The 144,179-nt window shown below is 35.3% G+C and overlaps 1 protein-coding gene across 1 annotated transcript; it reads left to right on the forward strand.

The window, feature by feature from the left end:
- The first annotated feature begins 14,167 nt into the window (after positions 1-14,167).
- LOC124094639 (uncharacterized) lies at positions 14,168-74,194 on the forward strand. The gene is made up of 4 exons (XM_046447551.1): positions 14,168-14,241; positions 17,289-17,514; positions 72,346-72,447; positions 73,040-74,194. Exons 1-4 carry the CDS (start codon positions 14,168-14,170, stop codon positions 74,192-74,194), a joined length of 1,557 nt encoding a protein of 518 aa, XP_046303507.1.
- The last annotated feature ends 69,985 nt before the right edge of the window (positions 74,195-144,179 follow it).

Raw genomic sequence — 144,179 nt, forward strand, 5'->3', positions numbered from 1 at the left:
AACAAAGAAATCGAAAAAGAGACGCTTGGCTGCTCAGAGCCGCGGGCGCTTTGCTCCCATCTGCTTCCTCTTTCGCTTCGCTCCGGGCGGAGAAGCTGAATGTGTAATCAGCAGTGGATTGTAAGTACCCGAGGCAAAGAAAGCTCAGTGCGCCCCGCCTTTTTTATTTTTTCTTTTTTTGAATATTTTTTATACAGGGAGAGTTTGTGGATTTGGATTGTTGGCGGGGCTGTGGTTTCTGTGCCGAAAATCCACTCCGCGGGAGCCACCATTTGCTTTCTGCTTGCTGTCTTGATGGCTCTGTATACACTGTCCGGCAGCCGCACCTAGAGGTTGGAGCTGGGCTGCGTGCCGAGCCCTGTCCTCCGAAGGCTGGACTGCAGCCTCGAGTGTCTCGGTGGCCTGTTCGCCGCTGCACCTTCGGGCAGAGCCTGCTCTGGGGTCGTTCTGCACCCCCCTGCCAGGGGACCCGTGCTCCAGAGGAGGGGGACGGAGAGCCACGGCGACAGCCGCTTGAGCCCCTGGGGCCGGGCACCGGGCTGAAGAGCTGCGGAGGCCAGGGCGGCTCTGCTAAGGTTGCAGACAAGCGCGGTGCTCGTGAGCGCAGCCCAGAGACGGAGGCGACGGCGGCAGGGTTTCATTTCTAGAAACCTGGACTGGAAACAGAAGCAGCAGTTTGTATAATCCCAAGAACTTGCTTATACCAGGAAGCTGTAAGGGCAACATGAATATCATAGAGGAGATGTAACATGGTGGCAGGCGCAGAGAGATCAAGTCTCTGACATCTTCAACTGCGCGGGCATAGGGAGCCGTAAACTGTCTAAATGCTGTTTGCTCAGGATCACTAGGCAATGCTGAGCTGACGTGGATCTGGGGTGTACAGGCTGGGCCCCTCAGAACACACACACAGAGCCCGAATCGGAGGCAATTAAGCTCCGGTTCGCCTGCTTCGTGTGACTCAGCACTAACGATCCCGCTGAAATAACTGGCCGGTCCTTAGGAACTTACAGAGGTAAAAGCCAACCGAGCCTTCATAGGCAGTGGCCACAGGACTGAAACGGGGATTGGGAGAGACAGTCAGGACCCACCTGTTGCATTGGTCACCCGGCAAAGGGAACAAACGGTCACCATTTGCATGGGATACCACCATGGCAGAGAAATGGCGTCATGGGCGAAGGAGATAACTGCATTGAAACCAGCACGACAGGTGTGTAATCCCCTAGTCATCTCTCTCCACACAGCAGGGAAAACTTAAGGGCCACTCCCAGCTCTCCTGTGAACGCAATAACCAGACCGAGGGAATCAGGAGTGGCGCGGGACTCGCGGCGCGGAACTCCCGGCTACCGCTCCCACCAGTGCTGACAACTGAGGTCTCTTGCACCAGCTACCGGGGGCGTGGCTACAGGAGGGCAAGCAAATTCGCTGGGGGATCTCAGCCCCAAGCTCTACAAACTTAGGGTCTGAGGGAGGCAAACAGGGAGAGTGAGCCCAGGTGTTCATGAAAACAGGGCTCCCAGGAGCAGCAGACCTGGCGTGTAGCCAGTATTGTGGTGAGTGCCACAAGTGAGCACGGCCTGGCTTGAGGAAACACAAGACAAGGCCCTAGACACTCAGGATTGGAGACCCGCCCAGTCTAGGAGAAAGAGCTGCTGCACAGTGAATGGTTCCCACCTATTGAGAGGAGAAGCTTGGCCCAGTGGGCACAGCTCCACCTACTGGAAGAGAAGTTAATAGAACTCTAGGACTGCATTTATTATTATTATTATTATCATTTTTTTTCTTCTTTTTCTTTCATTTTCAATTTTTATTTGCTGTTGTTCTTTAACTTTTTTTCAATGTTTCTATTTTTTTTAAATTTTTTTATTTTATTATTATTATTTTTTTTTAAATTTTAATTTTCATTTTTTATTATCACTATTATTTTTGTTAAAATTTTTTTTCTTCTTTTCTTTCTTTCTTTATTATCTAATCTTTGTTATTCTTGTTTCTTTTGTCTTTTCATTTCTTTTCAATTTTCTTATTCCCCCTTCCTTGAATTCTACCTGCCTACTCTCATTCTCTTTAGTGACTTCTTCCCTTCCCTTCTAATATCTTTCCTCTCAAGCATCAAATAAATCGATAAGAGTTAACAGTAACTCAGCAGTCAAACAGAACAAGAAGTAACATGAGCAGCATAAAAAAGCAAGGAAGAAAAGGAGTACAAACAATGAAGGACAGCCTAAATATTCAAGAGGACCTAGAGTCAGCAGAAAAATGGTCATATAAAGAACTCAAGGAATACCTTAGACAGATGGAATGGAATCTTAAAGAAGATACGAGACAGCAAATCCAAACAGTGAAAGAACACTTTGAAAATGAATTACATAGACAGATAAAAGAAGAAGTTAAGCATCTTTATCAGGAGATTGAGATTATAAAAAAAAAAAAAAAACCAAACGATAATTCTAGAAATGAAGGAAATGATAAACCAAATTAAAAACTCAATTGAGAGTATCACTAACAGAGTGGAGCAAGTAGAAGCCAGAACATCAGATAATGAAGACAAAATATATCATCTTGAAAAGCGCCTAGCCAACTCAGAAAAGCTGGTTAAAAACCACGAGAAAAACATCCAAGAGATATGGGATAACATAAAAAAACCAAACCTACGAGTCATCGGGATAGAAGAAGGTACAGAGATTCAAACCAAGGGAATGAGTAACCTGCTGAATGAAATAATTACAGAAAACTTTCCAGAAATAAAAAAGGAAACGGATATACAAATTGTAGATGCATACAGGACACCTAGCACACAAAATCACAGTAGACCAACGCCAAGACACATTGTTATGAAGATATCCAATACACAGAACAAAGAGAAAATACTAAAAGCTACAAGAGAAAGGAGGCAGATTACATTCAGGGGTAAACCAATAAGGTTAACAACAGATTTTTCATCACAGACGCTGAAAGCGAGAAGATCCTGGAACAACGTATTTCAAACACTGAAAGACAATGGATGCCAACCAAGAATTCTGTATCCAGCAAAATTAAGCTTCAGGTACGATAACGAAATAAAAATCTTTCATGATAAACAAAAGCTAAAAGAATTTGCAGCCAGAAAACCAGCATTGCAAAGCATCTTGAGCAAAACACTACACGAGGAAGAAATGAAAAACAATAACCAAAACCATCAGTGGGAAGTGTCTCTATAAAGACAGAGGGCGGGGGGAAAGCTAATCATGGAGAAACAAACTAAATTAAAAAAAAAGAAGAAGAAGATAAATAATCAAACATGGCTGGAAGTACAAACCATATATCAATAGTAACTCTAAACATTAATGGCTTAAACTCTCCAATAAAGCGACATAGGCTGGTAACATGGATTAAAAAAACAAATCCAACAATATGCTGCCTCCAGGAGACACATCTGATTGGAAAAGACATACACAGGCTGAAGGTGAAAGGTTGGGAAAAAATATACCACGCACACGGTCCTCGGAAGCAAGCAGGGGTGGCCATCCTCATATCGAATAAAATTGACTTCAAGACTAAATTAATCAAAAGGGATAAGGAAGGACATTATATACTGTTAAAAGGAACCATTCACCAACAAGACATAACAATTATCAATATTTATGCACCAAATAATGGTGCTGCGACGTTCATAAAACAAATTCTCCTCAAGTTCAAGAATCAAATAGACCACAACACAATAATTATGGGTGACTTCAACACACCTCTCTCACCATTGGACAGATCCTCCAAACAAAAGCTGAATAAAGAAACTATAGAACTCAATATCACAATCAACAACCTAGACTTAACTAACATATATAGAATATATCAACCATCATCAAGTGGATATACTTTTTTCTCAGCAGCACATGGATCCTTCTCAAAAATAGACCATATATTATGCCATAGGGCAACCCTCAGTAAATATACAGGGGTGGAGATAATACCATGCATTTTATCTGATCATAATAGAATGAAACTGGAAATCAATGATAAAAGAAGGAAGGAAAAATCCTACATCACATGGAAAATGAACAATATGTTACTGAATGATCAATGGGTTACAGAAGACATAAAGGAGGAAATCAAAAAATTCTTAGAGATAAATGAAAATACAGACACAACATATCGGAATCTATGGGACACAATGAAAGCAGTTTTAAGAGGGAAATTCATCGCTTGGAGGTCATTCCTCAAAAAAAGGAAAAACCAACAAATAAATGAGCTCACACTTCATCTCAAAGCCCTAGAAAAGGAAGAGGAAAACAACAGCAAATGTAGCAGAAGGCAAGAAATAATTAAAATCAGAGCGGAAATCAACGAAATTGAGACAAAAGAAACTATTGAAAAAATTAACAAAACTAAAAGTTGGTTCTTTGAAAAAATAAATAAGATCGACAGACCCTTAGCCATGCTAACAAACAGAAGAAGAGAGAGAACTCAAATTACTAACATACGGGATGAAAAAGGCAATATCACAACAGACACTACAGAAATACAGAAGACAATTAGAAATTATTTTGAAAACCTATATTCCAATAAAATAGAAGATAGTGAAGACATCGATAAATTCCTTAAGTCATATGATTTGCCCAGACTGAGTCAGGAGGATACTCACAACTTAAACAGACCAATAACAATAGATGAAATAGAAGAAGCAATCAAAAGACTTCCAACCAACAAAAGCCCAGGACCGGATGGGTATACAGCGGAGTTTTACAAAACCTTTAAGGAAGAATTAATACCAATACTTTTCAAGTTATTTCAGGAAATAGAAAAAGAAGAAGCTCTGCCAAATTCATTCTATGAGGCCAACATCACCCTGATTCCGAAACCAGACAAAGACACCTCAAAGAAAGAAAACTACAGACCAATATCTCTGATGAACCTAGATGCAAAAATCCTCAATAAAATTCTGGCGAATCGGATACAAAGGCACATCAAAAAAATTGTGCACCATGATCAAGTAGGATTCATCCCTGGGATGCAAGGATGGTTCAATATACGGAAATCAATAAATGTTATTCACCACATCAATAGACTTAAAAATAAGAACCATATGATCATCTCAATAGACACAGAAAAAGCATTACACAAAGTACAGCATCCCTTTATGTTCAAAACATTAGAAAAACTAGGGATAACAGGAACTTACCTCGACATTGTAAAAGCTATCTATGCTAAGCCTCAGGCTAGCATCATTCTCAATGGAGAAAAATTGAAGGCATTCCCCCTAAAATCTGGAACAAGACAGGGATGCCCTCTATCACCACTTCTTTTCAATATAGTTCTTGAAACACTGGCCAGAGCAATTAGACAGACGAAAGAAATTAAAGGCATAAAAATAGGAAAGGAAGAACTTAAATTATCACTATTTGCAGATGACATGATTCTATACCTAGAAGACCCAAAAGGGTCTACAAAGAAACTACTATAACTAATAAATGAATTCAGCAAAGTGGCAGGATATAAAATCAACACGCATAAATCAAAGGCATTTCTGTATATCAGCGACAAAACTTCTGAAACGGAAATGAGGAAAAACACTCCATTCACAATATCCTCAAAAAAAAATAAAATACTTGGGAATCAACCTCACAAAAGAGGTGAAAGATTTATATAATGAAAACTACAAAACCCTAAAAAGAGAAGTAGAAGAAGATCTTAGAAGATGGAAAAATATACCCTGTTCATGGATAGGCAGAACTAACATCATCAAAATGGCGATATTACCAAAAGTTCTCTATAGGTTTAATGCAATGCCAATCAAAATCCCAACGGCATTTCTTGTAGAAATGGATAAAGCAATCATGAAATTCATATGGAAAAATAAAAGACCCAGAATAGCAAAAGCAATTCTAAGCAGGAAGTGCGAATCAGGCGGTATAGCGATAAGAGAACAAACAACCCAATCAACAAATGGGCCAAGGACCTGAACAGACACTTCTCAGAGGAGGACATACAGTCAATCAACAAGTACATGAAAAAATGCTCACCATCTCTAGCAGTCAGAGAAATGCAAATCAAAACCACCCTAAGATACCATCTCACTCCAGTTAGATTGGCAGCCATTATGAAGTGAAACAACAACAAGTGCTGGCGAGGATGTGGGGAAAAGGGTACACTTGTACATTGCTGGTGGGACTGCAAACTGGTGCGGCCAATCTGGAAAGCAGTATGGAGATTCCTGGGAAAGCTGGGAATGGAGCCACCATTTGACCCAGCTATTGCCCTTCTTGGACTTTTCCCTGAAGACCTTAAAAGAGCGTACTACAGGGATACTGCTACATCGATGTTCATAGCAGCACAATTCACAATTGCTAGACTGTGGAACCAACCCAGATGCCCTTCAATAGATGAATGGATAAAAAAAATGTGGCATTTATACACCATGGAGTATTACGCAGCACTAAAAAATGACAAAATCATAGAATTTGCAGGGAAATGGATGGCACTAGAGCAGATTATGCTTAGTGAAGCTAGCCAATCCCTAAAAAACAAATACCAAATGTCTTCTTTGATATAATGAGAGCAACTAAGAACAGAGCAGGGAGGAAGAGCAGGAAGAAAAGATTAACATTAAACAGATACATGAGGTGGGATGGAAAGGGAGAGAAAAGGGAAATTGCATGGTAATGGAGGGAGACCCTCATTGTTATACAAAATTACATATAAGAGGTTGTGAGGGGAATGGGAAAATAAACAAGGAGAGATATGAATTACAGTGGATGGGGTAGAGAGAGAAGATGGGAGGGGAGGGAGGGGGGATGGTAGAGGATAGGAAAGGTAGCAGAATACAACAGTTACTAATAGGGCATTATGTAAAAATGTGGATGTGTAACCGATGTGATTCTGCAATCTGTATTTGGGGTAAAATTGGGAGTTCATAACCAACTTGAATCTAATGTATGAAATATGATATGTCAAGAGCTTTATAATGTTTTGAACAACCAATAAAAAAAAATATTTTCATTAGTTTCCATGGAAAATGCTATGTACTACATCCCTACTCAAGCAATTAGTAAAACTTCAGTTTGTATAGGAAAAATAAATATTAGGAAGAAAATAGTTCATTTGGAAAACTTCATAAAATTTTTTAGTACTTACATATTTTAATAAGTTTCTTTAGCAAATTTTTAACCTGTTTGTGCTTATGGTTATCTTATATTCAAATTACATTTAAAAATAAAGATAGAACATAGAAAAATATCTACCAAGCAAAAGAAAGACCATGCAGGAAAACACACTGATACATGGAAATAATATGCAATGCATATGCAATAGAGATAGAAAGGTTGTAGAATATTCCTTGGCAAACATTCACAAAATACTCATTTTCATCTAAACTGAGGGACAGTTAAAAAATGCTCCATTTGATATACTCTGACCAAACACTTACGTTGTGAATGTTGAGTTTTTCTTTGCCTGTAACTACAGTTTATTATGATACTTATTTTCATACATTTAGTGTGACTTTTAATGAAAATATCATGCCCCCCCTCCACAAACCAAAGAAATTGTTTTGGTAAAGGCTTTACATATGTGAAGTAATTTCATTATTTTCATACTCCAGCATGAAACTCTTTTATTCACTTAAAACCTTTTATACATTTAGAACACTGCTTTAGAGAACTTAGATTTGTGCAAAGAGTAAATTGCCTATGAGTCAATGAAAATTAATAGAAGTCATGTAATTTTTCCTTAGTTCAGGACCAAACATGAAAAAGCACTCAGCTGATAAAACTTCATTCTCCATTTTGTGAGATTCCTGGTTTGTGCTAATTGCTCTCATTTGTGGCTTTGGAAGTAAATTTCAATCTATAATATTTTAGTGCCATTTATTGAGCATCAAATAGCTACTCAAGGGAATAAAACAGAACAGATAATTTGTGAGCTACACTCAGAATTTCAGTCCCAAAGTAACAAAGAATTTAACATTATCCATTATGTAAAATTCTTGTCCAGTATCACAACTGAAAACTTCAACTCTACCAGATCTTCTTTTATTGTTGAAACCATTTGGTACTTTCCAACCTGTTTTCCTCATAAAGATGCATGGAGATTTTCTCAGGGGATATGGTAGGATTAAGGGGTTTTCTAAAAGTTAGTGTTTGGGGCTGGGGACGTAGCTCAGTGGTAGAATACTTGCTTCATGTGTAAGGCCCTGAGTTTTGCTCCCAGCATGCCTTAAAAGAAAAAAAAAGTTGATGCTTTTATTTTTATTTATGCTAAAGATGTTTATGTTGGTAAGCATGAATGTGTCCTTGCCACTCAAGTACAGTGTGATTATAACCTACAGTTTTGAAAGTATAGAGTTCTGAGCTGGGGAAGCTCAGTGGTAGAGCCCTGGCCTAGTATGATCAAAGCTGTGGGTTCAATAACCAGCACTGTAAAACACAAACAGCCAAACTAGACTCCCAGGCCTCATGCCAGGCTATTGAAGCAGAATGGGTGTAGCTTGTGAAACACTGTCAAACACCGAAACAGTCTTGTGAAACGGATGTTTGGAATAAATCAGTTAGGTGTTGAGATAACACAAAAAAGTATGGGGATTTGGGGATTTTAAGGGATGGTGTGACAAAGTTGGGTCAACTAGCTAAATTATTCAATTTAGTAAAAAACAAAAAGCAAAATACAAAACAAAACAAAAAAAGCTGGAGGGGGGAATAACACAAAACAAAAAAAAAACTTATAAGAGATATAGTGTGTTCCTCTATGCCAAATTATTGCCTAATCATAGGTCTAAATTTGGGGGGGGGAGGTATCAAGAAATATGATACAGAAATTGCATGGTTTTTAAATTTAATTTTACAAATGTGCATTAGCTAAAATGATATGCTAGTAATGCATTTTTTTCTTATTCCCGTGGGTTGTGTGCGTGCGCACGCACACACACACACGACTATGTATGTGTCATGAATCAAATCCATTTATAATTAATTAATAACTAAAATAAGATGTTATTTTCCAAATTCACTTATCTTCAAATGAACTTTAATTCCTTTGATTATATCAAGAACAAGGTATTAATTAAGTGCCATTAAGTAAATACCTAATTTTAGTAGCTGATTGTTTCTGAAAATTATAATAGAAGGGTGTACTCAGGCTCACAGCAAGCTTGGAAGATGGAGAAGGAGCAAGGCACCTTACATGATGAGTTTGTGGGGCAAACAGCCAATATTAAAAAGCAAGAATCTAGAATCTGTATGTCGGAGGTATATGTATACCTTATCTAGTTGATACATGTGCTTTATTTTTACTTTTAGAAGTTTCAGATGTTGACTTAGTAGTCTTAGTCATCTTAATCCCATCTGTTTATCGTAACATACTGATGAATGCATGTTAACATTTACTTGTAATCATTATTTTATATTCAACTACAATGACATAATATTTGATATCCTTGTGATAATTCAATTTCACAATAAAATGATTTGCAATTGATTTTGTTTACATCTTGAATCAATTTTAATGCCAGGGATTTCTTAATTCGGCAGTATTTTTAAAAAGTGTCAAATTTTACCTTTTCATTGTTGATTTTTGAGAATTTATTGTGATTTTCTCTTCTTTTTTTTAATAACAAATCTTGAAATATTGTTTCTATTAATTTAAGATCTGTAAGTCTATATTATTAAGGTGAAAGAAGCTCACATTGATTATTGATTTACTACAACAACTCTTTCAACTGTTCAAACTAGTACAGTATATACTTAAGCAAAGGCAAACAAAAATAAATTTGAAAACTTTGTAAAGCTACAGACAAGGTGTAGCATACATAGTCTGTGACTTTTGATCTTATGTTTTATGATTATATGTTCTGAATTTTTATCAGCTATACACAGCTCTTTGAGATAGTATCACTAGTTAATAATAAGTGCAAATATTTTTTGCAGTACTAGGGATTGAACCCATGGCCTCTCACATGTTAAGCAAGTGCTCTACCACTGACCTACATCTCCCAGCCCTAAATATAAGTTTTTTATTCATCCTGTTACAATGTAGGAGGGAAAAATTAAATTATTAGAGTTAGCTCATTGCAGCAAAATCTGCTAGTCAAACCCCAAATCCTTTATACTTTCTTACTAGTGTGGTTTTGTGCCTAAATTCTTAAATGTGGCATGTGAATAGAATCATGTGTTCAATTTCTGATTCAACTAATTAAGATGCCTAGCCTGGATTTTCTCTCCCTTTTCTTTTTGATGGTCGAAAATGGTGACAAACTGAAAAAATCTTGGAATTTGAGATATTATGTATAGAAAAACTATCTGGCCACCCAGATCCTAGCATGATATCCCTGAGATTACCTGTTTTCCTTGGCTATTTTATGAGAAAGAAAAAAATTCATTTCCATATTCTTCATGTATTTTTCAGTCTCTTGGTTAGAATAGCTTAGACTAATCTCTAACTAATGCAATTATTCAGGAATTCTTTCATGTGCTCTTCCAGACTCATTATTAATTTAAGCTCCTTTTAAATTTAAAAGTTGACAGTTTGGACAATTATACTCTGGCCATCAGAAATAATTCCTGAGTTGGGGATGTTAGAAAATGTGAGAATGAATTAGACCACAGCTGCTTTTCTTTCTCTGTAATGGCATCTTCATTGTGTCACTCATCTGAATGTATTATCTGGCTACCTCACTGTTTGATATCTTTCTTCATCTAGTTTTAAATAAGCAGACACTATTATTTTTATGAGCTCCCTTGTCTCTCCATTATCCGTCTATCTCAAATAATGGTTACATTTGGATTCCCCCCAGATGCGGACCATCGAATGCAGGGCCTCATGCATGCTAGGCAAAGACTCTACCACTGAATTACCCCTGAAGCCCAGGATTCTCCATTTACAAAATGAGAAAGAGACTAAAACCAAATATGTTCCACTGTAACTGTGAAGATTAAAGAGGTGCTTAAGGAGTTAATTACAGAGTTTGGCCATGAAAACCAAAGTGCAATGGTAATAATCAAATGGTAATTATCAAAATGAGTCCCATAGTCTCTAAAACCAGATAGCCCCAAAGCAGAGTTCATCTATATTTTAAAACCTATGCATCTTTTTTTTTGGTAATGTTACCACTAGGCACTATGATGCCTAGATCTTCACCTGAATTTCTCTGTTGTCCTTCAATTGTAGTTAGTCACTACATCTTGCTATTTCCTTCTCTTTGACCCAGTCCTATTTCTCTCTTGATAGCTACTTAGTTCATCTCAAAGTCCATTTTGGATTGTACAAGGGCAGTAGTCTTTTAACCATTCTTGTAGTTAATCGTCTATATAGCTATTAAATCATTTTTGTAAAAAAATAATGTTAGTTGGCTTTTTTGATGAGAAAATGTTTAAGGTGGTAAATTGGGGAGGAGATAATCATGAATTGTCCATATTGAAAATAATGGTAATCCAAGGACAAACATCCCTATCAGGAAAAGACAAGGAACATTTGAGACAGAACGGAAGAAAAAAACACACATAGGAAGTAGTGATATAAAAACAGAGGAAGGGTTAAGAATAATGTGGCCACAAGCCAAGGAAACCAAAGAATGCTGATGACTTCCAGACAATAAAAGAGGCAGGAAACAATGCTCCCTGACAACCTTCCTGCACACACCTTGGTTCTAGATGGCCAGTCTTTACAATTATAAAAAGATACGTTTATGTTGTTTTAAGCCAGCTTCTTCAAGTTCACGGCATTTTGTTATAGCAATCTTAGGAAAACAATAAGCATGACATGTACTTTGTTCTCCCAACTCTATAGTCTATTCTTTTTTATTGATTTTATTTTTTTAAGTACATGACAACAGTGGAATGCCTTACAATCCTTATTACACATAGAGAGTACAATTTTTTGTATCTCTGTATATAAAGTATGTTCACGTCAATTTATACCATTATACACATATTTTTTGCATTACAATTCTTAATACACATATATACCACAATTTTTCAAATCTCTATTTGTATATACGGTATGTTGACACCCAATTCAAGTCTTCATACATGTACTTTGTATAATGATGACCATCACATTCCACCATCCTTGCTAATCCCCTTCCCCATTCCTTTCCCTCCCACCCCTCTTCCCTATTTAGAATTAATCTAATCCTCCCATGCTCTCCCTCCCTACCCCATTATGAGTCACCCCCCTTATATCAGAAAACATTCGGCATTTGTTTTTTGGGGATTGGCTGACTTTACTTAGCATTATCTTCTTCAATGCCATCCATTTACCTGCAAATGCCATGATTTTGTTCATTTTTAATGCTGAGTAATATTCCATTGTGTATAAATGTCACATTGTTTTTTATCCATTCATCCACTGAAGGACATCTAGGTTGGCCCCACAGTATAGCTATTGTGAATTGTGCTGCTATAAACATTGATGTGGCTGTGTCCCTGTAGTATGCTGTTTTTAAGTCCTTTGGGTATAGTCTGAGAAGAGGAAAAGCTGGGTCAAATGGTGGTTCCAATCCCGGCTTTCCAAGGAATCTCCACACTGCTTTCCAAATTGGCTGCACCAATTTGCAGTCCCACCAGCAATGTATGAGTGTACCTTTTCCCCCACATCCTTGCCAACATTTGTTGTTTGTCTTTGTAATAGCTGCCATTCTGACTGGAGTGAGATGATATCTTAGAATAGTTCTGATTTGCATTTCTCTGGTTGCTAGAGATAATGAGCATTTTTTCATATATTTGTTGATTTATTATATATCCTCTTCTGAGATGTGTCTGTTCAGATCTTTGGCCCATTTATTGATTGGGTTATCTGATTTTTTTTGGTGCTTAGCTTCTTGAGTTCTTTATATACCCTAGAGATTAGTGTTCTGTCTGATGAGTGAGCCCAGGATGTAGGCTCTCTGTTCACCTCACAGATTGTTTCTTTTGCTGAGAAAAAAGCTTTTTAGTTTGAATCCGTCCCATTTATTTATTCTTGGTTTTAATTCTTGTGCTATAGGAGTCCTATTAAGGAAGTTGGGGCCTAATCCCACATGATTAAGATTAGGGCCTACTTTTTCTTCTATTAGATGCAGAGTCTCTGGTTTAATTCCACTATACTTTTGTGCATAGTGAGAGATAGGCATTCAGTATCATTTTGTTGCATATGGATTTCCAGTTTTCCTAGCGCCATTTTTTGAAGATGCTATCTTTTCTTCAGTGCGTGTTTTTGGCACCTTTGTCTGATATAAGATGATTATAATTTTTTAGGTTAGTCTCTGTGTCCTCTATTCTGTACCATTGGTCTACCGGCCTGTTTTGGTGCTAATACCATGATGTTTTTGTTACTATTGCTCTGTAGTATAGTTTAAGGTCTGGTATAGCGATACTATCTGCTTCACTCTTCCTGCTTAAAATTGCTTTAGCTATTCTGGGTCTCTTATTTTTCCAGATGAATTTCATGACTGTTTTTTCTATTTCTATGAGGAATGCCATTGGGATTTTGATCAGAATTGTATTAAACCTGTATAGTGAAAGATCTATACAATGAAAACTATAGTCTTTTCTAATGCCAGAAATATTTTTACAAATGTTTGCTATAAGATATTAAAATAGGTTTTTTAATGAGTGAATTCTACTTCTGAGATAGATGGTCCCTTGCCTTAGTTTATTATATAGCTACCTAGAAATTACCATAAACTTAGTGGTTTAAAACAACACAATTTTTCTATATTAAGTCGTATAAGTTGAAAGTGTCTCACTAGATTAAAAATACATTGGCTGTGGTTCTCACTGGAGGATCAGGGCTTTCTTCTTTTAAGCTCACCTGATGGTAGAATTCATTCCCTTGCCAATGTGGGACTGAGGTTCCTGCTTTCTTACCAGCTGGAACCAGTTCAGCTCCCAAAGCCCATCTACATACCTTGTCACATAGACCCTGTTTTTTTTTGTTGTTGTGGTGGTGGTGGTGGTGGTTTTTTTTTTTTTTTAAAGTCAGCAGCTGTATGTTGAATCAGCAACCAGCAGGAGACAAATATTTGCTTTTAAAGGACTTATGTTATTAGATGACATCCACTCAGTAAATTGCCCCGACGGGTCAGCTGATTTTGAACTTTACACCTGCAAAAATTCCTTCATAGGAGTTATTAGATTAATTTGATGTTTGATTATATAACTAAGACAAAGCATTGTGTACTTAGGGGTTGGGAATCCTGTGTGTGCCATTTCAGAATTCTACCACAATGCTCCTGCCTGAAACAACTAAAAAACTTGACAAAATAAGTGAAACAGTAGTTGTCATGTCAGTGGTCATCAGGTAATAAGGCATAATGGTTACTAAGAAATGGGAAATGAAGATGATGAATCCTACAACTGTGTTGCAGCTTATAGCATGACAAGAATTTCCATGTTATAGCACAAGGAGAAAGAACCTAGTAAGAGCCCAGCAGTCCCTCTGAGATGGAACTGAGAGTCTCTGCAATCAAAGATAGAGTTCCCTCACAGAGAGAATTCTGAAGACCCAAAATGGGTACCTTTCAAATCTTCAGCTGAGCACTGAATAGTGTGGAATTTAACCATGGTCAGGAAGAAAAACACTCAAGAATCCTGAATGGATTAAAGGGGTAATCTCTAAGATTTCCACAAGGCTGGTAACAGTTCCTATATGTACTAGATATATTGAGAAAAGTCATAATTCATGGGCATAATTTGGGATAGAGCACTCTAAATTGTATTGCCTCAGTGGTGGGTTGATATTAGCTCCAAACTAAATTTTATGTTTATCCCTACATAACAAAGCTTAAAGGCATGAAAAAACTCACATTGTTTCAAGTTAATCTATTCCCTTCAAAACAAAACCCAAGAATATGATTAAAAGTACAAAATTATCACATTTTTAAGGTAAAAATTCATAATGTCTGGTACCCAATAAAAAGTTCCAGGCAAAGAAGGAATCAGTAAAATATGACATATAATTAAGACAAAGATCAATCAAGAGAAACATGACCCAGTAGAGCACAGATAATAGAATTGTTGATGAGAACATGAAAACAATCATTGTAGCTGTGTTCCATGTGTTAAGTGTAGAGAAAAGGTTATGGAGAAACGTGAAAAATATAAATAAGACCAGAATTGCATTCACAGAGATAAAAATGACTATGTCTAAAATGACAAAAACATTGAATAGAATTAATAACAGATTATAGAAAAAAAAGATTAATGAACTTGTAGACTTGGCAATAGAAATTATAAAAAGTGCAAAACAGAAAATAAGACTGAAAAAATAACATGTGAGCATGGAAACTAATAACATCTCTAGTAATAATTAACAACTTGAAATTTTAAAATAGCATTTTTTGTAATAAATGCAAAATGTACTGAAAAGTTTAAAACATTGCTGAGAAAAATAAAAATTTTGATAATATATACCATGATTCAAATATCTAGTATTAAAATGTTGAATCTCCCCAAAATTGGTATCAAAAAATGTAGTCCCAGTAAAAAAAATTAAAAATTTCTATAAAAATTGCCAAACTGCTTACAAAATCCACAGGGAAATTTTAAGGTTATACAATGGTCAAACTCTGAAAATTAAAAAAAATAAATTCAAAGGGTTTATGCTACTTCATTTTAAACCTAGTTGAAGCTATAATAATCAAGACTATGTCTTTGTCTAAAGATATATAAATAAATCAATTAAACAATATGGGGCACGGGCACATTTAAGACAGTGTCCTTAAATGTGTGAAGGGGGGAAGAGTCAGTGTCAGAGATGCAATGTATGACTTGTCTGGACCTTACTGGCCCTGAAGTAAGAGGAAGAGGCCATGAGCCAAGGAATATTGGTAGTTTCTAATGTCAGGAAAGGTAAAAAACAGCCATACCTAGTGCCCCCAGAAGGGATGCAGCCCTGCTGGTGACTTGATTTTAGCCCAGGAATATTCATTTCAGACATCTCAGCCATAATATGATATGTTTTTAATGTTGTTAGCTGCTGACTTCATAGTAGTCTGTCACAGTGGCAATAGGAAACTAGAAGGAGGTAAATAATTGCAAGGATAGTTGCTCAACATCAATCATAAGACGCAATGCAAACTAAACCCAGAGTTAGTACCATTATGCTAAATTTTAGAATGGTTAAAATTGAAAATACCAATCATATCAAATCTTGGTGAGAATCAAATTTTGATAGAGAAACTGAAACTCTCAAACACTACTGGTGGGAATGAAGAATTGTACAATCATTTTAGAAAACCGGTAGTTTTTTGGCAACTTAACAATATATCTACCACATGAACTTTCCATTCAACTCCTAGTTATTAACCTAAGTGAAATAAGAGCATGTCTCTACAAAGACTAGATGTTGTATGATGTATGAACATACATAGATGTTCAAGTTAGCATTATTTATCTTAGTCCCAAGCTGGAAACATTAGAATTATCCATTCATTGTGAATGTACAACAGAATCTGGCATTTTTATACGATGAACTGGTGATAAAAATAAATGAACTCAATATATGGTCTATAAAGACAAATGATAGAAATATAAAAAAATGACAAAAGTCAGAGTAAAATTAAGATACTTTCTGATTCAATATATATTAAATTCTTGAAAATACAAATGAATGTGGAGTCACAGAAGAAAGATCAGTAGTTTTCTGGGGCAGGATTAGGGTTTGATGAGGCCAAAGAAGCATGATTACAATGGGGCCCAAGGAACTCTGGAGGTGTCATGGAAATATTTGTGAACTTGATTATGGTTGTGGTTCCATGGTGCTGACACATATCACCATTTAACTGCACATTCCAATTATGTACAGTTTATTATACTTCAAAAAAGCTTTTGAAAAAATGAACTTGGAATTCTCTCATTGCATTTGATGAGACTTTAAGCATTAATTAGAGGTCACCTTATTCCACATTCAAGATGGGTATCAGACCAGGAGTACCAAACTGCTTGGGTGTGACTTAAACTTCACTAGCCTCTTCCCTTTTGCCACTGTGGGAGTAGATGAGGGGGGACTTGACTGCTGAGTGGGAGAGGTTGATGAGTGAGGTATTTTTTAAAAGGAAGCATTGTTGAGAGCTCAGCTATTATTTAGTTTTCCCATACAATATGGTAGGAGAAGACTTCATCCTAAACCAGTGAGAAAGTAAGGGGCTATTAGACAAAATCATCCTGAGGACCTGGCTGCAGGTCTGGAAGCTGAGACAAGCAAAGACCAGCATCCAAACTGGGTATTTAAAAGGCCAACATTGAGAGGCTGGTTACTTGCCTTATGGTAGAACAGGGAGAGAAAGCAACAGAAGATGAGCTACAATTCTAGAAATTCCAGAAAATCGGCCTGTTTTTGTTGCCCAGAAAGGAGCTGGCTATGAGTTGCTCTGAAAGCGATTCTAATTACACAGGTCTTCAGGATGACTTTATACCAATAGGTACAGCCAACTGGCAGGGTGGATTACTGCAAGGTGGTTCACAGCCAGCTGGACAAGGCGACACCCATTCTAGCAAAAAGAAAGCAGAGAGATTTGTCCTGAAGATCACTTCCCCATTGTTAAATGGAGTCCACAAAAGCTCCCCCAAAAGGGTAGGTAAACATGAGACCTTTTTCTCATGAGAGCACTGGCATCAGATTGTACCCCACCAGTCACCTGTATGTGTTCTGCCTCTTCCTTCTTTTTCTTCACCTACTATAACCTAGAAGAATGAATGTCAGAGTGGGGAAGAAGTATATGAGTGGCAGGAAACTGATGATGACGATGGTTTTGTGTGCTGTTTCCAAGAATGCTAGCCGTTTCCCCAGACCTATTATTATCCTTTAAAAAATTGTGAATAATATAATTTTGTAATTAGATAATTTTTAACTGAGCACATGACTAGCCCCAAATATTTCTTGGTCTTCTTGCCACTGAAAGAGGTCACATGGTCAAGTTTGGTCCTGATGTAAGCAACAATGCCAATTGTAACTCTGAGCAGGGTGCAGAACTTCCTTCATCTTTCTTTTCTACTGCCAGAGTGATTTTAGTTATGATAATCTGAGTTTTTTTTTTTTTTTTCAGCCTTGCTAGGTTGAGGTGGAAGTCACAAGCTGAGAATGAGGGATAAGCTGGTAGAGTGAGTTGAGTGCTTGATGATTGTGTGGTACTGCCCTTTCAGACCTGGACAGCCTACCTCTGGATTTTACATGAAAAGGAAATGAATTTCCTTTTTTTTTAAGTTGTTGGGGTTTGCCATGCACATTTGAATCTAGAAATATCTACATGTTTGCCTTCCTCAGGATAGGCTTCACACCGTGAGGCAGGACAAAGTTGGGGAAGGAGAGAAATTCTGAATTAGGTAATATTGAAGCTTTGTATTATACTTGATAGGCCTTACTAATACCTGTAAAATGAGACTACTCACTAATTTGCGAGTGACTGTCACAGCCTTATCTGTTAGAGGTGCAGGTGGAAGATACACTGGAACACATGGAAAAGTAATAAAGTGAAAGAGTAAAGTCATAGTTACTTATTTCTTACCTTCCAGGGCTAACTTGTTCAATGAAATAGTTATGCATATTTTCTAATTAACAAACCAATACTTTTTATATTAACAAACTTACTTTATCATATTAATGAGATATATTACCTTAAATTGCTCAGATGAATCTTTAACCATTGTTAAATGTTGTTGAATGGATATAATAAAGGTATTAATATTGGAGTTTTACTAATTAAATATAATTATAATAACTAATGTAGAGCTATGATTATTTTCAACGTTGTCACAAAGAACCCTTATACCATACTGTCCTTCCACCATTTGGGATATTTAATAGTAATTGATTCTAATATGATCTTACATTATATGGATATATTTGCTCTGTTGGGTTTTTCCTTTGTACTTATGTAACATAATCTTACTCGATCACATTTTGGAAGGAACTGTCACCCTACCCCCTCAAATACTTTATTTCTGTTTGATTCCTGGATAATTGTAAGATAGGAACCTTTGAGAGACCCTATGGTGTTCAACTAGCCTTGAAAGAGCACACTTTTATAAGCAGTCATAGCAGCTTCTCCTTAAATTCAGCTTTAGCTACTCTCCAGGACAGAGACCACTCTTCTATCAAGGTACTCAGATGTTCACCTTGGCTGCTCTTGAGAGACTATTCTCCTTCCATCAGTGGTTATACCATTCTGCCTCATTTCTCAAAGGGAATTTTATGCATTTCATATAAACTAGATGTTGTGCAACCATTCCAAATATACTTTCTAAATTTGGCACACATTTTATTTTGCTTTGTAATAAATGGACCAAAAGATAAATTTTTCTTTGCAAATTAACTTCTCTAATGTTTTCTTCCCTTGTTCCATTTATTTTGCAATTGCAAATGGTGCTGCCATGAGCTTTCTTTATGCATGAAAGGATATATGTAACAATTCTCTTTCCATACTGTTTATTGAGAAATATCGTAACAGCAGATAGCTATTAATATTTATTGATTCTTATATATAGCGCTATATGGTAAGTTATTGAAATGTTTGAATTTTCATAATTGAGGTACTGCACTTAATGGTTCTACTAAACATATTAAAAAAAAAACAGGAACAGAGATACTGAATAAAATTTCTAAAGTCATGCAGAAAGTGATAACCAGGATGTAAACTTAGACTATCTTATTTCAGTGCCCTTGAGAGACAGACTGCTAAGAGGAGTTATTATTTTATTTACACAGATATTTTACAGGTCAATGAAGCCAATCTAAACCTAACTTTAAAGCTGTTCAAAACTATATCATAATCTGTATCTCCAATCCTTTCCAAACCTACTTCTTTTGTTCTTTCCATCTACCTACCTACCTACCTACCTACCTACCAACCGGGAAGGCACAGAACCACTTTTCTGGCTAGGCTATGACTCTATGCTTTGGTTTGTGCAGTTCCATTTTTACTTATCCTCTTTACCTAGGCCCAGTGGAACCTTTTCACTCACTCTGTAAGACTTTGTCCATGAAGACTTCCATCCTTCACACACAGACATAATTAATAATATTCTCTAGAGGAGGGTAAGACTGCTAATATAGAATAATCTTTTGAAAAATTATCCTTGTGCAAAAAAGAATGTTAAGATGGTATCCAGAGTAAAATGTGGGGATAAGGGAAATTATTTTAAGGTAGGAGATATTGTACCTACCCCATTTAAATGTTTAGGAGAAGATTCTAGTAGAGAGGAGGCTAAAATAGAAATTATCCTTAGCTAGGGTTTCCGGGGAGATGTGAGGAGATGAGATCCTGAGTAGTGAGAAGGATTTACCTTAAAGAGGTACCCTAAGGAGAATAATATTTTAATGTAACAAATTGAGGAGAATGTGGCTGTGCCTATTTGGGACCTCAATGTTCCAAGAGTTCCTAATTTAATTTGGAGAAAGAGTCTAGGCCATTGAGAGTCGGGGAGATTTTTGTGGAGTCATAGGGAAATAAGAATGAATTAGTGCAGATCTTAATTCAGATTTTGAATTTAAAAGGAAGTCTAAGTTTGTAAGGAACATATCACATGTGAAATGTAAAGAAGTGGAAAGAAAACTAAAAATTTTAAGGGGTGGCAGAAGTAATGTTTCTTCATCAATTAGTAACATCTCCCAAACTTACACAAATGAATTGATTGTGTTTAACAAAGAAGGGGGGGATTCAGGCAGGTGCTTCTCTATAGGGTTTTGTCTAGATGTCCTTTGCCTCATAGAATACACTCTTTGTTCTTTTCTTCTTAATTGTGTAGATCTTAATCAGACCATTTATATTTTCACATTTATAGTTTACATAACAGTAGATAATCAAGATATTTATAATTTTTATATTATCAACTGTGATCAGTTTTTATCTGAAAATAAACTCCAAGAAGAAGTCATAAAATGACAGAGGCTGTTTCTTCTTTCTCTTTAGTCCTTAGATTGCTCAGTTTAGTTCTCTGCATATGATCAATAAATTCTGGTTGACATGCTTTTCATGAAATCAGTATTTATTATTTTCTAACTATTCTTTTTTTCCCTTTTTAATAGAGACATTAACACTGAAAATTCAGTGACTCTTTGGAGCAATTCTTTGCTTTTCATTCTATTCTCTTAGGGCCACTAGGATGTCAGTTCAAAGTACTGTTTTTCCCATGCTAGAGAGTCTGGTTTCTTACTTTAGTAATTTGGAGAATTATTTCGTTCAAATTCATTCAAACAATGGCCAGTTCTGAGATCAAAACATTTCTTTTTGCCATTCTTTGTTTGAAATGATAAATTCAAAGCTCTAAAAATATTACACATAGAGCCACACTTTCCAGGGAGAGATTAACATAGCAATAGGATCCTCTGAACTGCAATCTACTACCTTTCAAATCAATGTCAGGTTATGCTGGCCAATGCATTCAAACACTCTAATCACTTCATCTATTCTGTTTCCTGCTTTCAAAAACTAAGACACAGTTAATGTTTGTCTCATTTTCACACTATCACCAAGGATACCTGAAGCAAGGATTCTCAGCACTGTGGAATTACAACAAAAGGTTATAGATCTTCATTACTGACTTCAGTACAGACAATCATTATAGAACTCCAGAGCACTGAATATTTTGGTGCCTAAGATTTTTAAAGACGATTCATCTTAGACAATGTTTACCTTGTTTGTACAGTATGTATAATAAACTGAGGGCTTCCACAAATCATTGTAATCAATTGTTAAATTGTTGGGTTCTATGGTATTTTAACTAGCCAGGGAGATTTTTATTGGTTCATACTCAATATTTGGAATTTACAGTTTTATTTTTAGAGGACAATATTTCTATTCCCATTTAATATTCTCAATTGTTATCCTTGTTTCAACTTTCTAATTACAGTTGAATTTAGAGAATTAGAAATTACACTATTTATGTATCATCAGTTTCTTAAAAGGACAAAGTTACTGATTAAATAAATAATTTGGGATCAGTGAAGGAGCCCTTTCCTAGCATGCACAAGGCACTGTGTTTAATCCCTAGCACTACCTAACCACCCACACCCCCCAAATCATTAACTTGTCTAGGCACTGTTTGGTATTAGACATTTGACAGATTGACAGATTATGGCATGAAGTGGGAACAAGAGTAATCAAATTCAGGCAGTGCACAGAAGCTTAATGAAACAAGGTAGCAGCAATTCAGAAAGATTATATAATGAAAATGTGAATATAAATTCAAGTCAGAGTTTCATATTAACTACCGTTCTTTAACTACCATTCTTATCTACATTGTAGCTATTCCTTCACTGCATAATTTCTATAATCTTTTATTTTTAACTGTTTCTAAAGTTTCTATTACTTATGGATAATAATGGTATAATATTTAGTAATTATCATTTTTAGAATTCCTTCCAAGGAATCTTGAACATTTCAAAGAGGAAAAAGTTCCACCATTATGTTTAAGACTAAAATTATGAAACTCAATACTATATTTAATAATTAAGGATTGTTTTAGATTAATTATCTATGACAAATATAGATTCCAATTTTTTTACATGGCCTATTATTGGTTTTTATATTCTATTAATATTTCACACTTAAATATATATTTAAAAAGAGTAATTCAATCAATATAAATTGAGTACTTATAACATTTCTGTGCAAAAGCGAGGGAAACACAAATCAAGATGGGGTAATACTTTGAAGAAGCTTACGGTGCTGTTGGGAGACAGACTTGAAGCTATTTAGGTGGCAATACATGAAGGTGAGCAGCAGGTTAAAAACTAAGTGCTGCAGGAACACAGAATAAAGCAAAAGGTTCAGCTTTGGAACAGGGGAAAGATGGGGATGGACAGGTGATTGTATAAGAAATGGGAAATTGCTACATTAAAAGAGGTACTGTAAAATGAAGATGACTCTTGAAAGAGAGTGGTATGTGGAAAAATAAAGGTGGATGATTTTCTCTATCTGGACAGTCATCTACCCTGGTTTCAGGTCATGAGCTTACAGCCAGCAGCAAGGATGAATAATTGATTCCATTCCCAAAAGTAGCAAAAATACCCATGAAACCTGCTATCGCTAGACTTACTACCAATAGTCTTTTTAGTTGGAATTCCTTTTCCTTTGCAAATAAAATTTCCTTTCTCTGTCTCCATAGGCCTGTTTTTAGGCTTGACTGAGATAAGCATTCTATTAGACAAATTTTGAGAAATGATATTTTGCTGCAATAAATGAATACTTTTTTCCCAAATATGTTATCAGGACAAATCTAGATGGGGATAAGAAGTGGGAGTGGCTTCTGAAATCTGTTTTGTTTTTTTTTTTTTCCATAAGAGATATACTGAGAATGATCATAGTTACATTCCAACTGGACAGGCTGAAGTATTGCTAGACTGTGGGAAGCCCCAAGTGGAGGCTTAGCAAAACTTCTATGTCCCTTACTACATCATCCTGAAATACCACTGTTGGTATCCTATATATTGACAAAACTGTCTTCCATAAGCCATATTATCTATATCTAACAATGGTGTTCCTGGTATAATTTCTTACTTTTCTACTAGGGAATCAGACATGTTCTTTACTTCTTAGTTGCACATAAGATAATCAAAAGTCCATGTTTACATCCTACCAGATTAGAAATTCCTGTAGAAGGAAAATACCTTTTCATATAGTTTTGGTAGAAAAGTCCTGAAGAGGGTTGGCTGGGGTTGAGGGGATAAAGAGGATTTAGTGGTCTGGGTGGGGGTCCCATATAAATTTCTTCACATGGAAGGGAATCCTTATAGGAAAATTCAACACTTGAAAAGGTGTGTGTGTGTGTGTGTGTGTGTGTGTGTGTGTGAACTGGGGATGAACCAAAGGAGTACAGGTTGTACCTTTAAAATGGCAAATGCCCACAAAAGGCATGAATGCTATTTTATTTGCTTTTGTTAATGCTGTTTATGGTTTTGTTGTTAATATATTTTATTTTTAACTATTATAAATGCTTTCATGATGGTGTTCAGAGCAAAAAAATATTTAATGCAAACATAAAAATATTTCTGTCTTCATCTTACATATTTTTCCCATCATAAAAATCCAATAATACTTTCCTGTTCTATTAGGAAAAGTTTTTTTTTTTTTTTAAATTTTTCCTTTTTTAAAAAAAATACCACACTAATTGTGTGTAGCAAAATAAATTTGTTCCCTTAGTCTGGCAGGAATTTAGCTACTCTTCATAATCCTGTGAGTAAGTTTGACTAATTACCTAATGCTTTTAAAACAGTCCCTGAATTATAGAGACATTTGCTTCAGGTTTTTTCTTTACCTGTCCACTGCTGTCTGCTAATATTAATTAGATTGTAACCACTGAATTAATATACAGTAAAGGAAAATAAATTAATGTTCATGAATAAGAAGAAGTAAAAATGGTATTGCCTTCCTACATATTTCATGTTTCTCATTTTAGGCAGTGACTTAAAATATTCTGAGGAAAGTGACTGTATGCAGGGAGAGGCTTTTACTCAAAAATTGTAAAGGTTTAATGGTTTCAGTAAATCATCATTAATCTTGCTAATGAAATTTCTGCACTTGGTAATCGAGAATTTTTAAAAATTCCATAATATTTTCATAATTTGCCTATTTTTAACCTTCTCTTCATTTTTTAAAATGCTACAAACAGGAGTATGCTATTTATATAAATTGTTTTCTCAATTTACTAGAGTCAAGGTTATCTATATTTTCTTAGTGGAATACATATCCTGCATGCATTTGGAAAGTTAGTATTTTACATTTTGGTAATGTCAGTTTTTGCAATTTCCGTAATCTACAAATCCTCGTCAGGAAGTATTCATCAAGGGGAATTCCAAATCTGACTTCTACATGTAAATTCACAACCAATGAATGATTAATTCCATTTTTATTTTGTTTGCACACTTCGTTGACTTTTCTCTTTTAGTTTATGGTGTTCCTTGTTAGATTTTTACATTTCAAGTGGAAAAAGTATGTCAATGAATTTTTAGGTATAACTCAAAGCAATCAAACAAATCTAATTCTATTATGTAGTTATAGTATATTCTTAAAGGAATAGTTTTGTCTTTTCTTTTTGTTAATGCACTCAGTACATATAATATATGTTGTAAAAATCATAACCAAAATTTTTAATTTTTGTTGTTAATGGCCATGGAAAATGTAATTGATATATTAGAGATTTCTACTCCCAGAAACACACAACCCTTTAAAAAAATCAAATAATTTTTAACAGAGGCATTTCCAAATAGTATTATCTACTCTTTTATTCAAAATAATTGGATTCTAGAAGTTGAACTGCACAGATTTTCATAACTCTATTTAGATCTACTTGTTATGAAGATTTTTCTGTTTTATCATAATATAATCATTCTGCAGATAAAGCAAAGTGTGGCAGGCTTTTCATCTTAAAGTAAAAAGGTGAAAAAGATAAAAGACTAAAGGCATTTTGTTTTAAAAACCAGCTCCCATTAAGAAAAGCAGTTCCTTTTTAGGCCTCAGTTGCAACATGATCTCTAAAGTCCCTTTATATAGCACTTGGCAGGAAGATGTCATTATTTAGAATCAGGATTACAATTTTTCCTGGTGGGCATCTAACAGAACGAACACTGTGCATTAATAAAATACTCTGACCTATGAAGGATTGATGTCCCTCTGAGTTGGCTGGAAGACACCTTCCAAGACAGGAAATAAACTGTATGATTCTCTGGATGGGAGAGAACCATTAGCTTCTCATTTTTATTAAAATAGGCAAAAGATGAAGGGATTTGGGGGGTTGTTGCATAAGCAAAGGGATTTAGAAAAGAGTACATCGGACCCCTCCATTCATCAATGTCAGCATCATACATCATGAAAACACAAAACCAAGAAATATTAATAAAATAAAACAAAAACTTGAAACATGTGACTTTATAATTAGATAATTAGTTTGATATGAAATCTAACCTCATTACCTGTCTTCAAAGTTTAAAGTTCTTGAATCTAACAGCTGTTAAACCACATTTTATGATATTTGCCTTAGGAGTAGTTAATCATTTCCACTAGACCTACTATAACTCTAGTTTTTACTATATGTGCTCCATGTGATACTAAATACTAGATTAGTAAACTGGACAGGTGTGATTTTTTATTCTGGTAATTTTTTTTCTTTGTTGTTGTATTTTTGCTTTTGCCCCCACCACCAAAACAGTATTTATTAATGTGACTCATTTTATGACCTTTAATTTATAATATCTTCCAAGGAGTTGATTATTCTAAGGTAAGAAAGTTATATCTAACAGACGATTTTCATTAATTCCCTTGTATTAAAATATTGGCAAGTGCCCCCACCAAATTGCAAAGCTAGTCATTTAAGAGAATTTGTTTTTTCTAGTAGAGCATCCTTAAAAGGGTTTCTCAGGAGTCTGATGTTTAGCTAATGAAATGATTTGAATTGTTAAATTAACCTTAATGTGGCACTTTTTGAATAGCTCCAAAACTGCTGTCTTTGGTACTTAGCCAGTTGGCTAGTTGATTTGTCACTTCATTTCATGGATTCCTTAGCTAGGTAGAGTACTAGAAGAGATTTGCTTTATAGGGCATTAGTTTTAATAGAGGTCATTAACTTGAATGTCTCAGTACAAAATCAGGTTGAAAAGTGCTGACATAATCTTTTCAAACATCTATACACATACGACTTAGAGGCATTATTGAAACTCATGTTATTTACTGCTATTTATTCCTCACCTGGCCTCCCACCATCCACATTTGTTTCTGTCCAATCCATTCACAAAGGAAAGACAGTATTCTTTGAAAAAGAGAAAATAGATCACAGTACATCACAACTGTGGAATCTTTCAAGGGCTTCCTATTACTTTTAGAATAAAATTTAAACTCCTTATCTCTGTTCTGCAGTCTGGCAGACCACTAACTCTCACACTTACGAGGCTGTCCTTAACTTCTTTCAGTTCTTCTAGTCTATCAGCTCTTTCCTGTTCTGGACTCTGTACATCCATTCTCCATTAGTGTGATATTTCTCAGCATTCAGTTTCATTGTCCACCTTCTCAGAGGTGATTTGGGTTTGAGTGCCTGATCACTCAATCAAAAGCAGATTCCTTTATCCTTTCAACTATCTTCCATTGTGGTATTCTGCAGTCTTCCTTCATAGCACCTACTGAAGATTATAACTAGGATTATAGTTGTTTAAATGTTTCATTTCTGTTTCTCTGGTTACAACAAGAGTCTTTTATTCATTATTATGCCATTAATCATGAATGATAAGTATGTTTTGAATAAATATTCTGTTAACTAATATTTATTTTTCTTTTGCATATGATGTGGGGGATTGAACAGAGGGCCCCACATATGTGAGGCGAGTTCTCTACCATTAAGCCATATTTCCAGCCTGATACTAATAAATTTTTTTTCAAATAATTTCCTTCACACATTTTTCAGAGTCTTCATAATTTGAAAGGTAGGTGGAACCTCCTTTTGAATGGAGAACCTCTACACATTAGTGTTTGTTTACACATATTGTTTCAGAATTGAGATAATTCCCCAAAGTGATCATTTTAGGTGTATGCAAACGCTTCGTGATGTTCATTGACTTAAGCAATCAATACTTTTTACATTACTCACACTCTGAGAACTATATAGTTGCTATATGCAAATATAAAAGATTAAAATGATATTTATTCCTCAGAGATTTTCTTTAGTATTCAAAAATGCATATTTTCTCTGATTTCACTCCTTATATTGTCCTTTACCTTGCAGATCAGTTCAATTATGAACTTTCTAAACTGCTTTGAGATTTCTTCCACTGTGGTATTAATGGATTCTGTTATTGAAGTATTTTGGTTTGTTTGGGGTGGTTTGTTCACTTGGTTTTTCATGTTGTTTGTATGCCTATCCTTCTAACTGTATGGATCTGAGACAGCAGAGTTTCTACCGTCTGAACTTATAGTGTTCCTGAAAGTTTCTAGGACCTCACAATTTAGGGGAACACAAATAATAACAATCACCAATACAGTCTATAAAACTAAACCATATAGTTCCCGCTATGACACCAAGAATGTTAATTATCACAATAAACAGAAAACATGTGATAAGTTATTGCACATGGTAAAAACAGTAAGTTTGCAAAAGGGTTAACAATTTGAAATGGTGAACAGGGAGAGAAGAGAAGTGATGTAGGAAGTGATGATTATGAGGCAGGAAGAGAGAAAATAGAAGGAAAAAAATTAAAGGATGGGTGACAGAGAGAACAATAGAGTTTGGCTCTTAGCCCAAAAGAGAGAGAAAATGAATCAAGGGAAATGGATAATTGAAATAGATAACTGAAATGTATAATCAAACATCCTAGGTCTCAAAGGACCAAACCATTAAAAAAAAAAAAGTGCCTTCAAAAATGCTACAATGTTAAAAAAAAGAGACAAATATGTATATGTGTAAGTGTACATGAAATATGAACCATTCACTCAACTTTAAACAGAAAAAAGTTAAAGAATTGTTTCTGTTGGAGTTCAAAAAAACTCTCTGCTTCCCTTCTCAGTAGGGTCACTGGAGTACTCTGTGGGAGGAGATCTTATAGGTGGAACTCTTGGAGGCGGGCTTTAGGCCTAGGTAGCCTCCAGGTTCTTTGTTGAATGGTGATTGGTCTGAAGATTTTAAATCAGCCCACCTCTAGGGCTTTGTATTGGCCAATCCATGCTGAGAGACTGCACCACAGTAGGCTCCTCTGGTATCCACTTGCAAAGCAAAGGAGACAATCCTTTGTCCCCTTTGTCACCAGTAGACCACGTGTTTCCTAGTGTCATCTGATCAGTCCCCAAACTTAGTCACTGTTGCCCTAGCCCTTTCCAGTGCTCAGCAGGGTGCATCCTTCCTAGCTGGTCCAGGAGGGGAAGCTGATGGGTTTCCATGACCAGTATTCCCTGTGTAAAGCCCTTTCCACATCTAATTTTCTCCTGGTTACTTAGGCACTCTCTATGTGGTGCCCTGCAGTTTTGCCAGATCTGTATTTTGGACCCAGTTTGGATTTGCAAGGAATGGCAAAATGGTTCTTTCCTCTTGTCATTGTGTAGTCCCCCCACCATACCCCCCAAGGTCAGTCGGGAGAGACTTCTTTCTTGCATAAGGTGTTGTGCAGCATACCTTTTAGGTTACTCCACCTGTGTCTTCAATCTCTGATTTTTCTGTACCCAGACATACCTCAAGCCTGCTAAAAATGCAGGTTCCTTTAATTCTCTTGCCCCTCTACTTTGCTCCCAGTGAGACTGCTTTGCTGTTGCCAGCAGTGCTGATGGTGGTGGTGGTGGTGATTTATTCCTTACTTTATTATATTCAACTTCCTGAGTCCCCAGTCTACTTTGAATGCCCAGTTTTAATTCCTAGGAAAGTCTCTTCTCTCTCTCTCTCTCGTTCTTGCTCTCGCTCTCGCTCTCGCTCTCTCTCTCCATCTACCTTACTGAGAAGCTGCCTCTCTGCTTTCTTGGTTTCATACCACAGAGCAGTCAGGAAAGTGACCCTCCTCTATTCTGCTATCTTCCTGTCTCATCTAAATATTCTCCAAATTGCTAATTTCATGTAACATTAAAAATTTGAGATACAACCAACATAGAGCATGTAGCTATGATTTATTCATATTACTAATGAGTGACTTTCTTTTGTACAAACATGTAACACTTGTGTACCCACTCTGCTCATAATTGTCCAGGGTAGTTGCACCTTGTGTAACCATGGTACTTTTATAAACATGAAAATATACCAAATGTAAAACTACTGATTGCAGAATGTGTTTTTTGCCAATATGGTGGATACAAAAATGTGATCTCATTGTAATACTAATTTGTAGTCCTCTGGTTATATTTAAGTTTATTTATGTTTCTATGGACCATTGTTTATCCTCTCTATTGAGATGCTTGTTAAATCAAGTGAAGGGTTTTGGATAATACAGTTTTACAGGAACATATGTAGTATATATGCTCTCTTAGTTTCTAACTTGTCTCTCTGGTATCTGTAGATAAAATGATATTTCTAATTTTATTGTAGCAAGTTATTAACAGTTTTCTTTGTTTTTTACCTTTTATTGTTTAAGAATGCCTTCTCTAACCCAAAGTCTCAAAGATGTTTTCCAATATTTTTTCTAAAGATTTTTAGTTTTGTTTTTTACATTTAAATTTTTAATACACCTGGAATTGAGTTTTTTTAACATGACAAGTGAAAGGGGATCAATTTGAGGGTCCATCTTCCTCACTTTCTTGTTGTATATCATATAACATGATATAAATTAAAAATTTGAGATATGACCAACATAATGCATGTAACTATGATTTATTCATATTACTAATGAGTGACTTTTGTACAAACATGAAACACTTGTATATAACATGATATGTGACAAGAACAAGAACATATATGCTTAAATCTGTATCTAAACTAATGGTTCTTTTCCTTCTATTAATCTTCAGTTATGCTGATATTACACTATTCTAAATTATGTCATACCATAAAACATGTTGATATAGTACTTGACTCTAACTAAATTTAATTAGTTTTAGAAAAGGTTATCTCATCAAATTTTGAAATTATTAGGGTTTCCTTTGTGGTTTAGCATATATGATGAATTTTTAAAATGTTCAATGGTGATTAAAAAGAATGTTTATTCTCAAATTTTACATATAATATTTTTCATTTTGTCAAACTTGGTATTTTATGCTAGTTCATTCTCTTTTATTTTTCATATTTTTGTGTCTTTGTACTACAGAGGTGATTGTTTTGCTATTTCAGTTTACAAACTTAAGAGTCTAAAGTTAGTAGCTTAAGTTTCTTTTCAGATAAGAATTGCAACAATTATCACCAATCTGTTTTAATCTCACAGATTATATATATTACTATTGTTTTTCATAATTAATATTTATTCAGATTTATCTGTCAATTGCCTCTTTCTTTGCTTCCCTTGCTTTCTACCTCAAACCTTTCATTTAGCATAATTATCCTTTGCCTGAAATTTTACTTTAGAATTTTCTTTCTAACAGTAAATGGCATTAAAATTTGGTAGGATACATTCAGCACATTTAATGTATTCTCTACTGCCTTTTGGTTTTCCTTTTGTATGGAGAAGTCCAAGATCTATCTAATTATCAACCATTTGATTTGCTTTAAGGTTGTTTCTTGGTTTTGGTTTCTCTAGTTTTGGTATCTCTAAATGGGTATAGATCTCTTTTTACTCACTTAATTTAGGAATTCGTTTGCCTTCATGGATCTACAGGTTATCACTGAATAATTTTGAATAATTCTAAGATATTATTTTTCCATTCTATCTTTTTATTATTATTTTATTATTAACTTTTAAAAATTTGTTCTTTTTAGATATATATGGCATTAGAGTATATTTTGACATATTATACATACATGGAATATAACTTATTTCTAATTAGAATGCCATTCTTTGGTTGTACATGATATGGAGTTTCACTGGTGAATATTCATATATAGACTTAGAAAAGTTATGTCTGATTCCTTTCCTCTTTTCTCTATTGTAGCCCTTTTTTCATTTGAAATCGTCCTGTCTTCATGAGCTGCATTTTTAATAATTTATATGAAGTTTTCCTCTAAATCACCATCTTCTTTTTATCTGCCCATTGACTATATATCTAGAACTTGTATTTAGTTCTTTCACAATTATGGTTGGTCACTTTTAACATTCTTATAACTTAAGATTCTACTTTGAATTAATCAGGAGGGTTTCTTGTTCTCTCATAATTCTAATATATAAAATACTTACAATTCTGATTCTGTTTTCTGTTGTTTCTGCAGTATTTTGTTTTCATGTATTTTATTTTGACTATAAACTTTTTGCTTATTTGCACATTTTAAATTAAGATTAACTCATCTATAGAAGATTTTTGTTTGTGTTGACAGTCACCTGGAGACACTACCAACCCAGAACCAGTCTACATTCCTCTCTAGAAGGTTGGTTGCTTTCTCTAAGCCATATAGTTACTTTGTATTTATATTAAAAACTTACATGTGATATTTTAGAGTAGTTTTGATTTGCATTTCTCAATTGCTAGAGATGATGAACATTTTTTCATACATTTGTTGACTGATTGTATATCCTCTTCTGAGAAGTGTCTGTTCAGGTACTTGGCCCATTTATTGATTGGGTTATTTGCTTTTTGGTGCTTAGCTTTTTGAGTTCTTTATATACCCAAGAGATTAGTACTCTATCTGATGTGTGAGGGGTAAAAATTTGCTCCCAAGATGTAGGCTTTCTATTCACAGATTCACAGATTGTTTCTTTTGCTGAGAAGAAACTTTTTTAGTTTGAATCCATTCCATTTATTGATTCTTGGTTTTAATTCTTGCGCTATAGGAGTGTCATTAAGGAAGTTGGGGCTAATCCCACATGAAGAAGATTAGGGCCTACTTTTTCTTCTATTATATGCAGAGCTATTATGAAGACAAACCATAATAAGTGTTGGCGAGAATGTGGGGAAAAAGATACGCTCATACTTTGCTGGTGGGACTGCAAATTGGTGCAGCCAATATGAAAAGCAGTATAAAAATTCCTTGGAAAACTTGGAATGGAACCACTATTTGACCTAGCTATCCCTTTCCTTGGTCTATACTCTAAGGACTTCTAAACAGCATATTACAGGGACACAGGCACATCAGTGTTTATAGCAGCACAATTCCCAATAGCTAAACTGTGGAACCAACCTAAATGCCCTTCAGTAGATGAATGGATTAAAAAATGTGGCATATATACCAAATGGAATATTACTCAGCAATAAAAGAGAATAAAATCATGGTATTTGTAGGTAAATGAATGGTGTTGGAGAAGATAATGCTAAGTGAAGTAGGCCAATCCCCAAAAAACAAATGCCGAATGTTTTCTCTGATATAAGGAGGCTGATTCATAGTGAGGTAGGGAGGGGGAGCATGGAAGGAATAGACCACTAGATAGGGCAGAGGGGTGGGAGAGAAGGGGAGGGGGCAAGGGGTTATCAAGGATGGTGGAATGTGTTGGACATAATTATCCAAAGTACATATATGAAGACACTAATTGGTGTGAACATACTTTATATATAACCAGAGATATGAAAAATTGTATATGTGTAATAAGGATTGTAATGCATTCCACTGTCATTTATTTAAATTTTTTTTTTAAAAGTTACATGTGGAACTGTTTGTAGTTAAGTAAAATTTTTCTTCAAAGAATTCTTATCTAGTACAAAATCAAGTCTGGCATCTGTCAATAATGTCTAATTTTTGTGAGTGGTTTTATATTTTAGCCCTCATTCACTCTTGCTATATATGTAACATTTAGATTTCAAGCTTTATATTAGGGAATCTCAGAATGTCCTCTTTGGGGAAAGCCTCAGGCTGAACATATGTGCCCTGAGTCTTTGGATCTTGTCAGAAACATTAGAGAGAATATTAGCTTGGCATTTGATTATCTTCCAGGGTACCTTAGGAATTTTGTACCCTTAGGAATTTTGTTTTTTGATTCTGAAGTTGCTCTATTTTCATACCAAATAAAAATGCATTTAAAAAGAGGTATTTTATATTTTGTTCAGCATTTTCATTGTTCTCACTGGGAGAGTCTTTCATGCTATGCAGTCTTCCATACTGCTGGAACGGAAGTGAATTTTAAAATGCAGTGTCATACTTTTTGGAACAAAGGTCATTTTCTAAAAAATGTAGGCTCTCTTAAAAGAAAGAGAAGTAAAAAGACATGAACTTTGAGGAAAGAGAGGTTAATTAATGTTTGAGGGTTATTAATCATGCATTTGTATAAGGAATCCTAATTCTGTGTTTTGATTTTAAAAAGGGCAATTAGAAAAAGTCTTCATGATAGAGTAAAGCTCTTATAGTAGTAAAATGGTGACTAAGCAGAGCAATAAAAACTTTTTAGAAATTAAGAGGAGGACATAGCACTAGCTAGAATAAAGTGTGTGTGTGTGTGTGTGAGAGAGAGAGAGAGAGAGAGAGAGAGAGAGAGAGAGAACTAGGTAGCAATCCCAGTGACTCAAACACTAATCTAGTTGTTGCTGTGGATGGATTCTGTAGGTGTAATTAAAGCCCTAATCAGGTGAAGAAAATGAGTCTTCCTAACTGAAGTGGTTGAAAGATCTTCAAAGCATTGCTTGAACATAGGATAAAGAATGAGCGGGAGAATGAACAAAGAAAATTCTGCCCGTGGATAACAGTGGGTTCAAACCTACAGTGATCTGTTCCTCCTTACTGCCTTTCCCGTGGATTCTCACTCACCTTGTGCAAAGTCAGGTCTGACAAATTTCCACTATGCTTCCCTATGACTGACTTAGGCAGCCCTGCAAGGTATAAACTCATACCTTGAAATAAGTTTTTTTTTTCCTCTCACTCAACAGTGCCTGCTAAACGACTTGTTCTGCTTCTCTGATTAAAGTGATCCACCCACCCAGAGCAATTATTTTCAAAAATTTCTTACCATGTTTCTAATAATCTAGTTTTGCAGAAATATTCTCCAGGTCCTAATGATCTTACTACTGTTTGCCAAGACCTAGAGAGTTGCAAATATAGCCAACTGACGATATTAGCAGAATATTTGAGAAAGGATCATGCCTTCAGCTTAAAAGAAAATAGCAAAATAGAAAAGAAATACAGGAACTGATATATAGATTCTTGGAACAGGAGAATGTTCATCTCTGTTTTTATTTTTTTCCTTATTTTTATAATAATAACAGAAGGAACTGACATTTATTAAGCTCCTGAAGCACTTTCATCACTTGGAGCCAGGACAGGATTCTGTCCTTGTTCTCTTCCTTCACTTTTATTCTTTCTTCTCTTTTTCTGGATCTTTTAATGTTGGAGCAGTGTACAATTTAGTCTTTGGTCCTCTTGGTTTTAATCCATTCCCTTAGTGATTTCATCCAGTTTCATAATTTAAATACCACCTCAATGTTGATGACTCCATTCAAATCTTATCAAGACTTCTCTGATCTGAGACTCACATCTTCAGTAGCCTCATCAGCATCTTCTACCATGAACTCCCATGTCCTTGGTCCACACTTAAAACCCTGCCTATTCTGAACTCCAGGTGTCCAAAAGAAAAACTTCAGTCATCTTGATTCTTCTTTCTCACATCCCACATCCTATCTAATTACCCAGAAAATTCTCTAGTTTTAATGTTCAGAATAAATATGGACCTTAAATCATCTCTCACTCTGCTCAGTGCTTCCTTCCTGATGATCATCTTTCTCCTGAGTTGTGGCATGTATGCTTGGTCTTTTCTACCCAGTGGTCAGAGTAATCCTTTTAAGAGTCAAGTTATGTCACCTTACATTCAAAGTTCGTTTGACCCTTATATGCCCTCTGTCTCCCTCCCTAAAAGGTCTCCCTTTTAGGCCTCTTACTGTGCTCTACCACTGAGCTACATGACTAGCCTGTCTTCTCATCTTACTCAGAGTCAAAGCCCATGTACGTCCAATGACATCTACTGCTCTTCTCTGTTCTCCCCACTGTTTTATTTTCTTTAAAGCCACAATTTTTGGATGATTTTACCTCTTTGACATATTATTGCTCTTAAGGGAAAATAAAATTAAGAACAAATCTCTTATTACTGATACATAATATTGTAGAGGCATGAATAAATTGAGGTTGAATTTCTTTTGTGTTTTTTAAACACTGACCTAGGATTTTGAACCAAAAATTCACTGGTAAAAAGACAACTAAGATAAAGAGCTCCCCTGCGGTGGGGAAAAAATTCCCCTTTGGTTTGCAAAATATAACTACCACTAATGAATTTGATTAAAAACATAAAAACCTGTTAAGTGATAAGGGCATAATCCAAATTGAAATGAATTGGATTATGATAGGTGAGAAAATTGAGATAACAAATATACAAAATGGTTTCCTAAACTAACTGTTATGTAGGGAACAGAGAAAAAAAATACTAGAGCACCAATGTGGTAACCAAGAGAATTCTTTTAATTTTTAAGTTGCAAAGAAAATTAAACATCTAAATATTCATAATGGTACAGGTGAGAGATAGGAATTGAATATACATAAATAAAAAGGAAATTTGGTGACATTAAGGCCTTAATTTAGAAGGATGGTATGGGATTCTGAGAAAGTATAGCTCAATTGCCCTATTTAGTTGTGTGTCCGTGTAGGAGTTCTCCACAGAGAGAGACAGAAGCTGGACAGGATACATGTGGATGCAAACAGGGTTATAGGTGTTGTTGGGTTTTAAGATCATATGTCATTAGCAAGGTCCATGGTGGTAAGCATGAAGTTTGAATTTAATTTTATAATCTTGTATTATTTATCAGCCTCTATAAGTCTGTTTCTATCTGATTTTTATCTATTTTACAGAAATATTTCAAGTAAGTCTAGTAAATTGATATTTTTCTAGGTACTGATAAAAGCAATACTTTTATCTCAGAGTTTTAGATGATTCAGGTTTTAAAACTGTCATTAAGAAAGGGACTATGTCTTCTTTTACTCTGGGATGTTCTCTTGGATCCTAATTTATGTTCAACATAACATAGAAACTGTAAATATTGAGTAATTGGGTTATGATAGTGTAGCACACTCATTTCCTTCCTTTTATTTCACATATTAATATTTGTAATAAAAATTTATGCACAGAAAGTACTTGTATTGAGTTTCAAGGACTGTGAGCCCTTCTGGATTCAGATGATACATAATTAATTGCCCTTATTTGGGAAGCAATTCCTAGAAGAGGGAGGGTGTTTGGACTTTGGACCTGGGTACAAGTTACTTGAGTATGGTCACTTTGTGAAAATTCATTGAGCGGTATGCTTGTGTTTTGTGTATACTATGATCTGTATTCAGAAATATGAATATACAGGAAATAACAGTCCATAGTGTCTATGTATAACTGCATCAGGGATGTATAGATATATTTATGTAAATTGAATCAGTGCCACATTAGAATTATATATAGGATGACACCAGTTTTCTCTATTAAAACTTCTGTCTCTAATGCCTACAACAGTCTAACCATCAAATACAGTGGCTTACTTGAGTAAATATTGTCTATAAGCTTACTGACCATAAAATTTTGTGTTTCTCAGATCCCCTCTTCTGGGTCTATATTAGTCCAAAGTATCTTCATTTTTCAGTGTCTGTTACATAGAGAACCCATCCTTTCCTGAATTTTTAACTGCTGTTGCTATTTAGATGACTCCTCACATTTTTCTTGTCTTTCTTTTCACCATGTCTCAGATCAAAATTCAAAGCTGTCACCTGACCATATTCACTGTAATGAAAGTATTTTTTTTCTCTTTGTACACTTGTGTAAAAGCTCTGTTAATGTATCATTTTTTAGTATCATGTGCAGCTTGTGACTTTCTTTTGTGACACATTCAGTAAGTGCTCAGAAAACATTAACTTTTTATGGAAATCTTTCCATCAGCAAACTTCATTGTATTGTTTAACATCCAGTTTTAGTAGGACGAAATGATATTGATATAAGTGATCATAACTGATAATAAGTGTATGCCATTATCAAACTTTTAGTAAATGGGTGGAATCTCTGGATGTTTTTGTAGAGTCACATGACATTTATTTTGCATATTAAGGTCTAACATTATTTGACTGTTTTTTTCATAGATTTTATAAGATGGCATTTTATTTAGGCATTTTCTATTTCTCATGCTCTGAGTTCTGTCTTGACTTCAGAAATTCATAAGCTGACAAATGGATATTACAAATGTCTGTCACCTACTCTTTAGCTTTCAAGGTGAGAGGTAAGTGTTGAAGATCTAAGATGATGGTAATGATTTTATGAAAAGCAGAGTCCACATTATCATTTGATACTTGTATATTACAATTCTCTGTGCATTTGAAAAAAACTGAGAATGTTTCATAATGAGAACACAGAGACAAGATATCTTTATTCTTGTTTTAGGGGACATTACAGAGAATTTTTTTGTGTGTTTTCAAGATCTCTAAAATATATTTTTAAAATAATATAAATCCTAAATACAGAAAGAAATTATTAAGATTACAGAAAAAAAATTTATTAAAGTTTATTTTGCATTTGATTATCATGATATGATTATCATCATGAATCAGGCTTTGATACTTTTGATACTTCAGTTTCATACCAAATATTACATTTAGTTGGGATTTGATAGTATCCTAAATATTTTGAGGTTAGAAAAATATATTAAACATTTTTAAAAAAATACACTATAACCTAAATCAAGGTATGGGCTGTTACTTGTACTCATATAGTATTTGAATAATAGGTATATGTTACACTTAAACTCTCACATTCTTATATGCAATCGATTAAATAACCCCTGGTCTTTGTGGAAGAAATAAAGCTTTAGACAGGAGGAAAGAACTAGTCATAAAAGTTTGTAAAAAAGAGATGCATAGCATTTATAGACAGGAGTTTTGCTCACAACTGTAAGTAACTAAATATATCCTGATTAGTGTGGGTCTGGGACTTGAGAGTAGGAAGTAGTAGACAATCTTAGAAACAAGTATACAGGGAGGAAGTCTAAATTGAGTCTAAATTAAGTCTAATATTGGCAGAAGAAAATTTCTTAGGGACTGCAGCCCCAGTTCAGGTATTAGTTTAGTAACAGATTTGTTGTAGCTTACCAACAGATTTTCTTTGTGATACTGAACTTGAATTCAGGAATTGTACTTCCTTTTTAAAGTTTATACCTTAGCAAGGCAGAGTCCTAGTATGGGGAAAAGTAGAGCATGGGGCAGGGTTTTTAAATAGGGCTTCCTGGAAAATAAACTGGAAATAAATATTGGCACAAGGGTATGTTCCTGTAATATGAGGTCAAAATAAAACTAGAAGTGTCAATTGATTTAATGATGACTCATTACCAAACTGAAATTTCTCTTTTAAGGACCTTGTAAATCTAAAGATGTGGGCAGAGCTGAGTGAGAATCAGTTGTCTGTAATGTGTCTAGCTGTGAAGAGAGGAATATGCAGAACCAAATACCTGAAAGTTCCTCATATACTTTTTAGATATACTTTATACTTTACAAGAGAACACCAGAAAAGAAAACCAAGCCAACATAACAGAATAAACCTGACTTCCTTCTTTACACACTTTGAAAGAGACTTGAGAGTGTTACAAATTTTCATTTGTCTCTCTTCATTTTGCCTAACAGAAACTCTTCACTTTCTTTAAAAATGATCAGCTGGATAATATTTGGTGTATTAGGCAGAATTCCTGTTTGCAGAATAGTCAAGGGGATTTATATGCAGAGAACAATAGAGTAAAATAATATTACATAATAATTCTTATGTTATTTATCTGCAAAATGGCTATGCGTTCCTGTATTGGTTTTGGTATTTAAGTAATTATGTTTTTATGTAACATGTACACACAGTAATACACACACATATCCACACAATTAAACAGTTTGTACACACACAATTAAACATGACATTAAAAGTTTTCATTTCAATTTATTCTCCTTGAGGGGAAATTATGTTGTGATAAATGAATTTATTAGCTTGATGTTATTTAATTTATCTTTAAATGAGAAATATCATAAAGTAGAGGCAACTATCTCTAATGTGAAAAAAAAAATTACCAGAAAAAAAATTAAATGTCAAAATATTTCAAGAGTATAATTTTCCAGAAAATATGACAAGGACAAGTGGATAATAAAAATCATAAGGTCCTACTTTTTAAAAAAATTTTAACCACCCTAAAATTGCCTAGGAAACCTTATTCCAAGAAGATAAGAGACATGTGGTGTTTGGCAAGGAGAGGAAATTCATTCCATTAGGAGTCATTCCTTTCCTTGCTCTGCAATAAACTCCCTCTCCAAGGTTTTCTTCATGCCTTCTTCTGAGTCAGCCTCCAAAGCACAAATGAAGAGAAGCAGCTGTATTAGTGCTGTCACCCTGAAAGGTGAATGGGCTGCCATTTCCAATTTTGTTGCCACTAACTTATGTAGCTGAGTGCCAGGATCCATGGGCACTGTCATTTAATGATAGTATTATATACAGCCATGGAGAGCTCATAATGATGGCACAGGGTAATCTCTTCAAGATTAGGTTTCTGTCAAAACCATAATTCTTACAAAATTGGCCAGAGGAATTATAGTCCACTAAGTTCTAGATAAAGTAATAATTAATTTTAGTCAGTAGAGTATATAGAAAAGTGACAGCATTATTGCTGAATACACACAAAAAAGGAACTTGCTTAATTAGGTGACAGTAGAAGTATTCATGTTTGAAATTTTAATGAACCGTGGTTGGAAATTTTTGGCCTGTGGCCAAACAGGTAGAAACAAAATTGAAGAGTAATTTTTAGTGTCAAAGAATTTAGTAACAAAGTAAAAGTAAACGGAAAGGAGGAAAATGCTTTTATTTCCACATGAGGTAGGCTGTCTTCATGTTTATCATTTTTCATTCCTTTATTTTGAGTCAGTGACATGGAAGTCCTCTTGATGATTGCATAGACCCCATACTGCAAAACAATCCAGGAATTATGCCTGGATCTAGATTATCTGATCTTTTCACCAGGCAGCAAAGTATAAATAGCTTAGGTTACACTGCATTAATAATACCAGAAACCCCCACCCCATATTAATGGCTTAATGTAACTTTTAAAAAAATTAGAATAAGTCTGTTGTGTGTGTTTCTCCAAGCAAGCAGTCCTCCTTACTCAATGACCCATGTAATGTCAGTTTCAGTTCTACCATCTTACCCAAGGCCAGGTGGGTACTGTCATTTAAAAGTAGCACATGACACCTCATGCTTATATTTTCTGAGGAATAGGGCATTCATGTCTAATTCATTGGAGAAGAGAAAACACATCCTTCCACTGTGTATCTGGAGATAGAGATGAAAATTGGGTATCAGAACAATTTTAGCGTTCACAGTAGTCACTTACTGTATGTTAGCAAACTCCTATAAAGGAAATGACTGCTGTTCACACTGTTTAAATTGTCTTTCCTGAAAAAGAACACAACCTTAAGATTCTCCATTTATTTCCACGAAGCACTAATTAGAATAGATAGGAAATCCGACTTCTGTCAAAGTGTAATACAAACTACTTAGTTTTAAAAATCTAGAATCAGCAAAACCACAAAGTAAAATTATAGAAGGTCATCACAAATATTGTCCACTATTTTGGATATATAAAGATGAAAAGAGGATTATTCTAATTTAAGTAACTTATTAAAATTAATAAGTGCACCATTGTTCTATTATATTTAAAGACAAGGTTGTACAACAATAGGAAACAATCCCAAACTCTGAGCAGCTTAATACAATGAAAGTTTGTTTCTAAAGTACGTATCTGGGAAAAACCTATTTGTAGCTTGGAAGGGAAAAAAATAAAACATAACGCTAGGTGCTTAATTTTTCCCTTCCCTATTCTATTTACTGATCATAAACAGGTTTGTTTTCCTTGGCAAAAATAATTTGCAAATGTTTATTGATATAAAAGCTTAGATATCCTTAACTCCTTTTAGAATCACTTGTATGTATTGTCAACAAATTTTAAGCCTTTATTTGCCAATTAACATTTTATTCATGTTTTCTTTCCCTTTAACAAACATTAGTTTTTAAACACTAATCACTAACATGAGTAGAAATGTCATTGTCTGGGAAAAGGGATATGATGCAGGTATTGACTTTTGTTGCAGTGAACATAGAGGATTTATCGACCTGGAAGATAAGGTCAATATTTGCCTTGAGAGACAATAAATCTAGATGTTCAACAAAATATAAAGTCAATATTTGTATTAATACCTATGTTTTGAATACCTGTCCAAAGTCTCTGGATATTTCTCTATAGTTGAATTTCTTGATCCTTGAGAATTGTGTAATTTTAAACAGACCTGAAATAAAGTTTGAAGTTAAGACCAAAATAAATATCATTGAATACTTCAGAAGCTGATTGGCATGATTTTTGTAACAGTCATTCTTCCAAAGAGTGACATTTTCTTTGAAATATGTAAAGTTTTAAAATAATGTCATTTTTACAGTATGTAGTGCTGTATGTATATGCCATTTGTTTTAATATGTAATGTGTTTAGTTAACACCATTGCACATTGTACATAGATCAGCTAATCTATACGTATATATAATATAGTCTTTTACACACACACACACACACACACACACACCTAGAACTCCAAATTGCAAAAATAAAATGTTGTTTCTCCTAGAATTTGATTGCCACTTTCTATTGTCTCTTTATACTCTAGGGCATTTCTTTGTAAATATATCACCAGCTTTTTAAGTACAGTGCTCATAATGTTATTACATCGCTTTTCCCTTAAGCACAGCCATTTTATTAGTATAGCCACATGATTGATTAGAGCTCTTCCTCCATTAAGAGATACTGGTTATATATAGACTGCATACTATTGATTTCAGAGGCAAACTTTCTAGTAAGAACTTGCAAGCATCAAAACAAAACAAAATATCTTCAACCCAATATTCCTCCCTGTCAACTTTCTGTCACTGGCTTATCTACCTTCCAGATCACCTGGGCTAATCAATGCAGAGTTCATTGACTTTGCTCTGTCCTTAATCTTCTACTTTTAATGCATGATGAATGTTTGAGCCCATGCAGCTAACTTGATTCTCTCTGTCATTGAAATAGTCAATGACTTATTTTAATAGAAAAAGAGTTCCCAAACTGGAAACCAGCATCAGACAGTGGACAAGAAAACTCAAAATAACAAGGACTGAAGACAGAGGTAGGCCATGACAATGAATGTGAGAATATGTTTATCTTTCAAAATCTTTTGAAAAATCACTACTTCCATGAAAGAGTGATGCTTCTGTCAGAGCAGTGCTTCTCTTCCACAGTTGTCCTGGAGGACATGCTGTATATATGACGACTGCGCCAAAACTCTTCTGAAGTGGGTAAACATGCTGGTTCAGAAAAGCCTATTTCATGGAACTTTTGGGAAAATCATTTACATAATAGCTAAGCTCTTGCTCTTATTACTTGCCATGGTAGCTGCTCCTCTAGTCTTACAGGTTAAGCTCTTAAAAAAAAAATCCAAAAAACTAGAAAACCTAATCCAAATCTCATTGAACACAAACATTATCTGAAAGAAACTTGGACATTCCAAACTGGATATACATTGATCACCCCGTACTTTAAGCAAATGGAAATATTTCTAGATATGAGAGCCAAAAGATGGAAGCTACTTCTTATATATGTGTATATACATGTATATGTATATAGACTTATTTATGCATATATTCACATATATAAATCTTGTTACTTTACTATTGACTTTTTTTTAATGTAGCCCATTTGGGATTTTATAGCACACTGAATATTATTTAATTGTTTTATGTGTTGTGTAGTTTCCTAGACAATATTGCCCATCTACCCATTTATTTATTACCTGACAAAATATATTTACTACCTATTATGAATGTTTCTTATTGCTAGGATTATTATAAGTTTGATATATAGACCTTCCTCATGAAGGTTACATAGAAGAGGTCATTAATAAAGCAATCAGACAAGTATCTATTGACAAAATGTGTTGAAATTAAATAAGAAAACACATAGAAGGACTTTAGAACATGCAATGGGGAACTAACCTAGAACTAGATAAAAAACTAATATTGGACTGGATTGTGAAGGATTATTACCACTTAAGTTGGCAAAAGAGGTGAGCAATGAAAAGCTATTGGAGAATAAGCAATGTATTATTGAAGACCTGGGGTAGGCAGGAGTGCAGCTAATTAGAACTGAAAGAAGAGTCCTTGACTGGAGCATAATGAGCAAGAATGATATGAGTGAGGATGAGGAAATTGACAGTGAGAAAATCAGTCATTTGTTACAAACTTATTGGTCATGTCAGTGTTTTTTTTTTTTTTTCTTTATCGTTTAAAAGCAAAGCATTTTAATCTGGAACAAAACATGATCAGTTTGTATTTTAGGTAACTTTATTCTGGATAATGGGTTAGAAGGGAGCAAGAGGGGTGTTGGAGAGCAAAGGTAGTGCACTGATGTCTGGGTCCATGGTAGACCTCATAATGAATGGGGTTAGAATGATGATGATTGAGATGGAGAAAGTTGATGGGTTGGAGGAATATTTAGGAAACAATGAAGTGATTCATAAATTATTTGAGTGAAAAGCAAAGGAAATAGATATATCAAAGGAAGATTCCTTAGAATTTGGCCTGAAGAAGTGTCATATTAATTAGTGCAATTTTGCATATGTGGAGTTAGAGATTCCTTTGCGATAATCAAGTGTTGGTGGAAGACTTGTAGAGTGTTGGTATTTAGGAAACAGTTCTAGGTGGGGGACAAAAGTGTGTGGATTAGAACAACCAAAAAGGAAATGTAGATTTGGAAGAGAATAAGAGCAAATCTTGAAAAGATCAAATGTTTGAAGGCTGAGTTGAAGATAAAGAGCTAGAATACAAAATTAAAGACAGGATCAAAAAGAGGATAACCATTTTATATTGGATTTAACAACATGTTGGTCAGTGGTGAACTTATTGATTTATTTTGATGTAGTGACAGAAAGGACATTGAAATTAGTTGGTAGAGTAAATAGAAAATGAAAAAATAAAACAATGAATATGAATATAACTTTGAGAAAGGAATGTACCTGTTTCAAAGAAGGGAACGTGTGCATGTGCGTATTTTAGATGCTGTATAAGTTCTTATAAATGAGCCAACACAGTTATTCACATAATTGCCTTCCAATAATTAATAGAATGTTAGAGAAATAACTATCATTGTGTTCTTGCTATTATTTAGGCTTTTTATTTCTCCTTAATTGTTTTATGAGATGAGTGATATCACTCTAGTTTTTTTGTATGAGAAAATGGAGATTCAGTAAGCTTATGCAGTTACTTAATTTTAGAAAAGGAATATGAACTAAATATATCTTCATAATCTGTTCTCTCCTCTAATATGTTAATTTATTTGCCACCAAAGCATTTTTCCCATAGCTGAAGAAGATTCTAGGAACATGTTTCTTGGACCAAATTTCTCTGGCCTAATAAACTATGCATAAAGGTCTATTGGATCAGAGATTCTCAATCTCAGCTGAACAACTATTGCTCTGAAATACTTTTCAAAAAGTTGGATGCCTTCCCCTCATGCAGGGAATATGTGAGAGAGACTGAAAATGGGTATATTAAAAAAAATGTCCTTGGTTATTCTAATATATTTGTAAAATTGAGAAAAAAAAACATTAGATTGTTACTGTCATTAATTAATAAAAACCCACAGGCCTAAATTATAAACATGTTTATTCTGGTGATTTCTTACTAGTTTCAACTCTGAATAGACACATTTTTTTTTTTTTTTTTTTTAGAAATAGTAGAGCCCACATCGGCTGGACAGACAGGTGAATACATCAGGTAGTGACAGCTATAAATCAGGATGACAATAAACACTTCATGAATTCCAGGGGTTTCTCGGTAGAACATCCTAATGCAGTAGGAGCATGCCTTCTCATCCTCTAAGTATGATGCATCTCCAGGAAGCTGCTTATAGAGATATTCCTGTCACCTGAGGAAAAGAGAGAAGACCCACTCCAACCAGAAACAGAGCCTGCTGGCTTGGGGACCTATTTCCCTTTTCTTCATTTTACATATGTGGACTTCAAGAGGAACCCAGTGCAAACATGCCCTCTGAATGGAGATTTACACTTCGTCTTCTGATTGGGGGAAATAAAACACTTTTGTGGCATTTATCCTGAACATTTGTATATTTATGTGTTCCTCCTCGTGAGATAAAAATAAAGGCAACCTAAAGTAAACCCCAATATCACGACAAAATATTTTCAACCTTAGCTCAGAATTCATTGACCATAAAGGGAGAACTCTCATAGGATTATGTAGGAAAAAATGATTTCCATTTTCATTTGTCAATCTTTGTCACACTGCTATGTAACGCAGTGACTACTTTGGAAGTAGAAGCTACAGTTTTTACTTTTCAAAAGATCAAACCCACTGACCTCATAACATATCAACCATTGTCAAAAAATGGTACCTGAAATTAATTGTGGTCATTCTTCTTTAAAATTTCAGTAGGTTTGAGTGTAACCTATGGTGAGCTTGTTGAGAAGATGGCGCTTATATAATTCATTTTTAATATAAATAGCTTTGATTTCTTTCATCTTTATTAGGCTCTTCATACGCTGTGCAGGTACTTTTCAAAATAGCTTCCAGTCAATTTCAAGAGAATTCTCTATGTTCTTAGGGAACTTTCAAAATAATACTCATTTCTTTTTTTCATTATGAATTGGATTCCATGTATTTTAAATAGCAGGACAATGAGTCCTGTATCTGGAGGTGGGGAATTTCAGAAAAGCTGCCTCCTATATATTTATATTTATTTTTCCCATTCAACTTTAAATTTCTAGCCCTGTCAAAGTCATAAGAGTTGAATGCATATGAAAATAGTAGTATTAAATGCCTATAATTACCATAGTTTGGGGAAACAACTAAAAAATGATTATATTTTACTTATAATTAACCTTCAAAAATTTCAAAAATGAAGTTAACTTAAATATATTTTTCTGAGTTTGAATTGTCACTGGTAAAATAGGCTATGAATAATATAGCAGGCTAGCGATGTAGCAATGATAAAGTGCTTGTCTAGCATGACTGAGGACCTGGATTCAATTTCTGGTACCACAAAACCCAAATCAATGACAATAAAAACTATCATTTTTTTATCTTTAGAAATAAAAATATTTGAAAATTTAAAAAAAATGAAATTACATGCTGTATTTCTTCTTCCTTTCTCTTCCCTTGGGCATTTTTTTTCATTGACTTGCTTTCGCACCTTATGAAGAAGAATTTTTTCTTTCTTTCTTTTTAAACAATATAAGTTTATTTTTATAGTTCTGGGAGCTAGAAAGTCCAAGGTCAGTGTGCCAGCAGATAAGGGGTCTGGTAAGGGTCTGCTTTTTGGATCATAAAGGTAACTTCTGTTTGGGTCTTCATGTGGCAAAGGAGGTAAACAAGTTCCCTAAGTTCTAGAGAAAACTAGTCCCATTCATGAGCACTCATCCCTTATGACTTAGTCACCTCCCCAAAGCCCCAACTCTTAAAGTATCATTGCCTTGGAGGTTAGGAATTCAGTCTGAGTATGAATTTTGAAAGGCCATAAATATTAAGGACATTGCAATAAGATGTTTACACTAGTAACCTCAGAAGAATTTGCTACCAATGGGCACTCCCACCAAGAGGGATGAGAGTTTGTATTTTCAATATTCTGGCCAATATTTAGTATTGTTAGACATTTTATTTTTGCTAATATGATAGATATGAAATAATATCCCTTTGAAGCATTAATTTATGGTTCTATGATAACTAGTAACCATGAGGATCTTTTTGGATAATTTGCCACTTTGATTTTCTCTTCTGGGAATTGCATGTGTATAGACCTTGACCCATTCTTTGATTTCCTGTTTTGTCTTTTATACTTATTTATATGACTTCTTATAATGTGGGCATTATAAAATTATGACCAAGGTAAAGCTAATTAACATCTCTATCACCTCACAGTAGGATTTTGCTCTCTCTCTCTCTGTGTGTGTGTGTCTAGTTGGAACACTTAATTGGGTTATTTGTTTTTCTGCTGTTGAGTTGTAAGAGTTCTTTTTAAATTTTGGACATTAGCAACCCCTTATCAGATATGTGCTTTCAATTTCATTTGTTCTTTGCTGTATAGAAGCTTATTAATTTGAAATAATCCCATTTATTATTATTATTCAGGTTATATTATATTCAGGTTAGCTTCAGCTTTTGGATGTTATCTATAAAAGAAAAAATAATTACCAAATGAACAAAACATTATCCAGGCTAATGTTGGGAAGTTTCCCCCCTAGGTTCTCAACTAGGAGATCCATGGTTTCAGGTTCTGGCCAGATGCTTGTTTTATAATACTGAACTTCTCAGCCTCTAGGACCATAAGACAAAAAATTTCTGTTCAGTATGAATTACCCAGTATCTGTTATTGCAGTACATAATTAAGATAGCATCTCTTCTAGGCTATCCAATTTGTGATTATTGTTCATAGTAGTCTCCTAGGATCCTTTGTATGATTGTGGTGTCAGTTGTAATTTCCCCTCCTTTTTTTATAATTTTATTTGTCCTATTTTTATTAAAGGTTTGCCAATTTTATCTTTTCAGAAACAAATTCAGTTTTATGTATATTTTCTGTTTTTTTCTAGTCTCTTTCATTATATCTGCTCTGTTTACTTCCTTTTCTGCTGCTAAATTTTTGTTTAATTTGTTCTTTTCTCTCCTGCCTTGATGTGTCAAGTTGTATTGTTTATTTGAGATTTTTTTCTTGTGTGGAGATTTATCACTATAAACATTCCTTTTAGAACTGTTTTCCCCCCCTGAATCTCATAAATTGTGGTATGTTTTATTTTTATTTTCATTTGCTTGTTTTTACTTTCCCTTTTCATTTATTCTTTTTCTTTTTGATGTTTTAGCAAGATGTTCCACATATTTGTGAATTTTCTAGTTTTTGTTCTATTATTGATTCCTACTTCTTACCACATGACTGGAAAAGATACTTTACATGATTTTAATCTTAAATTTGTTAATACTTGTTTTGTTCTCTCATGGAGACTGTGTCTGGGTGCTTGAAAAGGAGAGATGTTCTGTTGCTATTGATTGGAATGTAATATGTACGTCTTTTGGTCCATTTGGTCTGTGGTGTTATTCAGGTCTACTGGTTCCTTATTGACTTTCTATCTAGATGATATATCCATTGTTGAAAGTGGAGTTTTGAAGTCTCTTGCTATTACTTTCTGTGTACTAATGTTTATTTTTTCATTCTTTTGCTTTATATATTCGGGTATTCCAAAGCTTAGTGCATATATTTACAATTTTTTTTATCCTTTTAATGAATTGCCCCTTTATAATTATGTGATGACCTTCTCTGTCTCTAGTGACAGTTTTGACTTAGTCTGTTTGGACTGGTGCAACTGTAGCCACCCCTACTCTTATATTTATTATTTGTATTGAATATATATTTTTTAAAATCATCACTTTCAGTCTATGTATGTTCTGAAAGCCAAAATAGGTCTCTTGTAAGCAGTGTACTTTTGAATCTTATTTTTTTTATCCACTTAGTCACTTTGTCTCTGGACTGGAGAATGATCCAGTTTATATTTCAAGTCATCATTGATAATGACTTACTCTTGAAATAGTTTGATTTGTTTTTTGACTGTGGTGTAGAGCCTTTATTTCCTCCTCTCTTACTATCCTTCTCTATGGTTGGATTGTCTTCATAGTGGGAGGCTTTACTTTCTTTCTTTTCCTCTTTTGTGTATGTATTGCAAGTTATATTTTTGTAGTTACCATAAAACTTACATAAAATATCTTGTGGTTGGTATTTTATTTTAAGCTAGTAACTACTTACCTTTGATATCATTAAATTTCTGTGTTGTAACTTCTCCTGCCCCATCATTTGATGTCATTCACATCATCATGTCCATCTTTTATTTATTGCACACCCATTAACAACTTATTACAGCCATTGTTATTTTTGATACTTTTGTCTTATAACATTTGTACTTCAGTTAAAAGTGACCCTCCCTGCATGTTTACAGTACTAGAAAATTATAAAATTGACTGTATATTTGCCATTGCTAATTTACTTTATACTCTTGTATATTTTCATGTTGTTAGTGTCCTTTCATTTCAACTTGAAGAACTGCCTTTAGTATTTATTTTAAGGTAGTACTCCTGGTGATTAATTTTATTGGCTTTTCTTTGGGGAAGTCTGTCTCTCCTGCCCTTTCAAGGGTAGCCTTTTTATAATATTCCTGTTGGTTTTGTTTTTTACTAACCATTTTGAATATGCAATCCCCTGTCTATTAAATTTTTTATTGGTGCATTATAGTTGTACATAATAGTGGAGTTCATTTTGACATATTCATACCTGCATACAATTTAATTTACTTCATTTAATTACCTAGTTTTCTCCCCTTCCCTCTCTTCCTCTTTCTCCCTGATCCTCTTTCTCTACTGGCCTTCTTTGTATTTTTTTTAATTGGTGCATTATAGATATACATAAAAGTGGAATTAATTATAATATGTTCATATATGCACATAACAGATTGGCACCTTTCTCTCTTTTGGACAGCAAGGTGTTTACTGAGAAATTATATGATAGGCTTGTAGAGTTTTATTCTTATTTTATCAGTCATTTTTCTATTGCTGCTTTCAAAATTGTGTCTTCAACTTTGAGAATTTTATTATAATGTTTTAATTAAGTTTTTAAAATTTTAATCTGTTTGGGATTTTATGGGCTTCATGAATGTTTATTTTTCTCTCATATTTGGGAATTTTTCTGTTAACATTTATTTGAAGAAGTTTCTGAATACTTTCTCTTACTCTGATATTTCTAAAATTTTTTTAATACATGCTTGGTTTCCTCAGTATAGTGTCCTAAGTCCTATAGTCTTTCTCCAATCTTTTTCTTTTAATCTTTTTGTTCCTCTAACTGGGAATATCAAATATTAGTCTTTGACCTTGCTCATTCTTTTCTTCTTCAGGTCTATTATTAAAGATTCTGTTGAATTTTTTTTTCTTCCTTGAATCATTGTGTTTTTTAGCTTCAGAATTTCTGTTTGGTGCCTTTTTATGGTTTATTTTTCTTATTTTGCTCACAAATTGATTGTCTGAATTATGTTTGTTGCCTGTCTCTGTTTATAAAAATGAAAAAATATATATATATATATATATATATATATATATATATATATATATATATATATATATATATTGTATTGTCAGTGTTCTTCAGAGGAACAGAATCAACAGGAAGTATGATTATAAAAAGGGGATTCATTAGATTAGCCTATGTGACCAGAAGGTGGATATTTCACAATGGCCATCTGCGGACTGCAGGCTGGAAAGCTGGAGGAACCAGTAGCTACATAGTTCATGAGGCTGAAGCCTCAGAACAAGAGAGATCAATGGTGCTACCCTAGTCTGATACCAAAGGCTTCTGGAAACTCTCTGGGGGAACCACTGGCAGTATCTGCTTTGGAAGAATGAGGAAGTGAGAGTCTGATATCCTCAGGCAATCACAGCAACCATCAAGAACCCCTCCAAGAAGAATTGAGTTTGCATTTGCTGCTGCTTCTTTGTGCTTCCAACTTGTATTTCATCCAAGCCACCATCCTATTGGACAGTGCTGCCCATGCTTAGGGAGGGACTGCACTTCAGTTTGCTATCCCACCTGCCAATCATTCCTAGATACACCCACAGTGACACACCCAGAAGCCTCTTAATCATTGGCATCTCTTAATCCAACAAATTGACAACTCAAATTAACCAATACAATTATACTCATGAAATTAACTAGTATTAGAAATAGTAAATCAAAATATAATTAAAATAAAAGTTATAATTTTATACCCATAAAGTTGACAAAAACATACAAGCATCTGATCATCAACAAAGAATGTGGAGGAATGGAGGTTTTCATGATATTATTATAAATTTTATAGTTACTTTGCAGAGGAATTCAGCAATATGAGAAAGTAAAGTCTGGCATATTATTCTTTGACTTAGTGATTTCATTTATAAGTAATTCTCCTAGGTTTCTCTAGGACAGACATCTTTGAGAATATTAACTGAAGTTTCTTATTTCATGATTTAAACACAAAAACAACTTAAATACCTCTCAGCAGAAAATGGGTAGATACATAATGGCATAAGTTAAAATGTTATTTAGGAATATATGAATTATAGTCACACATATGAATAGATAAATATCTGCATGTTTTGAATAAAATGTAAATTGAACAATAGATCCTGCATTATTTATGTGAAGTTTAAAACATGGAAAGCTAATCTGCATATTATTTATGGGTGTATTATATGTATACAAAGATAAAATTAATAAAAAATTAGTAAAGGTATATCCTGATTTTCGGAATGCTATCTCCTATAGGAAAAAAAAGACGAGAAAAATGTTTGAGAAAGGGCAAAAAGTAAGGCTTTGGCTCTCTAGTAACATTCTATTTTTTCACACAAAACACTTATCCTACAAAGTGGGGGAATGCTAAATATTTTAAGTCTGGGTGATCGACATAACAATACTCATTATATTTTGTAACTTTCTATATGGTTAAAATATTTCATAATATGTATCATAAGGGAAAAAGTTAAATAGTACTATTTAAACCTTCTATATTAAAAGGAAATTGTTTTTATTAAAGATAGTATAAAATTTTTAAGTAAATGAGAATGTTATATCTTTCACTCATTTTAATAATTTCAATGAGAATATTAAACTTGAAACTAGTGAAATTCTACAAAGCAAATTTTTTTTTAAAAAAAATTCAATCTGTGAATTTTAGAAGTGTCATCTGTGATTCCTGGTTCCCTCACTTAATGTTGCATGGTAAGCAAGATGAAAAAATGAAGCCCTCAGTGAGCAAGTGTAGGGACACAGGAATTAGCTTTAAATAAAGGGATATACATTTTGTTGGCTATGAAGATAATAGATGCTCTTTACTACATAATTTGTTTATCTTTGCTTTGCATTCTTTATATAGTACCTTTCCACTGGTAATATGCTTTCTTTCCCCCTCATCTTTCTTAGAATGTTGTCATTTCAAAAATCTGTGGCAGCTAAACTTCTCCCTTTTTTTTAACTTCACTTTTTATAAGACTTGTTTATGATAATATAGTTTCTGACAATAATCTGTCATATATATTCAAATATTGCATATAATTTATCAGGATTTCATTTTGCTTTTAGATTATATATGCTTTGTTTCCTCCTAAATGACAGGCAAGATTGTATTAATATACTATAAAACAAGAAAGGAACACTGCACATTATTTTTAAGATGTTTGGAAAACAAAATGAGAAAGAACATGTTAAGAATAAGACTTAGAAAAATTGTAGAAAGTATTAGCAAGACATGGTATAAACCCAATTATAAACCAATTTTCTATTAACATTTTTAATTTATTAAAACAGTACAAGATATAAAGTGGATATTCTGTGGATAAACTTTATTTTTTATCATTGGGAAAAGAATAATGACAATTTCAAATTTACTATATACAGGGCACTTATCCTTTCCAAAAATCTACTATCTAGATACTCTTTTAATACATAGTTTACAGACCAGGAAATGGAGGCCTAGTGAACCTAATTAATTTCACCAAGATTGAGGAAGTAACTAGGAAGTAGTAAAAATGGGAGTTGGATTTGGCAATTTATTTTGGGACTCACATATTTAGGAGATCATTTTAACTATTGTATTAAAGAAGAACAAGTCAGCAATTACAACTAAGTTGCTGTAAGTTGACTTACCTTATTAAATTTTCTCATATATGGTAAAATAAAAACATCCTAACTGATCAACATTCCCAATATGAGGCTTTATTTCCTTCCTTCCTGAAATATTACCTTGGCATGTAATCAATCAGTCTCTCATTTAAAATATCAATAACATATATTTGAGTTTTTATAAGCATCCCACAATTAACATTTAATTGCTAGTAAATTATAAATGTGAAATATTACCCGTGATTCTAGGTTATAATATTTACCTATTAGAGGTATTTTTGTTTGGGAGAGTTGAGAAGCATTAATAAAAATTAAATCCTATGAATGTTTATTTCAAAACTTTTTTTTGAGTGTAGTACTGGGAATGGAATCCAGGGCCTCACACGTATGAGGTAAGTATTCTGTCACTGAGCTATAACCCTAGCTCCTGTAGATGCTTAATAACAATGGAAGGCATAGTTCTGCAATTATTCCCTTCAATAATCTGCAAAGAGCTTACTTTTTCTAAGAATGAATATATGCCATATATTTATGTAACAGATTTCCTACTATTCTTCTTTCTGTTGTTGCTCTATTCATTGCATAAAGGACTTATATCAATGCATTTTTTAAAACGTCAACTATTAAGCACTGGCTTTGAACTAATCACAGTTCTATTTGCTAGTGATACAGGATGGGAACTCAGTGGTGAACGGAAACTAATGTTTGTCTGTGGAAGAATGCATTATTTTCTTCTATCTTTACCAATTCTCCAATGGAAACTAGTTCAATTAAGATATAAATTTTATGGAAACTTTAAGTTCCATTGCAAATGTTGGGCTTTTACTTGAATGCTGTAATTATTAGAATATCTATAGCAAGTGATTGCCTTGAAAGATAATATTAGAAATTTCCTGCTTGATCATTCTGATACAGAGAGTGCCATAATGCTGAGAGAGGAATGTAATTTAAAAAGAAATTAAAACACATCAACTCTTAAGTACAGGCAATAACTTCCTGAATACACTCCTATAGCTCAGAAAATAATAGCAAAAATAAAAAATGGGATAACATCAAATTAAAAAGCTTCTGTATAGCAAAAGACACAACAGAGTGAAGAGACAGCCTACACATTGGGAGAAAAAAATCTTTGCCAACTGCACTTCTGACAGAGGATTAATGTCCAAAATATGTAAATAACAGCAACAAAAACAACCCACTCAGTAAATGGGCATATGAACTGAACAGACACTTCTCAAAAGAAGGAATACAAATGGCCAACAATTATATGAAAAAAATGTTTCACATCTTTATGCATCAGGGAAATGCCAATCAAAACTATACTGAGATTCCTTATGCCCCAATCTGAATGACTATCATAAATAATACAAATAACAACAAATACTGGCAAGGATGTAGGGGGAAAAGAACACTTTTACATTGTTGGTTGGGATGTAAATTACTATAGCCAATATAGAAAGCAGTAAGATGGTCCCTCAGAAAGCTGAAAATAAGGGGCTAGGGATATAGCTCAGTTGTTAGAGTGCTTGCCTTGCATGCACAAGGCCCTGGGTTCAATCTCCAATACCTAAAAAAAAAAAAAAAAAAAAAAAACTGAGAATATATAATATTTTCTTTATCTGTTCATCTGTGGAATGGTTTCAAGGTTAGCTCCATAGTTACTGTAACATGATTAAAAAGAACCAATAAAATAAAATATAAATAAATAATAATTAAAAGAAAACAAAATAGAGCTATCATATGATCCATCCATATCATTCACTGGTATTTGGTATTTATCCACAAGAATTAAAGTTAGCATACATTACAGATATGTGCATAAATAAGTTTATTGTGGCACAATCCACAATAGCCAAGTTATGGAGTCAACCTAGGTATCTCAAAAATAAGTGGATAAACAATTTGGTGTAAAAACACAGAATGTAGTAATGTTCAGCCATAAGAAGAACAAAATTATGTCATTTTTAGGAAAATGGATACAATCATGTCAAGCAAAATAAGCCAGACACAGAAAGACAAGTACCATATGTTTTCTGTCATGTGTGGAAGGTAGGTGAGAAAAAAGGACATCAAGAATCTAGAAGAGAGACTATTAGTGTAGGAGAATCAGGGTAGGGGGGTAGGAAGGGTAAGAGAAGGTGTTGGGGAATAAAGTTAATTATATTAGTTATCTGCATGTACGAATGTGTACAATGAAACCAACTATTCTCTATAATTAATATGCACCAATTAAAAAACTAAAAATTTGGAAGAACAATTCATACCATTTGTCTCCTAAAATAAATTTAAGTTGGTATGGATCAATTTTCCCCATTCTATCCCACTACACAGCCTATTAATCCTGGAAATAAATAAGGGACAACCAAAGAACTCTGAACATGGAAGGAAGAAAGTTAGCTGGTTTGGGATTCCCAAAATGCCCTTGTTGTTGAGGAACAACAGTGGAAAAGCATTAATATTATCTCACCCACCAGAAATATGCCACTGAGACCTACATTTCCTGATCCCCAAACTCACTATGGGGCAGTCCAGGACAGCAAAAATAATGAAAACGTGATCTATAAAATAAACAATTACACTGAGATTGAAAGCTGAATTTGCAGTTCATATATTATACACATTTTAAAATGTGCACACATTGTATATATTATAACAAGGAATGAATTATGTATACTTTGCTGAACAATTTTATATTCTTACTGCATAATAAGAAATAAACTGATGATATGGAAAATTTCCAATGAACTATGGTTTATGAGAAGTTCTATGAAACAAAGAAAAAGCAACCTGGAATGTCATCTTCAGATAGGCTTAATGAAGACTCCAGTTTCTCTTGTGTTTGATTTTTAGACTAACGAATTTTGATGCAATAAGTTTCTGTTAAGGGTCTGGGTTGTGAGTCAGTGGTAGAGTGCTTGTGTAGCATGTGTGAGGCACTGGGTTTGATTCTTAGCACCACATATAAATAAATAAAGTAAAGGTCCATTGACAACTTAAAAAAATATTTTTTTAAAAAAATTCTATTCTATTATATTTATGTTAAATAATAGACTCTTTTTAACTTAAAAAAACCTGTGATAACTTTAAATTTTAGTGTTTTTATTTTAAGTTAAAAATCTTAACTTTAAAAAATTATTATTTTTATACTGTACTTATCACACATACATTAGATTTGTACTTTGTTTAATGCTTCTAATCTTGCATGAATTTTAATGAGACTTTTGAAGTTTATAATGTCAAATTGGTCTAATGTTTAATTTCTCCATAAGAGATACAAGGATGCTTTAAAGATTTTGATAGCATTATTTTTGTTGTGTTAACTAACCTTTTTTGACTTTCCTTATCTTTTTCTTTTATTTATAATTTTATAAAAATATATTTACTATTGAAAGTTATTAATCATATTATTTGGATTAAAAACTAGAAACACGAATTCAAAGTTTAGCTAAAATTCTTAAACAAAGAGATAATTTTTAGAAGTAGTCTCTCATGGGCATAGAATTTCCTGCTGATTTTGGTAGGAAAAACTGTATTTTCCTTTCTATGTCTGAAGACCTGTATTTGTAATTTATTTTAAAAAACAAACAATTGCTGTAGAGACGTGAAGAAATGCTGAAGGGACTGTATTGTGTTATTGTGCATCATTATGATTAAAATATAAGTAGAGAGCAGGGTGCGGTGGCAGGTGCCTATAATCCCAGTAGCTCGGGAGGCTGAGACAGGAGGATCATGAGTTCAAAGTCAGCCTCAGCAATGGCGAGATGCAAAGCAACTTAGTGAGACTCTTTTCATTAAATTAAATTTAATTTAGAGACACTGTTGGCCCCAGCTCCCACAAATGAAGCAAGAGAGGCGGAGAGAGGCAGATAAAAGAAAGCACACCTGACACCATCCTATTTCTTAACCCTCTCTCTAAATTAAATACAAAATAGGGCTGGGGATGTGGTTCAGTAGTCGAGCACCCCTGAGTTCAATCCCTGGTACACACCCCTGCAAAAAAAAATGTGTGTGTGTGTGTATAAATAGATGAACACATTTATATTGAATTTAGGATATGTTCCTAATACTTTGGTTGTCCTGGCCCATTGCAGACACTGAATATGAGGTGGAGAGAGCAGAGAATATGGACCTTTTTTTTTTGTCCTTTATATCAACACCCCAGTTTCCTCTATTCTCTCTTTTAATTGGGTTAATGATGGATAAAGGGAAATTGTTCTCTGAGATAATATAACCTTAACAACTGATTGAGGGAGTTGTTGGTTTATCTCTGTCTTAGAAAATGTTTACTTATATTCTTGTATATATGGATGAATCTTTGTTGACCAGGGATTTGTTCCTAAATCAAATCCTACCCTGAAAAACTTGAAGGAATTATTGAGTAAAATGAAACAAAGGAAAGTGACTCTCTACCTTTTCCTGTGGCTAGATTCTCTCTTCTTTGTGACTTTTTTTTTTTTTTGCTTCCTTTTAGAAGGGCATTTCTCAATAAACAGAGCATGCTGAGCATAATTTACCCTTTTCTTGATGACTCAGGCTCCTCATAATGAACATTGCTTAGTATACTCCACTGTATTAGAAAGATGCCCTTAAGAGCTATTAAGGTGTGCAATACTGTTTGCCCCAACCAGCTAACTGCTCCCAGATGACCTAAATGTTCCAGACGTCGCCACTCCTCAGTACAATGTACACTAAATAGAAAATACTTTCTGAGGACTGCAGGGAGATGTGTGGGGCTGGATCCAAACATGATTGTTCCTACCTGTTCTTTGAAATAAAACCCCTTTTTAAATTCTACCTACCTCATGAAGCTCTGCTATTACATGGCAAATTTATTGGAGGGTATAAATGACCACTGCCAGGTATTTTAGTTTAGATATGAGGTGTCCTCAAAAAAAAAAAAAATGACAATGCAGGGATATTCAGAGGTAAAATGACTGATCATAAAATATGTAACCTAATCAGTGGATAGATCCATTGGATGGATTAATAATTTGAAGAAACTTCTGTACTGGTGTACTGGGTGGTAACTGTAAGCAGGTAAAGTGTGGCTGGAGGAAATTATGTCACTGAGGCCAAACCTTTGGGATGTATATTTTGTCCCCAGCACCTTTCTCTCTCTCTCTGCTTCCATGAGTCCAGAAGCTTTCCTCTGTCACACCCTTCCACCATGACATTCTGCTTCCCCTCCAGCCCAGAGCAGTAGAGTCAGCTGACTATGGACTGAAATTTTGAGACCCAGATAAACTTTTCCTTATCAGTGTTGTTCTTGTCAGGTATCTCAGTCAGAGCTACAAAAAACTGACTAATGCACCAGGAATACTAGGAAAATGGGAAATTAAATGCCAAATTTAACCGAATATGCAGTGAGCTATATCTCCAAGAGGAGGTACATAGTGCTCCTAATTTAAATAGTGCTCTCAAGTCAATGTTCAAAACCCCACCCCAAAATTCTTCATCTCAATTGAAAACAGTTATTCGAAGTATCATATACCCTGAACCATATTTGCCACAAAATTCACCAGGGATTTCTTGGTTCCATGTTACAAATGGAAACCTTCTAGAAAAGTTTAAACATCTGTCACCTATTATTATGAAGTGATTAATTGAATTTTTTTCATTCTGATATCTTCTTAAGGGGCTAGAATTTTTTGATGACTGGCAAAGGCCAGAGGAAGAGTGCTTTAGTCAGCTTTTCTGCTGCTGTGACTAAATGACCCAAATGGCACAACTCTAGAGGAGGAATGGTTTATTTAGGGCTCATGGTTTCAGAGGTCTTTAGTCCATAGAAGGCTGACTCCATTCCTTGGAGCTCAAAGTAAGGCTGAACATCATGGGAGAAGAGTATGACAAAGGGAAGCAGCTCACCTGGTGATCAGAAAGCAGAGAGAGAAAGAGTCTATTCTTTAGACATAGAATACCCCAAAGCCATGCTCCCAATTCCCACATCTTCCAGCTACACCCTACCACTTAAGTTACCACTCAGTTGATCCCTGTTACCATGACACATGACTAAATTAGTCAGGGTCACTCTGGTGAATTGGGTTGGCACTAAATAATCACACAGACACAGAAACTACCTTTTTCTTAGGAGTCCAGTGATGTTCAGAGGTGAAATGACTGATCATAAAATATGTAACCTAATCAGTGGATAGATCCATTGGATGGATTAATAATTTGAAGAAACTTCTGTACGGGGTGGTAACTGTAAGCAGGTAAAGTGTGGCTGGAGGAAATTATGTCACTGAGGCCCCAGCTCCCACAAGGGAAGCAAAAATGGCAGACAAAGAGAGTACATCCGAGACCATCCTATTTATTAAAGGGAAAGACATTTGAGAAAGTTCAACCCAAATAAGGCAAGGGATTGAGTTTCAGGGGTTTGCTTGGTGATGTCCTGCAGCAGTGGATTTGACTGACATCTTGGAAAGCCACACCCATCTCAGGTGCTGAGTGGGATCAAAGGCAGAGCTATGGAAAACAAATATGTCACACAATCAAGACGGAACAGCAGTGTCAGTCCAGTCCTCTCATGTGCTCAGATGCTCATAGCTCACACACATAGCCCATGGCTGGCTCATGACACCCTGTCAGGGAATTTATTCACTGATTAGGTTAAGACTCTGGAAACCCAATCATTTCTCCTCTGGACCTTCCTGCATTGTCTCACACATGAGATGAGAGAAGACACCTCACATCCAAATGATAATGCATAAAAAGATAATTTCGAAGGTGCAAATACTTTTGGTGGGGGTGTATTTTAGGTGGGAGTAACACAGTGGGAGACTTACTTGGGTTTCATTAAAAGTTGCCATGATGTCATCAGGCACTTAATAAGTAGTAAAAATAGAAGAACAGGAAAGAGAAAGCAAGCAGAAAAATGGCAAATAAAATCTCAATGAAGCTTTTAAATATTTGTTCAATTTTGGAAAGACATACTTCACTGTGCATAATTCATTATATAAAATTTATACACATTGCAATTGAATGAGTGGATCACATTTGAATGTATTAAAAGAATTTCTTCTTTAAAGAAGCTCCATATTTAATTTATTATTACTCAATAATCACTTTTGATATGAAGTTTTCTTTGGAAATGGAATTTTTATTAAGACACAATTATACATCTTTATGGAGTACATTATGATAACTTGTTATATGTATATAATATGTAATAATAAAATCAGGGAAATAAGCATTTCTGTCTTTTCAGTCATTAATCATATGTGGTGAAAAATTTGTACTCTTCTAGTCATTTTGAAATATAACAGAGATTGTATTCATCAATAGTTACCTTACCTTGCTATAGAAAAGTCAGAACTAATTCTCTCCAGCTGTGTTTTCGTGCCTCTTATTAAACTTCTATCTACCCCTCTACTCCCTTTTGCTTCCCAGACTCTAGTAACCACTATTCCATCTCATTGTTTTCTAAGATTGATGTATAGTTTCTACAAATGAATAAGAACATGTGGCATTTGTCCTCCTATGTCTGGTTTATCTCACTTAATGACCTCCAGTTATATACATGTTGCTGCAAATGACAGGATTTCATTCTTTTTTTAAATGGTGGAATAATATTAATAATGGGTTATACAATTAACCCATTTCTTTTATTTATTCATCCACTGATGGGCCTTAGGTTTGTTCCATATTTTACTTATTATTTAATAGTGCTAAGATAAACATAGGAAGGCAGCTATATTTTTTATAATGATTTTATCTCCTTTGGATATATCAATAATGGAATTGCTGATCAAATGGTAGTTCTGTTTTTAGTTATTTGAGGAATCTCCATACAGTTTTCCATAAAGGTTTTGCCTTTGTCAAAAATCAGTTAGCTGTATGAATATGGATTAATTTCCAGATTCTGTTTTCCATTGTTCTATGTGTATGTTTTTATGCCAATATCATGACAATTTTGTTACTAAAGCTTTGTAGTATATTTTGAAGTTGGGTATTGTGATTCCTCAAGTTTTGTTTTATTTTCTCAGGCTCACATTGTGCGTTCTGGGTCTTTTGAGCTTCCAAATATTTTAGGATTGTTTTTTTCTTTCTGTGAAGTTTCTGGTATTTTGATGAGAATGTTTAATGTATGGTACTGTAAATGTTTTCTGTTTCACAAAAATTATGTAAAATTTATTGAAGTGGCAACTTCTCTAACTTTCAAACTGATTGTCCTGATCAACATTTTTGATTACCATTTAATTTTTATAAAGCATTTGTGACATTGGTTAGAAAATGAGTATCTTAATTTCATGTTGACTTCTAAGATGTAAAGGAGAAATTGTCTTAACTGTCAAAATAATAGTAAAAGTCCTAAGGAATAACAGAAACAATAGCAGACTTTTGAGAATACAGTTAAACAAATCTTACATTTGCATAAAATAGTTTTGAAGTGAATTTACAATATATGTAATTTTAATTTTCATAAAACCCTGTGACATGAGAAGGGAAAACTTTATTTCTCCTATTTTACTAGAAAACATAAGACCAGAAAGTCATGTTTTTGACACAAGTAGTGCATTGGAAATTTATAACTGTATTTTAGCTCTCAGTTTTTGAAAACCATTTTTTTTTTTATTGAAGGCATTTAAATCTGTGCCCCAGAGTATAATGGTACCCACAAATCCAGTTATATTAGTTATGTATATATTATTTGGAAAGTTTTAAATAAAATATTTTATTTAAAATATTTAATGTAAGCAAAGATGGGAGGAATATTTTTCATCCCTTGTTAAAAGCACAAACTAGTTTTTACTATTCTAAGATGTTAACTAGTTGAACTATTTTAGGTCACTTAACATTTGACACATCTATTAATAGAAATAAAATCATTATTCTTGTTTTTCTTGGAAAAGCATAATTGTTACTCTGCTTACATGCTGTTTATTTCTTTTAAATCTATTTCTAAGTGGCCGTTTAGTAGTTATAAAATATTATTATAATGCTAGTAAAAGTTGGTTGTTGATACTCATTCCAGGTGTCTTCCCTCTGCTCATTAACATTCCACATTTATAATATCTATTTCTCTAAGAATTATGTAATTATATAATTGAAATGTTTAGCATTTTTGGTATAGATAAAAAAAGCTTGAATATTGATACAAAACGAAATCCAAATACATATTATCTACAAGGAATCATAGCAACAAACAGCCAATGGCAACAACAATGACACAACCTTAGTAATTTGATAAGGCTAAAAGTAATGGATGAATAAAGATCTGGCAAATGCAGACACAGGAATCCAAGACTTTAAACAGGAAGAATTTTAACAAAAAAGTGCAAGATTTGTCACTTGAATAATGTTAGATGAATCCTTTTAAACCATTAAGGATTAAATGTTTTCATGCTTTCTGTGATGATTTTAGGGTAGCAGTTTGCAAACTGTGGCCCACAGACTGGCCACTCACTTTTGTGGATAAACTTTTGTTAGAGTAGAGTCGCACCTGCTCATATGTACTCTATGGCTGCTTTAGCTCTTCAATGGCATAATTGAGTAGTTGGCTGTAGAGCTAAAATATACAGCCCTTTAGGGAGGAAAGCATCGAAGACTAAAGGAATTTTGCATTAGTAAGTTGTGGATGAATATTAATGAATATTAATTAATCACGTCAAAGTAACATTAAAAAAGTTCAGACAGTAGTGGGCAGTTTCCACTCTTTGCTAGCCAACATTTTGGCATGACCTTTTTAGTTTTTCTGGGGTTTTTTTTGTCCCCCCATAGGGTAGAATTTGAAGTCTTACTTTCAGCTTTGGAACTAGTTCTACCAATGTAGTTAGACCAATATGAGTCTTGAATGAGAAAGAAACTTTGCTACTAAGGTCACGAATAGATGTGCAAAGCAATCTTGCTTATAAAGGAAAACCTAAGCAAATATTCTTCACCATATTGCTAATGAATAATTATAGAAATCAAAGGTGGTAAATTCAAATGTCTCCAAAATTCAAGAGTGGTTTAGTATCAATACAAACTAGAAACAGAAAGGTGAATTTCAATATGATGAAAAACATACCTCAAGGATTTAAAAGCTGTTTTATAGTGACATAGTAGGGGTACCTCCACTGCAGTCACTGGAGGGATAAGAATTGACATGATTCTTATACTTTTGTTAAAATAATATGAGAAAAAATAATAACAGCATGACCATGGTAAAAAAAAAAAAGCTAGTAAGAAGGTTCCACAGAAAACCAACCAACAAATCAGCAGAAGAGTAAACTGTGATCTTGTTTAAAAGCAGGTTTATCTGGACCAACTGATGCTTCTCTGTGGGATCTGCTCTCTCTTGGGTTGTGTCTGGTGATATCCACGGGACAGTGAGCTGCTGACATGGCAAACATTTGGAAAGATGAGCAAGGCAGAAAGTAAGGATGAACTTTGCTTCTGGGGAGCAGTCATCCCTGGATCTGTCATACTTAATCATTCTGTGAATAATGGCTAAGGCTTCACTTGTGCTTCCAAACCTCAGGCATGTTCCTATCTTTGGCCAATTAATGTAGAATAACAGGGAAGAGGTCTGGGAAATGTGTTTCCCAGCCTTATTTAGAAAAAATAGTGCTGATTTGACACGAACAATTCAGCACAATCAGCAGCAAATGGAAAATAAAGTGAAAAATGAATTCTTTCTAGAAAGAAATCTTCTGGCCCAGATAGCTTCACTGGTGATTCTATCAAATATTTTTAAATGATCTAAGAACAACATAACAAAACTTAATAGAGGAAGAAAGGACAATTCCCAAGTTTTTCATGAAATATTATCTTGATATCAAAACTAGATATAGACTTTTTAATAAAGGAAGAAGGAAGAAAGGAAACAAACTATATAGACCAGAGCCCATCATAAATACACACATACACATTTTTTACATTATATGAAATTAAATTCAACACTGTATATAAAGCATAATATATCCTGTCCATGTAAGGATTATTCCAGGAGATCAAGGCTGGCTTAATGTTCACATTCATAAGTCAAACATTGTAATTTACCATAGTAGCAAAAAGAAGAACATTTATATGATTTCCTCAAAGACAAAAAGACATCTGCTATATGACACCAATTTATTCACAAAAAAGCTCATAGCAAACTAGGAATGGTAGACAACTTTTTCAACCTGAGAAAGAACATTTACAGAGAACTGTTTACTCCATCACTTCCAATGATGAATACAACATGCTTTACCACTTTTATGTGGTAACATAATGTTACTGAAGTCCTTGTCAGCAAAAAAAGGACAAGAAGAAATAATTGGATAAAAAAAAACACATTAAAAAGTTAAAAGCAGCACTGTCTGTATTCACAAGTGACATGATTATGTATATAGAGAATTCTAAGGAGCATAAAAGATTAGAAATAATAATTAAGTGAAGTTTCAAACTATAAAGACAACAGTAAAGTCAGCATTTTTATATTTGTCTATAGTCATTGAAAAATGAAAGTTCTTTTAAAAAAGTAACAAAATATCTAAAATATAATGGTGTAAAATATTTTTGTGACCTGTATAATTTAAATTCAAAGCATTGATGAGAGAAACTTAAAAAGGTCTCAATAATTTGAGTGAGATATTGTCTCCATGAATTAGAAGCCTCAATATGGTTCAGCTAACACGGTTTCTAAATTGATGTATAGACTCAAAGAAATATCACTCATGATTTTAGCAAGATTTTTGTAGAAATTACCAAGCTGAAAATAAAGTGCATATGATTATAAATGTCCATGAGTAGCCAAAACTTTTTTGGAAAAAAAAAAAATATTGGGTTAGAGGAAAAAAAAAAAAAAACAACAAAACAGCATTGTATGGTCATAAAGATAGGTAGGCAAACACTTTAGCAAACCCCAACAGAGAGTAAATGGTATTCCTCTACATAGAGTGGATTGTTTTTTTTTACAGAAGCTTTGTAGCAATTCAGTGTATGTTGGGGGGGACGTTTAAAGAGAGCAAACTAGAAAAATTGTTTATATAGGGGAAAAATGGGTAAAGTATGACCCCTATTCTATGCCATATACAGTATTTATTAAAGATGGGTCTATTATGGTGTGGATCTGGAATGTCCTTCAAAGGCTCATATATTGAATGCTTAGTCCCTAGTACAGTAATATTCAGAGATGGGACTTTAGGACTTTTAGGAAATGATTGAATTGTGAGGGTTCTGTTATGATTACCACCTAGCAGTTCATTCAAATTACTCCATCAGTGGATTAATCCATTGATAAATCCATACTTTGATAGTATTTTTGGAGGTGATGACAACTGTAGGAGATAGGGTGTGCATTGTGTCATGGTTTGGGTTTGAAGTGTCACCACAAAAGCTCATGCATTGGAAACATGTAGCAATGTTCAAAGGTGAAATGGTGAGATTATGAGAGCTATAACCTCATCAGTGTATCACCCACTTGATGGATTAATAATTTGAACTACTGGGTGGTAATTGAAGGCAGGTGGGGCATGACTGGAGAAAGTAGATCCCTGGGGACATGGTTTATATTTTGTCCCTGTCTTCTTGTTCTCCTTCTCTGCTTTCTGGCTGTCATAGCTGAACAGCTTTCCCGTCTGAACCTCTGAAGCCATCAGCCCAAAATAAACTTTTCCTCTGTAAGTTGTCCTTGTCAGGCTTTTGGTCTTGACAATGTAAAGCTAACACATCCAGGAAGGGTATACTTTGTCCCTGATCTCTATTCTCTCTCTCTGCTTCTGGACACCATGAGGCTATCATGTATGCTGTGCCATAAAGTTCCACCATGATATTCTGCCTCACTACAGGCCCAGAAACAATGATACCAGGCAGGCCACGGACTAAAACCTCTGAAACTGTGAGGCAAAATAAACTTTTCCTCTTTTTAAATAGTTTCTGCCAGGTATTTTGTCACCATGATGAAAAACTGACTTACTACAGAGTTGTGCCTATATATAAAAACTAAAATCATAAGGTTCCTAGAAGAAACTATGGGATAATATCTCATAATCTTAGGATGGGGAAAAATTCATTATGATACAAACGCACACACACTGATAAACACAGAAGAAAAGCACATTAGACTTCATGATAATTAGAAATTCTGCTCATAGGAAGACATACTTAAAAAATAAATAGGTTGGGCTGGGGATGTGGCTCAAGCGGTAGCACGCTCGCCTGGCATGTGTGCAGCCTGGGTTCAATCCTCAGCACCACATACAAACAAAGATGTTGTGTCCACCGAAAACTAAAAAAATAAATGTTAAAATTCTCCCCCTCTCTCTCTCTTTCTCTCTCTCTCTAAAAAAAATAAATAGGTTCATGACAAATTGAAAGAAGTAAATAGTACAGCTTTAAAATTGTATCCAGAATATTTCAAGGTATCTTGATATTCAATGATCGAGGACAGCTTAAGTAAAAATGGACAGAAGTTTTTGATACTCTTCACAAATAAAGATAGTCACCAAGCATATAAGTCATATGAGAAATGAAATTAAATCCATAGTGAGACCCTAATAGGCACCTGCTGCTATGGTTTGGGTTGTAAATGTCCTCTAATGTGTTTAAGGCCAGTCTTCAAGTTGATGCTATTGGGAGGTGATGGACATTTTAAGGGGAGGGCCTAGTGGGAGATTTTCTGATTACTGGAGGAATGCACTTGAAAGTGATATTTGGACCCTTGCCACTTCCACTTTCTCTTCTTTTGTTTCCCTGCCGTGAGGTGAATGAACCATTTTTCTTCAGCACAGACTACCCAACATGATGTCATAATGTCTTACCACAGTCCCAAAAGCAGTGGGGCAGCCAACCTCAGACTGAAACTGTGAGCCAAAATGAACTTTTATTCTTTACAAGTTGATTACTTCAGGTAATCACTACAGTAAATGGCAAGCTGACTACTATATTCATTATCATGATGTTAAAACATGGCCACCGCAAGTATTGATGTGAAGGTAGAACAATCAGAACACTCTTTCATTGCTAATGGGTGGACACATCTGTACAATGTTTTTGTAAAACTGTTTTGCAGTTGCTATTAAAACTAAGTATGTATTTCCTTTGTAACCCAGCTATATCAGTCTAATCAGGAGACTGAAATCATGCGATAATTTTAAAGGAAAATATTAGTATGAAGTATGAACAAGGTTTGCGTTAATAGGGTTCAACTAATAAGAGATGAAAAAATTCTAAGGAACACTAATAGATACAAAGAATAATCCATACCCTCAGGCCGGGACAAAGCACCCAGAAAAGACCCCCATACCCTGCCAGTCCAGGTAAGATGTTATGCTCTTCTGAAGAGCATAACAGGTAAGTGTTATGCTCTACTGAAGAGCATAACACTATTCACGGGATGGTAATATGCTTGCAGAGTCCATCCCCACGGGATGACCATCTCCAGAAAGCTTCCCTGTTTTGAAACTATGCTCTAAAGCTATCCAGGAGAGTGCACGGAAAAGCTGTCCACAAGAAAGGGTTAGATGCCACTGCCACTGGGTGCTGCAAAAGCCTAGTCTGTGCCTAGTAGGATTTTGAGGAGAGGCCCACACTGGAGCTTAGAAGAACAACTGCTCCCCTTTTAAAGTGTATTCTACTTACAAACTTCATGCCAGTTACCAAGGGGGAAAGAAAGAAAAGAAACGTGCAGGGTCCAGCCATATTATTGCAGACCTGGAAGTAAAGAATGGATTTGGGATTTGGAGCTGAGTGATAAAGGAATTGACAACTGTCATACCAGCCATTTCACACCTAGATTATATATACCTCAGAGAAAAGAAAACTTGTCTTTACAAAGATGACTTGCAGAAGAATGTTTGTGTCAACTTTATTTTTAAAAATCCCTAACTGGAGTTACCATATAATGGAAAACTATTTGGAAGTAAAAAGGAAGAAAATTTTGATACTTGCCAACATGGATAAATCCCCCCAAAAGATGTCAAGCCAAAGTTACCAGGTACAGTATATAGGCTATATGATCTACTCTTAAAGTATGAAAGAGGCAAATTTGTCTATAGAAAGTTATTAGTAAAATGGATTTGTTATTTATTGAAATGGGAAAGAGTGTATGAAGAATGGGATTTGGGGGAAAATCAAGAAAAATAGACAAAATTATGACAATCTGATATTTCCTAAGCAAGAAGGCTATGGAAGAAATATGACAGTGAAAATCATTGGTAGGTGTGGCTCTGTTTCAGAATTAGTTTATAAAAAAACATAATTTATTTGCATTTGGCATCAGAAAGAGTAGGCACATATTTTGAGAACTCTCCCTTTTTATTTCTGTAACCAGTTTCTTTAGGAAGTGTGCATGCAGGTGTGAGCACACACTCATGCATATTTTTATGCATCAGAAAATGAGATATTCAAGGAAATGATCCACCTATAATGATTTTAACAGATGTTTTATTATTTAATGACAATACTTGAGTACCCTTCTAAAGCATAATCTGGCTGCCTAGTAACTTGGTATCTGGTGAACATTGTCGATGATTATGTTTGTAATGGGAACTCTTCTTCAGATTTTCTTGTGGAAGGCATGGCGAGGTATTTCCACTAATTTACCCGTTAGAAATATGCCTTCCTAGTCCAGAGCCTTAAGTAGAGATCTTTTCTCAGAGCGGGTTTCTTGTTTAATGATCTGTAAATGAAACTGTTATTGCTTCTTTGCCTCTCATTTATGAGCACCATTATTTCTCACAGTGGGTTGTCTTTGTCAGACAATAAAGGTAGAAAAAGTTTTTAAGCTTGTCATGGATTTATTGATATAAATGAGAGAGAAGTTGGGTCAAAATTAATGACGGTGGTTTTCCCTGTAGGAGAAGGGGAACAAGTTTTAAAAATGATGGCTTATTTTAAGATATATGATTCTGCCTCAGAACAATATCTTCCTTCTATTACTGTACTCTGGGTTTCAAGTTTGCATACTCATTTTCTGTCATTTATGTTATGTCTAAGAAAATCAATAGAAGCCTGGCTGCATAAACAAGCAAAGACCATTTATCCTGGAACTCAGCATTTAAAGAGCACTACGGGTGCTAGTATACCATCATCAAAATACAATGATTGGATTTAAGAAATCTATTGTTCATTATCAAAATGAGCCATGACAGAAGGCATGGACATGATAAAATGAGTGATTATCAGAAGTCAATCGGATTTGTATTGTTCAAGGTAATTTTAGTAAATACACAATTTGAAGGCTTATTGCTCCCTTGTCTCTCATCAGCAGAGAAGGAGGAAATTGAAACTGCAGAAAACATAAGTTTATTTGATACATCAAATTTTTAAAAGCCCCTTTGGAGTAATTTGGGTGATAATAACCAAGTTTCTTTAATTGGAGAACAATCACCACTTATATAGCTAATTAGTCTGAGAAATATTGTTGATGTTTGAGTTGAAGCTGCAAATATTGAGTGTTAAGAGTCATGTGTCTGTTCACACAGAAATACTATAATCGCTAGCATTTTAAATGAGTGTGTGACCTACATACTATTTCTTTTTAGTATTGCTCAGGTGATCAAATTTCAAGTTATTTACTCTATCTGTCTCCCTCATTTTTTTTTGTTATAGAAAAACTTTTAGATCCAGACTTTAGTACTGATGGAATTATAGTTTCTAATGCTTTAATAGCTTTCAAAATAAGAAAGGGGTGAAAAAAAGTAGAGTCAAATGCATTGTTGGTTGAAACGCCACTTTAGAAAATAGAGTTTGATTTATTTCAAAGAGATTTAGTGTGTGTAAAGGAAAGTAGGTTTAAGAGATAAAGCACTTTTAATGACTCCAGCAACTTCTGCATCTTTTGGGGTCTTAAAAAGTGATCACGTGCTGAGAATTTTGATGGACAATATTGCTCTGGAGAAGTCTGCAAATATGGAGGCTGAAAATTCTTTTTTTTGATAGCTCCTGAAGTTGCTGTCTCTTAATTAGCATTTATTGTGGTGGTTCTATTTAGTCATAAGGAGTACAGATTAGGTGATTCTCACAAAAATCATATAGACCATACAATAACTTACTTTAGTGGTATGTGATTACTTACTTAAAGTTCTAAGATAATTAACTTCAGGTAAAGGTAGATACCATTGTACATTTGTGTTGAATTCTCATTCATCTAATACAGTTAACTAAACAAATGTTCAAAGACTTGGAAGGTAAAAAAAAAAAATAGAAATTAAACTATTTTAGGGCAAATATGATGCTTAAAAAAATAATACCTAAGTTTTACTTGAAAAGTAAAGGAAAAAAAGAGATTCTTTATTACAAAAATCAAGAATCTAACTCTTTAAGTTTTATCCTTTTTAACTATGTATCTGTAGAATCCTTATGCAATGGATCATGTCATATACAATGTTGGCAAATAGATTTTTATTAACTGCCCCGGACCTCCAATAATAAGTTTGATGCTATATTTTACAGTTTGAAATTCAGATTACTTATAAATAATAGGATGACAGTATATTCATTGTTGCTTACAGGATACTGAGAAAATCACCAATAGTTTCTGATTTTCCAATCTTGAGTCATTTTACAAAGTGAAATTATATAATGATGTTTTGCTTTTCAGACTAGAAATCTGTGGTGATTGACAAAAATGTTCCAAATATTTTGGGAAGGTTGAATATCTTGAGAGTTTTAGTTTGAAATATCAGTTCAGAGACCCCCACATCCAACTCTCAACTCTTTCTTATTTCCCATAACCAATTCCTTTACATGAATACATGTGCCTGCTTAGTTCACCAGAATCTCCCGGGACAGTGAAGGCCATGTGGATGGGAATAAATGAAGGAATCCTGTAATGTTTGGGATTTAAGCTATTGAGTTTTCCATCAAGTTAGGTTCTAGGAGTTTTTGATTTCCTTTTTTTTAATTTTGATAACTGAATATGGTTTTATCACCCTGGTACAACAAAATATTATTTTACAGTATATGTTAATGTGTATAAATTTGCTTTGTTATCAAGTAACAGCTATGTTTTTATTTTAGCCTTTTTATAATTTTTGATTTTGACTTTCTTAAGTGCCAGAATGGTTTCTTTCACTCTATTTAACTAGAAAACTACATTAATTTTGAATAGGAACATGCTGTAAGAACCTGAACATTTTAAACTTCAGCAATAGGTATGCAAGTGGAAGTAATTATATTTGATAATGGTATGTCATTCAGAATAACCTGGAAACAGTGACTCTTGCATGATTTTCTTTTTCTTTTCTCCTTCTCCTTCTCCTTCTCTTCCTAAACAAAAAAAGTTAATATACTCTTATTTTAAAATATGACATTTCCCTCAAACATAAGGGTTAATATATGCATTGTAGAAAACTTGAGATACACAAGAAGCAAAAAACATATATCACTTACAAAGAGTTTACAGTTTGATGTGTCCTTTTATGTCTTTTGTGTATAATACAACTGAGCATACATTTTTACATGGTTGAGATTCTAATGCTTTTTCATGCTATGAATATACTAATTCACACACAGCCCAAAGCCCTACATATTTTGACAACCAACAACATACTCTAACAAGTGAAGAGAATAAATATATATATAGACCTTCCTTTTGTGGGGACAAACATTTTTAGGAAAGACAAAATGGCAAAAGAATAAAGATGGTGATAGACATACATTAAAATACTGCATTCCCTGAATATACAATTTAAAATAAGACCTAAGGCAATGAAGAACAAGAAGTATAATGTTCTGAGTTCATTATTAGATCTATGGTATTAAAATATGAGCAAGAAAATGCTTCCATTGAAGGGCCCCAAGGCCCCAGGCCCAACATCAGGAAATCTAACCCCTGTGCCCTGAAGCTGCAAGATGCTCCCTTACACAACCCCCATGTCAAAACCCCTCCAGCAGCACGTAGCCTTTCGAGTTCTGCACAATGCTACCACAAGATGTTCCAAATAGATAACCCTAAGGGCAAACTTGAGCAAAACAGGAGAAAAACAGGAACTGAAAGGACAGGTGCAACTTTATGGTTTTTCCGAGAACAAAAAGTTGAAAAACAAGTTTACCCCCTAGGTGACCCAACTGCTGGATTCAGAGGGACCAATAGAAAGACTGTTGCTGTGCTATGCTAAGAGCTAACCCACTTGTTCCCTATAAAAGATCTGTACCCCAAAGCCCGGTGTGCCAGTTCACCGAAGCTCCGGCTGAGGTTTCGCTGAGCACCCGCAGGCGCCTGTGTAGCAATAAACGCCTCCTGCTTTTTGCAGCCAGTGTCTCGCGTGGTTCATTCCAGGTTTGGGATCTGTGGATCTTTCATTTTGGAGGTTCCACCGAGATCCAAGATCCCGGTTCCGATCCTGATCCCTATCCGGAGGACACCCGACATCACTGGGAGGTAAGCTGGCCAGCTCGAACTTTCTGTCTTGCTGTCCTGTTGGCTATCTGTTCTTTGTTCCGCGCAGAGTCTGTAAGACTATATGATCCTAGGCATAGTCATCCAGTATTCTGAGGCAGTTCTGTAGTCATCTAGTATTCTGAGGCAGTTTGAGAAGGAGTTGACGAACACGGACTTCTCTCCTGCCACCCTGGGAGACGTCCCAGGGATCAGAGGGGTCCATTTCTTTGGGGCCCCCAGTGTTTCTGAGGGATACACTGTCTTTGTAGGCGACGGAGAAGTTCGAACTTCTCCCAGGCCATCTGATTTTTTCGGTTTCCACCGAAGCCGCGCAGCGATCTCACTTTTTGGTTTCGTTTTTGTGTCTTTGTGTCTGTCTCTCTATTTCCTCTCTGAAAGTAACATGGGACAATCACTAACAACCCCTTTGAGCCTGACTCTAGACCATTGGCAAGACGTTCAGGGTCGAGCAGACAACCTGTCCGTGACAGTCAAGAAGAAAAAATGGAAGACTCTCTGTACTTCAGAGTGGCCAACATTCAACACTGGCTGACCAGCAGAAGGGACTTTTAACATTGATCTTATCTTACAGGTGAAAACCCGAATCTTCACCCACAGTCCTCATGGACACCCCGACCAGATACCCTACATTATTACCTGGGAGGACTTAGCCTCCAACCCACCCCCTTGGGTCGCTCCCTTCTCTCCACCCAAGCTCCCTCTCCGTTCTCCCCTTGAACCCTCTGCTCCCCTCATTCCGCTTCCTCCTCCCCAAACCTCTCATCTTTACCCTGTTCTTAACAAATCCGAGACCTTGGTTAAAACAGGGACAAGACCAAAGAAAGTTCTGCCACCAGAGGACTCAGCTCTGATTGACTTGCTGACTGATGAGCCTCCTCCCTATCAGCCCCAACCCTTACAAGCCCCTGAACCTGATCACCCATCCTCCGAGGACGAAAACCAGGAAGGCCCGACTGCCAGTGCTCCCCCGGATCCATCTCCCATGGTGGGATGGCTCCGGGGACGCCGGGATCACACCGCCTCAGGAGACACCTCCAGAGTTCTCCCCCTGCGACACACGGGGGGCCCCAACGGCCAATATCAGTATTGGCCTTTTTCCGCCTCTGACCTCTATAACTGGAAAACCCATAACCCTTCTTTTACTAAAGACCCTATAGCTCTAACCTCTTTGATTGAGTCTATCCTAGTAACTCACCAGCCAACATGGGATGATTGCCAGCAGCTCCTGCAGATACTCCTCACTTCAGAGGAGAAACAAAAAGTTCTTTTGGAAGCTCGCAAAAATGTGCCAGGGGACGACAGGCGTCCCACCCAACTCCCAAATTTGATTAACGAAGCTTTTCCTTTAATCTGGCCAAACTGGGACTATACAACTGAAGCAGGTAGGGACCACCTACGTCTCTATCGCCAGTTACTCATAGCGGGTCTCCATGCAGCAGGGCGACGGCCCACCAATTTGGCTCAGGTAAGACAGACTACCCAAAGGGCAGAAGAAACCCCGACAGCATTCCTAGGAAGATTAAAAGAAGCTTATCGGAGGTTTACTCCCTTTGATCCTGATAGTGAGGACCAAAAAGGGAACGTTTCCATGGCTTTCATTTGGCAGTCCGCCCCAGATATCAGGACTAAATTGCAGAGATTAGATAACTTACAAGATTTTTCTCTAGCAGACTTACTTAAGGAAGCCGAAAAGATATATAACAAAAGAGAAACTCCAGAAGAATGAGAAGACAGGATTAGAAAAATGCAGGAAGAACGAGACCTTAAACTTAGAGAGGAATCAGATAAGAGAGAGAGAGAAAGAGACCGGAGGCGTAACAGGGAACTAAGTAAAATATTGGCCACTGTAGTTCAGGCAGGACATCAGGGAGACAAGGTAAGCAAGGACAGGGAACGAAGCAGACCCCGTGTAGACCGAGACCAATGTGCCTACTTCAAGGAAAAAGGACACTGGGTAAAAGACTGCCCAAAGAGACCCCCCAACTCCAGAAGAGGTCCAAATCGGACCTCCCAACTGCTAGCATTAGATGAAGATTAGGGGAGTCAGGGCCAGGAGCTCCCCCCTGAGCCCCGGGTAACTCTCCAAGTAGGGGGGCAACCTGTGACCTTCCTAGTGGATACAGGAGCCCAACACTCGGTGCTGACACAGACACCAGGACCCATGAGCCACAAAACGACGTGGGTCCAAGGCGCCACTGGGAGCAAACCTTACCGATGGACCACCAAAAGAGAAGTACACCTTGCCACAGGTAAGGTTTCCCATTCGTTTCTGCATGTGCCTGACTGTCCATATCCACTGCTGGGAAGAGACTTATTGACTAAATTGAGAGCCCAAATTTATTTTAAAGATGGGAGCGCCTCCATTACGGGGCCAAACCAGACTCCCTTACATGTATTGACTTTCAAATTGGAAGACAAATATAAACTCTTTGACAAACCCTTGGTATCTATGAGAGACATGGACTATTGGCTTAGTTCCTACCCGGAGGCCTGGGCTGAAACCGGAGGAATGGGAATGGCAAAACAACGGCCTCCAATAGTCATTCACCTAAAGGCCGCTGCTACTCCCATCAATATCAAACAATATCCTATGTCAAGGGAGGCCTATCAGGGCATCAAGCCGCACATCAAACGCCTCCTAGACCAAGGTATCCTAACACCTTGCCAATCGCCCTGGAACACCCCATTACTGCCAGTCAAAAAGCCGGGGACTAATGACTACAGACCAGTCCAAGACTTAAGGGAGGTTAACAAGAGGGTAGAAGATATTCACCCCACAGTGCCAAATCCTTACAATCTCCTTAGCACTTTACCTCCTACTCATACTTGGTATACTGTTCTGGATCTGAAAGATGCTTTCTTCTGCCTAAGACTGTCTCCCCAAAGTCAGGCTCTCTTCGCATTCGAATGGAAAGATCCCGAAGGAGGAGTCTCTGGACAACTGACCTGGACGAGACTGCCACAAGGATTTAAAAACAGCCCGACACTCTTCGATGAGGCTTTGCATCAGGATTTGGCAGACTTCCGTGTAAGACACCCTTCCCTAATCATGCTTCAATATGTAGATGACATCTTGCTGGCTGCGATCTCCGAGGAAGATTGCCAGGCAGGTACGGAGGAATTATTGCAAACTTTGGGACTATTAGGGTATAGGGCGTCAGCAAAAAAGGCCCAAATCTGTCAGACAAAAGTTACCTATCTGGGCTATGAACTCCATGATGGTCAACGATGGATGACAACTGCCAGAAAAGAGACTATCTCAAGTATACCAACCCCCCAGAGTCCCAAGCAACTGCGGGAATTCCTGGGGACCGCAGATTTCTGTAGACTCTGGATTCCTGGGTTTGCTGAGATAGCAGCCCCCTTGTATCTACTGACTAAGCAAGGTAACTCCTTTGCTTGGACTAAGGAACATCAATTGGCATTTGATCACATCAAATTGGCTCTTCTGTCAGCCCCTGCTTTGGGCTTACCGGACGTTACCAAGCCCTTTGATCTATTTGTAGATGAAAAACAGGGTTATGCAAAAGGGGTTCTAACCCAAAAACTGGGGCCCTGGAGGTGACCTATAGCCTACCTGTCAAAGAAATTAGATCCAGTGGCAGCAGGATGGCCACCATGCCTCCGGATGATCGCAGCCGTGCCTCTTCTGATTAAGGATGCCACTAAATTGACTTTGGGACAGCCATTAACCCTGTTAACCCCTCATGCCATTGAGACTGTAATTCGCCAGCCACCTGATCACTGGATGTCAAATGCCCGACTCACCCATTACCAGTCCTTGTTATTGGACACCGACCGAATTCAGTTCGGTCCCGTGGTGACACTGAATCCAGCGACCCTCCTGCCGCTCCCAGGAAAAGCAGATCCTCACAACTGCCAGCAGATTCTTGCAGAGACACAGGGAACCCTGCCAGACCTCACCGACCAACCGATGAAGGATGCGGAGCTGGTCTGGTACACAGATGGAAGCAGTTATCTGCTCAATGGAGAACGACGAGCAGGAGCAGCCATCACCACCGAATCTGAGGTAATATGGGCAAGTGCACTTCCGGGAGGAACATCAGCTCAGCGGGCAGAACTGATAGCTCTGACTCAAGCTTTAAAGTTGGCAGAGGGGAAGAAACTGAACGTGTACACTGACAGTAGATATGCCTTTGCTACTGCTCATATACACGGAGAAATTTATAGGCGCCGGGGGTTACTAACCTCGGAGGGAAAAGAGATCAAAAATAAGACTGAAATATTAGCTTTGCTTAAAGCTTTATTTTTGCCTAAGAAGTTAAGTATCATGCATTGTCCCGGCCATCAAAAAGGGGATACTCCAGAGGCTAAAGGGAACAGATTAGCAGATGAAACAGCCAAGAAAGCAGCCCTAGGGCCACAACTTTTGATAATGACTCTATTGCCCCAACGAGCAGACCCACAACATGAGGACCATGAGGAACATTGGGTCTATGAAGACAAAGATTTAAATGCCATACAGAAACTGGGGGCCACTTATGACCCCGAGAAAAACGTCTGGAAATATCAAGGGAAGACTATCATGCCCCTCAAAAATTCAAAACAATTAGTAAAGTCCCTACACAGACTGACACACCTTGGGACTAAAAAGATGAAAGAGCTCTTAAACCGTGGGGAAGGTACTTTATATCTTCCGAACAGGGATCAACTTCTGCGCCAGGAAGCAGAAAACTGTCAAGTATGTGCCCAGGTAAATGCTGGTAAGATCAAAATTGGAACAGGGATCCGAGTAAGAGGCCATAAGCCCGGAACCCATTGGGAAATAGACTTCACTGAAATCAAACCTGGTATGTATGGCTACAAATATCTTTTGGTTTTTGTTGACACTTTCTCTGGATGGGCAGAGGCATTCCCGACTCGGCATGAGACTGCTAAGATGGTTGCTAAGAAATTATTAGAAGAAATCTTCCCCAGGTACGGGTTACCTGGGACAATTGGGTCGGATAACGGGCCTGCTTTCGTCTCCCAGGTAAGTCAGATGGTGGCCAATACGTTGGGGATTAATTGGAAATTACATTGTGCTTATAGACCCCAAAGTTCAGGACAGGTAGAAAGGATGAATAGAACCATCAAGGAGACTTTAACCAAATTAACGCTTGAAACTGGCACTAGAGACTGGGTACAACTCCTACCTTTAGCCTTGTACCGGGCCCGAAACACCCCCGGCCCACAGGGACTAACCCCATTTGCGATTCTGTACGGTGCGCCACCACCCGCTATTAACTTTTATGAAACTGAAACCTATGCCTCCCTCACCCCATCTATGCAGACTCATTTGCGTGCCTTGCAATTGGTCCAGAACGAGGTCTGGAAGCCTCTAGCCACAGCATACAAGGAGGAACTTAAAACCCCCTCGCTGCCACATCCCTTCAAAGTTGGAGACACCGTCTGGGTACGCAGGCACCAGAGCAAGAACCTCGAACCGCGGTGGAAAGGACCCTACACCGTTCTGCTGACCACTCCCACTGCAATCAAAGTACACGACATCACCGCTTGGATCCATGCCTCTCACGTGAAGACTGCACATCCACAGGAGTCCGCAGACGCCTTTCCGGATCCAGAATGGAGGCTGCAATGCACCCAGAATCCGCTAAAGATAAGACTCACTCGCTGTTGATTTTTCTTGCTTTGTGCTTTATCCTCCCCATAGCAGATGCCAGGCACCCCAACCAGATTGTGCGCCAGACATGGCAAGTGTTATCAGGAACAGGAAGTATACTTTGGGAAACAACTTCTGCAGAATACCCCCTTTGGGCTTGGTGGCCAACCCTAGAGCCAGATCTCTGTCACCTGATGGTGGGGGCTTGTCACTTTGATGGCCCAAATGAGTCAGAAGCGTGCGTCACCAGTGGACGCTGCCTTTGCATACGTCGTCCACCAGGGTGTAGCGACCCGAGATCTCGAGGGGAGCTAAGGAAAAAAATCATTCTATGTATGCCCCAAAGATAGGTTACAAGTAGGTGAACTAGAATGTGGTCAACAAGAATATTATTACTGTTCCCGCTCAGGGGAAAAAGGATGTGAAACTACAGGGGATGCCTACTGGAACCCTAGTGCACCCTGGGATTTGATCCAAGTAAGCAGAAAAAAACAAAATGAACCCCCACTCTCTGCCGACTCTTGTAGGCGCCTAGCATGGCATGGGGCAGGGCCATGTACCAGCTTTGCCTGCAACCCCTTAAACATTACCTTTACTCAGGCAGGCCGAGCCTCAAAGGATTGGATGCAAGGAAAACAGTGGGGACTACGGGTATTTTTCGAGCGAAGTCCCTATGACCCTGGAGTCCTATTCCAAATAAGATTAATAGTAAAAACCAACCCCCAGCCAATAGGCCCTAATAAGATACTCCAAGATCAAAAGGCTTCTCCTCCTAAAAAATATAAACAGGCACCCTCAAGGCTAACGCCTAATCCTACTTTACCAGGGCCAGGAGAAAGACTAATGGACCTAGTTAGAGGGGGATACCAAGCCCTCAATTCCACCCAGCCCAATCTCACTGAGTCCTGCTGGATTTGCCTCCAGGCGAGTCCCCCCTACTATGAAGGAGTAGCTATTAATGGAGATTTTACCTATGGCACCTCCACCAGCTGCAACTGGGAAACCGGACACAGGTTGACACTGCCTGCAGTAACCGGTTCAGGAACATGCATAGGAAACTCCCCTAGATCGGAGGAGCTCTGTGCACGCACTGCAACTGTTACCCCTTCTGACCCATCCACATACTTAGTGCCTCAAACAGTACTCTACTGGGCATGTGACACTGGGATTACACCATGTGTTGCGACAGCCATTTTCAACCAGTCTAAAGATTTTTGTGTGTTAGTCCAAATCTACCCACGGCTACTCTATTATTCCTCAGAAGACTTTGAGGGACATTTCATGGGCAGGACTCGATTCACCCGGGAGCCAATCAGCATTACCCTGGCAGTCTTGTTAGGAGCAGGAGTATTGGCAGGAGTTGGGACTGGGGCTGCAGCTCTGATTGAGGGCCCTCGACAACTAGGGATTCTGGAAGCTGCAATCCAACAAGACCTAAGGGCAATAGAAACCTCTGTAACTGCTTTAGAAAAATCCCTAACCTCCTTATCAGAGGTTGTTTTGCAGAATAGACGAGGTCTGGACTTATTATTTTTAAAGGAAGGAGGACTTTGTGCTGCCTTAAAAGAAAACTGTTGCTTTTACACAGATCACACAGGGGTAGTAAGGGAGTCTATGACAAAGCTCAGAGAAAGACTAGATGCAAGAGAAAAGTCCCTGTGAGGCTCCCAAAGTTGGTTTGAAAGCTGGTTTAATAAATCCCCTTGGTTAACTACTATATTATCCACTGTAGCCGGCCCCTTAATTATATTGCTGTTGATTTTAACATTTGGACCCTGCATATTTAACAAATTAATGCAATTTATAAAAGAAAGACTGTCCATGATCCAAACTATGGTCCTCACGCAACAATATCAAGTACTCCAATAGCACGCCGAGCCGTCAGCTGAGCAAATGCTGAATTCTGAGCAGGTAGATCAATGGATATAGGATTATATCCCGGAGAGAGAAAAGGGGGGAATGAAGGGCCCCAAGGCCCCAGGCCCAACATTAGGAAATCTAACCCCTGTGCCCTGAAGCTGCAAGATGCTCCCTTACACAACCCCCATGTCAAAACCCCTCCAGCAGCACGTAGCCTTTCGAGTTCTGCACAATGCTACCACAAGATGTTCCAAATAGATAACCCTAAGGGCAAACTTGAGCAAAACAGGAGAAAAACAGGAACTGAAAGGACAGGTGCAACTTTATGGTTTTTCCGAGAACAAAAAGTTGAAAAACAAGTTTACCCCCTAGGTGACCCAACTGCTGGATTCAGAGGGACCAATAGAAAGACTGTTGCTGTGCTATGCTAAGAGCTAACCCACTTGTTCCCTATAAAAGATCTGTACCCCAAAGCCCGGTGTGCCAGTTCACCGAAGCTCCGGCTGAGGTTTCGCTGAGCACCCGCAGGCGCCTGTGTAGCAATAAACGCCTCCTGCTTTTTGCAGCCAGTGTCTCGCGTGGTTCATTCCGGGTTTGGGATCTGTGGATCTTTCACCATCAATTCAACAGTGTTTTCATACATTAGTCAAAAGAGAAATGCACATACATCAATGGAAGTAATCAAATTACAAATGTGAATTCAACTGCTTATTTTCCTTGCACTTCCTTCTGACCTTCCACACTAATCTAATGAACAAGCCCCCACATGTGTTCAGAGGTGATTTAGCAATTCTTTGTCCAGAATGCTTCTTTTCCATTAACTTTAACAAAATATATCTATAAATTGGTTAATTCTCTCTTTTTGTCATACAGTGTTGCCATAATATCTAAACTCTTACATTGTTGTGAAACAAAGAAATAAAATACTGCAGTAAGCACATTATAAAACAGCTCTATATAGGACTGTAGTCTATGCTGTCTTCTGGATACAGACATGCCAGTAAAGAGTACTTTGCCATTCTTCATCCTCCTCCACCATCACAGTGACTAAGTATAGAAATATGTCTAGTTGCAAGAGTTTGACTGAAAAAAAAGTGCTTTTAAAAGATAGCACTTCCTATCAATGAACCAAAGTGCATATGCATATATATATAAATATATATAAATATATATATATATATATATATATTTATATATATTTTATTAATTTATTTTAATTTTATTTTTATTTATTTATTTTTATGTGGTGCTGAAGATTGAACCCAGTGCCTCACATGTGCTAGGCAAGCACTCTACCACTGAGCTACAACCGTAGGCCCTCAAAGCATATATTTATAAATAAGTTATTTTACTTTTTCCATCTTTGTGCAATATGATATGTTTGTCCTATAAATACACAATAATATTAACTAAAATGCATAAAAGATAAATGGTTAGATGATTGGATCTTATTTATGAACTCTTGGGCCTATATGCCTTTGTTCGGTACCTCCTTTTCTTCTCATATCCCTACCACTCAGGAAACAATATTCTGCTCCAAGAGATCAGATTTAATAGTTAAATTCCCCAAAGACAAATATCCCTATGGTGACCTAACAAAAAAGGTGTTGTTTTATTTATATCTCTCCTTTAAATATAGTTTTACATTTGAAAACATCTAGAAAAAGTCCATATTTCAAATAGAACTTTTGTCCACTAAACCCAAAGTACCATTGAATACACTGCATGTGGGGGATAAAGGCTGTAATATATCAGCCTCTTGTAATTAGGAATATCCTGATGTCCAAACTTCTTACCTCGTCAAAACACTGCAAAAATGTAAGTATTTCTCTGATGATTAGGTATATTAAGCATTTTTCCACAGTTATGCTTCATTTGTATATCTGAAGAAATATAAATTGAGCTTCTTTGCCCATTTTTAAATCAGATTATCTGTTTTCTTACTGTTGAATTGTTTGAGTTCCTTATATACTCTGGATATAAACTCCTTGTTAGTTATATAGTTTGCAAATATTTTCTGTCTATTTATAGGTTGTCTCTTTCCTCTGTTGTTTCCTTGCCTTTGCAGAAGCCTTTTGGTTTGCTTTCTCTTTCTGTTTTAGTTTCATACGTTCTCATTTGTCCGGTTTTGCTTTTGTTGACTGTGCTTCTGGAGTCATATAAAAAATTGTTGCCCCGACCACTGTCATGGCAGCCTTTTCCCTGTGTTCTAGTAATTTTAGTTTTAGGTATTATATTGACGATTTAATCAACTTTGAATAAATGTTTCTATATGATATCCAGATATCCAGTTTTCCCAACACTACTTATTAAAAAGACATTTCTTTTCCCTTTTTTATTTGTGAACCTTTCTTTTTTTCTTTTCTTCTTCTTTTTTTTTTTTGGAGGGGTGGGGTCTTGAGAATTTGACCAAGGGGTGCTTTACCACTAAGCTGAATCCTGCAGCTCCTTTATTTGTTTATTCTTTATTTTGAGATGGGGTCTTGCCAAGTTGCTAAGAGCCTTACTAAGTTGCTGAGCCAGGTCTTGAACTTGTAATTCTCCTGCCTCACCCTCCTGAGTCACTGGGATTACAGGTGTGTGCTTCTACCACACCTGGCACTTGTGCAACTGTCTTGAAAACCAATTGACAGAAAATGGCATGAATTGATTTTTGGGCTCCCTATTCTATTCCATAAATCAATGTCTGTTTTTTTTTTTTGCCAGAACCATTGCTGTTTTGATTGCTACAGTTTTTTGGGGTATATGTTAAAGTCAGGTAGCGTGATACTTCTAGATTTGTTCTTTTTGCTCAATATTGCTTGGGTATTTGTGCTTTATTCTGGTTCCATATGAATTTGAGGGTTGCTTTTCCCATTTCTTTAAATAAATGTCATTTGAATTTATATAATGAATTCATTGAATCTATAAATTACTTTGGACACTGTGGGTATTTTTGTCAATATTAATTTTTTGATTCATGATGGGTTATCTTTCCATGTATTGATATTTTATAATTTTCAGTTTATAGTTCTTTTATTTCCTTAGTTAATTTCATTCCTAAATATTTTATTATTAATTTTTGTAGGGCTTGGATACAGCTCAGTGTTAGAGTGTTTGCCTTAGTATTCATGAGGCCCTGGATTCTATTCTTAGAATTAAAAGAAATTGTAGGTAGTTTAAATGAGATTATTCTGTTTTTGAAAGTTCATTGTTAATATGTAGAAACACTACTGGAATTTGTATGATGACTTTATATCCTGCATCATTAATAATTTTTTTTTTGTTAGATCTAACAGTTTTTTGGTAGAGTCTTTAGGGTTTTCAATACATAAACTATCTTGGGTCCTCCTCTAAAACAGGAACAATTGAACTTCTCTTCCAGTTTTGATCTATTAAATGCTTTTTTTTCTCTATTGCCCAATTTCTTAAATAAGGACTTCCAGTATTATATTAAATAGAAATGGTGAAAATGGGTATCTCTGTCTTTTTTTTTTAAGAGAGAGAGAGAGAGAGAGAGAGAGAGAGAGAGAGAGAGAGAATTTTAATATTTATTTTTTAGTTTTCAGCGGACACAACATCTTTGTTTGTATGTGGTGCTGAAGATCGAACCCAGGCCGCACTCATGCCAGGCGAGCGCGCTACCACTTGAGCCACATCCCCAGCCCGGTATCTCTGTCTTATTTGTGATCTTAGAGAAAAGGCTTTCAACTTTCCACAACTGAGTATGATGTTAACTGCAGGTTTTTCAGATGTAACTTCTGTTGTGTTGATATGAATGTTGAACTTTTACAAATGCTTGTGTGCAGCTCTTGAGATGATCATATTGGTCTGCCAGTAATGTGGTGTACCACATTTATAAACTTGCCTATGTTGAGCCATCCTTGCATCCCAGAGGTAAATCCCACATAATCATGGTGAATGATCCTTATGGTGTTCTGTTGAATTCAGTTGACTGCTGTTTTGTTAGAATTTCTTTTTAAAATTTGTTTTCATCAGCATATTTATTGGCTTATAGTTTTCTTTTTTTTTTTTTTTCCTTTGTCGTTTTGGTTTTGAAATCTGGGTATTATTGGCTTATCCAATCCTCAAAAAACAAATGCCAAATGTTTTCTCTGATATCAGAAGGCTGATTCGTAGTGGGGTAGGGAGGGGGAGCATGGGAGGAATCCAGGAACTATAGATAGGGCAGAGGGGTGGGAGGGGAAAGGAGGGGGCAGGGGTTTAGCAAGGATGGTGGAATGTGATGACATCATTATCCAAAGTACATGTATGAAGACACAAATTGGTGTCAACATACTTTATATAAACCAGAGAAATGAAAAATTGTGCTTTATATGTGTAATAAGAATTGTAATGCTTTCCACTGTCATTTTGTTGTTGTTGTTGTTGTTTTTTAATCAATGAAAAAAATGTTTGGGAGTATTTCTTTTTCTTTAATTTCTTTGAAGACTTCAAGAAATATTGGTATGAGTTCTTCAAATATTTGGTAAACTTCATGTATGAAATCACAAAATCCTAGGCCTTTCTTTGCTGGGAAACTTTTTATTGCTGATTCAATTCTCTATTCATTATTAGTTTGTTCAGATTTTCCATTTCTTTCTGATTCATTCTTTGCAGGTTGCATGTGTCTAGGAATTTGTCAATTTCTGCTATGTTATCAAATTTTTTGGTGCATATTTCCTCATGGTAGTCTCTTATATTTCTTTGTATTTATGTGGTAACAATTCTCTTCTTTTAAATATCCGATTTTATTCACTTGAGTTTTCTCTTTTTTTCTTAGTCTGATAGTTTGTTGATTTTATGTTTTCAAAAAAACAATTCAGTTTTGTTGATGTTTTCTGTTGCTTCTGGTTTCTAGTTCATTTATATATGCTCTGATCTTTATTATTTCCTTTCTTCTTCTAATGTTGGACTTGGCTTGTTCCTATTTTCCTAGTTCCTTGAAGTATAATGTTAAGTGTTTTGAATTTAAGATTTTTATTCTTTTTTTGAGGTTTATTACACTTATTGCTATAAACTTCTCTTTTAGAACCGCTTTCCCTGCATCACATAAATTTTGTTTTCCATTTTCATTTATCTCAATGTATTTATAATGTTTTACTTTAATTTATGCTTTGGCCCCCTGGTTATTCAGAAGCATTTTGTTTAATTTCCATATATTTGTGAATTTTCCAAAATTCCTCATGTTACTGATTTCTAGTTTCATATCATTGTAGTCAGAAAGGATGCTCAATATGGTTTCAGTCTCCTTGAATTTGTTAAGACTTTTTCTATGATCTAATCTATAGTTTATCCTGGAGAATGTTCTGGATATATTTGAAAATAGCAGGTATTCTGCTGTTCTGATGTAAAATATTCTTGTAGAAGTTGTTTCATGACTTTGTTTTCAAAAACAACATAAATTTTACAAAAAGATGTTTACAAATTATTATCTTACTTTTAACACAGACTACTTATTTCAAACAAGAACTTACTTTGTTCACTATGTACGATAGTTTTGAATAGACTGCACATATGTAACAGTAGTTATAACCTGAGTGTATATTTAAAATATGAACAATCTAGTTTAGAACACTTCCTTTCTCTCACTTTAAACAAATTGAGTAGACTATAACTCATTTTTAGAAGACATCCTTTCCTATGAATTTTAATAGAATATATTCAAGGGGAGAAAAGTTGTGTTGCAATTCGGTTTTGTACTAGGGGAGAGAAGTCAGTCTCAACTCTCAATATGACTGCCATATGTGGAGACTGACAGCCAAGGAGAGGATGGGGTAAGGGAATGAAAAAATTACTAAGAAATAACATCAGGGGTGGAGGGAATTCTGGGTAAGTTGACTTGATAGGTGCTTTTTTGCTGAAGACAAACCTGAAAGATAAGATACCAAGAATAGGAAGAAAGAATTTTATCAGATACCAAGGATGAAGAAATTTCACTGAACTGACTCAGCAGATTTCTGGTTAAATTTGGACTTAATAGGCCAAGGACAGAACCCAATGGGACAAGTAAGATGGGATTAAAAAGAGCCTGCAACAAGCTTGGGCACAGAAGATAACTTCTTTTTTCATTTACCAGCAAAGTCTTAAAACATCTAAGATGAGATTTTGTAAAATAAAGACTCATCTGTCCATTTCATATACTGTCTACACAGTATAGAGGAACAAAGTGCTCAGACATGTGGGGACCACAGTTTTACTTCAGCCTAAAAGCAGAGCCATTTAATTTCTCTCTCCTCTTTCCTGAAGCCTGTTCATAAATAGGGTAATGGGTCAACACAACAACAACATTATTTCACAGAATTTTAATAAGATACATATGAAATATAGTATTTTACTTTGTGTATGCTTTTAACATATTGAATACTTCAGAAGATTAGAAACAGTGATTTTAAAAAAAAGGAATTAGTGTTATGAATGCATATACAATAGTGAGGAACAAAAGGTACCACAGGACAGTGATTATAATGTGAATATGACTTTGAAGTATGAGCAGTCTGGTCTAGTGCCTGTCTTCATCTTCATGGCAGTGCAAAGATTCTACTTTTCCATTTCTGCTTCTGTATGATGCTGGTATATGTATTTTTCTTCTCTGGTGTTTATAATTATATACATTTTAAGGAACACAGGTATTCTATTAACTTTTAGCTCCCTCATATATGTATTGCATATGTAAGGCATACTCTCTCCTCAGTGCACCAATTATAGATGAAAAATTCCTTCAATTTTCTAATCAGCCTCTTCACAGCCCACTGCTCCATCTCCTCTCCTCTAACCCATTGATCAAATGTGGAAATGTCACTTCTAGAGATGGTCTAACAATTCCATTTCCAAAAGTCATTCCCAGAAGGCATTTCTTTTCTATGACTTAAGATTCTTTCTTTTTTTGTCAAAATGGCATTTACAGCAATATGATTTTTAACTCTGCTTTATTATACATCAACAAGTTCTCTATATTTTATGTAAGTCTTAGATGTAGAAAATAAGTTGCATTTTAAAGGACAGGGGCTTTTAAAAATTGGAGAGATGCTTTTCTCATGTTATATACATAGGCCTTCTATAAAGAGCAATACATCTTCCCAAATGGTGATTTGTAATTCCCGTTGGCTAAATGTGGGCAGCTATCCTTCTACCTTCTCTCCTAGTATCAAGCTCTGGTAGACTGAAGCCAGCTATCCATTTCCTTACCATATATTTCCAGGGCTCGTGCTCCTTTGCTCTTTATTCCTTGTCCAAGTGGGACCTGTGTGGCCCCTGGCCTGAAATCACTGAGTTCACACCCATGTTCATCTGCCATCTTGGGGTGATGTATCTTCCCTGAAGTAAAGGGGACAGTAAAACACCATGTACTTAAATGCCTCTTTCATTCCCCCAAATCTAGCCAAGTTAAGGGAACAATGGGAGCAATCCTGGGCTGGAAATTCCAGACACCTATTACCCTGAAGGACTCTGGTTTTCTCTAAGCCTACTGGGAACTAGGACAAGTTAGTGTTATCTCTAGGAAGCTATTTTCTTGCATGTACATAACAACCATTGTTCCTTGAGAGGAACAATGGTCATATAAGCGAACTAAGCAAGTTAATGCTGATAAAGTCACTCCTTCTGCATCCTTATGTATAAAATACTTCTCTGAGTGGAGATGGGTGTAGAACTGAGGACTCTGAAAAGGATACATGCCACTCATCCAGCTTGCTGCCACTGGACAAAACACATGAGGGAGAGGAGGTGGTACTTGGTACAGCACGATGAGGAACAGGGGTGCCATTAGTCTGTTGCCTCTGAACTCTTTTTGCAGCAGACTTTGTTCTCTTGTCATCTTTCCCCTACAAATCATGTGTCTCCAGCCACTTTCTTTGAGTTTCCTGCCACCTACCCTGCTGCCCTGGCAGAAATGGGCTGTGGATGAGACAGCTGCCCAAATCCCTGTTTTCAGGCTGCTGTGCTATTTCCACTAGATCTCAGGAAGGGTCACTGTGAACTCCAGTGTTGGGCTGGGCCTGTGGTTAACTACAAAGGGTTTCTGGTCACTGTAGAATAAGAGCTGCTGCTCCCTGAGCCTCAGTTTACCCATCAAAGGAGCATGGGCACATGTGCTGCTTCTCACCACACTCTGTGGAAGAACCTGAATTCCTTTTAAAAAAACATGTTAGGTATGTAAACACTCAATAGAGTTCTTGATATAAGAGACATATTAAAATAAAATTTGCTTTAAAATCTGAGCCTTTTCACTTTTTTCCCCCTGCTTATTCACAATCTTTCATTAATATTATAAAGCAGAAGAAAGTACTTTGAGCTTTGGATAAACTCATGAGATTTATTCATTGAAGAAAACACATATCAGAAAAACATGAAATATTTTCAAGCCTGAACGTAATAACCTTTTGATATTTTACAAAGTAAAACAGACCCTAAAAATGTGTGATATTATATCCAAATGGCTTAATTTCTTTGTAGTTCCAGCTTAACTAAACTGAGTTTAAATGGCATGTACATTAAGCTGTCTGATCAATGTACCTGAGAGATGAGAAGTTGGAGAGATTTTTATAGAATAGTCATTAAGATCCTTGCTGGGCGCAGTGGCACACACCTATAATCCCAGCGGCTTGGGAAGAAGAGGCAGGGGGATTGTGAGTTCAAAGTCAGCCTCAGCAAAAGTCAGGCTCTAAGTAACTCAGTGAGACTCTGTCTCTAAATAAAATACAAAATAGGGATGGGGATGTGGCTCAGTGGTCAAGTGTCCCTGAGTTCAATCCCCAGTACCCCCCCCCCAAAAAAAAAAGATCCTTGAAAATATGCAATGTACAAGTGACATTTAAGGCATTTTATAATGTGTCTTTAACAATGAAGCAGCTTCAAGGGTTCTGCCAGCCAGCTATTTCAATGACTCCAAAGAACTTAACAGAAAGTGCAAAGATGAGTCAGCCCATGAATAAATCTAAGCCACCACCTTAATAGAAAACTCTTGCTTAATGACAGCTTAGAACATTTCTTTCATTACGATGGAATATAGCGATGACAGTATTGAGGGGAAATGGAGAACATCAGCATGTCATTTTGTTCTAAAGTTGGAGTTTGGAAAGTGTTATGGTGGTGTTTTGGTTGCACAGAGGAACTGCCTCCAAAATTTCATTGGAGATATAAAGAACACTTCCCAGAATGGGTACATCCTGCCTCAGTGAGATTTCAAGAAGTGGAGGAGATGTTTAGATGAAAAAGCTCCATGTGAAAGGTAGGAGTGAGGGAAACAATTCCAGGAACCGTAGGAGGCCTTGAGAGGCTGGGAAGAAGGGTGCATTTTGGAAGTCACCTAAAAATAGGGTGATTTGGGTGTTAAGATGAAATAAATTCATTTCAAAATGACAGAGAAGTACTCATTAAATAGGAAAGTAAAAGCTTCATATTTGGCTGTGATCATAGATTTAAAAGAAGTATTGCTGTTTTGATGTACCACAGATTAGCAAACAATTACTGTCTGATGTCAAAAATGTTAGAAGGGCCATGTCAGGGATCTCTCAATATCGGGACTCCACACTCCACAATTCACTTCAATTTCAGAGTAGGTCTCCCAGTGCTAGTTGAAATCCCAAGGCAGCCTTTCCATACTCTGGAAACCAGTGCCCATCTCTGAATTTTATTGATACTCTGCAAATTAAGAGAAAGCATCTGAGAAAATCAGTGACCTTAAAGTTTTCTACATATCACAATACGATAACTTGAGGCTGTGGTTTACTTTCGTTCTTTTAAAACATAGAAAGAAATTGGCTAAAATGGGGAATATTTACTGACATGATCTTAAAACAAAATTATTGTAGATTGTGGTTCATGGCTTTTATGTTTGTAAGTTAAAAATACTTGATAAAATTTTCATGTATACATATGTATACAAGGTAAAGGTAGTGACTTGGGGTTTGAATTATCATCAGGAATTCACCCTGTAAAAGAAACATAACTACATAAACCTTTCAAATATTGTAACCACAGAGAATACAAATATATTGTATCATTGATGAAATAAATAACGCTCATTGCATATAGCTGTGCCATTCTTACATGAACAAAATACAATTATCTCCTAAACTTGTGGCCCATCTTCAAGTTCAGCCAGTCCATTTTGAAATTTCATGGAAAACTCTATTGTTATACTTGACTAGAAAAATTCATTGGCATCAAAATATCTTTGTTTTCATCTCAGTGTTATTCAAAATATTACATTATATGCCATTTGCTGAAATTCTCTCCTAGTATACTTCATATTGGAAGTTTTATTTTATAGGGGCCTGCTTTTCCTTAAAATTCATCCTCTTATTTGCTGGTGAAACCAAATGTCTCATAACAAAAAGGTACAGATGTTTCCTATCTTGCCATAGATTCAGACAAGCCATCACAAAAGTAGTTTTCATAAAGGAGCATAGTGATGATATCATGAAAGTCATACTCCACTATTCATTGTGGAGAGTGTGAAGATGAATCATTAACTTCTGTGTTTTTGTTAATGAAGTAATCTTTGGGAACATTTGTATACAGAAGTGTCTGAAGAAACGTGAAGATTTCAGTATTGTTTATATGTCTTATGAAAAATAATTGGTAACCTCAAAATGTCTGGTAGTTTAAAAAAATATTTGTTGGTTAAAATAATTGAATTGACATTTTTTTAATATGACAACTGTAGATAATTGTGAGATTGTTTCCTAAAATCAAAAAAGGTCTTTTGAACTGGGCACAGTGGTGCACACCTGTAATCCCAGCAACCCGGGAGGCTGAGGCAGGAGGATCATGGGTTCAAAGCCAGCCTCAGCAAAAGCAAGGCACTAAGCAAATCAGTAAGACCTTGTCTCTAAATATAATACAAAAAGGGCTGACCTTTTGGTATTCTATTTAATGCAAAATATAATGGCTCAGTGGTAGAGTGCCCCTGAGTTCAATCTACAGTACCAAAAAAAAAGGGGGGGGGTTTGTAATTTCACTCTCTATTTGTGCAAGAACATAGTAAATTCTGCTTTGGGGTTCATTATTGAGAGTCAGAGCTTGAAAACCTTTTTTTTTCTTTTCCTGTAACTAAATAGTGAATACCTGTGCAAAGACCTCATTGTAATATCTAAGGATAGAGAGTGAAGACTTCCCTAATTTTACAAAAATATGAAATGTATTGGCACAATTATTTTCTATTTTCATAAAAACATACCACCTGGTAGGATAAAGGAGAATCATGGAGGCAGGATGATAATACATTTGCCAGGAAAACTTTGGCTTGTATTTTTATTCTAGTATATTATTCATAGCACGCCCCCCTCACTCTTAGAAACACCTCCTTCCTTCAATGATACATTACACATTTTACGCGTATTATCCCCATCTCTGCCTCCACACTTATCTTCTAAGACCTTCCAATATTTGGGGACTTGACAAATTGCCTTAAGTCTTTTTTCACAACAATGGTAGTTCAGTCTTTTGAGGAATGTAAGAACCAAAAGAGAAGATTTTCTCTCTTACATTTTAATATGAGTGCCAGTTTACCTTGGGCATCCTTGGTACAGGGTGCTACCTCAAGTTGGAAAAGTTTTGTCCCTTTCTTCTAGTCAGCAATAGTATACTATCTTGTGAAGATTGAATTATTTCAATGTTCACAAGATAGTACATGACCAAGTCTCAATGTCTGATTGCTCATCTCATACTATACATAAAAATAATTTTTTTAAAAGTTGAATCCTACCATGACATTGCTTTGCTTAATAATTATTCATTATCTCATCATCATCTTCATAATTAAGTCTAAGCCATGAAGCATCATCATATAAATAATTAAATCATTAAATAATAATAATTAAATTTCCAAGATTTATTTTCCCTGTTAACCTTTATATTCAAATGGCCAAGTGTCTCTTCAATATCCATTTGGATTCATCCCATTGTTATCCTAATTCTTGAATCCAAACTGCTTTATTGTCTTTTTCATAAATTTGTTCTTCTGTTTACAATATTTTAGATGTTAGCATCACTTTCCATCATTTTCAAATACCTGGTTGTTTTCCTTTATTTATTTATTCTTTCTTCCTTAAGCTAATCTTGGTGTAACTAAAGACTCTAAAGTATGTAATTACTCAAATAAAGAAATTGTCTCCTACTCAATACAAAGTCTTCAAAGGTATGCAGGATGGACAGGGTCACTCTTCAAGAGGGTCTCAGAAACCAGTCTCCTTCTACCTCATTGTTTCATTACCTTCCAACACCAGGAGAAAAGAAGGACATGGAGAAGCAGACATGGGGGAGCTTCAAAGGCTCGTCTAGATTAGGGCTCATCACCTTCCCTCATCCTCCATTGACTACAATTAATAACAAGAACATGGATCCACCAAAGTCATGCTGGGCACTGTAACATATAAATTTTTAAAAACTTACATATAATTTAACATATAAATTTTTCAAATTTACAGAAATGTTATAAGGAAACAGTTTCCAGATACCCTTTACCCAGATAACCTATTTGCTCATTATTAATTGACAAATGATTATGTATTTTTATGAAGCATAATGTGATTTTTTTCTATGTATACATTATAGAAAGAGTCAGTAGAGCTTACTAATATATCAACTCAGCAATTTGTCATTTTTTTGTAGTGAGACATTAAAAATCTATTCAGCCATTTTGAAATATACATTTGGTCACCATGCACTGCAATAGATCACTAAAGCCTTATTGCTCTTAACTGAAACTTTGTACCCTTTGATCAACATCTTCCCCTTGCGAGTTCCTCCCTAATACCTTCATCCTTTCTGTTCTCTGCTACGAGATTAATTTTTTTCAATTTTACATGTGGCCATATAGTAATTATGTTTTTGTTGATTCTTTTTAGTTAAATATTACAGTATAACATATTTTGATAAAATTATTCATACATATTTATATCTTATTCTAATTAGGACCCATCTTGTGGATGTACACAATGGTGGGATCCTAGGTTTTTTCATGTATGTACATAGGAAAATTATGTCACATTAATTCTCCTGTCTTTTCTATTCCTATTATCCCTCCCTTCTCTTCATTTCCCTTTGTCTAATCTACTGAACAACTCTTCTTCCCTCATCCCCTTATTGTGAATTAGCTTCCACATATCAACTAAAATATTCAACTTTTGATTTTTCTTTTGGAGTTGGCTTATTTCACTTAGCATGATAGTCTCTTAGAACTATCTTCATAGTGTCCCATAATTTTTTTTGTATCACTATTCTCATTTGCTTCTAGGTATTTTTAAATTTCATTCCTGATTTCTTCTGCTAACAATTCATCATTCAATAGAAAATTATTTAGTCTCTAGGTATTAGAACATCTTCTGACTTTTATGTTACCATTTATTTCTAATTTCATTCCATTATGATCTGATAGAGTGCAGGGTATCATCTCTACTTTTTGTGTATTTACTAAGAGTTGCTTTGTGGCTTAAAATCTGATCTATTTTTGAAAATGTTCCATGTGCTGCTGAGAAGAAGGTATATTTAGTTATTATTGGATGAAATATTCTTAATATGTCTGTTAAGTCTATATTATTAGTTGTATTTTCTAGTTCTGTAGCTTCTTTATTTAGTATTTGTTTGGATGACCTATCTAGTGTTAAGTCATCCAGTATTATTGCATTGTGATCTATTTGATTCTTGATATTGAAGAGGGTTTGTTTGATGTAGATAGATTCTCCATTATTTGGGGCATAAATATTTACAACTGTTATTTCTTGTTTTATGATTCCCTTGAGCAGTATGTAATGGTTTTCTCTATCTCTTCTAATTTACTTTGGTTTAAAGTCCACCTAATATGATATGAGAATAGAAACTCTTGATTATTTGCAAGAGCCATGTGAATGATATATTTTTCCCCATCCTTTCACTTTTAGTGTGTGGATATCTTTGTCTATGAGGCAAGTCTCTTGAAGACAGTATATTGTTGAATCTTTTTTTTAAAAGCCATTCTATGAGAATGTTTTTTTCCTTTCAGAGCTTAGTATATATTATTTTAAGACCTCCTAGCTTTTAGGGTCTGAGCTGAAAAATCATTTGGTTTGCCTCTAAATGTGACCAGTTGTTTTTCCTCTAGCTGCTTTTAAAATTCTATTCTTATTAAGCGGAAACAAGCAAAGATAGGATAGTATAAAATTGTTTGCAATTTCAAGGGGGTGAACATTGCAAATGTTCAGTATGTCATAGGATGTGTTGGTTATGAGGAAGTAGGAGAAAATATAGAAATGAAAATTTAAAGAAAGAGTGAAAGAACAGTAGATTTTGGCTATAAGTAAAGGAAAAGAGAAAGATAAACAAAGGAAGTAAAGTAGTGAAAAATACTATACAAAACAAAATTAAAATATACTAATCAAAACCTAGCCCTCAAAAAAAGCAGAGCAAGAAAAAATATCTTCCAAAACAAACATGATCTACTTTGGGAGACTGTACCCCAGGAGTCTCTCCAGGGTAAGTTGAGGGAACTTATCCTTCACTGCTTCTGTTGCACACAGATACTACTCTTTCTGTCCCCCATGGGTCAGTGGCCAAGTGTTGAGTGGCTTGCTGATTGGTGGACAGCAAAATGAAGGCTGCAAAGTGAGGGCCAAGCAGTAAGCACTGAGAGCTGGGTGCCAAGCGAGTGGCATGCTAGAGGCCAAGCAGTGGGATGCTGAGTGAGTGGAGGGATATAGGCACAGGTTGAGCCAAGCAACAGGTGAGTACTGGGTATTGGTATTTAAAATATCTGACTAACCGTAACTGCCTTGTGAACCCCTGTGAGCTACTGAAACCAAAGAATTGAAGGGTGCTAGATTCTCCCTAGTTTCTATTCCCCCAGGGAAAATGCTCTTAGTGTATGATTTTCCCTGGGTGTTTGAGGCTCTGTTAAATCTTTGCTAGCCTCAGATAAGATCATGAGGACCCAAAGACAAACTTCCAGACTTCAGTGCTACTGCAAAGTTGTTCCAAGATAGCACCTGGCCCAGCTCCCCATGGATGATTGGTAAAATTGGGGCATCTTTTGAGGACCTGTTTAATGAGCTGAACAGCCTCTGGATTGGCTAGGACAGGCTGCCCCTCCAGTCTCAGGATTTTCCATCCTAAGCCTGTCAGTATTTCTCAGTTTTTTCTGTCCTTGTGTGCTAATTCTGCTGCTCCTGCAAGCATCTTATCTCTAATTTGGTACATTTTCCTTGCTTAATGTACCCAAACTTTCTATTTTTCTGAGGCTCTTTGTCCAATATTAAATATTAATGAAATTTATTTTTTACCTATTTTGGGGAGAAGTAATGTTCTTCCTGCTTAAGACCCAAGTAGCTGAGTGATGATAAATGCTGTTACACTCTAATCTACCCTCTTAATAATTATCTTTTTGTTTCTGGCTTATTTCACTTACCACATAATATGCTCTATTTCTATCCATATTTTCATAAATGATAGAATTTCCTTTTTTGAGGTCATGTAGTGTTCCATTGTACACACCCCTCATTTTTTATCCATTCATCTGTTGATGCATGCATAAGTGGCTTCCACAACTTGGCTATTGTGAACATGGGCAGTTCTTCTCCTCCTCCTCCCCACCCTTCTCCTCCTCCTCCTCCTCCTCCTCCTCCTCCTCCTCCTCCTCCTCCTCCTCCTCCTCCTCCTCCTTCTTTTTAAACAGGCTTCTTTGTTAGAATTTTTGCATCAGTAATTTATATGGTTCATTTTAACAAAAAAGGACTGGGTTGCTCTGCTGACACTGCTTTTCCTACCATGAGTGAAAACAGATGTTTGCTAAGATAGGTGTTTTCTGAATATTGACTCTCACTTGGAGTAGATGATTAAATTTTTTTTGTCTCTAATCTCCAATTTATTGGCCTTATTCCTCTTTCAACCTTTCTCGTACTTTTCCCTTTCCTGACCAGCCCCAGGAGTATTTTCTACTCCTGAGAAAGAATGTCTCTTCTTTCTAATGCTATTTCTCTCCATTGTTTTTGTTTGGGTTATTCCCAGGCCTTGAATTCTGAGTCATAGAATGTGTACTGTTTTCTTTAAATTATTTCAACATGTGTGTTTTGCTGCAAGGTCTGTGCTAGCTGCTTTGAGTTGATCTCTGAGAACATTTCATTGAACTAATCAGAATATGCACCCGAGGGATAATCAACTGGTCTTTAATCAGACCCAGAGGCCATCGTAGAAGTACCTCAATGATCTTTACCACCTATTATCAGTAAAAAATATCATTTTTATAATAAATGTTAAAAAACAGATTCTCAGTGGCAAAAGAATTCACTGGCTAATTAGCAAAATGGGTGTTAAAAATGAGCAAATTTTTTTTTTGGTGGAATTAATGAGTTGGCTATAGTGTTATAGGTCAGACTCTTCTTGCATAAAAAGAGTATAAAAACTGTCATCTGTCCTGAGGCCTCTGTATTTTTGAATGGCTCCCTAAGGTTAATGGTCCTACAATCCTGTTCATGGTTTGAGGGTTCCACTTAAAGAGGACTTTATCTAATAATAGGATGTTGTCACATTTGCCTCAATGAACTTGCCATATGATGTACCATTGGAGCACACAGAAAAGGAAGACGGACCACTGAGGCTTCAGTGCATTACCATTTTATGTGTTGGGCTACCAATAAATGATAGTATATGTGGCAGGATTTGTGCAGATTTGCCTCTGTCATGGAAACTACTAGCCCATTTCAACTGCTTCTGCTGGCAGCCCTCTAAATTTTCAAAATGTGTGTATGCAAATTGAAGTATAGAAATTCACTACTCTAGTCCTTTAATATTGTACATTCAAGAATTTACCCTCTTTCTTTCTTTTTGTTAACCATTATTCAATGCAATTAATGAGAATTTTTTAAGTCCCTTGATGGGAGAACCAAAGAGTCAAAAGAAATACCAAAAATATGAACTGTTGCCTAATAGTTTTAAAATATTACTCCAATAAAAATATTTGCAGGTTTTCATATTATGAAGACAATCCTTTATGTTATATATTTTTCAAGTAAAAATATTTTAAATTTTTTATAGGAGTAGACGTAATACTTCTTTATCCTAATTTTCAGCTCCCCTCATTAATGTTTAGATGTTTAAATCTCCTTAACAGGTACTTTTAAAGTCAATAAATGTATTTCTGTCAGGCACAGTGGTACACGCCTAAAATCCCCTCGGCTCTGGAGGTTGAGACAGGAGGAACATGAGTTCAAAACCAGCCTCAGCAATGGGGAGGCACTGAGCAACTCAGTGAGACCCTGTCTCTAAATAAATACAAAATAGGGCTGGGGATGTGGCTCAGTGGTCGAGTGCCCCCAAGTTCAATCCCTAGTACAAAAAAAAAATATTTCTAAGAGTCTTTGTAATTGACTTCCTCAGCATCCTGAAAAACATGTGAATGCCTTAAGACCCATGGTTCCACTTGTGCAGTGCCAGCAATAATGTAAGAGTTGTATACAGTTGCTTCATACTTGTTCTTTTTTTCAAACGTCAACATTGGCTGCTCAGTTTCTATAGGCATTAGAATTAGAATGCTTGCTCTGGAAATTGCCAGGCATATAAAAAATATTGTGATAAGTTAATTGTGAATCATTACTTGTCTTTAAATAACATGCACTATAAGAAAAGTTAGGATGAGGGTTGAGATTAGGAAATCACTGCCTTTAGGTACATCTGTTTATTGCAGAAATTTACAAAAATCATAGTAAAAGCTCAGGAAAGTCTTCCCACACAATAAATTCCCAACCTAAGAATCTTCTGCACTCTTCTAGGCATCATAATTTTAATCCTGCATGCAATATCCTGGTCTATAGTATCGGCAGTTTTTTCCTGATTTAGCAGAAGATCATGGCTTGTGTTATTCGCTTTAAAACTTAATGTGTAAACCGATCAACCTGCTTCTGCTGTTGAGATCGATTTAGATTTTTCTTGCTTTTTTTCTGTTACATCTGCTTGGAATGTACAGGGGTGAGGAAAGATTCAATTTCCTCATCTTTAAAATGAGAGTGATGGTGTTAGATGATCTCTAAGGTCCTTTCAAACTCTAAAATTTTATGATTGTAATAATGAAAGTTTAAAGCACATTAGTAAGAGTAATAGTTTTTCTTAGCCTAATCTGTGGCATAGTTTTCTTAAAGGGCCTACTTTGCTTTAAAACAATCCACAAAGCTGCTTATTTTCTTTCCAAAACTTACCTGTATTGTGATATTCTAACTCTCTTGCCCTGAAATTCCATTGCTCTGTGAGTATTGAAAATATTTTTCATATGTGTAGCTGATTTTCTCTCCTAGAAGAGGCATAATTTCCAAATCATTGTCAGCCCTTCACTAGAAGGGCTATATTGTCTTGTCTCTAGTAGGTGTTTAATGAAGTCTGTTGAATGCATAAACACTTTGTATCTCACATTGCAATTTATAAAGTACTCTCTTGTTGTCCATTATCTAATATCACAGAATTATGAAATGTTAAATTTGAAGGGCCCTTAGAGAGATTTCTATCAGTGGTTCCCAAAGGGGTGATTTTGCCCCCTAGTGGATAGTAGGCACAGTTTGGAGGCATCTGGTTGTCATAACTGAGGTGAGGGGGAGGGGGTGGGGTGCTACTGGCATTGCCAGAATAGAAGCTAAACATCTTGTACAATTCACAGCATGGTTCCAACAACAAAAAAATATTCATCTAATATGTCAGTAATGCCCATTGAGACCTAGTTTTTATAAGATATCTTAGATCCTGAAAAGTTAAATAATTTTCAGGACAATTCAATGCCAATGCCTTTACCCAGTGAATTGATTCTTAGTAAATCTTGCAAAAGGGATAGAGATTTTTTTTTGCACTTTATAATTGAGAAAATAGATATTTGATGTGTTAGTCAATAGGAAATATAGGAGGTCCAATGACATCCATGATATGCAGGGAAAGGAATGTCATATTATTTTATTTTTTCTCAAGATTCTGATCATTACTTGCCAAGCTCAATGAAAGTTCCTATTACTCATTAGTGGGATTTGTAACTAAGAAACTACATGAAATTAAAAAAAAAACCCACATATAATCCTGGGTAAACAGGCTTGTTTTTAGTGCAAAATACCTTGTATCTAGTCATATCCATGAGATAATTCTGTGCAAAACCATCATCTTCCATTGTTCTTCAACTACCAGCCACTCTTCTCCTCTGAAAAGGTTGTGAATAGTTCACTTTTTTCCAGAGCTTCTCAAAATTGTGGGTAGAAAATAAACATTTTCTCTAATTCACAGCATGGTCCCAACAGCATCAACAAAATAATCACCTAATAGGTCAATAATTCCAATCAAGAAACCCTGCCCTGAAAGATCAATAGAGTAAAGATAAGGGAATAGTGAGTGGGGAAGGGGGGGGAATTATATTCCAGGCTTTTAAAATTCACAAAATGAATGCTAATATTATTTTTAACTAAGAAGAACCCCCTCCCCCCAAAAAAATAAACACTGATCTCATTTTGTAAGTAAGAGATCTCACTTAGGAAATAAGTAAGCACACAATTGGCCACAGAAATCTACACTAGATGACCATATGTGGCATTCAGTGGTCTTATGTACATGTAAACACAGAGGTCTTGCCCTTCCACTGGGTTGTCTCAGCAGGGCCTTAGTTAAATGCTGTGGAAAACAAAAATGTGCTACCCATTCCCTAGGCATAAGGGAAGTCCAGAGCTCCATAACATAGACCTGAATAACCTCTCAGAGTAGGCAGTAGGCAAAATAAACTTTCATTGCTTTGCTGTGATATGTGTATATATCTACATATATGTGTGTATATAGAGATGTACGTAATCATATCTGGGCCATATTATTTTGTCATACTCATCTTTTAAAAAATCTTTGGGGAAATGTGTTTAGAGCAAAATTATGTTGATTCATGTGCCATCCCCCATCATATGACATAGTTTAAAAGCTTAAGATTGTATGCCTCTAATTAACATACAATCTGACTTCATCATGCTTTCCTTATACATATCAGAATTAAAAAAAATGTTATTGGTGCAGGTATGTACTCTTAGGCTACAGAAGATAGCCATACTGGCTCTCAAACTGCTTTAACGATAGGAAAGAACATTCTACAGGAAAGTATGCAAAAATATGAAGAAACCTTTGGAGTAAGTAGGAAAGAGGTATATGCTGCACAAATGCTTATTTTTCTAAACACTTTGATTTATCAAGAAACTTCTGTTTTTTTTTTTTTTTTAATCTAAGGCAAACACTATTACAAACAACCTTACTCAGAGTACAAGATTGGCATTTTCTTGAACTATAAAGTTCCCCTGGAGCAAATAGATTATTTGTAAAATTATTTTGGGATAACCTTCCTTGTTCTCAAATATTGAGAAAATGGCTTTGTTTGTAGTGAGATATTCTCTCATTGCTTCATGGTATTAGTTTCAATATGTAATTTTCATACAAGGAACTATGTTAAAGGTCTGTTACTTTAGATTATATGCTAATTAGTTTTGAAACCAGAAATTATTTATTATCTGCTATTCCTTATCATTTCACTTTTTAAAATATATACAATTACCTTAATTTTTAAAGTAAATCCTTCCAAGCAAAATACATGCATTCTTGTTTTCTTTCTCATACATTCCTACAATTCATACGTGCTTTTTCTTCTTTATATCATATATAGAATCATTTTAAATGTGGACAATAAAGATAATTACGTTTCATCATGACAACAGTTTGATTATCTTAGTATTTTTCTAGGGAAAATAGAAGTATTTAGTTGAGGCATAAATAAGTATTATTGCACCATGGACAAGCTGGCTTATGTCCCTTAGATTTCAAGATGGATACAAGTGTAGGAATAATCAACAACTGAATGGTACATGTATGTGTATATGTTGAGACTTAACTATGCTTTTGATTGTGTTATGGTATAGATTTGAGGTGTCCCCACAAAGCTCATGTGTGAGAGAGTGCAAGAAAATTTAGAGGTGAAATGATTGAGTTTTGAGAGTCTTGACCTAATCAGTGCATTAATCCCCTGACAGGGATTAAAAACTCACTGGTAACTATAGGGTGTGACTAGGGAAGGTGGGTCACTGAGAGTATGCCTTTGGGGTTAAAATTTTATGGATAGTTAGGGAAGCTCAATCTCTCTATGTTTCCTGGGGCCATGTCCTGAGCTACTTTCCCCTACTACACTCTTCCACCATGATTTTCCACCTCATTTTTGGCTCAGAGCAATGAAGTCAGCTACCTATGGACTGAGACCTCTGAAGCTCTGAGCACCAAATAAACTTTTCTTCCTCTAAAATCATTCTTGTCAGGTCTTTTGGTCACAGTGGCAAAATGGTGACTGAAACAGGTTGATATTTAGATGGGCTTAAATCAACTATAGATTAAAAGGTAGGTGAACTTTTCTCCTTCTGCATTTCTTCAAGGCATATAATTGAAGTCTTGCTCAATATTTACCAAGATGCCATACATATTGACTCATACGGAATATGTTAGGATACTTTGAAAAATAGTAAAAAAGAAATTCTTTCATTAAGTAGTATTTCTTTTAATAAAGACTTTCCTTTAAAAATTAATCCTTCACCTAAAAATTAATATCACTTTAAAACTGTGTTTATGTGCATTATCTTAGAAAAGCAATGGCAGTGGGGCTGTATTTTTACAATTTTCTTAGGTTTTGTAAATGATCCCACAAATAACAGTATAGAAATATATCTCCTTTAGCCTTATTGTTTACAACCTACATTTTGTCATATCCTTTTGGAAGCAAATGCATATCACTGATGTTACTAATTGAAAATTTCAACATAATATAAAGAACTATTTAGAGTTTAAGCAACATTAAGGTTTCCCTACTGTTTAGATTTTATTATTTCAACTAGTCATTATTTCAATAGCAATGCTAAGTAAAAGTTCAGATACTAATATGTATTCGTTATTCAAGTAAGGCTTTAGAAATGAAAATTCTTGGTTTATTGCCCAACCGATACCCGCTACTTACTGTCCTTTTGCTAGTTTATTTTTATTTTTATTATTTTTTAAGGTAGATCTCCCCTTCAGTCTTCTCAGTCCAATCACCAATAATGGAAAATTCATTCTCCTTGTGCTAGTTTGGGGAGTCAGGCTTATGCCTATCCATACAGAACTTTTCTGGCCATAAGATATTCGTTCAGGAATGGGCAATTGCTGCTGCCTAAGTCAGAGAGCTTCAAGGGAATATTTACTGGAAACTTCTGACAATAATCATCCTTCACTTTTAGAAGAGAATTACTTAAAGAAATGGTTTTATTCTGGACATTTTTGCTTATAGACACCAAGCCTCAATCTGCGAAAGGCCTCTTATTACTGTCATATCACAGAGGTAATAAATAGGCAGAGTAGGGCAAAACTAAGAGGCTGAAGAGAAATGAAATCAGAACATTGATTCAATCACGCCTAATTCCAACCTCAGTAATTTCCCTTTTCTTTCTCTTTGATGTCTTTTTTTGTTGTTATTTTTGTACCTTTTCCTTTTTAATTAGTTTTAGTTGGGTATCCAATTACTTCAAAGAGACATCTAAAGTCAAACATGAGAACTCTTAACTTTTCAACATATTTTCTAACACTTCTCTGAGTTAATTTTCTCATGGGGCTAGTTAGTTGATTTTCTGCGGACAGTTATAACAGTGCTAGTACCTGAGAATAGCATTTGCTGCAGATCAAGTTAAGGAGGGTGACACTTGGGAATCCACATGGAATGTAGGCACTCTGACTCTGAAAATGCAACAGGACTGGCTTTGTGGATGTGAAACATATGTTTTTCACAAGGTCCTGGCCTTTGAAAAACTTGTGCTTGGTTTTATGCATTGATGATTTGATGACTTCAACTTGAAATTCTTAACAAGTTTTGAACAATGACCCCACTGTTTCATTTTGCATGGAGCCTTGCAAATTGTGCTACTAGATATGAAGAGGAAACTGGCCACCTGATCTGTTCTTCTATGTGGAAAACAGGATGTGAATCTTGAAAATGGGTTGGAACAAGAAGATCTTTGTTTTCAAAGAAATGAGTCCAGTAGGTAAATGGCAGGAAATGCATTCCAAGAATTTTAGTTCCAAGATAGGTGGAGGCTTGGCTGATGTCTGTCCTAGGATTCTTTCTTATTCTTACTATACAGAGCTCATGTTGTGCTAGGAGACTGAGATTGTCTCAAATCAAGGTTTTTCTGTAAAAACTAGAGGAACCCAAGAAGAGAGAGTCAGATCATTAAAGAATCATTAGAATACTTAATTTTAAAGATATTTTCCCATTAAAATAGTTTAGGAGCTTGGGGTCTAGCTCACTGGTAGAGTGCTTGCCTAGCATGCACAAGACCTGGGTTTCTATTCCTAGCAGTATTTAAAAAAAAAAAAAAAGTTGATGGATATATGCACTGGGCCAAATGGTAGTCCCAAAGGTTTGCTCATGTATTAATCACCAAAACATTGAATACTGCTCTCTGTGACAAAAGAATAGATATTATCCTACATGGCAAAAGCTGAGATTAGGTTAAGGATCTTGAGAAGAGGGCCTATTCTGTATTATCCCAGTGGGCTCTATGTGCAGTCACATAGATCCTTGTGAGACAGAGTCAGGGGCATTTTGACATACACAGAGGAGAAGGAAATGTAAAAATGGTGCAGAGAAAGACATGGCTAAAAACCAAGGAGTGACAACAGCCATCAGAGGCTGGATGAAGGATGAAGCGAAGAACATCATCTTGCTGACACCGTGATTTTGACTGAGTGAATTGATTTTGTACTTCTGGCTGCCAAAACTATGAGAGAATAAATTTCTGTTGTTATCAGCCACCAAGTTTGTGGTAATGTTTTGTAGCAGCCACAGAAAACTAATGCAGTATGCTATTAAAAATAATGCACAATGATGAAATTCAACATTTTATTTGGAAAAAGATATGTCAACTTATAGGTGCAGGGTGGGTATGGCAGATGAATGAAAGGTATCATGGAAAGGTCAATACCTCACAGGAAGCCCAGGCCTTATTAAAAGCAACCAATTTAAAATCCAGGATAATGCTTTGCTAAAGGTAAAAGTGCTGTGTTCTCAGTTGAGGGATCCAGTCCAACACCAGAAGCTAAGCATGACTCATTGGCAATGGCAAAGAGCTTATGAGCTGTGGTAAGTGTTTTCAGGACAGCTATACAGGAAATTGATAGTTATTAATATTTAATGATTCATTTTATGCTTGGCAGGCTACCTATCTGAGTACAGACAAGTTCACCCACAGAAAAATTTTTCTTGCTCTTGGAAATATTTTATTGCTGTGTACATGGGTAATGGAATTATTTTTAACCAAAACATTTTAAACTATGACTTTGTATAGGCATAGCTCATCTGAAATATTTATTATCAATATCCATTCTTATAGCCTCAAAATAGACATAATTAATTAAATATTTATATTTTACTTTATTGCATCATGAATTTGAAGTGATTAAGAGATATAATAAAATCCAGTAGTTCTTTGTGAAATCACAGAGAAAAGAAGAAACTTATAATTTTGAAAGTGCAAGATTTGTTTTCAACATTGTGACAATTTATGTGACATGAATGCCCTTGCCAGTTAGGTGATTTTCCACACTTTCTTTTACACCTTATCAAATCGTTCTATTAGTCTATTTCCTCTGAAACTAATCATGACTCCATGTATATTGCTGTAGTTCTGCAATGTTCCATTTTTTCTTAAATTATAAAAATGGGAACTGAAGATATTCCTTAATACCAGGGAAAATAATTCTAGCATTTGCTGAATAGGGAATAAGATAATAGGTTCAATAAACACCCACTTGGTAATCTTCCAAAGGAAAAATGAATTTTGCAAATGTTTATTCAACCTCTGAAAAATATAGGCACCAGGGCTGGAGGAACTATTAAGAGCCATGACCTGAAGTTCAGAGTGGAAGGGTGGGCAGTGGGAGAGCTGGAGATCTGACAGATCAGCCTGGGTCCACCCAGGTGCCCTGTCTGATGTCATTACTCACCACTCCCCCCATACTTCAACCACCCAAGCCTCCATGCATTTACGCCATCATCTCAGTGATAGTCCTTCTTTATGGCTATAATATGCCATTTCCTATTCCTGGAATGCTCTCTTCTCCTGTCATAGGTTGAGTTCTCTCAGAAGTAGATCTAGAGCCAAAGAGTCAAGAGTAGGTAAAGCCTCAGTGGGATGACATGCCACTGGAGCACCAAGGCCATCTAGCAAAAGAGCTGTTCTTTTGTATTGTCACAGTATGCAGTCATTGGCCTTCCATCACTGAGGGAAAAGAAAGGATCAGTGCTGGATGCAGTGGCACATGCCTATAATCCCAGTGACTTGGGAGGCTGAGGCAGGAGGATTGCAAGTTTGAGGCCAGCCTCAGCAACTTAGCAACACTTAGTAACTTAATGAGACCCTATCTCAAAATTTTAAAAAATGTGAAAAGATTGGGATGTAGCTCTAGTTTAATCCCCAATGCCAACAAAAGGGGGGTAAAAAGGAGTAACTATAATCTCCTAGGATTTCCATGCCTAAGGGAAATCCTTTGAAAAAGGTCTTTGCTATAAACCATCTACAATAAAGTACTGAGCAGCTGGGATCTGGACCCACATCCAGAAAATTACATATCTGCAGGGCTTGCTTTCTCAGAGTCTCTGGTCTCTGCATCCCATAGAGGTCTCCTTTACTACCTTGGTAAAGGTACCCACACAAAGCTTCTGCTCATGTACCTACCTTATGCTGTCTTTATAACACTCACTCATCTCAGGCATCACATTATTTATTTATTTCCTGTGTCTCCATAGAAATATAAGCTCCATGAGAATAGGAACTTGACTATAATGTAGGAGGTCCCCAGATCAGTCTGGTTAAAAGCTGTTCAAAAATAATTGTTGGAAAAATAAATAAATGGTGACACAGAAAGTGACACAAGACAGTTTTGGGAATAGAATAAATGTTGATAGAGAATACACTTAAGCTTCTTTTGAGTTTAAGAAAGCAGGTCGAACAAGTGAATTTTAAGCTTAAAGAGAAATAAGGGACTCCTTAGACCTACAGTCTGGAATAGAGTGTTCAGTGTCATTTTTGCAGTTAATCACTCATTGCATATGCACTGCGTGTTTATTATGTACCAGACATGGTATCACACTCTATTCAAAGCCAGACAGTCTGCTATGGTCTGAGTGTTTACGTCCTCATAACAATCATGTGGAAACCTAATCAACAATCCAATGTTTGGATGTAGAGCCTTTGTCGGGGTGTGATTAGGTCATGAGAGCAGAGCTTTTATGAAGGGGACCAGCATCCTTATTAAAAGACCCCAAAGAGCTTCCTTGACCTTTCACCAGGTGGGGACACAGTCAGAAGGTGTCAACTCTGGGTCTGAAAGCTGGCCATTGCCAGATACCAAATATGTCAATATTCCATGACATATTTGGAGTACATTTCTGTTGTTTAAAAAATGAGTTCCCCACTTTATGGTTTTTGTAGAAGTCCAAATGGGCCAAGACAGAAAATTGGTGCCAAAAAGTAAGGTGTTGCTGGAACAAATACCTAGAAAATTGGACGTCAATTTGGAAGTGGATAAAGGGTGGAGACTGGGAAAATTTTTGAGATACATGCTAGAAAACATCTGAATTACCATAAAAAAACCCTTTATAGGTAATTCTGGAGAAGGCTATGAAAGAAAAGAGAACTATAGAGAAAGTCTCAATTTTCCCAGTGAATCCAAGAGATTTTAAGTGAAAAGTTGGTAGGATCTGGATAAAGCCCATTTTGATGAGGTTTCAGATGGAAGTGAGAAAGGTGTTAGTAGACAAAGTGAGAGCAGTCATCCTGGTTGTAAAGTAGCCAAGAACTTTTGTTACAGTTGCCCAAATAGAGGGAGATGTGATCCTCTTTCAGTTTAACCTTTAGTGGAGCAGGTATTATTCAAGGATCATTATGTTAAGGCAATTTGCAAGGTTCTGTGCTCTGGAGAGGGAGAGCTTGTGGAGAGAAGACAGGATAGAGAGCACTTATGCAAGCCTAGATTTGGGGTGGTCAGGGAACACTGTTACGAAGAGGAGCAATTTGAAATGAGTGTTTTCATAAGTGTTGGGAATCGAGCAGTAAGTTGAAATATAAATAAAAATCCCTCTTCTTTCAGAGCAGGTCTTCCAGTGGAATGAAGGGCCCCCTGCATACACAAGCAGGTATAATCATGTTGCACCCACGTTGGTGATAATTACTATGTAAGTAAAGCAGAGGAGGTGAGGTAGGCAGGACCAGAGGGTAGGATCTGGGTTGGCTCTGATCAAATATTCTGGTCGAGATAAGAACCATCAATAAAGTCATGGTTGAAGAGAAAATAGAAAGGAAATGAGATGTTTCCATGGTTGAAGTAAGGCACAGGCACAGATCTGGTGGTAAGGAGGTGAGTATGGCTGAGATGAGAAGAGCAAGAGATGGAGTCAGAGAAAGAGGAGGTTTAATGAGCCATTGTAAGGCTTTAGTTTTCATTCTGCATGAAACGAAGCATTTTGAGTGGAACAAGAACATGATCTGACATAATAGAACTTTTCAAGTTGTTGTGTTGAGAAAGTAGAGGAAAAGGAAGGAACTAGGGACTGTTTAAAAGATTGTGAAAATAACTGAGAAAAGAGTTGATAGTTGAGTCTAGGAGGGGTGGTATATGTGGTAAGTAGGGATGAGATTCTAGAAGATGCTCGCTGATAAATGGTTGTAGAATATGAGAAAAACCTAGGAGTCAAAGATGTCTGCAAGTTTTGTTGTAGTAGCCAGAAGGTAGAAGTGGCCAGTTACCAAGGTGGAGTATTTTTTTGTTGTTGTTGGAGTGGGGTACCCCAGGATTGAACTCAGGGGCACTCAACCACTGAGCCACATCCCCAGCCCTGTTTTGTATTTTATTTAGATACAGGGTCTCACTGAGTTGCTTAGTGCCTTGCTTTTGTGGAGGCTGGTTTTGAACTCTCTATCCTCCTGCCTCAGCCTCCTGAGCTGCTGGGATTACAGGCCCACCCCACTGTGCCTGGCTAAGGTAGAGGTTTTCGAGAGGACATCAGGAATTCACTTTTGGACATGGCTAAATATATTATTAAGTCCTAAATTTAAAAACTAAAAGAAGCAAGTCTGATCCTTAAACTATAGGGCAGAACTATGACAAATGTGCTTTGGTAGGAAACCCCTGCTGAGAGCACCATGTCCCTCAAGAACCAGTGGGAAAAGGTAATGTAATCATTATGGTCTCTCTCCTTGGTCCTCCCCAGAAATTTAATGCCTCAAGACAGCCCAGACCTCAAGCAAGATGGATTTACTTGACTAAGAGGTACATGGGGTGGCAGCTTGGGAGCAGGGGAGGATTGTCATTCCTTCACTCCTGGTAGCTACAAAATTGGGCTGTTCATACAGGAGCTTCCATTTTACCAGAAACACAGAATCTCTGAGACCAACTAAAACCAACAAGTTCCAGTTTTAAAACACAAAGCAGATTCTGGAAGAAAGTATGATGGGAGGATTTGGTAAATTGTGGGTTTTAGAATGGAGATGATCATTATGTTATCTTGCCTATACTTTGATTAAATAAAAGTCCTTTAACCTTAGATATTTTTGATACACACACACACACACAATATTCACACAATCATTTGCATAAAAATATATATACACACACTTGTTATAACTAAGCTTTTTATAAATAATGTTGTTTCTTTTTCTGTGAAAAGCCTGTTCAGTTCCTTAGCCCATTTATTGATTGGGTTACTTTTTTTTTTTTTTTTTTTGGTGTTGAGTTTTTTGGTTCTTTATATGTCCTGGAAATTAATGCTCTATCTGAGGTGCAGGCAGAAAAAATTTTCTCCAATTCTATAGGCTCTCTCTTCATGTTGTTGATTGTTTCCTTTGCTAAGAGGTATTTGGTTTGAATCCATCCAATTTATTGATTCTTGATTTTACTAGTTGCGCTTTAGGAATCTTGTTGGAAAGTTAGTTTCTAAGCCGACATGGTAAAGATTTGGACCTACTTTTTCTTCTGTTAGGCACGGGATTTCTGTCTAGTGCCTAAGTCTTTGATCCACGTTGAGTTGAGTTTTGTGCAGGGTGAAAGATAAAGGTCCAATTTCATTTTGTTACATATGGGTTTCTAGTTTTCCCAGCACCATTTGTAAGAAAAAATGTTCAACATCTCTAGCAAAATGCAAAATCAAAAATACTTTAAGATTTCATCTCACTCCAGTCAGAATGGCAATTATTAAGAATACAAGCAACAACAAATGTTGACTAGGTGTCAGGATGGGCAAAAGGTGTGACATCTGCAGTTGAGGGGAGAGATAAAGAATGTCCATGCACTTCTGCCCTTTTCAATATTTTATTCACGCAAATAACAATACAATTTAACTATATAGCTTCTTAATCAAGGAAATGACAATCCTTAATGTTAGGCACTTCAATAGACATAATTAATTCACAGCAAACAATTCTAGATTAATTCTAAGCACTGAAAATACACTTAATCATGACAGACTCATAACACATTCCCTCTGCTTGCTAAGTTCAAGTGTCAGATCAAAAGTCTCAAGCCTTAAGCTTTAAGTCCAGTAGATGCACACTCACTCAGACCATGGTGATCAGATCAGAAGCCAAGGCCGGCTTCTCCTGGAGTGGAGCTGACTGCTGGCTGGGGAGGCAGTCACAGGGAGAACTCCTTTTCTCACCAGAATCAAGAGACTGCTGTAGAGTTTGAGAGCAGTGAGAACAAAATGCAGAGGATCAGGCATAATGAGAAGATTTGGAATGTCAGTCCAGGTCCTCATCAGTCTCTCAGGCTATTGTGCATCAGTGTTGGCTAGCTGAATGTCTGTTCATTTGCTCCATTATTTATACCAAAATTTGGGGCTTTTGACCCCACTTTCAATCCTTTTCAGCTGCCAGTGGGTCTCTCTGTGACATCATTTACCCTGGAGTTAAAACATCTGGTCTGGTCCGAACCCCCCCACCCCCGATTTTCTCACCTTTCCCTCTTATTGGGCAAGGACAGCCTGACAGAGATTTCACTCTGAGTTTATCAGGGTGGGGAGAAGTGACTTGTTTGTGCCTGAGAGCCATATTAGGGCTCCATTAGGCATGACTGGTAAGGCTGCAGGTTTCAAACTGGAGTTTTAAAATGGAGTTGCTTAGGCTCAGGCCTAAGGCCATCCTTACACGAGGATGAGGGGGGAAATGTACACTCATACAAGGGAAATTGGTGCAACCATTATGGAAAACCATTTTTCTGAGATTCCTCAGAAAACTTGGAATGGAACCACCCTTTGACCCAGCTATCCCATGCCTCAGTTTATACTCAAAGGACTTAAAATCAGAATACTACAGTGACACAGCCACATCAATGTTTATAGCAGCTCAATTCACAATAGCTAAACTGTGGAATCAACCTAGAAGCCCTCCAACAGATGAATGGATAAAGTAAATGTGGTACATATACACAATGAAATATTACTCAGCCTTAAAGAAGAATAAAATTATGGCATTTGCTGGTAAATGGATGGAGATGGAGAACATCATGCTAAGCACAATAAGCCAATCCCAAAAAACCAAAGGCTGAAGGTTTTTTTCTGACACATGGGTGCTAATTCACAATAAACTGGGGTATGGGGAGGGGGTAGGGAAGAATACATGTACTTTAGATTAGGCAGAGGGGGCTGAAGGAAGGGGAGGGGTTATGGGTGCAGGAAGGATAGTAGTATGAATCGAACATTATTACCCTATGTACATAAAAGATCACATGACTGGCATGATTCAACCATGTACAACCAGAAGAATGAGAAATTTTACTCAATTTATGTATGATGTGTCAAAATGCATTCTACTGTTATGTATAATTAATTAGAACAAATAAAAAATAATGTTATATCATTGAATTATGAATTATTGTCAATTGTCTATTTTTCCTTTTTTTCTGTCAAATATACCTTTGCTGGGTCACTAAGAAATGTACCATATGTCTTTTATTTTTCATAAGACTAAAACAAAACAAAACAAAAAAAAGACAAAAAGAACAGTCTTCTCTCAGGTCTTGCTTTCTAGACCAATCATATATAATTCTTTTAGCTGTTTTAATTGTAGCTCCCAAAGTATCTCTACCTGTGAGTTCTGGTGTTATTAATTTATTTGTCCATTAGCTATTGAAAATGAGAACTTAGCTTATTTACATAATATTTTCTTCTCATTTCCAATATTTTTAAATTTAAAAATAAGATATTTATCTTATCTGTCTTTAAGATAATGTCGAAACACCTTGATTTTATGTTTCCTTCCTCACAAAGCAGTGTCTCTGAGGACACTTTACAGAAAGTAAAGAGAGCATTAACACAATTATCTCCTGAAAGGAAAAATACATATTAAAAATAAGAGGCTAATTCTCCCTGTCCTTTCTTTTACTCAGAACATTTACTTTGGAAAACTTGCAAATCATCTGTAATTGAAATGCATATAATTCCTTAGGAGGATTAGAAAGCTCTTTAGTCAGCTTTTTGATTTCAGAATGTCTTTCTTAAGGACCTGGGAGTCATCTTTGGTGATGTAATCATCACAGAAAATAGTTCCTCTATCTTCTAGTTTCTTTGGAGGGTAGAAGCTTAACTTCAGTGGGCCTCCTGCTTCTTGTTGCAGAACTGTGTCCTGCCAAGAAGACATGAGTTAAGACAAAGTGGGCGTGACAAATGGTGCTGTCAGTTCTTCTTGAGGACTAGTTATTATTTATCTTGAAGACATGTGTGTAATGGGGTGTGCCTGCTCGGCTAGATGAAAGGGTGAGATTTCTGTCTGTGCAAAAATCCTTTAGCAGATTGCCTGTGATGTATAACACATTCTGGTTTCATGTTTATTCAATAGTAAAAATGATTTCTTCCTGTACATTTATGGGAAGATTTCTGGGTTTGAAGGTTGTGTTGCAATTTATTTCCAGAAACTTCCTATTGAGGTATCTTTCTTTTTATACTTAATTTTTGTCATGCATGTATTCTGAAGGTTGATAATGTTACCTTATCTTGATAACCTTAATGAACCATTTTGTGCCTTGTATAAGTCCTTAAATTGTGTCTTACTAGGATTGTGGAGATACTGTTCCTGCCAGAACACAGCTCACTGACTTTATTGTGTGTTTAAAAATAGTTAATTGAATTTTTAATTGCTGTCCCCCCAATTTAACATTATTCATGGCCTCTACTTTTCAAATTCTTTACCCATCTGAATTTTCTGTCAGTTTTCCCCCCTAAGGGCTTCACATTTTTCTACTCGTCTTGATCACCATCTCATCACATTCAATGCATGTTTGTTAGCCTGGTCACATCTTTCCTATTTCTACTCCCTTTCTGCTTTGGGGTTTTTGCCCTCATTTTTACTGGGTTACACATTTAGTATGTCCTAAGTAATCATCTCTGGAGTTAAGCTTCATGAGTCCTTTCATGTCTGAAAACACCTTTATTTTAATCTGATATTTACTTTGTGTTTTTATTGCAGGAATCTGGATTATGAGTCACTTTGCCCCATCATCTTGTAGTGCCCAGTGTTTTACTGCCATAGCTATTCTTCTTGGTAGCTAGTTTGGGTTTTAAATCTTGGAAAGATTTTAGGATCATTTAACAATTATTTGTATTCTGAACTTTCCATTATGATTGACTAAGAATGGCCCTTACCCATTATTTAGTTACTTGTTTAAAATAAATACTTTTTTTTTTAAATTATGGAGACTAGTCTTTTGTGCTATGGCTTTCTGCTCCTTCTTATCATTGTTGTTTACATACTACTTGTCAACTCTTCAGTGTAGGTGAAGCTCCAGAGTTCTGAATTGAACTAACTAACCCCTGTTCCCATGTCCTTTTGCCAAACGGGTTCACCTACACAATGCAATCTTCCAGGTGTGAACTGTCACCTTGGAGTACTTTTGTTCCTGCCCTCCCAAGTTTGAGAACAAATGTCCCTCTTTGTGTTTGCAGCCTAAACTTCCAACTGTTTTCATGATTAGAGTGCCTCCAAAGTCTTTCCAGAATTTATTAATTATATGTGTTCTTTCTTCTTTAACTTCAAACCCAGTCTCCTCTATTCTCCTTTTAGAGTGCTCACGTGTTCACCTGCTGTGCTATAACATTTTGACATCTACAATATTAGTAGGTATTTACACAGCTTTTTTCACTGTTGTGACCAAAAGTCATGAAAAGAACAAATAGAGAAGGAAAAATTGATTTGGGAGTTCATGGTTTCAGAGGTCTCAGCCCATAGATACCTAGCTCCTTTCCTTGGGGCTTGAGGTGAGGCTGAACATCATTGTAGAAGAGTGTGGCAAAGTGAAGCAACTCACATCATGATCAGAAAGCAGAGAGAGACTCTGCTCTCCAGGATACAAAATACTCCAAAGCCACATCCCCAATTCTCACCTCCTGCAGCCACATTCTACCACAGTTACCACTCAGTTAATCCCTACTAGGGCATTAATTCACTGATTGGGTTAAGATTCTCATAACCCAATCATCTCACCTCAAAGTCTTCTTGCATCCTCTCATACATAAGGTTTTGGGGAACAAAACCTCATATCCAAACCATAATAGGAATTTTTAAATTCCATTGTAATCTGATAGGACCACTGTCACATATGTGTCCTATCATTGACCATAATGACACATGGAACGTGATAAACAATAAGATTATTTGATTTTATGTTTGATTTGAATTTTTGTTCCAATTCTTTTAATTGCTGTTAGAGAACCTTGAAGTTTCTAAATTTTTGCTTAACAAACACTAAAAGCTTTATTTAAAAGGAACCATATGTTCTGCTCCAATTTTTAATAGAATTTGTATGTATACTTTTGGATCAAAAACATTCATTAATGGAGATGAAACAACCTAGTGACAACTGAATAACTTGAAAGAGAATTTTTTACCTTACCTTACTAAACTAGAGCATGTCATTATCAGTGATCTTCATGTCACTCCAGCTGTCTCAGAAGGCAAGCTTTGTCCCTGATTTTAGTGATTTTCTCAGCTCTTTTCCATAACGACTGTTGCCTTTGCTCAATCTACCATCTGTTTGTTTTTTTTCTCTTTCATCTTATTAACAAGAATCGTTCAAAAGCATGTCAATAAACACTTAAGCTTATTCTTAATATTCATAACTCCATTCTTCAAATTCCCTCCAATGGGCTTACTATTTGCATTGCCTTTAATCTTTGTTCTTTTCTCCTGTCTGTTATGTTTGACTTTTAGTCACTGAAAGCTATTTACATTCTGGAAATATAGTCCTAAAAAATTAGAGCCAAACCTTCCCTAGAGGAAAGATATTGTCATAGAGTAACAAAGGCATATTTTTAGAGTACTAACATCAACATTTATTTCCTTTATTGGTTATTTTAAGATAGTATTGAAATAAATTTTTAGAGTCATAATTTGGAGCTTTTAGTTAGGATAACAGATTCATGTATTTTACTTAATTTCTCTACCCCAAATAATCTGAAAAAGATTAAATAATAAGAATCAGAAACTTTACTATGCCATAGACTGAAGAATGTCTACCAGAGTAAGATTAGGCATAGTGGCTGAGATTGGCAAGTAATTTCACATCTTGTTACTGTGTATTCCTCTGGAAGACATTGAGATCAGCCTGAACAAAACCATATATCATGAACAGATAAAAAGAGAAAAAAGTGTAAGGTCTGTGGAATTTATAGGTTATCAGACTGATAGCTTGTTGTAGATGTTGGGAGGCAGAAGAGACATAGGAATGGGCAATAGCTATGCAATCTCTAACTAGAGTTACCTAAACAGAAAACTTTTGAAAATCATAAAAAGCAAGCAAAGCCAAAACACACATAGCCAATGGGCTCCAATTGGCTCTAAGTGTGTAAGAATTAAATTCTAAGGTGATAACATAAGGTGAGGTGAGGACTGCATTCTTATGAGGACCACAGTCCAAATAAAAAGTATGAAATAATAATCTCATATTGAGGCTACTTAGTTCACAAATATACCAGTCATTCTTCTATCCCTAAGAAACTAAAAAAACGAAAAAGTGATTATAAACTGAGTATTCTTTCCTATAGTACAAATTCCAAATTTACAGTTAATACAACATCCACCCATAAAGTGAAGGACACTCTAGACTCACTTTTCTTAGGAAATATCAGATCTGGATCAAATCAATGTCATGCAAATAAAAGTAAATATTCAAGTCAAATATAGAAATTCTTTTAAGAAAGTAAAGAAAATGAATATTATTAATAAAAGATCTCAGAAAATAAAATTTTGGAAATATATTGCTTTTGTGAATCAGAGATATTATTGAAAAGAATATATTAAGACAATCTTAAAGAAATTTAAAATGGGGACATTCATAAATAGGAGATAAACTAGAGATAAAACAAAAAGATAAGGTGGAAAGATGAAACACTGGCAGAAAACAATGTAATATGAAAAAAAAAGAAAACTAACTAATTATAGGACTAAAATCTTTATTAGAAACATTGAAAAGCAAGATAAGCATCATGTACAACATCTGAAAATAAAAAGAAATTGACAGAAATGAACATAGAGAAAAGTTACTACAAAGAGGTTGGTAGAAGTAAAAGCTAGAAAATGACTAATCATTATAAGTATAATCAATGTTGTAAAGAAGAATACAGAACAAATGGAATAAACAAAATATAATTTATAGGATATTTTACACAAAGGAAGACATAGCACACTAAAAGTATTTATATGCTAACAAAATAATTAGAAAAATATTGAGATGATTATATATTCTGTAAAATGTACCAAACTTAAAGAATAAAGAATCCTAAAATCATGCAGGCAGAATTAAATCAATCTACAGTGGAAGGAAAACATCATGTTGGTCTTACATTTCTTTTCTGTAATGCTAAATACTGAAAGACAATGTTATATCTTCTCTCAAGTGTATAGGAAAAGCATATGATCCAGTGTATCTACTTTATATCAACATTATCATATACATATACATATGTACATATATTTATCCACCCAGTAAATAGAACTGACTTAAACATATAGTTCTGTGACTTTTGACAAGCATACATACTATTACTGCCATCTGAATCAACATATCAATATTGTATTCATGGTGAAGTTTTTATGGTCCTTTGCAAACATCTCTCTCCTTTCCTTGGCAAATAATGTCTGATTTCCACAATTCTACATTCGTAAATTATAGATTTAAAATATATAGGATGGTTTAGTATAAAGTCTTCTGTTTCTGACTTTCTTTTATTCATCTACTTTTTTTGAGATTGAAGTTGCTTATATAAGTAACTCCACATTACAGCTGAGTAATACCTACTATATAAACGTACCCTAATTTTTAAAATTTATTTTCCGGTTGATGACATTGGGGTACTTTAAGGTTTTGGTATTATGACAAAACTATTATAAACAGTCGGCATTTTATAGGACATTTTTTTTTAATCTTTCTGTGTAAGGAAATAAAGAATAATAAATAAATAGGCCTGGGGATGCAGCTCAGTGATAGAGTGCTCTGCCTGCAATTAAAAAAAAGAAAAAAAAAGTACCATGCTAAGTATTTTAAAGTATTTTCAATTCTACTAATTACATATCTTTTAGGAAAAAATATTTAGAAATAATAGCCCATCTGTAACCAGGCTCATACTTCTACTTTTTAATAATTTTGATTCTTTGCTGAGACTATAGGTCAACATCATCATTCTATCATCCAGAGCAATTTAAGCACCTATTTGTAAATGGCATTGTACTTGGTGCTATTCAGAGTAAGTTAAAACTTAATGGATCTTGCATTTGAGGAGTTTAAAACATAAGATGGAACAATAATCTAGACAGAAAGTATTAGAAATTTAAGAGGCTGACAGACCATTCAAATACAAAAAAAACTTCTTGCTTTTAACAAAATAAAATGTAAGTTTTCAGAACATTAGGCTACAGGTCTAAAGCTTCAAAGTGAGAAGAAAAAAAAAAGAAAGATTTAGAAAGCTTGTGTTCCTGAATGGAAGCCAAATTGAACTTGTATGGAACATTTTCTGTCTTATTTAACTTTGTCCTAAACTATTTCAATCAGTGGCAGATCTAGACAACTATTCATTAACTATTCTAAAGGCTGCAAAGATTTCTCAAGATATGATTAGTAGGTAGAATATGCCTATTATGGTCCCTGAGAGGGTAGATGTGACTCTGGGGAGCCTCACAGCTCTGGAGCTGCTGTTTACTTCTTTCACCCTGCCAAATTCATCCCTCTTCATGTGATCAGCAAATTGCCACTTGTGCTTTGCTCTGTACTTTACTAAATTTGATAATAAGACTCTTTCACTTCCAGCTGGGATTTTTGAAGATTACTCGCAAATATTATTTCCTGGGGAAAAAAATCTTGATATTTTTAGCCAGACAACTTTTTCTGTACTTAAATAATTGAGATTATTCAAAGATAATACTCTCATGTTTGCATTTAAAAATGCATTATAGGCAATGAATTTTCCTGAGATTGAATAGAAAAAGCAGATGTAATGATTGTTAACTAATTGCCATTTCCCTCCCCTTTACATTGCAACATTATACACGGAAGAGAATTCTCTAATCAGTAGTTTTATTTAGATATTAATTTCCTATTAGGTTTTGGATTGAGTTTAACCTACTTTTGTGAAATAATTCATAGGCTTTTAGGAAACTCTGGGCTAGAGTATCTGTGGATCACTGTGATTGTAAAGAACATGCTGACATGTTAAAGAATAAGGTCAAGGAATCCCAAAATAGAAATGAATACAAGCATATATTTTAAAACTGTGCCAGTCATTAACTATTTTTTCCCAAATACTCATTTATGTTTTCTTGAATCACCTTCCATTGATGCCTCTGCAGAATTATACAAAATATAGAATTAAAGCAATGCAGCATCAAAAGAAAATGTTTCAGTATTTTATGATCACTTCTAAATACACTAGAATTTTTGAAAATTTTAGGTTTGAATTTAGGACTCAATTATCAATTTATATATTTATTTATTGTGAATACTACTTAATATTAAAGGATGATTATGTCTCTAGAATTCAGATGTATGAGATGTCATCATCCTGGAAATCTATAGAGGGATTCAGTCTACAGCAATAGAGCTGGTAACTGGGACAATGTTACTCTCTTAGGTCTGGGCTGATGTAAAGCATACATTCTTAGTGAGAACAATAACACCCAGAGAATTAAAGTTGGTTCTCAGAGGAGGAAAAGGAAAAAACAAAACTTATTGTAATCATCTGTGTCCCTGTAAAGTTTAACCCTATCCTATAACATTTAATTTCTTACTATTAAGTTTCTCTTGTGATTTTCTTGGGTATCTAACAAGAAGTGTTGACATTGAATTCTTGAAAGATGTACAGAATGTGTGCAAAATTAATGCAACAAAATTATGATGAATAGATGGTGGCAATCAGTGGGCTTCAACTTGGTCTTTTGCTGAATCTAGAAGTCATATCAGCAGAAATACCCAACACAGGCCTATTGGCTGTCATTGGCTGCCCAGTGGATCTGGTGGTTTTCGTTCAATCTTTAATGCTTTCATATGTACTTGGCTTTGAGGAGTAAAACTTGTTTATATTTCATTATTTCTACAGCCTTAGTCAACCTAGATTTAATTATGTTAAGTACTAAAAAGATTTTTAAAAGTCCACAATACCCAAATGACTATCGAACAGTTAAAAGTTATTTTCAAATATTAAGCAAAAGTTGAAAGTTGTAAAAGCAATTTTAAGCAGTTAATTTAATTTTCTGTTGTTTACTTTGGTGGAAAAAAGTTTTGATTTATTAATTTAAAAATTTGATTACACTGCTATTATTGTGTATTTATATATATTTCTAATTTGCATATATAATTCTATGCAATTTTTTGAGTCAATGAATTATATTAAAAGCTACTCAGGTAATATAAATTGTTATTAGCTTTTAATTTTTACTAGAAAATTTTATTTAGTCATTTTTGACCCTGGTTTGAAAAAAGTGAGTAAGCTTTCTATTTGTTGTTGTTGTTGTTGTTGTTGTTTTTTAATGTGAAAGCTGAGATAGATATATATCACAAAGCTTATAGTCTGTGTATGATAATAAAATTTCACGGTAGAAAATTAGTATAAATCATCCATCCATAAAGCCCCCGAAAGAAGGTTATAATGAAAAAAGGTTGGAAAACACAAATGTAAGAGTTTAGGCTTTAGGTATTGGTTCCAGGTACAGGGAATGTATTAGATAGTGAATTCTCAGGTCAGAATTAACAAAAGACTGTGTCAGATTCCAACCTTATCCTTATCCCAAGGCAGAGATAAGTTGGGAAAAAAGTCCCACTGAGTTCTAAGTAAAACAGTAAACAATAACAAAATTTTTAGATAAGCCCAATAATGGTGAGTAAAAACAGATTAAAGCCTTTATCAACACATTTGGCTTTATATTCTTTATGTGATGTCTCCAAAATGTATACATCTCAAGCCCTTTTCTATGTCCCAGGCTAATCTTAAAGACTTTGATGCCTCAGAGAAATTCAGACTTTGAGACTAAACTCTTGCTGTCCTTTCTTCTAATCCCTTCTTGCCTGACTTTCCAATCTCAGCATTTTGCACAGACATTCAATCAGTTGCTTGAGTCAAAGATTGGGTGCTTAAGTCATTTTTCATTCTTTTAGTTTAGTTTATTCTAGTATCAAATTCTTCAGCAGTATTTTTATTATCAAAATACTTTGTATCAAGCAGCAACACCTTTTTCCTGGATCCATAAAAGAACGAGTCTGGTCCCCATCTTTTCATTCTTACCTCCTTCCATTATTTCTCCAGGAGCAGAGTTACCCAATTATAGTTCAATACAAATTCAAATTTACTGTTTAAAACTTTTTAGGTTTTTTTCCCTGATTGCAATTAAGACATACTCTACACCGAAAATTCCTTCATGGTTTTGTCCTTTTGATGTCTCCAAGGTCTTTTCTTGGAACTTTCTCCTTTGCAGCCCAAGCAGATGTAAGCTCACAGATTTTCAGTTCCTTTCCTAAGCCCAGTTCTTTGCTACTGTAGGCCTTTTGCACAGGTTGTTTGCAATGCCTGGAGTGCACTTTTCTTGCCACCCTTGTTATAGATGTATTAATTTTTGTCTTTGAAGTCACAGCCAGAAAATCATGTTTTTTACTGGGACTCTTGTAGACTGTTCTATTAACAGAAGTCCCCATCTCCATCCTCTTTTTCTTTCCTCTCTATTGACATCCAGTTAGTTTATTTATTTTTAATTTGCTTACTACAATATGTAATTTTTATTTTTTACTTATTTTCCATATAACACAAAGCTTTGCATTTCTTCCATCTAGCAATGAGCTTTCAGGGAGCTGTATTCTTTTGTTTACTTTGTATCATCAGGGCTCAATTCCGAATGTGTTGCCTAGTGGGAAACCTATAAATAATTATCAGAAATTGTCTTCTCCAGATGGCTGAAGTGGTCAAATAATCCTGTTTCTAGAACTTGTAAATAGAAGAGTTTGAAGGTTTAAGGCTTTCATAACTTAGGTGGTTGAAATTGATGGTTTTAAATCAAGGAGTTCTTGAAAATCTATTTAAAATTTATGAGGGCATCATGCATGATTGAGACAAAAAGTTGTAATGAACTCTCCAGTTTTTCTTTTCCCCAAATTCAAAGATGTGATGGAGATATTATACAAAGTGTGATGCAATAAATTGGCTTCATTAAAACAAAATTTTTAAAAGACTTAGTTTGCATGTTACCAAGTAATGTGGATTATGGTAAAATGGACTTTTATGGATATCAAATCTAAATCTGTAGTGCTCTAAACTCAAATTTAGGATGTATGTTGTATATGATTAATGTGGAGCCTAGGACACTTTAATGATAGGTACTATTGTACTAGAACAACTGAAGGCAAAATCCACACAGAAGTTATTAGGAGATCTACACTTGACCAATGAAAGACAGTGGACAGAAGGGAAATGTGGCTTCAGCATGATGCTACATTAAGGATAATAAGGGCAAATGCTCCAAATAGCAGGTTTTGATTTGTAATCAAATTGTTTTTCACATAGACACAGGAAGTACTGATAGGGTTATATATTTAATCATTTTTACCTGGAACAATTTCAGGAGGCTGATTCATTCAAAACAAATACTGGAAAAATGTCCATGTTATTTTGGTATCTGTACTTTTATTATCTATCTTTATGATGCTATCATTAAATAGGAACTTTGGGATAATTTGTGTTCAAAAAAGACATTTTATACCAATAAGAGAATGTTTGACATATTTAGAGAAAGTAATGTTACTATTTTCAGAATTCTCAATTGAAAAAAATCAGAAAAACTAGAAACTTTCCTTAAGCTTGAACATTTGTGTACTAATTCATAAATGTCCATATCTAAATAAGTATTTTCTAATAAGTATTTTTTAAATCATCATCTATTGCCTGTATTTTTTAATATATCCAACACTGGTTTTTAATATATCCAACATTGGTTGCATTGGTTTAAACCATATCAACCTGACCTTTATTTTGTTTTAAAATATACATGATATTATCTGTCAATGACAGATAAAGATCTAAGGATAAAAGCAATCTCTCTCTCTCTCTCTCTCTCTCTCTCTCTCTCTCTCTCTCTCTTTTACTAATGACATTTAAAAAATTAAAGGAAACAGAATTATAGACTTTACATAGAAAATTTTTCTTGTAAAGGTTAGAATTGGAGGTTAGATTTTTATTTGAAAATACCTTTCCACAAAATAAAATTATCAGTTTTAAAATATCTGGAAAGAAAGAAATTTAATTCAATAATAATACTTTACATTTTATCATTAATTTAAAAATTAGAAGAATTTATCATTTGTAATCTAGACAAACTTATGTAGATATAAAAAATATAAATTCTACCATGATATATTACACATAACCAAATATTTATTAAATTTCCTGGGAACTGAGGAGTCTATGAATGAAACTAAGGTACTGCATGGTACTAAGAAAATTAAGAGATACCTAGCTTTAAAACAAATTTCCTATTGAGAGTGATATAATGTAGACACTATTACAGATATTACAGTTTATTTTATTCTCAGTAATAATTCATTTAAACTTGGTTGTAAACTTAGGCCCTTCAAGTCATCTTTTCTAAATGTTTCTTTCATCATGACCTTTTCTTAATCTCCTTGTCTCGTTTCATCTCTTAAAATCATATTTAGACTGTTTTGACTCTTGTTTTTATTTTTCATTTTTTATATTATTTTTTCAATAATAATTCATGAATTATGTCATGTTTAAATCATCTTCAATATCAAAGTTACTTTTGGATAGTTGATCTGTGAAGGGAAAGAGAGAAACAAGAGATGGGTAAGCGAGAAATGAAAGACAGAGACCAGGCAGAAATACACATGAGGGTTTATTTGTTAGAGCTGACAAATAAAGGCCATTTCTCTGTAGCAGAGAGAGGCAAAACAGGTTGGGTTCCAGGACTTTTATGGGGCAGGCTCAGGAATCAGAGGCGGGCTGGTCCTAATGGGGGTGGTTAGAGGTTGGGTTGATATGAGGGAGTGGTGAACCTTTCTCAGAAATGCTCTTGGGTGAGAAAGCAAAACTTTTTCCTTAAAATGGCAGCTCTTACTTAAGATGGCTGTCCAGATGCTAATCAAGGACCTTATAATCTGAATTCTTTATCACCTGGTTCTAAACAAAATGAAAACACCATCAGGTCTGATATTATCAACCTTTCATTATAGATGTTCCCGTTATTAGAAATGTACTCAACTATTCATCTCTAACTAATTTTTTTTTTAAAAAAACATAATTCAAATGTGACAACCATTTCAATAAAATAAGCTATTTTTAATAAATGCAGATTCACCCTGTTTTAGTCAGGGCTCTATAAACACACAGAACCAAGAGGAAAATATATCCTATATTAGGATATAGGATAATATATCCTAGTGGTTCTGTGTACATGTGTATATATGTGTGTCTCCATATATAGATGGAGTGGGGAGGAGGAAAATAAGAATATGAGAAGAGATTAATTAGGGAAATTGACTCACTCTGTGATGGTGATTAAGAGGTCCCAAGACAGGCCATCTGTGAGCTAGAGATGACAGGCCATCAGTAGTGTGGCTTAGTCTGTGTTTAAAGGCCTCAGACCAAAAAAAAAAAAAAATGATGATTCTTTGTCTGAGGCTGGAGTCTGGAGAGCCTGGTAAAGCCTACAGAACCTGCAGTTCTGATGTAAAGGACAAGAGAACAGCTTCCCTGCTTCATGAGAGAGAAGGCAAGAGTTTTCCCTTCCTCTGCCTTTTTTGTTCCATCTGAGTCCCTAGGAAATTTGATGGTACCTGCTCACACTGAGGGTAGATTTATTATCCCACTCTAATCATGTGTTAACTGGGTGATCTATGATGGCTGCCAGAGCGACCTTCAGGCAATCTCTAGCTTGATTATAATTCCATCTGCTTGCTAAAAGACACCCCCATCCTCAGTGCCATGACAATGCTGATTGCCATGATGACCTGAGAGAACCATATAAGGGATGAAAATAGGTAGCACCCAAATCCCTGGAATTTTTGCCCATTCCCAGAAAAGATATGACTATTATTCCCCTTCATTAGCCTATCCTTCCATCTCATTTAATATATATCACAGACTGTATACATTATATGATATGCGTGATATATATTATATGTATAATAAATTAAATAATGTCATATCATATAATATGTATATCATGTATATTGCATAGGATATGTATTTTATAAATATATATTTCTTCCCAAATATATGTTGGGTTGAGATGCTAATCTGTGTGCCTCTCTCCCTGCTTCTCCTGTTCTTCACTTGAAAAACCAGCCTCTATCTCAGAGCAAAGCTGTCCAAGGAAGGGACATGGCCTTTTTCCTTGGAAAAACCCACAGAGCACTCCTAGGCACATTCCCACCCTGCTAAGTTGTTTATCTACAGGAGAGATCTGCTGCGCCAGGTGTCCCTGACTCAGTCAGGCTAGGTGGGGATCCATAGCAGCCCCCTAGCAGCCACCAATCAGCATGAGACAGGGAAATACCTGGGATGCCAGATAACCCTCCCAGTAGTTTATGGTAGTTGATAACCTGTTAGGAAACCATGTAGTTCAGCACGTACACCCCTCTTGGCTTAAACCAATCAGTTCAAACGAATACCCCTTTTGTACTGACCAATCACCCCTACCTAACTTGTTCCCGCCAGTGAATGTGCTAATCATGTTTTAGAGTTGTTGTTTGATTTTCCCCGCTGCGTGAGGTGATTTGTTATGCTGTATGTGAAGTCCCTGCCCTTTTCAAAGAATGTATATAAGCTCTGCTCAAGCTGTTCTCTGGGCTCTTTGCTCTTTACCTCTTCAGGTAGGCTTGGAGCCCCAGCATGCTGGACCCCCAATAAACCCTTTGCTGTTGCATGAGACAGTCTCTTGGAAGTCTTTTCCTCTGATGTTCGCCCGACCTTTTCACACTAAGAATAAACCTTCCTTCATTGCTCAGGTCGAGTTTGTTCTTTATTGTTTCTGTGATTCCAAGAGGGAAAAGGGACTGGGGCCAAAAATTGGCAACAAATTTTACACACTCAGTCCACCAACTCACATTCAAATATTCCCTGGAAACTCTCTTAAACTCTCTTACGGGGGCAACCCAACCATTCTAATCAAACTCTAATGAAATGTCAAATCACCTTGGATTTCCCTTTCAGTGGAAGAAGGATGGGCTCAGTGCCTACTGAAGCATTGAGAATAAATAATGAATGATTTTGAGTTATCTGAGTATCCTTAATCCAGCCAAGTTCAAAACAAAAATCACTTATCACAAGTCCACCCATAGGAATCTCTTTAAATTCTATTTAATCTCCAAATAAAGACAATAACAACAACTCAGCCTATCATGCTACAACTGTCCTGTGTACAAATGAAAATGGTTGGGGAAGAACAGAGTCTGGGGAGGGGCCTAGAACTCCCATGAGAACTCAGGGTTCACTTCTCAGAGAAGCCTTTGCCACCGTTTGACACAGTTCCAGCTGTGGCTCAAATCACTAAGGCCAGTGTTCCTCATGTTCAAATAGTGAGCCTCAGCATAATGCACATGGTGCTGATTCTGCAATCATGCAGGAGGCAAGAGCTTCGCGGCATGGTTACCTCAACTTATAGTATAAAATATGATGCAGAGACATGCTACAGTTGGGAGTCACTGCAGTTTCCACTAGGACTATATCTAGGGAGGCCCTGAGGGTAAGACTATGCCTGAGACCCCAGAGTATAAGCAGTTGGGGAGCAGTTCCAGCTTGGAAGAGCCAAAGGCATGTGGCTCCAACACATGAGAGCTACAGTTTATAAAGGTATGGGGGTAGGGGGGTCACCAAGAGCTTTGTAGATACAAATTCCACCACAAAGAACACAGTTAACCATCAAGATTTCAGTATGCACTATTGGTTTTTCAATTTCCTTGGGACCTGTTTCTCCTTCTTGCCCACTTCTTTTTGGAATGGGAGTGTCTATCCTATTCCTCTTATTTTCTTTTTAAAGTAAAAAAAAAAAAAACAACAAAGCAAAACAAAAAAAAACAAAGACAAAACAAACTATCATCATCTTGCATAGTCAATAAAATTATTCCTCTAGAAAGGTACCTATGAAAGGAGACAAACCACTTTTCCTGTGATCCATTCCTGTCTCCCTAAATATCGGGCTTCTCCTGAGGAGAAAAAGAAGGCAGATGGCCTGGTCCACAAAAATTGAGCTTCTAGGGAAATTTTGACCATACAAGTTTGCTTTGACATTTGATAGATCAAGAGTCCTTATGAAAAAATGATAAATTATGTTCCTGATATAGGGTTTCTTAAGGTTAAAAAACACAATCAATGGCTATATGTTTAAGAACTCCCCCTCAAAAATCATAAAACTTTCTAGAGTATAAAAAGTAAATGTTTAATATAAACATTAACAACGATGTGTATTAATATGCCAACCTCACTTAAGACGTAATCTACAACACTGGGTGAGAAATAGACTGCTATAGGAATTAAGGGCTTGGTGACACATATAGGATATATCAAGTTTTTCTGCTTTGCCTGAGTTTCTCAATATTTAATATGTTTAGAATTATCAGGAAAGCTTGATATTTTATAAGATCTTTGATTTTGATTGAATGGTCTAATCATTTATGTTAGCTAAGCTGACATGTTGAACCAGGCTATCTTTAAGACTCATGAAAAATATGATTAAGGCATTTTTTTTTTGGCAAGAAAAATGCAGGGACGAGAAAATAAGGTAAAAATCGGATGCTTGAATATTTTCCTACCCTTTCTTAGCATAAAGAAGGAAAAAATTTAGCCAAATTATAAAGAAAAATCCTGCCAATGAAATTAGGAGGAAATGGACACAGAACTGCAGGAAGGGCTGGGTAGATTGACAGGGTGTGGCATGCTGTGGAAAAGACACCACAAGTTTTTATTCTTTGGCTCCTGCTGTAAATACTATTGGAAATGAAACCCTTCAAAGAGCAGGAGAAAATAGGAAAAGCTCTTGGAATGTATTCTCTAGATACTTTTCTTTTATGCCTGTGTGGTTGTATGATGCCATGCACTATTCATCACTAAGTAACACCAGTAAGGCACTATGTACCTGAAAGACATGGGTTACCTACAGAGAGCTGCAGGCTAAAACCATATGGCTAGAAATACTGGTGGTATTCTGTTAAAGATGTCATACATTTTCAGAGAAATGATGAAGTGTGGTGACTCATTATTGATATGAATTTTTACAATTAATAAGCATGGGAGGTCCTTGGTTTAAAAAAACAACAACAAAACTGTGTGTCCTCAATGGAAATGGGTCCTTAACCATTAAATGAAGTCTTACTGGATTAAAATAGGTTTTAATCCAGTGACTAGTATCTTCATAAAGAAAGGGAGATTTGGTTACAAACACAAAGGGGAACAGGCCAGGTGAAGATGGAGGTGAAGATTGGAGTACATCCATAAAACAGTTCACACCAAAAATTGCCAGCAAGCACTTAAAGTTAAGGAAAGGAAGGAAAGTACCCTCATATAGGGCCAAAGAGAGAGAGAGTGTGAGCTTGCCAATATCTCCAGACTTTTAGCTGTACTGTTTTTAAGACTATAAAAGAAAAATTTCTCTTGTGATAATAAGAGAAAGCAACAGTATGGAAAATTTACAGCCCCCCAAACTAATACAGTGGCTATGTTATGGCGAGACTGCAATAAATCACCGAGTTGGTTTTAAAGTGGGAGATGAAAACTTTATTCACCAGTTGGTGGTTCAGAGCCACCAGCTGGTGGGCCAAGGGGCAGGCTACAAGTCTATACCCTTTGACCCCCTCCTAGGATTTGAGTACACCATTAATAGTCAAAACCATATTAATCATAAGTGGCTATTGCTATGATTTAAAACCATAAACTAACGTCACGAGATCTAAAATAGTAAGCATCAGGAGAGTGGGTCAAAATATCCCTAGTTTATTACAAGTTAAAGAATGGTTACTAACATCTAGACAATCAATCTCTGACAATGTACTTTGTTCAAGAAAAATGGAAACAACAAAGAACAATTTTACATTGTATAAGAATTGCCATTTTGTGTTGCCAAATATACTCTGCTAAGCAACTATTGATGGGTACAGAAGTAGGTGTTACCATGGGAGAAGCATTTCTTATATGACATGTAGTCTCAGGGTAAAATCGAGTCTGTTTGGTCATTGCGCATATAGCCTGGCCCATAACAGCTTCATTGCTAATTTTAGATCCTACTAAATAGAAGGAACATTTTCCACTGAGCATTGATTTCTAAGTAGTTGCAAACTTCTGTAAGCAGGCATTTCTAGATGTTATTACAACAAATTTGCTTCAATGGTTTATGGCATGAGGGTGACAAAACTGTGAGAATGGTAACTGTTTCATCCATTTCCCCACCCACAAAAGGGATATTCCTTCTAAAGCAAAGCAGTTAGAATGCCTTCATGTACAGATGACACTACCTAGCAGTCATGATTGGAAAGACATCTAATTGAATTCCACTAATATAGATGATGTTAGATGCATGATTTGGGATCTGTTGAATCTTGGGTTCTTTAACTATCTAGTTTTTAGGAAACCAAGAGAATGTTCAGGAGAAAGTGAACATCTGGCTCTGTTACTATGCTGACTGTAGATAACTGTTAAAAAATAATGTACCTACATTTACAGCATACAGCACCATGAAAATCTCAATCTAGTTGTCATAGTCTAGATAAATTAAAATGCTATTATGAAAATTATAATTTAGATAAAAGTGCTTGGATTGGGGATGAATTTGTCCTCTGATAGAGTCATAAATCTTGAAAAATTGTCTTAGAAAGAAAGACCACCCAAATTGAGGAATCTTGGGCTTTTTGCAATGGTTTGGGTGAAGCAGTCTAAGGTTTGCATGAAAATGTTCATAGAATTTTTGGATAAAGATACTCAATAAATAGAAGCGGTTTTCAACTGGGAGATATTTGGCAGTTCTGAATACTTCATTTAACATTTTCTGGAGACTTTTTTGTTTGTCACAGTTGTAAAGTTTCTACCGACAATAATTTGGTAGAGTTTAGGCATACTGCTAAACCAGCCTATAATGCACAGGATGGTTCCCCATAAGAAAAGATTATCTACCCCAAAATGTCAATAGTGCTGACACTGAGAAAACATGATATTTAGTAATCTTCACTGAGTACATGGTTGGTTCTCTAAAAGACCTAAATGTGAAACTGGAAGAATATGAAATATGATAGTGGAGGTATTCAAGAGAAGAGTGAAGTTATGAATTAGAAAGTTGACCAGAGAGTTCATCTGATTTTTTTGAGTGCATAATTTAGTGCATGTTGCCTTTTCATTCTTCACAGGAGTTAGCAATTGAGTTTCTCTCTCTCAGGTTTTAATGGTCTCATCTATTAATATGGACTAGAGTGCACATGTCTCACATGGAAAGGAAAACCATGGGGAGCCAATGTCTTCCTTCTCTCTGCTTTGTGCCTCCTTCTGGTTTATGTCTTTGAAACTCCTAGTAAAGCTTGATATTGGTCAGAGCTTTAATGTGTCTAATTCTGATTTGCTTATATGATCCTTGACATTAGTTTGGCAACCATTATTATTTATTGAGTAGTCATAGAGACAATTATCAAGATGTTGGTTCTTTATCAATATGAGACAAAAATAAATTATCATTAGAGATGGAGGTGGCAATGCATGCTTATCTTTCTAAAAGAAATTTTGAATAATTTAAAAGCAAATATTTAATTGCATGTTAATGTACAGTAAGAACTTGAGAAAAATTCATGTTTTTCAGTACTAAATATCTTTCATCTAATTTTGATGTGATACTTTGTATAATACATAGTGCCCTCATTCTTTTGGATCCTTTGGGTCATTAAAAATAAAATGTATTCCAAAATATCAATAGACCATTATAAAACAAAATAGATCCCAAATTGTAAATCCAATTCTGAATCTATCTGTAGTTTGTGCGTGTTATTTTTGTTTAGAAGATCAGTGCTGCTACTTACCTTTCATAACTCCTGTCTTTTTGGTGAGACTTTATCTTTCCACTCTTGTTACTGAATAATGGTTAGGGATGAGAGTTTTGGGACAGCATCCTTATGTGTATCCTGCCTACAACAATTTTTTGGCTTTCATGGCTTTGCATTTAGCCTTCCCATTGGTGAATTGAATAGAGTTTAGGTTCTTTTGTTTTTTATTGTCTTGTTCTTTATTCAGAGAGAAAAAATTGTCTTGTGAGATGGAAAATAATTACCAATTTTACTATGTTCAAGAAAACCTTATGTAAAGTAAAACTTTAGAAGCTCATATAAATATTGGGTTGTATGGAATTTTTGCAAGATTGTTAAAAAGGTAGAATTATTTTCAGTAATTACTTGTGGCATATAATTTTAATAAGATTTTAAATTTGTATAGTGGATAATTAAGATTTAATTAAAGATTTAATTTCATTAGTACTAATAGTATAAATTTGATTTATGCATTCAAAAGATAGATTGAATTTAAAGCATTGAATTCCTTTCACATACATTTGATTAGAATTTAAAGTGATAACAATTTTTTTTTGCTTTTTAAAATTTTGTTCTAATTAGTTGTACATGAAAGTGGAAGACAGTTTGACATATTGTACACAAATGAAAGCAGAACAACTTCTCATTCCTCTGTACATGGCATAGAATCACACCAGTAGTGTAACCATACATGTATAAATGGTAATAATGTCTGTCTCATTCTACCATCCTTCCCATACCCACAGTCTCTCCCCTCCCTCACTCCACTATGCACATTCCAAAGTTCCTTCATTCTTCCCTACTCCCCTTACCCCTCACTGTGAATCAACATCCATTTATCAGAGAAGACATTCAGCCTTTGGTTTTTTGAGATTGGCTTATTTCACTTAGCATGATATTCTCTAGTTCCATTGATTTACCTTCAAATGCCATAATTTCATTATTATTTGTGGCTGAGTAATATTCCATTGTGTATATGTACCACATTTTCTTTATTCACTCATCTGTTGAAGGGCATCTAGGTTGGTTCCATAGTTTAGCTGTTACGAGTTGAGCTGCTACAAACATTGATGTGGGTACATCACTGTAATATGCTGATTTTAAGTCCTTTGGATATAAACTGAGGAGTGGGATAGCTGGGTCAAATGGTAGTTCCATTCCAAGTTTTCTGAGGAATCTCCATACTGCTTTCAGAGTGGTTGCGCCAATTTGCAGTCCCATCAGCAATGTATGAGTGTCCCTTTTCCCCCATATCGTCACCAACACTTCTTTTCACTCTTATAAAATACTGGAGGTAATCAACTTAAAAATAGGAAAGTTTTCTTTTGACTCTCACTTCATGGTTGGTTGTCTGCATTGCTTTTTGGAATGAGTGAAGAGGTATGTTATGGAATATGATGACAGAGGAAGCTGCTCACTTCAGAGTAGCCAGGACACAAAGAAAGAGAGAAGGGGCTGGGGTCCCAGTGTTCCCTTCAAGGCATGCCCCTTGATGTATCTTCCAGTGATGTATCTTCTTCCTACTAGGTTCATCTCTTAAAGCTTGCATCCACCTACTAAGAGTACCACAGGCTGGTGACCAAGCCTTGCACTATGGACCTTTGAGGATTCATTATACAAACCATAGTAGTTGCATATTATTCTTTTTGGCTCATTAAAAAAACTGCTAGTACTACATTATTGTTGAGCATTACAAAATGGTTTTCCTTGAAGGAGGGGTCCCTCCAATAAAACACATCATCAAAGGCAACATGGCCTATAAACTGGGGTTTTTATTTTGATACTAAGGAATGAACCCAGGGGTGCTTTACCACTCAAACCTCAGTCTTTTTATTTTTTTATTTTGGGTCAGGGTCTCACCAAGTTGGTTAGGACCTCACTAAGTTGCTGAGGCTGGCCTTGAACTCCCGCCTCATCCTCTTGAATCACTGGGATTACAGGTATAAACCTAGTTTATAAGCATTTTTTTCCCCAACAAGACTGTTTATTTAAAGTCAGAGAATAAGTATATGAAAGTGAATCTTCCACTATGTAGTTATTTTACGCTTACTTTGACCCATGATTAGTTTGAATTAAGTATTGCATAGCTTGTCTTAATTTTATGTTGAAAAATCTAAATGCAAAATGGACATGTTTTGTAAAACCAGTCACACAGATAAAGATTCCTCAGATTCATACAAGTATATACTCTCTGCCTGACTCTATTTTACATATATACAAGTATATACTTTCCTGACTCTATTTTACTGTGATCAAAATCTAAAGGGCAAAGAGATATTTATCTTTTAAAAAAATGAAATGAAAACAAAATGATGAATTCAAATAACAGTTGGTTTCAGAGAAAGGAAGATCAAAAAATGGAGAAGATTGTGGCAAGAAAACCAAACAAGCATGTTTTGTTTCCAAAGGGGGAGTTTACCATTGAGTTTATAAAAAAGAGTTCATTGCAAATATTTACTTTATAGAATCTGTAAACTAATAAAATTATTTTTTCTTTACCATTAGATCATTTCTCTATCATTTTCTGCTTAGCTTAGACTTGGGAAACTGACATCAGTGAATTGGGCCTACCGAGATCCCCTTCTCTCTGGTTCTAGTTGGGTTAGGCAACCAGAAAGCTGCTTTGTGGAGGAGAGACAGAGTAGTTATTTCTCCCTCCTTTCTTCCATGCTTTGGCAGTGACTGTATTTTTTGAGTGTCTATCTCCTGCACCCACAGTATTTGCTGGTATTATGGTTAGAACTGAAATATTCTTCAAAGGCTAACTTATTGAATAGTTGGTGCCTAAGATATCAATAGTCAGAGCTGGGGCCTTGGAAAGCAAGTTGGATCATGAAGATTAATCCGTTTATGAATTTATAGTTTAATGAACAATTGGGAGATAGTGGGAACTTAGCAGGTAAGGTCTACTGGGAGAGAGTGGACCCTTGGGTTGATAACCTTGAAGGCTATATCTGATCCTTGACCTCTCTTTTGTTCTCTTCCTTTCCTGCCTTGCTACTAAGGGGTGAGTATTGTCCTTGGTCACACACTTCCACAACCATGATATTCTTCCTCATCTCAGGCACAAAGCAATGGATCCAACAGCCCATGAACTGAAACTTCTGAAATTATGAGCCAAAATAAATATTTCCTTATTTAAGTTTATTTCTCTCAAGTATTTTGTCATAGCAAAAAAAAGCTTACTAACACAGTTGATATCTGGTGACTTCCTTCCCCATTCCCATTGGTGCTACTTTTTGAAAGTAGTAAAAGGATACATTCAGCAAGTACAGTTTAAAGCATGGTTTCTTTTCTCAATATTGAGTTTCTGAGCTTAACCCATATTGTTAAATACAATTGAACTCATTCATTCTCATTCAGCTTGTGATAATGGACAAATTATTGTTTTTTTGTTGTTGTTCTGTGTTGCTTTTGGCACCAGGGATTGAACCAGGGGCACTCAGCCACTGAGCTAAATCCCTAGCCCATATATATATATATATTTTATTTAGGGACAGAGTCTCATTAAGTTGCTTAGGGCTTAGCTAAATTGCTGAGGCTCTCTTTGAACCTGTGATCCTTCTGCCTCAGCCTCCCGAGCCACTGGGATTACAGGCATGTAACACCATACCTGGCAAGTTATCTTTTTGTTAAAATGTACTTGTCAGTTGCTCCCAGTTTGGTGTTATTGTGAATGAAACAGCTATGAATATTCCATGCTTATGTTTTTGTGAATACATATTCTTTTATTACTTGGGTATAAACATGGGATATAACAGTTGGGACATGGGACAGATTTATATTTAACTTAAGGAGATAAGGATAAAATGTTCTCCAAACTGATTTATTCTTTCAGCAAAAGGAATTAAAATGCCATTTACTCTACGGTCTAACCAATATTTGGAAGTCAGTCTTTATAATTAAGCTCTCCTGTGTGTGAGGTTGATAAAAATCTAATGTTTAAAGATCATCCAGAAAACATCTAGAGTCAAAAAATGATACTTGCTAACTTGCTAAAGAAGAGGAGATGGTTGTACAATGCAGGGTTTTATGTTGTTTCAGTAAGGATAGCATGACCTTATTGTAGAGGTCATAAGTGATTTTTGAGAAAGGTTAAGGAAAGGAGTTCTTTTTTTGTTTGGGATTATTAAAAAATGATAGCAAATGAGTGACTGTATGTTTTAATAATTTCTAAGAAAGAAAGATGCAAAATCAAAGCTAGAATTGTCAGAGGTAGAGGCAGCGCTTAGCTATTTGGTAAGGAGAGAATATTTAGTCATCGTCAAAACTGCCTTATACCCTTGTACTTAGTTTTCTTCCATTATGGTCATGCACTAATGCCATCAGATGTTTCTATGAACTCATTTATGTTCAGCAGGGAACACCATAAACTGCTGCTGTTTGCCAAATCAGCTACCAGTTGTCAGCTGTCAGGGCTGTTTTGTCATTTTTTTTACCATGTTGGCCAAGATAGATAAAGTCAGGCTCCATGATAATCTGTGGTGTTCAAAAATACCATTGCCAAAACCCTACTGACCAGCAGGTTGTTTAGAAGATATTGTTAGTATTTGGAGTTAGTCTCTCTTGCCACTTTTCATTTCAGAGTGAATTGTTGATTCATCTGATATTGTTATAACTAGGAACAATCATTTAAAATTCTGGACAGGATTTATTAATAAATTTCCAAATAGGGAAGAATCAGAAATAAATGATTTTTAGTTTTTACAACATGTTATAAAGATTAACTTGAATGTTCTAGAGATTCAGTTGTATGAGTCTTTTTCCATATCAACTTGTGACAAGGAAAAGCCTAGAAAAGGGGAAAAAATTTCTAAGCACATGGAAAAATTGATGGTTGGTAAATGATCTGATGAAAAGGCAAGGCTTTAAAAAATTTTACAATAACAGTTATAGGGAAATGCATATGTATAAAAATAAAATATTCAACCCATCTCTTTTATTCTTTTTAAACTACTCTGCTTAACTGAGGACAATTATTTCAGGTATTTGGGAACAGATTGTGAATTGAAATATGTGATGTGGTACAATAAGCTTAAAAATTTCCCGTTTCTGAACTTTGCAAAGAACTAAGTCAAAATTATCCAAGGTATTCAAGAGTCATCTATGAGGCATATGCTATTTCTTAAAAGAAGATAAACAGTAATGAGATTTTCCTTTTCTGAAGGAGGGGGATGAGAGTTGTTGGGTTTAGAATGTTGCAACAATAACATAAAATAATGTTTTTAAAAAATTTTTTAGTTGTTGATAGACCTTTTATTTATTGATATGTGGTGCTGAGAATTGAAACCAATGCCTCACACATGCCAGGCAAGTACACTACCACTGAGCCATAGCCCCAGCACTTGCATTTTATTTTTGATTAGTTAACTTATGACATTTTATTTTGAGGTAATGTTAGATTTACTTTCAGATGAAAAAATACTGAGAAAATTCATATACACTGTACTAAGTTTCCTCCATGGTACCTATTTGTATAAATAGAGTATAATATTACAGTCAGGAAATAGGGATTGGTACAGTCCATTGACTTTAGATTACATCAATTTTGTCTGCACTTATTAGTGTGTGCATGTATGTATTTAGATCTACACAATTTTATGATGTGTGTAGATTTATGTTACCACCATAGCCACAGTCAATACACAGAAGAGCAGTATCATTAAAAGAATCCCTTGTTCTACCATTTTATAGTCACAATCACTTCCTTGCTGAACTTTTTCCTTGTTGCAGCTAAAACTATGAAGTATAGAGCCTTGTATTTTTTTCACTTAGCATAATTATTTGTGATAAATCCAAGGTGTTGCATATATCTATGTTTTTTTTTTAATTGCTGAGTACCATTCTATTGTATGTATATACCATAGTCTGAAGGATATTTGAATTTTTTGAGTATTTTATGGACATGACTACTGATATCCAAGTGTTTGTATAAACATATATTTTTAATTTTTTTTTGGGGGGGGGGTAAATACTCAAGAGTACAATTGCTAGGTCATATAGAGAGTATGTGTTTAGTTCCATAGGACACTGCCATATTTTCCAGAGTATGTACATTCTCACCAGAAACTTGTGAATGAGTTCATTAGGATTTGCTACTAACATGCCTTTTTTTTTTCCTGTAGCCATTCTGATAGTTTTAGATTAAATTATTTATAGTTTTAATCTGAATTTCCCTTATGCTAAGGATGCTGAACTTTCCATCTGGTTATCTTATTTTTCAATAATATTCAATAGATATTTATCTAATAAAAATTTGTCACTGGCACTACTATATACCAAAATATAAATATTTTTAAAATCAGTTAAAAAACATTAAATGTTTTGCTTCTATTTTCATCCTGAAATTTAACAAACAAGGTCATTTTTGAAATTTGTAGTTGAATTATTTAATATTTGAATTCTTGCTCTAAGCAAGATGATGTTATACAGGTTTTTTCCTAGTAGTTATGATGGGATAGTTAATTTTCTTGTGACCTTCTTTTGAAATTATCAGTATAACCTTAAATATTAAAATTTTTAGAATTATACCAATAGACCATTTAACTTAGCTCTATTTTACTTTACAATTTCTTGGTCCCACTAAAAGATTGACAGATTTGTAGACATCAGGCAAGATGAAAGAATGTGTGCCAAAATAATCTGAAAATTTCACTAAAATTTTCCCTTTCCTGAGTGTTGTCACATTCTTAGTAAATCCACATAGATTCAGATATAAACAGTGTTAAAGTTTATTTTTGGGGGGCTGGGAATGTGGCTCAAGTGGTAGCGCGCTGGGTTCAATTCTCAGCACCACATAGAAATAAAGATATTGTGTCCACCTAAAACTAAAATATAAATGTTAAAAAAGTTTATTTTCAACCAGAACCTTCTCTACATGGTAGTGTCCTAAAATACATTGAGGTAAGACTAACAGACCAGGAAGAGAAGGTATGAAAGGAAGGAGATAGTTAAATAAGAAAAGTATGCTATGTTTGGGGAAGGTGTGCCCAAAGGATCATGTGCTTAATTAAGTCTTGGTCCCTATTCCTTGGCAATTTTTGGAGATGGTACAAAAATTAAGGGGCAGATCCTCTGGGAGGTCTTCCAGCATTTGAGGTATGACCATGAAGGAGATAGTGGGACTGTCAGTTCTTCCTTTTTCCTCTGGTTTTTGCCTCCTATCCATAAGGTGAATAGTTTTGCCCTGTCGTGCTGCCATAATGTGTTCCTTTACCAAAGGTCCAAAAGTAATAAGGCCAACCAATGAATTGAATGTATTGAAACCTATTAGCCAAATTAAAATTTCTCTAAATAAATTCCTTTTGCAGGTATTTGTTATAGTAATGTAAAGCTAGCTAACACAATGCTGAAACAGAACTTTAAGTATAGCAATGTAGTTGGACAAAGTTAGTAGACTGTCCTATGAATAATAATAAGATCAAGTTGTTTCATACTGTTGTCCAAGACTTCTCTATTATTAATTTTCTGTTTACTTGTCCAACATATTTTGAGAGGGAATTTTTGAAAAAAATAATGCTTTGTCTTTTCAGTTCTATAAATTTTTGCTTTGTGTTTCAGAAGTCAATTGTTGATTCTTGATATATGGATTCATTTATAATCATAAAATGTATTTCTTCTTTTGATAGGAATTACATTAAATATGTATAATACTATTAGTAAACTGATTAGTTTAACAATATTAATTCTGCCTATCCATGAACATGGTAGATCTTTCCATCTTTTAGTGTCTTCTTAAATTTCTTTCTTTGGTGTTCTATAGTTTTCATTATAGAAGTCTTTCTTTCCCTAGGTTAAATTTATTTCCATGTATTATATTTTATTTTTTGAGATTGTTATAAATGGAATGGTTTTTCTGACTTCTTTCTCATCAAGCTCATTATTGGTGTATGGAAAAGCTACCTAGTTTTTTATGTTGAGTTGGTATCCTGAAGACAATGTTTGCCATGTGTTTTCTTCCTTTGTTATCCAACCCAGGTTCAAGAAGCTCATTTCATGGAAAACAAACACACAACAATGTTTGAAAAACAAGTGTTGGGGGAAAAGAAAGGCATTATTCAGTGGCCAAAGAAGAAAGAAGAAAGATCTTTGATCAAAAATTTGCTTTTTCATTTCAAGTGGTTGAGGGGTTATATTAATAGAATAGATATAATATGAAAGAGAAATAGCTAATAAGGGGTAACATTCTCAATTTTCCTGAGGAGAGGTAGAAAACTTCCAGATATTCATGTACCACCACTTTTATCTCTTTTCAAGCTCTGGCATTTGTGGTCATGGTGTCTGGTAAAAAGTTCTAGTCTTGACAGGACAAAGAAGAGACTAGGGAAGTCTAGGTCAAGTTAACCTTATATTATAGTTGATAAAAATGTTTCTCAAATGATAAACATGTCACCATGCAAAGCTGAGTAGAATGTAGCCAAAGTTTAAGGCAACAAAGGAAACAGACACAACATGGAGAGATGCCAAGCATTTTCATCCTATTCCAGTTACCTGTTTGACATTTGCAAGCCCACATGAAGAGTCAGTGTTTTCAGCAAAAACAATCTTATCCTAAAGAGAACTCAGGCAACAGTTATCATAATTACCCATGCATCACAAGTATTATCTACAGCAAAACTATCAGGAGACTAATAACATATTGCCCAGCTTTGTGAGTTCCCTGATCAGTGATTTTTAAGTCAAGTAAGAACAATTGAAGCTACTAGGTTTACTTAGGTTTTTCCCTGGTAACACCTTCACTTTTCTAAAACCTGCTGCTGCCTCTACCAGAATCCTCAGCCCCCTATTCATTTCTTAGGTTAGAAACTATATATATATATATTTTAACAATCTGACTCTTCTTTGAGTCTCATATTTAAGTGATTTCCATGCACTTGCATGTAATAAATATTTGTATATTCTTTTAACTTTTAATGTGTCTATTCTCAGTTTACTTCATAGACTCAAATATCAAACCTTTGGGAGTTGAAAGGAATATTCTCTTCACACCTAAACAGACTTCATCAATATTTCATTCAACTATGTATTTTAGTGAACCTTATGAATTTTCCTAAGAACTAATTGTTCAAATTCTATAAATATTTATTTACATTTTCAAACATACATCTATCTTACATTAAATCAAGTTTAATATCCTTTTGTATGTTTATGAGTCATTTTCTTTCTTTCATTTTTTGTAAACCATCTGTAACTTTTGGCAACATTTCTCTTAATTTTGAATATTTTATTTATATTAGCTCTTTGTATCTCAAAAAAGTATCCCTGGACTATGGTATTAGAAATATTTTAATATTTTATGTAAAAATATCAAATGTTATAATGCAAATATAAAATGTTTTATGTAAAGATAAAACTTACATAATATAAAAATAGGTTTTTGATATTAATTGCTATTTTAGACTATTCCTTGTTTGTTAATATTTAAAATATATCTATAATTAATGTAGGAAAAAAATGGAGGCAAATTCAAATATTTTAAGGCAAGGTACTGGGGAATGATAACTCAAAACTCAGAAATATATCTTGTGATAAATGGCTTTGGGATCAGACTATGTTTCAATTTTCCCTAAATTACCTTTGTGACTTTGGGCAATTTACTGAACTTTCCTTGCTTTGGTTTCTTCATCTATAAAATGAGAATACAATTGCGTAAACTCAAGGGGAAATCACTTAGGACTGCATTCACCACATTGCAAATGATGGTTAGCTATTTATGAATGCTAAGGTAAGAACCCTCTTGTACAGAAAAGCTTTGCTTAGGAGAAGATGTGGGAGGAATTAAGCCTTCCTTTTAAAAATTCTCAAAACATTGTTCAGTAAACATTTTTCAGGAGATTATTGACTTTAAATTGAGTCAAGGCTGCAAAAATACTTGGTACAAAGGGTATTTTAAAATTCAATTGGACCATTGTGTGATCTAATTTAAATTACCTGGCTCTTGTACCTCAGGGGTTTATTAGCATGGAAGAGAGCCTTATTATCATCAGTATCATTTTGTATTGGCATTGGCTGTGTCTGAATAGTCATTCTATTCTAGTGAAATAAAGAAAAACTTTTGAAGATCTCATTCTAATTTGGGGCTATTGAGAACTTATTAAAAAGTCATTTGGTTATTCTTTATAATACTTTTTTATAATCAAAACCTTGAAAATTAATTTTGGCCACTATATGGTATAAACATTAAATAGCATGTAATACATTTTATTTTACTTTGGATGGCTTTTTTATTTACAATTATGGATTGCAAAGAATGATATTTATCAAACTAAATGTCAGATGAATCACAAAGATTGGTCAGTGCTATTATTAATTTATGAATCATTCAACTTTTTTATAGTGTTACTTAATATTTTCACATGCAGTATTAGAAAATATTTTAAAACAAGAATAAGAACTATTCTTGGTAACACTTTTGATTATTGGTTAGTGTTCCTAACTCTGCCTAGGATGGGGAAGAAACGTAATCCTGTTTCCCCTGAGATTAGGGAGGAGATTAGGTACTACTGTTACGTTATTTCAGCCATAAGGTAACTTCTTTTTATTGTGAGAAACACTGGCAATTATATATTTGGTAGCCTACTATCGTCTTCTTGTTCCCTGCATATTTTACTTATTCATTTAAAATCATTCATTGTTTTTATCTATTATTTCAGATAATATGAAAGGTTACAAAGATTTTTTTTACTAAGTATAATCCATGTCTGTTTTTCTACATAAGACTAATTCTCTCAAGGATACTTTTCATTATTGGTTGCAGCTTGTAACCTCTGGTCTGTATCTTCATCAATGTGGACCTATAGAAAATAACACTGAGGGATAGATATGGGGTGGTGTTGCTGATGAATTTAGGTTAGAAATAACTCTTTGGTTTTAACTGTCACTTCATTCCACAAAACCTCAGCATAGTAAAGTTATTTTTCATAGTTTTGGGAAAAAGACAAAATGGTATTATAGGGGTACTGACATGAGCTCCTAGATTATGTGGACAAGGCCAGAAGTATACAGTCAACTGTAATCTCCTTGATCATTATCTCAGGATTCCTTAAGCAGGGCCTTGTAGGAAGAGATGAGTTGCTACTTCCTGGTGGTAGCTACACTCATGGAAAGATGTTTATCCATCAGACATGTTACTAGAATCCAAGGTGACTGACTCAGAGTAAAGGAGACAGATGGAAAATAGAGGCAGAGAAGCCAAGTTATTCATATTTGCAAGCTCAAATGAAGGGTTGGTGTTTTTAGCAAAAGGAGCCTCAATATACAATTGCATAAAAGTATGTAAAATTACCAAATATAGTGTATTAAAGGAAAGGAACTTGTAGTTAAAATCTTCCCACAAATAAATTTCCAGGTCCAGATTTCTGTGTTGGTTATTTCTACCAAATATTTAAGAGATTAGCATACTTGTTTAATACAAACTTTTCCAGAACATAGTGTAGAATAGAATAGTTTTAAACTCATTCTTTGATGCTACCATCTCCCTAATACCAAACACTGAGAGAACTACAGATACACACATACACACATACTCTCTCTCTCTCTCTTTCTCTCTCTCTCTCTCTCAAAAACTTAAGCTAAAATTTTCAGACAAAATTTTAACAAATTGATTCCAACAACATACAAAAATTGAATGAAAAAAAAATAAAAATCATAACAAAATTGGCTTATTAGAACTCTTTGGTCAGCAATAAAATATTGCATTCAATTATGTAATTCATCATGGTATTAGTTCAAAGAGAAAACTCATATGCTCATCCCAGTAGGTTCATAGAAAATATTTAATGCAATTCAACATATATATATTCATGGGGAAAACTCTCAGCAAAGTAGAAATGAAAGGAGACATAATGTGATAAAGGGTTTCTACTTAAAACTACAGATTGTGTCATACTTAGTGAAAAGCTAAATGCTTTCTCTCCAAAGTTGGGAACAGGACAACATATTTGTTCTCTTATTGGAGTTTTTATTAAATTTTATTTCTGTATGCATCTAATAACAAATTGGAAATTTAATTGAAAACATGTTATCAATATCATGTTGTTACATTGTTGCTATATTAATGTCAAAAAGTATGAAATATTTAAGGATAAATTTGAGAAAAGATGTTGAGACCTATACACTGAATTCTACATCGATATTATCTACAGAAATTAAATACTAAGTAAGTATATAGAAATGTATACCATACTTATAGTTTGGAAAATGTAGTAATTTTAAGATGCACATTTTCCCCAAATTAATATGAAAAATAAAAATAAACACATTCCCAATAAAAATCCAAGCAGATTTTTGGTAAATGTTAACAAAATGACTCTAAAATTTACATAGAATGTAAAGCATCAAAAATAGCCAAAACGTTTAAAATATAATAATAAATTTTGGGACTTACACATTGGACTTCAAGACATAGAATAAACCTGTTGTAGTTAAGACAGGATAATATTGACAAAGATAGATAATTGGATCAATAAAGTAATATATACTACAAAAGGAAACACACACACAAATATATATATGGCTAATTGACTTGGGGTAAAGATAAAATCACTAAATAAATTATCTGGAAAAATTTATTGCCATTAAAAAAATCCCTTCAATCTTTTCCTTAAACCACAAAAATTAACTTGACATAAATATAGACCTAAATCTAAACTTAAAACTATAAACTTCTTGAAGAAAACATGAAAAAAATCAGTAATATTTTGTTTGAAAGGTATTTTTTTAAAAAGACAACAAAAAAATAAATCAATAAACTGGACTTCAATGGAATCATAAATATTTGCTCTAAAAAAGTCTCTGCTAAGAATATAAAATACCAAGAAACACACTGGAGGAAATATTTTCAAAATATATATTTGATCAATAATTTATACCTAGATTATGTAAAGTACTCTTATGATGCAGCAATAAGTTCACAAACAGCTTAATTTAAGAGTGAGTAGAAGAGTCAAATATTAAACTTAAGAAGACATGTGAGTGGCAATAAATACATAAATAGTTGCTTTGCATTATTGATTTTTAGAAAAATTCACATTAATACAATAATTTATATTACTAAATGTTCACTGGAAAGACTAAATTTAAAAAGACTATTTTTTTTTTCAAATTGACTAATTAACCCCCAGGTTAGTTATGATATAAGATTCCAATGCCACCGTCATGTGCAGGGACTAAGAAAGTAAATTATACAATTCTTTTTTAAAAACAATTTTTCCCCTAAAATTTTATACAAGTTCTTACTATATGACACAGTAAACCAATCCTAGACCTTTAAGAGAAAGAAAACGTATTTCTAACAAAGACTTGAATCTAAGTGTTTTCAATAACTTTATTTGCAATACTGAAACCTGTAATTAACCAAAAATGCCCATTGAGAAGTGATAGATGAACAATTTCTACTACAACTAGATAATGTAATGCCACCCAATGATTAGAAAAATATTGATACATGTAGAAACATAAATGGGTCTTGAAATAAAGTGAGTGAAAAAAAGCCATAAAATTTTTAAAACTTTATATGCTGTTGTTGCCGAAAGCTCAGTCCTTGTCCCTGTTGCCAATCCAATAACAAGGACACAATTTTGAGACAAAGGAAAAAGAAGGTTTATTGCTTTGCTAGCACAGGAGAAGCACAGGGGACTACTGTCCCAGAGGCTGCGATTCTGCCCATCAGCAGAAACAGGGGGCTTTAAAAAAAAAGTCTTTATTTTGTTTATTTTTATGTAATGCGGTGAATAGAACCCACTGCCTCACATGGGGAGGCAAGGGCTCTACCACTGAGCTATAACCCCAGCCCCCAAACAGGGGATTTTTAAAAGAGGTGATTCAAAGGATACATTCCAGGTGTTCTCTGTGGGAGTTTGTAATTCACTTGTTAATTTGGGAGGTAGTAATTTCTGAGAGTTTTAGTAACATCCTCAAAGTCTGGATTACTTGGTTTCTATCTATGTATTCAGATAACTCTGCCTAGGATGGGGAAAACAGGTGATTCTGTTTCCCCATGAGGGAGAGGGAGAGATTAGGGAGGCACAAGGAGAGAAGAAGAGAAAAAATCATGTCCATTTTAAAAATTCGTGGCAGTGGCAGAGCAGCAAGTGTACCACTGTTACACTGTGATTCCAACCATGTAAAATTCTGAAAAATCTATACTAATTTATAGTCAGAAAGAGGCTAGTCCTTTTGCTAGGTCCTGGGGCTTAAGAAAAATATTTTGAAATATTGTGCCCGATAAGAACATATTTATATGTCTAAGATTTGGGGCCACACTGTTCCAGTTTTATTAAGAAAATAAAAATAAATAAATAAATAAAAATTTTAAAGCCAGCCCTCAAAGCAAGACTGAGGGCATATGCATGACTAAGGGCCAAAAAACTTTTGAGTGTGATGGAAATATTTGTCATCATGATTGTGGTGGTGGATTAAACGGTATATATTTACTTGTCAAACACAGAATTGAAACTTAAAATATATACAGTTATTATTACATGTCAGTTATTTCAAACTAAACTTGCTCAATTTATGTTAGCATTTTGTTTTGTGTTATGATGTATTCTTGGGACAACATACAGAGAATACATTATCATCATGTTACTCTTTCTACCCATAAACAGGACATATCTCTTGATTTATTTAGGTTTCCTTAATATTTTCAAGAAAACTCTTTATATAGTATATTTTCATATGGATGTAA

The sequence above is a fragment of the Marmota monax genome, unplaced genomic scaffold (genome assembly GCF_021218885.2).
Source record: "Marmota monax isolate L192 unplaced genomic scaffold, Marmota_monax_Labrador192_F-V1.1 WCK01_AAM20220418_F8-fsc00007, whole genome shotgun sequence".
NCBI classification, from domain to species: Eukaryota; Metazoa; Chordata; class Mammalia; order Rodentia; family Sciuridae; genus Marmota; species Marmota monax.

Excerpts from the sequence above, each read along its gene's own strand:
- LOC124094639 (XM_046447551.1), top strand. The coding sequence starts at position 14,168 with ATGCTCCTGCCTGAAACAACTAAAAAACTTGACAAAATAAGTGAAACA. Across the intron at positions 14,242-17,288 it reads GTCATGTCAGTGGTCATCAG|AAAGGAGCTGGCTATGAGTT; the intron begins GTAATAAGGCAT and ends TTTGTTGCCCAG. Across the intron at positions 72,448-73,039 it reads ACACCCGACATCACTGGGAG|GTGAAAACCCGAATCTTCAC; the intron begins GTAAGCTGGCCA and ends CTTATCTTACAG.